This window comes from Pholcus phalangioides, unplaced genomic scaffold (assembly GCF_987345545.1).
Source record: "Pholcus phalangioides strain wild (caught in Gottingen) unplaced genomic scaffold, Ppha-v1.0 ptg000010l_1, whole genome shotgun sequence".
NCBI lineage: Eukaryota > Metazoa > Arthropoda > Arachnida > Araneae > Pholcidae > Pholcus > Pholcus phalangioides.
In genome coordinates this window covers 37,781,547-37,901,232 of record NW_028301603.1, presented here as the reverse complement: position 1 = coordinate 37,901,232, position 119,686 = coordinate 37,781,547, and the positions used below count along the sequence as shown (strand labels likewise).

The 119,686-nt window shown below is 37.3% G+C and overlaps 4 protein-coding genes across 6 annotated transcripts; 3 read left to right on the top strand and 1 right to left on the bottom strand.

Annotated features, from left to right (window-relative positions):
- Positions 1 to 3,391: 3,391 nt before the first annotated feature.
- Positions 3,392 to 5,061, top strand: LOC149081403 (uncharacterized). Its single transcript, XM_089238330.1, has 2 exons — positions 3,392 to 3,804; positions 4,377 to 5,061. The coding sequence occupies exons 1-2, from the start codon at positions 3,392 to 3,394 to the stop codon at positions 5,059 to 5,061; spliced, it is 1,098 nt and encodes a 365-aa protein (XP_089094456.1).
- An 18,375-nt stretch (positions 5,062 to 23,436) lies between these two features.
- Positions 23,437 to 65,325, top strand: sp3 (phosphatidylinositide phosphatase spermathreecae). The gene is made up of 18 exons (XM_089238221.1): positions 23,437 to 23,670; positions 26,200 to 26,280; positions 30,307 to 30,443; positions 31,868 to 31,996; positions 33,179 to 33,229; positions 34,684 to 34,872; positions 36,574 to 36,955; positions 37,526 to 37,718; positions 40,899 to 40,976; positions 42,667 to 42,787; positions 43,511 to 43,639; positions 43,782 to 43,852; positions 44,741 to 44,986; positions 47,359 to 47,430; positions 50,518 to 50,591; positions 50,727 to 50,882; positions 51,057 to 51,478; positions 57,743 to 65,325. The coding sequence occupies exons 1-18, from the start codon at positions 23,571 to 23,573 to the stop codon at positions 58,679 to 58,681; spliced, it is 3,570 nt and encodes a 1,189-aa protein (XP_089094347.1). The 5' UTR covers positions 23,437 to 23,570; the 3' UTR covers positions 58,682 to 65,325.
- A 1,270-nt stretch (positions 65,326 to 66,595) lies between these two features.
- On the bottom strand, positions 66,596 to 105,772 carry LOC149081401 (uncharacterized). Its single transcript, XM_089238220.1, has 31 exons — positions 105,337 to 105,772; positions 103,213 to 103,301; positions 102,890 to 102,995; positions 101,002 to 101,074; positions 99,290 to 99,432; positions 98,974 to 99,114; positions 98,711 to 98,868; positions 98,500 to 98,581; positions 96,353 to 96,424; positions 95,918 to 96,004; positions 95,079 to 95,225; positions 94,576 to 94,714; positions 93,724 to 93,860; positions 93,529 to 93,612; positions 93,267 to 93,437; positions 88,730 to 89,032; positions 87,501 to 87,689; positions 87,181 to 87,305; positions 85,608 to 85,679; positions 84,717 to 84,812; positions 83,870 to 83,960; positions 82,732 to 82,992; positions 81,138 to 81,311; positions 80,737 to 80,865; positions 79,707 to 79,907; positions 78,237 to 78,376; positions 76,932 to 77,024; positions 76,714 to 76,774; positions 76,496 to 76,610; positions 75,345 to 75,478; positions 66,596 to 74,016 (listed from the first exon to the last, which is right to left on the bottom strand). Exons 1-31 carry the CDS (start codon positions 105,403 to 105,405, stop codon positions 73,606 to 73,608), a joined length of 4,293 nt encoding a protein of 1,430 aa, XP_089094346.1. The 5' UTR covers positions 105,406 to 105,772; the 3' UTR covers positions 66,596 to 73,605.
- Positions 105,773 to 106,862: 1,090 nt separating this feature from the next.
- Positions 106,863 to 109,777, top strand: LOC149081400 (pseudouridylate synthase RPUSD1-like). Of its 3 annotated transcripts, none has more exons than XM_089238217.1 (2): positions 106,863 to 106,936; positions 108,836 to 109,777. In XM_089238217.1, the coding sequence occupies exons 1-2, from the start codon at positions 106,915 to 106,917 to the stop codon at positions 109,750 to 109,752; spliced, it is 939 nt and encodes a 312-aa protein (XP_089094343.1). In that variant the 5' UTR covers positions 106,863 to 106,914; the 3' UTR covers positions 109,753 to 109,777. The 3 variants fall into 3 exon arrangements, with proteins under 3 accessions (XP_089094343.1, XP_089094345.1, XP_089094344.1); XM_089238219.1 differs by having other exon boundaries at positions 106,929 to 107,097; XM_089238218.1 differs by lacking the exon at positions 106,863 to 106,936 and adding an exon at positions 106,954 to 107,087.
- The last annotated feature ends 9,909 nt before the right edge of the window (positions 109,778 to 119,686 follow it).

Here is a 119,686-nt window from a genome sequence, read left to right as displayed (position 1 = left end):
AATTTGGTGACCGCGTATGTTATACCACCAACCACTCCGTTTTTGCGGCCAGTCGATGCGTGTACTCGTGGAAAGAAAGTTGCCTAACTTTTGTTCGTGTTTCTTATTTCACGTATAAGACAAAAAACTTTTATGTAAAATCGTAACGAACATGTACAGCGAAGAATCAGCGTTGCGACGAATTGATACTGCGACAAATTTGTACCGCGACGAATTGGAGTATGACAAATCGAAGCGAGACGAATTGGGCACGACAAATTGCCCAGGCTACGCGTTAGTCCGACTTATCGGAAATTCCGATTTCAGAGTGGGGAAAAAAAGAAATATTTATTAAAATAACATTGCTATTCACAAATATCTTATTAGTGAAACCAGCGCCAGGCATGAGGCGACTTTGCGGCCGCCTAGTGCGCCATGATTACAGGCATGACCCCCACATATAGGGAGCTGACAGGGCTCTAGCCCTGGGGCCCAGGACGATTATCATCATTTTTTTGCTTTTTCAAGCTATGAATTAGCTACCGAAGGGGCCCGCAAAATCTCTCAGCCTAGGGGTCCTGCTACAGGACGTGGGGGCCATGATTACATGGGAGACATTATTTAGGACAGATTTATTATGACGGTGTTTTCATTCTCGGAAATTTACACGCATCAAAATAATGTTGAAGGTAAAGAACGAGTGGATAATTATGCGCAGGTAAATGCAATACTTTTCAGTGTTGAAGTGCTATTCAACTCTTTTCTATTCAATACCTAATATATATTAGGCATCTAATTCATCTCAACACACCTCCTTTCTTGCACTTTCAAAAAGTGTCACCTATCTCTACAGAAGATGGTTTCTGAAAAAATTAGGTTCCTTCTCTTTTTTGTTTAGGATAGGCGCGTGCATGGTGCCTCAGCAAAGCGGGGGCCTCCGAATCGTTGGTTGCCTCATCCTCAAAAACCAAAATTAAATTTTTATTGTCTGTTAATATGAGAATTATGAAATAAATAATTGTAGGCAAATTTTAGTATCTTCCAAAACCTATTTTCATGGTGGGTAGTGGGTACTGAGTAATAGTCAGTGATGCCAATTAAGAAAAATCTTGGTAAATTAAGCAAAAAGATAGTCAATTTGGTTCCAAATCACCAAAACTTGCAAACCTGCTTGCATCTGAGTACAGTGCACTGCAAGCCGTGTATATAATCCTGGTAGAGGTAACGTTAATTATTTGTCGCACACTGTGTGTGACGAGTTTATAAATTTGATGGGGAGCAAAGTTGAAAAGTTTTTCATTGCTGAAGTTCAAGAAGCATTGTATTTTTCGATAATTGTGGATTTGACTCCCGATATAACCCACATACACCAATTGACAGTTTGTTAATAAGCAAGGAGATATCAAAGAACATTTTTTTGCATTCTTTCAAATCGAGAAGTACGATGCCAGCATATTTAGAAAAAGCTGTATTGGAATCATTGCAAAATCTAGGTATTGATTTAAAGAAACTGTAGAGGCCAAACTTACGATAATGCGGCTAACATGTCTGGTCAATATAACGGATTACAAGCAAGAATAAAAGAATAGGTTGAAACAGCTTCCTATATACCATGTGGTAGTCATACCTTAAATTTAATTGGGAATTCTGCTGCCGAATTATGTTCAGGGACATTGCACTACTTTGACTTTGTTCAGAATATATAAGTGTATTTTTTATCCACTCGACGATGAAATATTCTGAAATATAGTTTAGCGGATACGAATACCAAAAAGAAGAATGTGAGCAAGCCAAGGGCGTAGCGAGGTGGGGGGGGGGGGGGGAACTTGGGGGTCTGGTCCCCCAGTCCATTTGGATTAATCACTACAGCGGACTTCCTCAGGGAGTTTGGATTATTGGTAGATGTCAAAAATAATGTATTAATTGACAATTTGACAACCCTGAAATCAAAAGGACTACTATTTTCCGGCTCATTTTTTGGTTTAACGCCAGTATTGAGTGAATCGCCATATAGTCCATTATTATGTAAATTTTCCAAATTGTTTAATACCAAATTGAATATGAAGCCTACTAGTCATGGAATTACCCACTGTATTGAAACTAAGGGACCTCCTGTTTTTTCCCAAAGTCAGACGACTTTCACCGGAAAAATTAATAGTCGTTAAACAGGAATTCCAATCACTTTTAAAACAAGGGATTATTCGACCTTCGAAAAGTGAGTGGGCTAGTCCCATACATCTTGTGGCGAAAAAGACTAACGAGTGGCGCATATGTGGTGATTTTCGCAGATTAAACGCTGTTACTATTGCAGATCGTTATTCGATACCTCACATTCATGATTTTTCGCACAGTTTGCATGGTAAAAGCATTTTTTCCAAAATTGATCTGGTAAAAGCGTACCACCAAATCCCTATTGAAAAATCAGATATTCCTAAAACCGCGGTCATAACTCCCATAGGGTTATATGAATATATTTACATGACGTTTGGCTTGAGAAATGCGGCACAGACATTTCAAAGATTTATGGATAATATTCTTAGAGATCTTGATTGCTGCTTTTGCTATTTAGATGACATTCTGGTAGCTTCAGAAAATGTTGAACAAAATAAATCCGATTTGAGTAAACTTTTCCAAGTGTTATCTGATCATGCAATAGTATGTAATTTGGATAAATGTATTTTTGGACAAGAAAAACTTTCATTTCTTGGTTTCGAAATTTCATCCAAGGGTGTGGCACCTTTGCCTGACAAGGTCAAAGCCATGTTGGATTATCCATTACCTAAAACTGTTCATGATCTACGCAGATTTTTGGCCATGATTAACTTTTACCGTAAATTTTTAAAGAATGCGGCTTCAGTGCAAGCTCCCTTGTTTGATTTAGTTAAGGGTAATTGTAAAAAAGATAAATCCGAAATAGCTTGGACAAGAAATTTGCAAGATACTTTTGACCAATGTAAAGTCATGATGTCTAATGCTACTTTACTTGCTTATCAAAAACATAACGCTAAATTGTCACTCATGGTAGATGCGTCAGAATTTGCGATAGGTTCTGTGTTGCAACTGCATGTTGATAATCACATCGAACCTTTTAGGGTTTTTTCCCCGCAAACTTCTACCATCTGAACGTAAATATAGTACCTTTGACCGTGAGCTTTTAGCCGTTTATTCATCTATAAAACATTTCAGATATATGGTCGAAGGCAGAGACTTTATTGTCCTGACTGACCATGCCCCTCTGACCTATGCATTTTTGCAAAAGGGTGATAAATATTCACCACGACAAATTCGTCATTTAGAATTTATCAGTCAGTTTACGACCGATTTGCAATATGTCAAGGGCAGCGAAAATTCGGTAGCGGATGCGTTTTCCCGCATATCTGAAATTAAAGATTTATCTATAAATTATAAGGAAATGGCTCTCGCTCAGGATTCGGATGGGGAGCTGCGATCACTGCTTGGGTCAGACACTAATCTCAAATTGCAGCAAATTCACTTTCCTCCGAACTATAAATTGTATTGTGATGTGTCAACAGGCACCATTAGACCCTACGTACCACGAGGCTTCAGACGTCAAGTTTTTGACGTTGTGCATGGATTCTCATATCCAGGGATCAAGGCCACTATCGACCTTCTACGTAAGCGGTTTATTTGGAAAGAATTGGAAAAGGACTGTCGACTATGGTGTAAAACATGTATTCCTTGTCAAAAATCTAAGGTGCAGAGGCATGTGAAATCTCCTCTCGGCGAGTATACATTGCCTCCTGCTAGATTTCACCACGTACATATAGACATGGTTGGTCCTTTGCCACCTTCCAATGACAATAAGTATATTCTAACTTTCTTTCAAACCGAGCACTACTCAGGTCTATCACCATTTATGAGTGATTTACTACCTAGTGAGTTGTGCCGGAGGTGTAACTGTGTGTGTACCTAACAGTCTGAGTGCATATGTAGCGTTGTTTGATTTTTCAGTGCTGCCATCTATATTTCAGAAGTGAAGTGAGTGATGTGTTATGATTGAATTTGTACTGTTTGTAGGTCTGTTGCTCTCTGTGGCGAGACTTTTTAACGGGGAGATCGGCTCGCATTCGCGCCTTGAAGCTGGGAACCACAGAAAACCAACTTCAGCCGACCACCACTATGGCGACGGTGGGGTTCGAACACGGGTCATGAGAGTCTGTCACTATGACCACTCGACCACCATAGCGGCAGTATATTCTAACTGTTGTCGATCGCTTTAGTCGATGCCTGAAGCATTTCCGATGAAAGACCAATCTGCTGATACTATTGCCAGTACCTTTTTACAGTGGCTGGGTAACCCGTTTTGGGGCACCCGATATAGTTGTAACTGACCGAGGTGCAAATTTCCAAAGTAATCTTTTCAAGTCACTTTGCAGGTTTCTAGGAACATTCGCCACTAGGACAACCTCCTACAATCCGAAGGCCAATGGTATGGTCGAACGTTTTCACCGTCAGTTGAAGAGCTCACTGATGTGCCATGGCGGAGCCAAATGGATTGAACTGCTTCCTACCATCCTCATGGGTATTCGTGCCAGTGTGAAGATGGACATGCATGCCTCGCCAGTGGAAAGGGTATATGGCAGCACGATTCGCTTGCCTTGCGAATTCTTCCGGAATTCTTCTCTCGTTGACCTGCCTCCACGAACAGACTTCTTGGAGAACTTGCGGAATATAATTCGCAATCTCGGGCCAGTTCCAGCGTCCAGGCATTCATCGAGGAACATCTTCGTCCATAAAGAACTTGCTGAAGCTGATTATGTCTTCGTGCGACAAGATGCTGTGCGCCGTCCACTCCAGCAGCCATACACGGGTCCATACCGTGTGTGCCAAAAAGATGAGAAATTCTTCGTTCTCGATCTCAACGGGAGAAAGGACAGAGTATCTGTAGACCGCCTCAAGCCTGCATTCCTATCAAGTGATTCTGATTTAGTGGATGAAGAATCATGTGCTTCAGTTCCTCTACGTGAAGAATCTAGTGGTCCGATTCATCACTTTGTGACACGATATGGCCGTTGTTCTCGCCCTGTTGTCAAGTTTCAAGTTGATCGTCTGAATGACTGAGGGGGGAGTACTTATGGTGGTCACAATATTGACTATTTTGAATATATATTTTTGTTCTTGGCAATTGTGTGTATTAATCGTAATCGAATGTTCATGTGTTGTGTGGCCACGCCCACAACGAGTATAAATAGCGTGATGTACAGCATACGTTGCTTTTTTCATTTCGTCGATTTTAACTTTGTTTATTTTTCCCTTTTATTTTGATTTCAATTATGTTTAGTGTAAACGGTAAAAAGTAACTAATGTTTTTGTTGAGTTTAATCTAATAAATTAAATTGTTGGCATTCTCCGTGCTTGTTCGATGTTATTTATAAAGTTAAACGACATCCCAATCTCAGAAGCCAAAAATTATTAAAACATATTTAAAAAATTTGTGAATAGAAGCATACATTAATTTTTACTTCATTCGAATCGGCATAGTCGAAAACCCAACAGAATTAATTTTCATTCAATCTGATCTCTATTTCGTGAGATATGAACGATTATATGAAAATGACCACTTTTAGGGACCATATACTAGATATAAATTTGAAACTCATTGAAAAATTTCTCGTGACAAATTATGCGAAAATGTTTAAATACGAAGCTCATAACTTTACTGAAATGGGTAATGTTTTAAGTATACGGTGTGATACGATAAATAAGTCACCCATCCAGTTTTTTTTTTCAAACATTTTTTTTTCCTTTTTAAAAATTCGAATAAACAAATAAACAAAATTTTGAAATTTTTCACCATTTCAGAAATTCGTTTCATTCCTTAGACAATATTCATGAAGTGAAATGGTAAATATAATAACGTGCAAAGAATTCACAAATTAATACCATACAATAATTAGATGTTAATATTTATGGAGATAATAATCAATAAATAACGGTTCTCCCACTAGCGTAAATCATCTTAGTGTGCGCCAAGTTAGCGACTATTGGTGGAGTCATCTCTGCTAAAACCACGTCATTTCGTTTCATCCGTATTTTTTTAGCATTATTAAAAATCGAGGAATAGCAAAAAATTAAACAAAATTATAATATAAAATAGTGCAATGTTCAACGAAAAATTCTTATTTTTTCTGAATTGATGAAATTGTCACAAACAATTGCTTTGTGACACATCGTTTGAAACAATTATGGTATAAATATTCGTACAATCACGGATATAAAGTCACTAAAATGAAGAGTAATGAAAAAAAAGTTTAGTTTTTATTTCACGGAGGTGAAAAACATTTTTTAACAGCACTAAAAAAAAAAAAAATCCAAACACTCGCGTAGCATATGGAGCATTTATCGTTCGAAACTTGTTTAGTGTGTTTTTTCCCTCTGCAATCAATCTTCAAATTCAGTTTCTCAATGTTTAGGGCCTCAAGGAAAGAAGGGCCTAAGAGAAATTAGAACCGGTTAAAATTTTCGAAAATTTGTCAGGTAGGACCTCAGAAAAATCACTTGGCTCGGGTCCCTATCATGCTCTTAGACGGCCCTGGTCTAAACATGATTTTTCAAAAATCTGGAGCTTTTGTGCACCCGCACGTGGTATTTTCTGGAAGAGCCACACTCTAGGGGCCAAAGAGCCGCATGTGGCTCGCGAGCCGCGGTTTGCCGACCACTGACCTAGGGCATCAGTTTGATGCCTAGAAATTCTCTTCGGGGTTGACACCTTCATTACGAGCCGCCCCTGCTTAGAGTGGAGCGAGAAAGAAACTGTCGCGTCTTTCATCAGTCGCTAACGACAAGGTTCGTCACATTTTAAAATGTGGGGATAAATTTTGAGATGCGTTACACACACACAATATTATGCACTCATAAATTACTGTGGGGGGGGGGGACTTTTAAGTACTCTCATTCCCATTTTATAACGTCTACGCTTCTACGAACAGTTGAACCCTCAGTTTCGAAATTAATAATTGGTTCCGGAAGTCCGTTCGTAAACTGAATCGTCCAGAAAAAGAAACAGTCGTTCCCCCTTCCCCCATAGGAATCAGTATAAAATCAGTGCTTTACTGTCATGTGCATAACATAAACCCGATTGAAATCACGAGACTAACAATGAAAACGTTTTTTCTTAAAAGAGACAACCTAAAGAGACATACGATCCCATATCGAAGCAAAGGCAGGGGCTATGTTTCTTCGATATCATCTATAATCTCAGTGTTAAAGCCTTCAAAATTTCTGCCTGCAGAGCAATATAGTCACAATTCCTTCAAAACTGAATTCACATTTCTGTAAATCACACTTGGTGCCAATCAGTATCATCAATATAATCAATAAATATGCTGCCATAAGAATTATCAGCAATGTAGTATACAGTTCCCCCTCCCTCCCCTAATTCCGACCCTGGTGGTGGCACCATCGATATATAGTATGCTTTTACTAACATCCACACATTTTCCACTCCTCCACTAAATGCATTGCCCACTTTTACTTCATTCCCACCCTACCAACAACTTCGAATGAAAAAAATGTACGAAATATTCTGATTACTTATATAAGTAAGAAACGACGTACCATATAACAAACATCATTATTATGCATTACAGATACAGAACATCTCGAAAAGAATTATTTTTCCACAAAAGTAATTATTTTATAACATCATCGTATTATCATTTACTTTACTTTTTATAGAATCTCGATCTAACTATCTTTCTCACTGATGTCGCTTTTTCATTCATACTTGTCCGACTTCAAAGGTGAACAAACCACAGATAATGTCCAAAATTTACAAGATTTTCAAAGAAGATTAAAAGGGCTTAAGGCGATTTTTCTTCAAAGAAAAAATGTGATTTTAGTCCATCATACAAATCGCGAATACTCTTTCTCTACAGCAGCGAACAAAGACAGCCATCTTGTTTTTGTATGTAACAGTAATGAATGAAATTCTATATCATGAACTCACAAAATTCTTTCAGGCGTTCCGTCCGTACTGTGTATATGGGGGGAAAAAATTATACCGTTCAATCATTATGCTTTTAACGTCAACACTCAGCACATTGGTAGCAATCTTTGCGGAACTATGAAGCCGAGTAGGAAAAAATGCCGAGCAGGTTTATATTACGGCTCAATTGACGACTCCCGAGCGCGACACGAGAGAGCAAGCACGCTCTGTTCGAGCTCCCCAATTTCCCATGGTAGGGAATATCGATATGCTGTGACGTACAGCAAGCTTAGGCACGAATCCGTACTCAGTCGGATCCTGTAGGAAATAACCCCCAACATTTGATTCAAATCATTGTAAATAGTTTAACTTGGAAATATGGCAGACCGTAAGACTCTAGCCGAACAACCAGTTTGCTTTCTACATGATAAGATCCTGGATGTGGACGGGGAAAACGAGGACTGGCACAAGCTGATAGCAAAATACAGCCGGAAGAAGGCGCGCAATGCTGACCTAAACCGAGCCACCATCGCTTTCCTCGACAGCATCAGGGAACACTATGACTGTTGGGAACCTTCTCATCCAAGAATACGTCGCTCAGAAACTGAAGTTTTCTACTGCACGGGTGACGAGTTTTTGAGAAAGGCCATGGAAAACCACCAAGCCATTGTAGCCAGACCGGATGACCCGGAGATTCCTCTCTACAAGCAGCAGCTAAGATGGAACATTAGCCAAGCCTTCATAGTAGGCAATGACTGCTTCTATGATGAGGATGAAAACGAGGCCATCTGGTATGAATACTATGATGAGATCAACAGACACATACAGAAAAGGGCCAGGAGATGGGACAAAATTCCAGACTTCATGTTAGAGATGCAAGTCCCGGATCCAGAAGCCCCTCTTGATCCAACTTCCCCACTGACAAAAACGGCGACCGCAGACCCTCCGGAGGAGACGAGTGGTGCCCAGGAGCCTTCAAATGCCGAAGAAAATCCCGGAAAATCAAGCATTCCTGGAAATCTCCAGAAAACTGATTACGGCGATAAGGCCAAAGACGACGTCCCCGCCGAAGAAGCCACCCGAATCAGCCCCGCCCATGCGGACGAGCCAGCGGACGAGAACCAATCGCGCGACAGCGACGTGGAACAAGCCCCGCCCAAGCGTCTGATGGATGCCGACGAGCCGAGCAGCGAAAAGCCGGTGGAACACAGGACTATCGACGGCGGTGAAGCGGCTGTAGCCGGAAACACCGACGGGATCATTGAAGAAGGAAACCAGGGAAGCCCCGCCCACGAGATCGAGTCAGCATCAGCTGACGAATCGCAAACGCCCAGCAATGAACTGAAAACGCCGCCACATGAAACGAGTGAGCACGGCAGTGAACGACCGGCATCTCGCAGTGAGTGTGACGGCATCAGTTCGATCGTGGTGCGGGCAGATCGGCACTGGCGATTAATAGCCCGAAAAATTCGTGAAACTTGCCGCGAAAAAGTGCGAGTGAAATTATCACACGGAGAATACAAAATTAACTTTCATAATACGGGTGACTACGATAGGGTCCTGCAATACTTAAAATCTTGCAATGCTGAAATTTTAAAGCGATCCTCACCGGACGCCCCAGCCCTCAGCGTGGTCTTACGAGGGCCCGATGCATCAACGCCCGTTGATGACATCCAAGCCGAACTCACCGACGAAGGGTTCGCTCCAATTTCAGTCATGCAGATACGCTCGCGCAGGAAAAAGATAAGGGGTAAATTATTACCCCTTTGGAAAATTGACCTGCCAGCCTCCGAAGAATCGAAGCGAATATTCGATCTAAAAAATCTTCTCCTGATCGACATCACGATCGAAAGATACCGGAGAAACCCTGGCCGACCGGTACTAAGCATCTGCAACCGATGCCAAACATGGGGCCACAGCGGTGACTCGTGCGAGCGCCCCCTTAAATGTATGGTTTGTACGGGCCCGCACGATGTCAAACAGTGCGGTAACATAAGAGGAGTCGACCCCCCGATCTGCTGCAACTGTGGGAAGGACCACATCAGTATTTACCGTGGATGTGAAATGTACAAAAAAGAACTCGCCAAAATTCGGATCCCGAGAAAGACTTTGCCCACTCCCACTGACACTCATGAGAATATTCGTGATAAAATCCCATCATCCGAATACAGAAAATCTCGGAAAAAATATTCTGACTTTTCATTTATTCCAAGAAGTGTGTGGAAGCAATTTCACGACCGGAGAAAGCGAATTTCCCTTGAAGACGGAGAAACGACCATAAGAAAAGCGATTGGACAGTCTGGACCTACGGACTTCCCTACGGATCAAACGGAACTGCCGAACGAAGCTAAGTCTACGGACCTCCAGCTCTCGACCGAACCGAAAGGACAATCGGAACTAGAGCGCGGCGAAGCCAGCAGTAAAGCCCTAGCGACCAAGGGCCGGCTACGGCAAGCATCGACCCCCAAGAGGACCGTAGGAGCTACCGCAGAGCCAGCTGCCCGGCCATCGGCGAAACCCACCAAGGTGCCAGAGTCACGACCGCGCGTTACAACGGTAGAAGACTCGGAAACTGATGGATCTGTCGATTGCCCTGACGCAACATCCGAACTTTACGAAACTGCTAAAATCTTCATGAAAAATATCATGAAAGCCACCTCCCGGAAGGCCAAACGTGAACTTCTGCAAGAATTCCAAAAAGAGGCTGGGCAATTTCTCGCACGTTGAAAATTCGCTGAGCGACTTGCAGTGATAGCAAGCAATTCCTCGGACTTTTGTTCAGGAGCATCAGAAACCTAATTTCTGAAATTTTTCATTTATCCTCTATCTTTTTCCTTCATTTCCCTTACCCATCTTTTCGAAAACATTTTCTAAAAAATCCCATAAAAAACAAAAAATTATTTCTAATAGAAATATTAGAAATGGAAAAATTTTTTTCAAAAATATCTTCTTCACCTGTCCACTATTTTCTTTTTAAAATTACTAATTCTATTCCTCATTTTTTCTTCACCTTCTAATTAACGTTGAATTAATAAATTGTATTTTGTATGTATGCTCTCATTTCAGCCAATACCAGACTGGCAACTCATCCGGCCAATGAGGATGAGACACGGCGAATCCAAGATGGCGCCGAAAAGCAGTTTACTTTTCCTGCCGAAAATATTAATAATTAATATTACTAACATGCTCGTCCAGACATGTTCAATTTATAGCTTCCTAGTTAATTAATGAAATTCTTTAATTAACTGTGGGTTCCCCACTAGACATTCTCCCAATTCTGACCGACATACATGCACTCCACACATACACGAACATTCGCACCCTTGCCTTTCTCTTCATAATGGTCCCCCGCGGGCCGGTTCTGAAGGCGGCAGATGTCTGTAAACAGATAGGCCCCGCCAGAAATCTTGAATCTTGTATAGTCTTGTATACGGCTCAATTACGCTAGGGCGAGTTTACTAGCTACTCGCTTGCGGTTTTACTAGCTGCTCTTGCTTTGGCTCGCAACAAAAGACGACAATACGCAAAAAGGAACGGAAAGGAAAAAGAGTTGCTAGCTCATCTAGTGAGTGATTTTACTAGTCCTTGTGTAATTGAAATTCGCTGCATTAGTTGAAACCGGTTCGCTCGTCAACTACTTTACTCGCCGGAAAATAGCTATTAATCTCGCCCAATGTAATTGAGCCTTTACCAAAACACCCCCATTCAAATCCCAATAATGCACATGTAAACTACATGGGCTACAATGGTTCAAAATGTGTTGGTGTCCTTTGGTTAACGTGGCAAAAATATAACCACTACTAAACCAGTCATGCACCTCGTCCATATTCCTCTGCGGAACCTCTAACGAATTCGTACATGTTGTACTTGTTGGAATGTGTGTGTATGTATAGTGTGAACCAACCGTGAAGTTTGTTTCCGTGTAATGCTTGTTATGTGTAGTGCTTTCTTTTTTTCAAACCGAACACAACTCAGGTCTATCACCATCTATGGGCGATTTACTACCTAGTGAATTGTGCCGGAAGTGTAACTGTGTACCTAACAACAGTCTGAATGTATATGTAGTGTCGTGTTTGATTTTTCAGTGCCGCCATCTATATTTCAGAAGTGAAGTGAGTTGTGTGTATGATTGAATTGATACTGTTTGTAGGTCTTATCACCACCTAGAGATAGAAGACCTTCGCACTCTGCTTGTGACGTCAAGTAAGTAGTCCAGGAAAAAAAATTCCCTGCTCGTGCCAGTATCATCGTTGCGAGGAAAAGAAATGATCGGGCTCGGAATTGGCGATTTCTAGCCCCACATCCAATCACTATGCGGTATTTGTGAGTCAATCAGGTATATTCTACGCCAAAGTAAGAAGAAACGAAATAGGATGTTGTGTTCAAAATGTGGCGAACTTGCTAGGTAGTCTGAATGACGTTTATGGCAAACACTGCAGAGGCCTTCTATCTCTAGGTGGAGATGGTCTGATGCTCCCTATGGCGAGACTTTTTAACGGGGAGAACAGCTCGCATTTGCGTATGTGTAGTGCTGCCATCTGCAATCAATTTTTTTTAACTGAGTTTTTCTTTCCACTCAGTGCTTATACCGTTGTAGGCCTGTTGCTCTCTGCGGCGAGACTTTTTAACGGGGAGATCGGCTCACATTTACGCCTCGAAGTTGGGAACCGCAGAAAACCAACTTCAGCCGATCACCACTGCGGCGACGGTGGCAAAAATATAACCGTGAAATAATAAATTCCTAGCATAATATTTAACGTAGCTAGAATTATTTCCAATATTTTTTCTATCTTAACTTTTATTTCATTGTGCAAGCAAAAAGCGGGACAAACAGGCGTCTCGAAAGCCTTTTACGGGACAGGGCGAAAAATAACGCAAAAACTGGGACCACTCACTACTTATGGTAGTAAATTGCCCATGGCGATAGACTGGAGTTGTGATCGGTTTGAATGAATGTGTGCGCAAAAACGCGGGGCGCGTAAAAACGATAAGGGGGAGAAAAAGAAACCGTAAGTCTACCCGGTGACACACGATGGTGGAACAACTATTTCCGTACTAGAACATCTTAATTTCTTTTGGTTTCCAATTCTAATTCTACGATTGTGGATAATAGTAAGGGTGTAATTCTGGTAAAGTAATAAATAGAAGGATAAGTTTATCAACGACCATCTATTATCTTCACGGGAATATAGAAATAAAAAGAAAAATATATATCGCTTTTTTTTGACAATTTTGTGCAACGAGTACTCCACTACTTCTACACGCGGTCAAACTGGGAAGATACACCTCTAGAAACTTTCACGTAACAATGAATAATAACAGTCGAAACATTTTAATCAATTTTCATTTTTGTCCGTTAACAATGGGAGCTAACAAATAAAGTCCAATATAAATAGGTGATAATGGCATAATTCATTCATAATTTTATACAATGTGACGCAGGCTATTTTATAATTCAAATTGATGGGCCACTCTGAAGAAAGGGCATCTAACAGTATGGCGGAAGTTATAAATAATGATTTCCAAAAAACAATTTCGGTGGCCCACGAATGAATTTTTTTTCTCTTCACTGGTGAGCCAAATAAAAAGGCTGGTGGGGGCCAAAAACCCCACCATTTAATGTGTTAAAAAAAAGATGAAGAAAACTTGACGTGACGTTTTGGGCTTTGTGAAGTTCGTTGCTCTGCATGAGGTCCCTATTCTCTCTCGAGGATTCTCATAAAAGCAGTGGTTATTCGTTTTGAATCAAGCTGTTAGGATCCTTGAGTAAGTTAGTATGTGGGTTCGTGGAGATGGATGTGGTGGAGGTAAAACTCTCTTATCTTATTGCAAATGACACTTGGGTGGAAGGGTCGAACTTTTAAGTTGTCACTTTTTTTTTCTATTTTGTAGATACGGCAATTGTAGTATCGGAGGTATCTGTGCGGGATTCTTGGGGGTATTTTTACATATCCTTTCGCTACTTACATTGCCAGTTTGCTTCGATGTGAATCAAACAGTCTATATCACTGTTAATTCGGGGTGTGGATGAAGGATGAGGATGAGGATGAGTTTCCCTCGGGATGATTTCCCTCGAGTTGCAGTGATTATTTGACACTTGGGTGGCAGGGAAAAGGGAACAGCAGTGTCACGGTGTAGATGAGGAGGTTTTTTGGGAGGGAAAGCGCTGGGGAAAACTCAGACCCAGTCCATCGCACCTAGATAGATGCAATGCTTAGGAAGTAAAAATGCATATAGTATATCGAAAAGTATAAAACACGAATGCTTATAATCAAATGTTCAAAGAAGACTATACAGGATGTATAGGTAACAAGGCGTATAGTATTTTGCTAGCGAACCATTGATCCTAGAGGCATACTTCCAATTAGAAAAAGTGTCCAAATAACGTGTAGTACTCAGATATGTCATTCATGTTGCAAGGGGTTGTACGGTTATTCATAAAATCCCCGTGTGCTTTTGAGCCCAATTAAAAAGTTTTTGCGTTGTCTCGCTTGATGCCAGCAAAAAAAATTCCATGTTTCCAAGTGCAATATTCGCCGAGATATTTGATTTCTAAAAAGTGGGAAATTTGGGGGGAAAAACAGCATTAAATGCGGGAAAACCGTCTTACCCTCATTTAATGCTGTTCCTCCCCCCCCCAATTTTCCTTCGTTTTTTGAATTTGAATATCTTGGTGAATATTGCACTTCGAAACGTAGAATTTTTTTATTGTTTTAACATCAAGAGAGACAGGACAACTTTCTAATTGGGCTTTTGAGCACTCGGGGACTATAAAAAGTTAATTTTTTTATTTTAATAACTATACAACCCCTTGCAACATGGATGACATATCTGAGTACTACACGAAATTTAAGCACTTTTTTTTAATTGGAAGTATGCTTCTGGGATCAACGGTTCGCTAGCAAAATACTATACGCCCTGTTGCATATGAACCCTGTACAGTCAAACCTCGTTAGTTCGTCACCCGGGTAACGCGTCACTCCGCTTACCGGGCTACTTTTTGGAAATCCCCAGTTGCCCTCTATGGGGTTCTAATGTTATTAAACTCCTGATAATACGTCAGCCCCCCTCCGCTTAATGAGCCATTTTTGTGAAAGCATCCTTTCGAAAACTACCATTCAAATCGGAAACTCTTCGTACAACATGAACGATAAGTTTAACGTTCACTCTTTACCGTGTCAAAACTCTACCTAGCAATTCAAGCAGAGAAGCCACTGCAGCCTTCATTTCCTCGCACCCCTCCCTTTTCACTGCAGGCTTGTTGACAGATTCTTTCGAACATAAGGCGCTTAATATTTTTGCCGACTTTTTGACGTTTTAAACAATCCTTAGCCGGACAATTGTCAGGCTTCTGAAACCCTGTGTTCACCCTACTGTCAGAATGTCATCCAAATTTGAAAAAAGTTCGTTCACCTTTAAAGACAAAACAGCGCTATAGTAGAGGAATATGAAAAATAGACCGATTTAACCCTTCAAACGGCAACCAGAAATCACTAAACCCCCTTCAAAATGTGATATCTAGAGCCCGGATTATATGCAAATGCATATGCGCATATGCATTTGCATATTTTGGCCTTTTTCAGCATTAATGCATATAAATGCATGAAAAAATCAAGGAATCTTCAGAATAAGTTAACACACATATATATAACACCAAGAAATAAGTGGCAACAGGAATGGAATTGATAAACAAAAAACTTCGGCATTTAGCAGCGTATGCAAGATAAAAGAAGATTACATTACAATATCAAACAGATAATTTAAATCTTCTTGAGTTAACAAGCAAGATTTTGAATTGATAAAAAAAGATGTACAGTCAAACCTCGTTAATGAGTCACTCTTGGGAGAGCAAAAATATGACTTAGTAAGCGGAGTGACTCGTTAAACGGAGTAAGTCATAGCTGTGCTAATTCCTGTCTGAGGACAATTGGGACTTCCAAAACGTGACCCGTTAAGCGGAGTGACGTGTTGACCGGGTGACGCACTAACGAGGTTTGACTGTACATGAAGATTGTTCTTTTATTAACTGAGGAAGTAAATTAAATATTTTGGGAGCTAAATAAAGGAAAAATTTTGCAAATAAAGTTATTTGCATATACAGCATATGCGAGGATATTTTTTTGTAAATGAATATGCACTATATAGAAAATATGCATTTTAAAAGATATTTGTTTTTTTTAACATAGTGATTTTTTTTAACGCGGATTTTCTCCTTTTTGATACATATTTTGGGATTTTTAATTTGTTTAATGATTCTTTGAACACAATCACAGAAGTAGGCAAATTGTCTAACGAGGTGGCTGAAAAAGATACCCATAAAAAATATGGATGTGTATAAAGATAATATACATTTCGGCATTTTTAAGAGCATGTTTTAAAATTTTTAAGTGCATATTTTAGCATTTTTGAGTGCATATTTGCATATTTTTATAGCATATTTTTGAGTGCATATTTTAGCATTTTTGAGTGCATATTTTAGCATTTTTGAGTGCATATTTGCATATTTTTATAGCATATTTTTGAGTGCATATTTTAGCATTTTTGAGTGCATATTTTAGCATTTTTGAGTGAATATTTTAGCATTTTTGAGTGCATATTTTAGCATTTTTGAGTGCATATTTTAGCATTTTTGAGTGCATATTTTAGCATTTTTGAGTGCATATTTTTAGAGCATATTTTGCCAGTTTTTTAGTGCATATAATCCAGGCTCTAGTCGTATCTTTTATAATGAGTAGGCTTTCTTCCGATTTTCAGCAGATGCAAATTAAGGCGTATAGGGAAAAGTTTTCCATTGAGCAATGGACTTTACAAAATATCTGGGCTTGTCAACGCTGAAATAAGAGGCTTCTATGAAGGCGAGATATCTCGTCATTGCCGCTTAAAGGGTTAAGAAAATTTTACATGAATAATATCAGAATATAAAATGAAATATTTCCCTTCACGTGATCATTTAAAATTCCATTGAAGGCTCCTGTGAGAAATATGGGAGTGTGGGATCCACTAAAAATTTTATCATAGAAGCCCAGCTCCAGGATGTGGGGGGGGGGGGGCCATGAAATATATTTTCTGTAATTATTCTAAATTCCCTCCACGTTAAAAATTTCTTACGTTGAAGGATAACGTCAAAATATGATTCAAATAGTGCAGCACAAATATTATCAATTAACTTAATAAAGCCCTACCCCTATGTATAGCACTGAGTTTATGAAAATTGGAGTTATGGGATTAACGATGTTTGCAATAATAGTATTACAGAATATTAATCAATGCATTTCATTGTAACAGTAAAAAATGAACTCACCTGTGTGATTTTACATGAAGCTGTACAGATAGGCCTAGACTTCCTTCACCGAACCTAGCTGGTGGCCGGATTAGCTGTTGTTTTCTTCAACTATTATTTTTAAATGACTTGGGCAACAATATTGTTTATTGCCTTGCCAAGAAATGAATAAGATAAACATTTAAACTAGAAATTTATCATTAAAAAACTGCGCCCACGTGCCCGCTAACGGCTGTCAATATGGCGATCAATATCATATGGCTGTCAATATGGACACGCAGCTTCCGACGGGGGAAAAAAACAGGCCGCAACGTGATGACGTCACGGCATCGAAAATATTGCGAACGAAGGCTTTCTGCTCTAGAAGGTGTTGGCTTAGGTCACCAAGAGAAAAGGGGCACAATAAAAACTGTCGACATTTTTATTTATCTTTTCCGTTGCTTAATGTCACAGTATAGAAAATTAAATCCAAGGATATTCACTCAAAATACAAAAAATGAAAACACCAAACAGCTATTTAAAGGCAAACGTAGCCCCCTCAGTAGTTCGAGCGGCGACAAAGAAAGAGCATGTGGACATATCACTCACTCTGTCTAGGGTAGATACTACAGGGTGATCAGCGAATAAGCCTTTATTTCAAAATTGAATATCTCTACAACAAAGATCAATAGAATTATGCGGTAAACGGTACGTTTATTAGCAAAACTGTAAGAATGTTGTACAGAAATTTCGAAAATTTAGTTTTTCTTTTTAATTTTTTAAAATTAAGAAAAAACAAAACTGGAGATTTTGGGGTTCCGAAAATCCTCATTTGTGTGAAGAGAAACCACTGCATTCGCCTAAAGTTACTGCATGGGCTGCGGTATGCGCCATCTGTGTTGACAAATTGTTCCAAAATTGTAACGTAACGTTCAGTAGTAATCGTTTCAAGCACGAAGAAGGGGCCGATAATGCCTCTGGCGCATACCGTAGCCCATGCAGTAACTTCAGGCGAATGCAGTGGTTTCTCTTCACACAAATAAGGATTTTCGGAACCCCAAAATCTCCAGTTTTTTTTTTTTTAATTTTAAAAAATTTAAAAAAAAGCTAAATTTTCGAAATTTCTGTACAACGTTCTTACAGTTTTTCCAATAAACGTACCGTTTACCGCATAATTCTATTGATCTTTGTTGTAGAGATATTTAATTTTGAAATAAGGGCTTATTCGCTGATCACCCTGTATTATGAATTGAAAAGAAAAGAAGAAAAAAACTCTTTAAAAAAAACTGAATAGCGCTGAAACACGGCCGACAAGACATTCACTGTGTAGTCGACAATGTACAACCACCCCCACCTCTACTTGAAAACGGGTGGGAACTTCACTTGTCCGACAGGGATATATATCCGTTCTATTCCTCGATTCCTTCTTCCTTTCTTCTTGATCCTTATTAAAGTTTACACTCCCCCACCATCGTGTGCACTCCTCTGGCAATACCTTCTAGAGCAGAAGGTATTGCCTAGAAGGTATCTCTCTAGAAGGTATTGCCTCTGGGGACAGCAATAATGCGTTCAAGGTGAATGTCATTTCTTTGTTGTTGTTTTTTTTCAATGGTGCTTTGCCCATTGATGTTCCACAGTGGCCTGTGGCATGGGCATCACCAATGACTGCCCCGGTGTGAGGCAACGTTGATTGTCGTTTAAAGTATATATAGAGGTATAAGTATATATTTATATACATTGAATATATATATATATGGGCAGTAGTCATCTGTGAAACACGCTTCCCTGGAAGCCTCTGATCTATCTCTAAAGCCCCGTTCACATGTACAATAAAACATCCCGGGAAGTTCCCGGTAACGGGGATTTTCGCTACAAACCGTTCACATGACGTTAAGTTTATGCCGGTAATCCCCCCTCTTCTTTCCGGAAGTCGTCACTGGTTACGTAGGTTGAACGGAAGTGATTGATGCAAGATGGTTGACGATAGCAGTTTCCGCGGCGCAAAGGATTATGGGAGAGAAGCTCGGTGTCGACCTCCAATCCACCCCAAGAAAGATGGACTTTTTTTTGATGAGCTTCTCTCCCACCTTTTTCTTCCCTATAGCCCCGTTCACATGTGCGAGATTGGGGGTCGCTTTGGTTAATTACCGGCATGACAACTTTTTTTCCCCTCGTAGGGTGTAATTGTATATGAACTCCTTAATTGTATATGAAGGCGTCTTAACCGTTCTCAGCACCGCCAAGGCGGAGACCGCTGACGTCATACTCCCTCCAGTAATGTAAGCTCCATGTTCACAACAGCTCCTTACGTGCAAAGAAACAAACTGAACTGAATAGAAAGAAGAATGAACTCCGTTCATTTTCTCCTTAAATTCTTCGGAGTTTAAAGAGCCGTCAAAAACAGAAAAACCTAGAAATGAAGCAGAGGACAAGTGAAATGAGAATTTCCACTATTCGATTTCGTGTGATAAACTAAACATTGTCGAAACAAGAAAAAAATCCCCAACTTTCGCATTTTCATATACTTTTATAATCTATGGACCCTGAAGCTCGGAGTCAGTAACATCGTGCCAAAGTCTCCTATAATGGGGCGCGGGCCAAACGAATGCCACCAAAATTATCGAATGAATAAACACATGGTTTTTTCAACTTATTTTAGTGGGTCCCTCAGGAAATTTTTGGGGCACCTGCTCCAGTTCACCAAGTGTTTGCAAAGTACTGTTCTCATGTGTATATATATATATTTATATATTTTTTAAGTAATTACCAGAAAAAATTTCAAATTTCGTCCCTGTTCAGGGTCGTTTAGTTAGGGAACGAGAAAAAAATTTTTGGAACTCCTTTCCTCCTTCTCTTTCCTTGCATTAAATATCTTTTATACGCATAATTTATGTCTAAGATAATTTGTTTGAAGGACTACTAGGTGCTCCTGGTGAGCTACTCACTCGCTTCCACTTTTCTGGTCAATCTTTTGGTTTTTCACTGACCTGGTGCCCCCTCTAAAAAAATCCGTATATTGCATAAGGTAGCGTGTTATTTTGTCGTTCAGCACAAATAGCGAAATTCTGCGCGCAGAGAAACAACAGGTCTGCGCAGGTGTAAAAATTAGAATGTGTCCCCTCTCTTCCCATCTGGGGGAAAAAGTCAGAAGGCACATTTCATATAAGAATAATTTTTTTCCTTTCTCTGCGAGAGCGTTTCGATGCTCACCAATGGCACCCCCCACATTCTGGAGCCAGGTCGCCTTAGACTGAGTACTTTGGTGGGCGAATTTATAGTTTAAAAAAACAATAATATTTGTCCCGGGCCCATGCTGCCATTGTGTGTATGTGGGGGAGGGGGGGGGGTAACATGGAGCTCACTTAAACCATTGAGAGTGGAGAATTGATTTCGTGTTCAGGAGACATTCGCCGACAACTCAGTTGAACCCCCCCCCCAGGGGCGTAGCCAGGAATTTCGTTCGGGGGGGGGGGGGTGGACCACTTTCATTTCGGGGGGGGGCAAAGTGACAGAACAATGGATTTGGCTATCTTTTTCCCTTTTTTCGGTCATTTTCTCACATTTCGGGGGGGGGGACCAGACCCCCAAGTCCCCCCCCCTCGCTACGCCCTTGCCCCCCCCCCCCCATGAACATGGCAGGGATAGACTAGAAACTCTGGAGGGGGCACGATGATGATGATGTCAATTCATCGCATTCCTATGTGAAAACTCCTGTGCGTATATTCCTATGTACATTACACACAGTAGATCAGTCGGCTACGTATGTAGAATTTTCTCGAGGGAGGGCTTTTCATTTTTTTTTCTTGTAAGGAGGTTGGGGTTAGAACCAGAGCCGTCTTAAGAGCATCATGGGGCCCCCGGGCCAAGTGATTTTTCAGAGGCCCTACCTGGCAAATTTTCGGAAAATTCAACTACTCATTTTTTTGAGGCCCCCTATTCTCGAGGTCCCCCGGGTGGGCCAATGCGTTATATTTTATTAATTTCACTCGCATTCGCTAGCTGTAAACAAATACAGGAATAGATGAATTATTAAGAAGTCGAGGCTTCCCGCTCATTGAAAGAGAAATTTGATGTGCTGAACATATTTATCAAATCTATGGGTGGACAGAGAGAATAGAGAGAGAGAGAGAGAGATACGCCCCCTTTCCAGCGTCTTTTTTTTTTTAGAAAATCGGTTATTTTTAGGTTAGTCACTGATTCCGAAACTAGTGTTGATTGTTTATTCCTTTAAAAATTGTAGGGAATTGTCTAAAAGAGGGGGTTTGGATGACCTACTAGGAACTTCCCGAACAGGCGAAAACTGCTTTTCACGGTGGAGGTAGTAAATTTCAGGCCTGTCTTCTAAACACCAACCAGACTCAATTTGAAAATGCGTTTTTCATCATCCGTTCCTGTTCAATCGATTTATATTCATTCCCCATGATGAAATATTGGATCAAAAAATATTGATTAAAATAATATCCAACATGATTACTTATCCAAAATATTATGTACAGAAACATAACATAAAGACGATACTTTAAAATACCACGTTCGATTATTTGTTCTGAACTAATTAATTGTTTCCGCAACTAGGAGGTGCAGGTGGATCTGGTGCCCGGGCGCCGGACTAGAGAGGCGCCCTAAAATTTCACTCTTTAACCTCTCCTTCGACATTATGAGGGGGCGCCAAAATCGTGCTTGCCCCGGCTGACCAAGCATCTAGTTGCGGCCCTGTATGTGCATATGCATTTGCATGTTTTGGCCTTTTTTTAGCATTAATGCATATAAATGCATAAAATCAAAAAATTTTCAGTATAAGTGCATATTTTTTGAAGGTTTGTTTAAGCTCACTCAATTTTTTTTTATAATTTTTCAAATAAATATTGTTCATAATATTTTCATAACATCGATTTTTTTCCAGCAGGTGAAATTTAGTGAATTAATACATATTTATAAAGTATTTTACGAATATTAACCGTTTTATTGTAAGGCTATTTCTAGAGATAAATTAAATCTAATTGTAAAAGTGTTGAATTTTTTTAGAAATAATGTCGAAACTCTTTTGCTATTGGTATTTTCGTTATCGAGCAGGGACAACAAACTGAAAATTAAAAAATGCATGAATAAAAAATATGTAGAAGTTATTTGCATATATGCGCGGGGGGGGGGGGGGAGTATATATGTATGAGGGAGTATTTCTGGAACAGGTACTGTATAATCCAGACATTTTAAAAACACGTCTGCTTTTTTTTTTGCATGGTGATTTTCATGCAAGTTTTCTCATTTTTTGTGCATATTTCGGAATTTTTTACTTTTTCAAGATTTTTAGCACAAATTCTGGAGTGTTTAATGCATATTTTGGCATTTTAAGTGCACATTTTGGTATTATAATTATATTTTGTATTTTAAGTGCACATTTTGGTATTATAATTATATTTTGTATTTTAAGTTCTTATTTTTGCATTTTCAAGTGCATATTTTTGCATTTTCAAGTGCATATTTTTGCATTTTCAAGTGCATATTTTTGCAATTTCAAGTGCTTATTTTTCATTTTTAAGTATATATTTTTGAATTTTTAAGTGCATATTTGCATATTTTCAGAACATATTTTTCCTTTTGCCACTTTTTTAGTGCATATAATCCGGGCTCTAGTGATGAGTTTGAAAACTTTTATCGACTATCATCGATCGATGACAGTCGTTTGGTGGGACTTTTTCCGACACCTTTGACATAAGTAAGCTGACCAGATTACTCCCGCATTTCCTCGAAAGAAATACGGGAAATTGGGATTCCAAATAAGGGAAAATACGGGACATCACCAATTATCGCCAAAAATGACGCCAAAAGTAAACAAAGTTGCCAAATATTGACCAATTTTGTAAAAAATCAAAATGACGGAAAATACAACATTACTGCAAATTGCAGTGTATTTAAATGAATTCCATGAAATAAAACGTTCACCAAGACAGATGCGAGAGATTAATATTCTTATTTATAATTGTAATTATCATAATATAATTTATGAGTGGGAAAATAATTTAATTCTTTGACTACAATAAAGAATAAAAATTCAAGTGTTTCCTGTAAAAAATGAGAAATACCGGGACACTTTTGCTAAAAAGTCGGGACAGCTAAAAGAACAGAGAAAACCCGGGAAATATGGGACGTATGGTCATCCCTAGCATAAGGAGTCAAGTTCCGAACGCTCGATGTGTTTATCTTCTTTTGTTAATAACTGTAAATAGCTAGCCGAGATAGTTTTTGAAGCGTGACTTCGTTTTTTGCGCTGTCCTTTTCCTCATGGTGCTCGTCGTCCATGTCATGTCAAGATGTGGTATGACATTAACAACAAGGACGCACTGAAAGAGTTGAACGGATGATGTCGTTTGAAACGAATTTCCTATGATGGAACTTTTAGTCAACGATGAATTTTACGTGCTTGTGGATGGAGATCACAGTTTATGGTGCAGCAAAATCGATGGATCATTAACAGCTCGCCATGGTAAAGATTGAATAACAACAATAATGCACATATGTATTTATTTTATACAAATAATTAGTTACTTCGTTGATGCTGCAAAAGAAAATTACTGTAATTTTTTCCCCCCTTGTATAACTTTTAATGGGTAATTCGTTTCCTTGACGTGCTCGTTGATTACATTTGACAATATGGTTTGTTTACTGGAAGGGCATTCGTAGTTTGTTTCGTTTTCTCGTGGCATAGTAATTGCCTCCCCTTTTATAATGTTATTTTAATTAGTTCTTTAAATTTTATTTTGTTCGGAATTGTGAACTGTTAACATTGTATTTAATTAAGCTTTGCTGTGGTTTCCTGGCGATGTTTGCCAAAAATTTAGATCTAACAGTGTTTCCCAAAGTGGAAAATATCGCCTCGGTGGGGGGTGTATAGCGGTAGAAAGGTATAGGATCCTATGGGTTGGCTGGAGTTGTGGGGGGGGGGCGATGAGAAGAAAAAATTTGGAAACGGGGGTTATATATGAGAAGAAAGAGGGGCGATGTAATGAAAAGTTTGGGAAACTATGATCTGAAGCATAGTTTCCCAAACTTTTTGTTCCATCGTCCCCTTCTAAAAACTTCCCTTCTCATCACCACCCCCCTCCTCCTCGACACTCAAGCTGCTCTTCACCTGGACTTTGCCATTGTCCCCGCCCCCCACAGGTGATATTGCCCACTCTAGGAAACGCTGATCTAAAATAAGGTATTTTGACATTGATTCTCGTCCTCACAGAATTCTGTGTCAGCCTTCCCTCCCTAATGCAGATGTGTTTTTGTGGAGGGAAGGCCTTAGCCCATATAATGACTCCACATTATAGCTTCCCCATATCGTAACAATAAATGGTAGGATAAGTCTCAAATGTTTTTCCTATAATGATATATCTATATGTTTTTCCTTTCGATATAAAGTCTGTTTTTGAAGGAAAGATGGGGAATCGTTATAATGACTGTGTGTATAATGTGTGAGTGGTCGAGAAAATTGTTAGAAGGTTGGCAACATTTTTGTAGCCCACAGTCTGTAAAACCATAAATCTGCCTCTGCAGCAAGGGACTAAGCCAGTGAGTGACCAAACGAGTGATGTACAGAATTTGCAAGCATTTGAGTGAACAAAAGAGGGATATATACGGAGTATGGGCTGAAATTTGCCCCCTCCCAGCACAGATGCTGATTTAATGGCGTGTACCCGCTGTCTCAAAAAACCCAGAATACTTTTTTTTCCAATTTAAGGGGTCCATTGTTTTACTTGCTCCTGGGGCCTCAACTGACTAAAATCCACTTCAGTCCCAGTTAATGACTGAGTCAACTGATCTGATGTATATGTTACATATGAATTGACCTAATCATCATCCTGCCTCCCCCCCCCCCCAACCTTTGAAGTCTATTTCTGCCTATGATACACGGAGCAGTAAACCAGGTCAGTGAGTATCCAAGAGAATGACCTAAGGAGTTTGCAAGTGTGTGAGGGGCCAAAAGAGTGACTTGTGTGTGTAGAAATATATGTAAAATTTTGCAAGGATGGTGGCCGCAAATGTCAAATTTTACAATTATTATAATTGTTGGTTTACACGTGTTAAGTCATTTAGTAAACTAAATTTCAAACTTGTCAAGTATTGTAAAATGTATGCAGACGTTAAGGGCCGTTTACTTTGCATTAAGTTGACAATTGACTTATTTGAGAAGTAAATGAACCAGATTCTATTACTTCAGTTAGGTAGGCCTAATTCTCATGCATGAGTGGGGCTCATGTAAAAATTATCAAATAAGCATCTACTAAATCCACGTAATGAGTGGACACTTTTGTGAGAACTTGCCAACTTAGGATTCAATTAACTACTAAATCACTTAACATTTGTAAACACGCCTTAACACTTTGAAATTTCAATCCCTTGTCAAACTTCAAACACAATGATCTCTACCCAGTCACCCAATCAGAAGCCTCCAGGTCTCACCAACATTGACACATCACATTGAGGAGGTTGATTCTTCCATGTCTTCGACCGAAGGTCAGTAAGTTCCAGTGTTTCAAGAATGGCATCCCGTGCCCTTCTTGCAGCCACCTGCACCGCTGATGTCCACCGCAGTAATGGACGAAACTTCTGCTGATAAAAAAGCCTTGAATGCAGCGTAAAAGCCTGAAAATATGGATATTATAAACTCTGGCCACAAAAGCTTGCCTTCTCTGTAGCTGAAATAACTGTTACTGAAGTGGACTCTGGGTATCATGGCTATTGAAACAGTCCAAGAAAGGTCACGAAAAGTCAAATTTTTATTTTAGTATGGGATTGACACTCTATATCAGTGATTCCTAATGTGGGTATTAATGGGGTGGGGCGATGGAATGTTGCAGGGATGGGGGGTGGGTGATAGAAGCTACGGGTATAACATAGGATCCTATGGGTTAGATTGCGTTGGGGGTGATAGGATAGAAAAAATTCTAAAGAAGGGGAGCAATGGGACAAAAAAGGTTGGAAAACACTGCTCTATATGATAATTTTTCTTTTGTTTTTGCTTTAGCCTCTGATGTTGGAAACCTGATAGATTCTGTATGTCTAGGACTTGTTTTTGGTTTGGTTGGAAAACTCGAAATTCAGTCGGGTAAGGCCAGAAATTATTATTTTTTAAATTTTAGATTGAGGTTGAGAAATTATTTTTCTTAACTGGCGTCAAATAATCCTCTTTTTCGTTATTATGCAAATTGTTGTTTGATATAAATTTAATAACTTCTCTTTTATAAACTTGATTTTGAGAAAAAAAACAAGCTATGCTTTAAATTGACTTATTCTAGTGCAGCACTGGACAAATCGCGAAGAAAAAAAATCTTATGGTAAAAAAAGTTTTTTTTTACACGAAGGAAAAGGTCAGTAACAATGCTTTTTTTTTAAACTTTTTCAGGGCATAATGACCTCCTTTTGTGTTATCAGATACGTTGCTATAAATTCCAAACATTTTGCGCTGCTCTCAGTCTGCAATTTAATAACTACACAAAGAGAATTTTTTTTTAGGTGCCAATACCAATTTTTTAATCGCCATGATGACCCTGTGCCCGAGATTTGTCCAGCCCTGCTCTAGTGTATAGTCTTGTCACGAGAAGTGGATTGCCTATGTCACGAAGGATGATTCTATTATTTTCTTTTAATAAAGCAACTGCACATCAAGAGTAGCTCATTAGCAGCTACGCTTGTTCGTCGTATTTAGCACTATTTGGGCCTATTAGAAATTTCACAAAAACAGGACGGCCCTGCACTCATTAGGCATCATCATACGCCATTGCAGTGGTTTTTTTTTGTTATTACTTATAAATTGGGTTAACACACACTCGCAGTATTCTGTAGAAGGGGTCAAGCACTCCAGCATTTATTTGAAAATATGATTTTTGTGCATCAAGCTGAAGCTGAACACCCAAAGATATAAACAATTCCAATGCCTTTAGCAGGGAAGTGGCCTATACTGTGATCCTGAAAGGACTGTGGGCCAGATGTTAATCTTTCGGCCTGTAATTTGTCATTTGTTGCACGAACTCAAATCCTTTATTTTTCTAATTTTAAGACATTTCATGAAGCCATAGCATTTGAGCAGATTTTTTGAGTTTTTACTTTTATTTAAGCTAGTGCCCTCTATGGACTTAACAGAGAACAAAAATGAAGTAATTGAATGTTCTGAAAACAACACACTTCAAGGCCAGTACCAATCTCCAAGTCTGGATTTCTTAGAAGTCCTAATTGTAAACTCCAAAGCTGAATATGTCGAAATGTAGAACAATCAGAAAAAATTTCAATAAAAGTGTAGAAAGTACTGTTACAGTGTGTCCCGTAAGTGCTAATTCGGCCTTTATCTCATCAACTGTCCACTAGAGGTATAGTTTCAATTTAAAAAATGCTCAAAAGGCATTCAAAAATTATTATGTACCAGTTTTGAGGGGGAAAACACAGTGTATAAAGTGCACAGAATAAAAAAAATCTAAATTTATATATGCCCCCCCCCTCAATTTAACTTCCAATTAGGAAGTTGTTGCTTTATACCTATTCCCTGAGGCCAACAGAAAAAATTCCAAATTTCCAAGTGCAATATTTGCTGAGATATTTTAATTCTAAAATCAGAGAAAATTTCAGAACCAGGAGAAAGAACTGCAAAAGCTAACGGACACTATGCTCCTTTCCCTCATTCATGTTGTCCTTTCATAACTTTTCTCTGCTTTTGGAATTCTATTATCTCAGCAAATATTGCACTTGGAAATTTGGAATTTTTCTGTTTGTCCATACAAAGCAACAACTTCCTAATTGGAAGTAAGGACGGGAGGGACTGTATAAAAATGTAGATTTTTTTTCATTGTTACACACTTGCGCGGAAAAAAAAAAAATTTTTTTTGAACACCTTTTAAATTGTAACTATACCTCTACGACAAACGGTTGATGAGATAGAGACCACATTAGCACTTACAGGACACTCTGTATAAGCTACTGCTGTCACGTGAACTGTGTTCATTTAACGGAGAAAATTAAAAAAAAAAAGTTGTTGAAAAAAAATTGTGATGTAATTGAAATTACAAAAGGAGATAGCAAATTTCATGTACAAAGAATTTTTTTAATGAGGCTCACAAAGTGCATGTCTCAAGGCTACGACACACTTGGCTACGAAAACCAATTTGTGTTGTGACAACATACTAGCAGCCTATGAGAAAGGTTCCTTTTTTCCCTCTATATGCCACGAAAAGAAATGGGCCCTCTTTTTAAGAGGAGCATTCCAAAAATGCTTCTTGTAGTTTTTACCGCTGTACTTAAGTTTAATAAAAAATTTTAATGGAAAAGGGATATACTTGCCACCCTTCATATATAGTCTAATGCCCAAGGCACCAGAATCCTCAACCCCAGCTTACCCTTAGTTGCAGCCGTATTGTTCACAATCAGTTTTTGGATGGTTTACTGCAAGTGTTCTGAACCTATGTGTTTTGACATAAACTCGGGTCTCAGGTGCTTCCGATACGAGTCATTCAAATTCACCAAGAGTCAGGAGCTCTTGAGTTATGAGACATGACCAACCTTCATTCCCAAGGACTTCTGAGATGGTTCATCCAAATTCACTTACAGCCAGGGATTCTTGAGCTATCGTCACAAACTAACAGGGATTCACAGGGCTTTCGAGATGGGTCAAAGATATACTTATAGCCAGGGATGCTTGAGCAGGGTCATTACTGAAACCTGATTTGCAAGGACTTTGGAGATATGCCGTAAAAATCCACTCAAAGCCTCTTTAGCTATGGGTCATGCCCCAACCTTGATTCACAGGAGCTTGGTCGTAAATGTAAAATTATATAGCCAGAGATTCTTGAGCTATGAGACACGCCAAAAATTTTTGAGCTATGGGTTACGACACAAACTTGATTCACAAGGGCTTCCTTGATGAGTCTTACAAATCCACTTGCAGCTGGGAGGGGGGGGGGGGAACTTTTAAGATAAGTTGTGCAACTTCAGTAACAGCTAGGGATTTTTTTAGCTGTGGGTTGTGACCCAAATTTGATGTACAGTGCCTTCCTAAATGAGTTGTATATAAATCCACTTATATATAGTCCAGTTATAAATGCATTTATTGCATCACTGGTGGTTTCACTAATTTCGGAAAACAAAGTCCCATGGGTCGCGAAGCTGATCTCGTTGTTGGTTTCGTATCACAGCTGAAAATGGTTAAGAACCTCTGGTTTACTGTGATTTAAGGTGCCTTTAAAGTAGAATGGATTCATCGTTCATCCATCTTTGAACAAAGAACTGGTTTTTCGCTCAAGAGTGACATGTAATTGTCAGGGGGAAGAAAACCACTGTAGAAACAGTGATTGGCTAAAGCGATAACACTGATTTCACATCTGCTCAAATATGGGGGATGAGTCATTCTGAGGTTTCATGGAGCTCTACTCTGATCTAATCAAAGCATTCACTTTGAATATTAAACGCAGTTGGTGCTCAAAAGGATGATCAGTTGATGAAAACACTTGACTCTTTTTCCAGTTTGAAAAGAACCAAGATCACCATACTGCCACCCCCATTTTTGGCTAGGGTAAGCATACAATTATGTTGAAAACGTCACTATATGTCATCACTAAACGTCATAATTTATCACCCTTTTCATGAACCTTGAAGTGATCTACTACGAAAGATCATTTTACTCTGGTCACAATACCCAATGCACATTTTAATGCTCTTATACTACTCTTCTACACTCTATAAAGGACTATATATATATATATACAGTCCCCTGAGTTCATTGTCAAAATGAGGGGGGGGGGCAAATAGTATACATCTCGCGACAAATTTTGCAATGAAATCCAGGGTTACAACCAGTGTATGTGGTAGATAGATGCGTGCATTACCTCTACATCAAAAGTTACAAAATATGGCAACCTTACTTGCCTCAATATTGCAATCAACTTGAATTGTATGTTATCCTTCACTAACAAAAAAAAAAGAGTGATTTGTGTTGCATTCCTAGGCTTAATCACAAAAATTGTTTGTCTTGTATACCGTCAACTCTCTCATTTTGGAGAATAGTTCTGTGACGCTCTGTATTGAATGCTTTCTGTGTGGCATATAGTGTTAGCTATTATCAAAAGATAATAATTATTTTAATTTGCAGACATTGACAAACGTTTGGTGCTGGTGCAAGAAAGGGCGTGTGTTGGTTGCTTGCCTGGTGGGCACGATGTCTACAAAATCCAAAAGGTGGCGCTACTGCCGCTCAGTCAGCTGCAACTTCCTGAAATCGATTTTCAAGTATTTATTTATTTTTTACCCCATATTTATTATGCTTATGGTGGTCCTTGAGTTAAGAGTTTAATTCATTCTAGAAAATTCCATGTATCCTGGAATAGGTTCCTCCTCTGTACTCTCCCCCCTCCTCCACAATTTTGATACTCGTATGAAAAATCAATCAGTAAAGCATAGTATATTTTATATAAAATAAAGGTAGTTTTGCGCACAAAACAAATACTGTGCCCAGAGCGATGCTACAATCACTGCTACCTCCAACTTTTTTTTTTCAAAGCATCTCCGCAGAGTGTTGCTATGATGAAGACAGCCCTAAGCATCCGAGCTTTCTTGTGTGAATTGATTTTTTTGCTCATGTGTTTCGAGCTTGTAATTCAGATATTTGTTTGTAAGTTCGAGCATTTTTAACGAATACTTTTTGTTAAAAATGGAATTTAAGCTGGAAGTTAGAATTGTAACACTAAGAGCTCTAACTTACATTTCTAAATCAAATTATTATTATTTTTTTCCTGCTTAGATTTGCAAATACCTATTAGATTTGTATTTGCTTAAATAAAAAAATCTTAGTTATTACGAAAGCCAGGGCTTTACAAATTCCATGTTTCATGGCGACTAAAATATTGATATTGGTGACTGAAGTGTTTGGCTGTTGCCTGATTTTTTTTTGTGTGTATGTGTGGGGCAGCAGCCTTTTTTTCATACAAAGATTCCGAAGTTACTGCATGAGTCTCATACGTTGGTGGTGTATAGACCTCATCATTAGTGTTATTTTACTTGTCTCGTAAATTATCATAACCTGTCATCCCATTCACATTATATGGTTTTAGCTTACCAAATCGCGAAAGGAAAATGTTTAGCACCATGTGTGTAGGTGCACTCTTTGGTGATTGCATTGGTGGTGTAGCTAATAGCTGCCATGAATTGGTATGCTATGTTCAGGTTGCTATGTTCACAGATCATAGCAGGCAATTCCATTAAGCTTAAAAAGCTAAATTCTGCTTTTGGTCAGATTTCACTTCATTAAAATTAATTGAAAAAAAATTGAATTATACTGATTTCAGAATAGAACATTTTTAATGGCTTTCCCATTTGTAAACTAGAGATGATACCAAAATAACCACACAGCACACATTTCCTCTGCATCAAAGGGTTGGCTCACCAATCATTTAACAAAACACATTAAAAGAAAAGGTGTCAGAAATTGTCTCTGAATTGTAGGTTGTAGTTTAAATCAGTGCTTGCGTGAATAAAATAGCAGTGGTGCGACAAAAGTGTAAACATTTTAATTTTTATAGACTTGCAATAGTATTCGGTTCATAAATCTGTATTTAACATTTCCATCTTATGTGAATTGAAGTGGATTATTTGGAAACCTTTAATTGATATAACTATTCTGGTTTTCCTAATGGAAATATTTCATTATTCAATAGATGTGCAAAAAGCATAGTCTCTGCCCACGCAAATCCGAGAGAGGTGGAACCCAGGATTTCCAACAAAAGGCATTCCAGAAAACATGGAACACCATCAAAACTGCAACTTCTCAAGTCAAAACCAGGAAGGTATGCCAAGATATCAGTGTTTGTTTTTAATTTATTATTGCTGTCTAGTCAATGCACTTTTTTTCAGATCATGAGCAAATTTCAATAAACTATGAAACCATGGATTACTGTAAGAAATCTCTATATATTTTTGATAGTGAAGGACAAAAGCTTCAATATTGCTTTCATTATTTACATAAGGCTATGAAATCATTCATTTTCTACTTGGTTCATGTTTTCACATTTATGGCTGAAATTTTGCACCACACCAATAATTAAAGAATAGAGCATATACAGTCTATGCTTGATTTTGAGAACTGGTCCTCTGGTCCCAAACAGTACCATTTCTCTGAACCTATTTCCCATTTATGAACTTTCAATTTTATGAACCAATTTTTCAAGTCTGTATGAGTTCGTAGAAACAAACATTGACTGTAGTAAGAAAATTATATCTAGTGATTCTTGGTATATATAATATACTCATTAGATAATATGCAGGATGTTAGAAATCATAAAAAAGAAAGTCATGGCATTATCCAGTGGATATCTTCTGATTAAATATTTTGAGAAAAAAAACAGCAGCAACACATAATGATAAAAAAAATACAATATGTAACTTATCATTTTTTATATTGTAGTTTTCTTAAGTAGATAATAGATCTATATCACAATCTTGAAGCAAAACAATATGCCACACACCCCTCCTACTTCTAAAAAAAATTAATTATAGTTTCTTATGCACTTAATCTAACAAGGTCTTCACACACTATTACTTGTAAGCAATCTAGAAGCATTTCTCCCATCTTTGTGAACCATATCTTGCCCCCCCCCCCCTCTTTAATCAAAACTTTTCAGATTTTGTTCTTTACTTTTCATGAAATGACTTATTGATAACTACATTGAGTTAAGTTTTTTTTTTGTAAGTTCAATAATTGTCATGAATATTTTAGCACCGGCAGAGTTTTATTTAATTAAGGCACTACCATACGCAAGTAAAATCGGAAGATAATCTCCACTTGTTAAATTTCCAATTTGAATATGTATATAATCTGTAGCAGCTTGATGTTAGGAATTAACTAATGAAAAACACACTCACATATCATGTCATCAAGCAAGCTGTAAACATTCATGGTAACCACAGAATATTTAAAATGTTTTTTTTGGATTAATTTACTTTTGTTTTCCTCTTTTCTATGCATATAGCAACAAAAAGATGTTAGGGACCGAGAAAAATTCGAGAAGAGAATTTTGGATGTAAGTTCAAATTTTCTATTCCAAATAACATTTCATTATAAACATTTTTTTTATATAATTAAAACTTTTTTCATGTTACATTAGTGTTTTCCCATATTCTTTTGTGGCTTCTAAAATTCTCTACTTTACCTCACACCAACTCCGGTCATATATCGCCATATGGCAATTTCCAACCATTGGAGTTAGGTGGGAAATCTGTTAGTGTTCGCCCAGGCTTGTGTGTAACAAACTTGTTCCTGATGTTCTTGCCCAAATTTTGAACCCGTAGACCTTGACGGTAACCTTCATAATGGAACACGAGCATCTTACCACTTGTCTTACCGCTTCTAAGATTTTCTGACAATGTATATGTCTCTTGCTAACCCCCTTAATACAGTGGTTCCAAAAGTGGGCGTATCACTTCCTGGGAGCGAGGGGAAATAATATTTACCAATGCATTGAACATTAAAGGGCCAGAATGAGTATTCTGAAATTTTATTAAATGACAAAAGCAACATAACATGGCCACCTGTAACAAAGGTAGCAATAAATAAAATTACCAACATAAAACAACCATCAATCTCAATTCTGAATACAAAAATTGCTTCAATAATAGAGATTGAGCAGATCTTTATTTTGAGAGTTCAGATTGATAATTGCAGATTGTTTTATGTTGATAATATGTTAGATACACTATAGCAGTTTTTCCCAACCATATTTCAAAGTGAAAATAGTAACTGCTTGAATTTTCCTGTTACTTAACAGGAAACGTTAAGGGTCACACTTACAACTCAAAACACACATTTCAGCATTTTCCAGTTCGTTGGAAATTCCACAGAAGAATGTGTGCAAGGTGCATGTACGGTTAAGTAGTAGTATTTCATAACCTTTTTTATGTCACTGACCTTTAGTGAAGGTCAATGCTCTCAAGAACCTTTTGTAGATGACATGGGTTGCAGACCATGGGTAGAAAAAACTGTAATATAGGATAATATGGTGTTGCTCAAGAGGGGTAATCGGGGAGTAAAAAAAAAAATTCTGAGCGGAGGGGCGATGAACATAGAAGTTTTGGAAATTATGTCCCACTATATTAAATATTTTTGCCAAGAGTCTGGGGAAAAAGAACAAACTCCAAAAACATTTGGGAGGTTGTGATTTTGAATTATACAATGGATCCCACTAATGACGTTTTCGCTTAAAACATTTTCTCGTTCAGCATGACTCATTTTCGTGATCCCAACTCTTAATAATACTCATCAATATTTTGTGTTTAGAGAATTTCCCTTCTTACAGCGTTTTTTCATGATGTTTTTTTTCCCGAAAAATGTTATAAGTGGAATCCACTGTATTACATTTCTTTCTTCTGGAGTTTTGGTTGGGGAAAGTCTTAGGTATGCATACCACAGGTTGGGAACCACTGAATCAAACTGATGTCTATGAAGGTATTTACTTAATTTTCTCCGAATCTTATCTAGGAATTCAGCAAAATGTTTGCAGACACAGATTCCTTCTATTATTCCATGACTGGGGACCTTACAAACTCAGTGCAACGTAACTATGAGCATTCCAAACCTTCTGAACCGGATTATGATCCTCTTTGGAAAAAAGTAGATGACCGATTCTTTTGGAATAAACATATGATGTCAGAGCTATTGGAATCTAATGTAAGTTAAAGATGGCTTTAGTATTGAATTTGTATTTGCTATGTTCAGTAAAAGATAAGCATAATGTTCGGTAATATCTTTCTGAAATAGATTAAGTCAAGTGCAGCCGAGTATGAAAAAATTGTGATTTAAAAAATAAATTGGATTAATTTGATTCAAATCAGATTTTTTTTTTATTTGTATAAACTAAGTGCTTATTAAGAAAAACTAATCTTGTTTACCATTAAGAATTCATATTTTTTTCCCAAAAAAACCCCCAAAAAACCCAGGTTTTTTAGGCTAAAAAACAGCCCTGGGGGAATGGGTATCTACCCCGGGAGCAAATTTGTGTGACAACCCTGTTTATAATAAGGAAGAGTAGATGACTTTGCCTAGTAATACTCAAAAAAAATCGTCAACGAATAAGGCAAATACCAGGAAATATTAAAAAATTCCTAATGCATTTCAACACACAATGGGTGTAATCTCCAGAGGATAAGAGTGTCACGCTGACCAAGTTTCCCACTTGGATTGAGTACCAAATCTTCATTCTCAGTTGCTCAGCAGAATGAAAAAACAATACATCGGTTCAAGTCAAACGTTGTGGCAAGAATGAAGCGAAGCGCCTGCGTGTAAGTCTTGCAACAACATGATTGGCTGTTTGCGAAATGGAGCTATCCAATTGGTCTATTCAAATTTTCTTTAAATCCCCTCTCGTAATGAATTTAAGCCATGGCGATGCAATCGGTGGTGTTGATTTATTGTCGTTTAATAATTTATTTTTGAAGGTCCGGATGTATGTGCCTTCGGTCTAAATCAGCTGCAGATTTCACTTCGTGAAAAACAACTTGCTTTCTGAAATTTGAACATATGGCCCTCTTGCCAGCAGTGAGTTGCGATGTTTGATTTTTCACATTTTTGATTTTTAAAACAGAGAGCATGTTCATTTAATCTAGTTTTTATGGGTCTCAGTGTTTGTCCTATGCAGCCAAGCTGTCAATCACCACATGGAATATAATATATGCCCCTTGTTCATTCTGTGGTATAGCATCTTTAGGGGAGTTTGGAACAAAAGTTTTTAGTAGGCACATCTATGGCTGTACGGTTAAACTTTTTGAGAATCGGCTTGATCTTAAGTGAGACTATTGGATTTTTACTATTGATTTTTTTTAAGTACTGTTTATAACAGTTTGTCACTTTTTCAATCCTCCGAGTAGTTGGAAAAAACCCTGGACAGTACCGGGTATTATAGCTAGCTATCCTGTATAACTGATTGTTGTATGATTTTCTACTTCATTTTTTCCCTCCAATTTAAAAAAAAGGGTGATTACATTGACATGACATCCTGTAAAAGGTATGAATGAGCTTTATTGCAAATTTTTGAATTTTGCAGGGGTTTTTTGTATATCTCTGAATATAGTACTTTAAATCTAATTAAAATTTCCTTGTTAGTAATTGACTGCCATTCTTCTATTAACTACTCATATACTGGAAAATACCGCAAGTATTATAGAGCTATAATACCTGCGAGCTATAATGAGTAAGAAACCTGTGTCTTTACTTAATGGCTGTTTGAGACAATATATGCCATGGTGTAATTATTCTTAGCATAAATGAACACAATTAGGTGATGTATATTCTGATGCTATGTAATGTTAGAAATCAGTTTTCATGTCTCCCTTCTCCATGAATTTTTTCATAGTTACGCAATTTTCTTCACAGGATCCTTTGAAAGATCATTGGATTGTTCCGATCATTCAAGGTTTTGTACAGATAGAACAGTGCTGGATCGACATAAGTGAAGATGCAGACTTATCTTCATCAGAAGGATCAAGACCATTCCAGATTACAGCACCAGTAATTGAGAGACCGGGCAAAAACTATACCATGACACTAATATCTCGTCGGAGCAGGCATAGAGCTGGAACAAGATACAAGCGCAGAGGGGTTGATGAATCTGGAAAATGCGCAAATTATGTCGAAACCGAACAGATTTTTGAATACAGTTCGCACGTTGTATCTTTTGTGCAAGTCAGAGGGTCTGTTCCTATTTTCTGGAGTCAGCCAGGCTACAAATACCGACCACCACCACAGCTTGATAGAGGTAATTTTTCTTTTTTTTTGCTCATTCATTCAGACTAGGAATTTCTCACCATTTAAAGATTAGCGTTTTTTTTACACACCTCTTTTCATTCGTTGAATTTTATTTGCCTTTTTTGATGAATGATTACAACTTGATTAGGTTATTTTGTATCAAGGTAATTGAACTCTATCCGAATATGCAAGTTTCAACCAACATGTAGTTATTGACCTTTTCTTAACAGGTAGGTTTGCATGAGTAATGTAGAACAAGCTTGTTAATTGAAACATCAATCAGCTAGAAAAATCCCAGGTGCCAAGTTGCCATAGCCACTAAAAAATTGGCATCAGAGCCTGAAACTTCCTATGTGTGATGAATCAGTTCTACAATCTGCACCTTTATGAAACCGAGGCTTGTCTAAAACAGAATGTTATTTGTCTCTTTACATTCTGTTTCATACAGGTTCTACAGTAGATGGTGTAAATTCCCCCCCCCCCCCCGGTTTTTTATGCTGCTGATGATACTTTTATTATCTATATCAAATATAGCTCATAAATATGAAAAATGTCTGAAGGAATGTACTGGTTTTTTTAGGTGAGGAGGAGACGCAAGCTGCATTCGAGAAGCATTTCAATGAGGAAGTTTCTGTATATGGATCTCAGGTCATTGTTAACCTTGCTGAACAAAGTGGGAAAGAAAAAATCATAAGCGATGCCTACTTGAATCATATTTTAAACTTCAGTTGTCCCAGTCTCATCTACATCAGTTTTGACTTTCATGAGTATTGGTAAGCGTTTTGTTTTGCTAATTTGTTATCATAAAATTCATCAATCATCACAGAACTTTTACATATTTTTAGGATTAGTTTTTTCATGGATTCTTCCTGAAATTTTGAATATCATTTGTGTATATAGTGGAACTTCAGTTAATGAGCGATTCACATAACGAGCAAAAATTTTGCACTTATTTAGCTAGTTTCACAGGATCACAACTGGGCCCATGGTTTTTCATTTTCACCCACACACATACTATGGAATTACGGGTAATATTCTCTCCTATGGTTTCCCTCAGCGTGCCTCACTCTAGAAATGAACACGTGTGAGCGTGACTATTTACAATATGAAACTAGATATGGCATTGCAGCCATGTTTATATGTGCATGAAGTTTTTTCATTTTGCTTGGAGAAAACTGGACTGTATGCATTACTGAACAAGACTGAGGAGCTAGCTATAAATAGAAGCCACTATTTGTCGAAGAGATTGTGTCCTTGGGAAAGACCATGGAATTGGAGGTTAATGAGAATGAAATTCAAGATCTAGTGGAGAAACATGGTCTTTTTTTATGGTCATCGTCTATTGAAATTAATAATTTGAATAATGATTTTTTAAGTGCTGTGTGTGTGGGTATATTTTGTATTTCTAGTGGTAGTGAATTATATACTTTCAGAGCTAAATAATAAAAATGTTTACGAAAAATTTCTTCCCAAAAATTAGCGGAAACTTTCTTATATAATGAAAATTATATAAAACGAAACTTAAGTTTTTTAAGTAATTCATGAACATGAAATTTCTGTTTTAAATTGCTGTCTACATTTAAACCCAAGTATTTAAAATACTATTTGCTTCTTGAATTGAATCGCAATGACAATAAGGTTGAAAATCACAATCGAGGGCATGAAATTTAAAATTAAGATGTTGATCAGAGTGCTTAAGACTGAAATTAATATATTGTTTTCTATAAATTTAATTTTAAATCATTAGCATAGAACCATTTTTGAATTAATATCAAATCATAGTTAATATGATTCTTAAGACCGTCAAGATCATCACATGAATAAATTATAAATTAATACAGAATCATCGGCATAAGTGAGTATGGAAGCATCAAATTCTAAATTACAAAGATCATTAATGAAAATCAGAAAAGGTAAAGGACCCAATATAGATCCTTGTGGGACTCCTCTATTTAGATGGACATAATTACACAAATTATCCTGTATTTTGACACTCTGTTCTCTATTAGATAAATATGAAGTGAACCAATTTAAAATATGACCCAGAATACCAGCTGAATTCAGTTTTCGAATGAGAATATAATGATTCACATTGTCAGAATTGGTAAGCCATCAGTCCCAGTTTTTGAAATGCACAGATTCTTGGTTACAGGGTTTCCACCAGTTTCACAAGTAATCTTTCTCACCAAGACTTTTGTGTCTCGAATGGCACTTTTCTGATGAGTTGGCAGTTCCTAGTTTTGTTGACGGTGCTTTTTCTTCCTGAACCTGGATGGTCACCTTCATGACTGGTTCTTTAAACCGCATAATTACTTTTGCTGGGCTCCCACTCTTCCTACTTTTCCTAATTTTTGATAAAATGTCCTACTTTCTAGTTTTTGTCCTACTTTTCCTACTTTTTTAATAAATCCTATCGACAAACTTTGTGTAATTGATTTTAATTGAGCAGGAAATTATTGATATGTTGCCAAATATTACAAATGTTGGAGAATGCAATTAATGATTCTGCCAAAGCAGAAATTGTATCATTTTTAAGGTAATTTAGAGGGGGGGGGGGGTATGTGGACCATTTGATTGATTAATTTTTCATTTGCTTAGTTTGAGGGTTCAACAAGTATAGTAGTCATTAAAAACTTCTGTCTGGATGGAAGAATAATTTTGTATTTATTACTTCGTGGTCTTGGACAGTAACATTCATCATTCAAAATTATGGTGCAAATAGGTGAAACAACAGTTTGCATTTCAAAGCAGTTAGATACACAGGCCTATTCTAGGTTTGGTGATTCTGATGCTACCCAATAGCATTCAGTTGTCTTCTGTATTTTTAAGGCATGAACAGGCATAAACGATATTTACAACGCTCAGCAAAGAGCTAAAAATGGAAGTGCTTCATTTGTCAAAAATGATTACACTGGCATTGAACAGTAAAATGTGAACAAAAATTTAAAAAATGATGAGCAACGTAGTAAAACTATCTGGTTCACCTTGGCTTATATACGTCGGATCTTGTAATTTACACATTTTTTGCATTGTGCTTTCGAAAGTGGTCTCAAAGGTGCACCATTCTTAAAAAATGTATGTCTTCGAAATTTGCTGTGCCTTGTCGAGGAGAGTTGACAAGCTCGTCACTTTGGAAGACTCCAAAAAAGAATGTAATATATATGAGGAGAGACAGCAAAGAATTATCTGTGGTTGCCAGTGCACTGGTTTGGCCAAAAATTGGTTTTGTAACAGAGTCATTTGTCATTTCGTTTTGGCTTGACTGAAATAGTGCTAGGGGGAAAAAAAGTTAATTCAAAATTTAAAAAAAAAATTTTTAATTATTTAAGTTTATGGAAAAAAAGGGATTTTTTTCCCATCATTCTATGATTATGTTGTCTAAGGGGGTTACTCTCCCCCATCCTACTTTTTAGTCCTGCGTTTTCCTACTTTTTCTCATTTTTTGAGTGGGAGCCCTGCTTTTGAGACAAGTGAACAGATAATACCGAGAGATTTAGCAATGTCTTAGTATTTCGTTTGCTCTTCTGATACAATAAAATGATTGCGACACTGTTATTTAACATTTTTTTGTCACAAAAAGTAAAATGCACAAAAAATTATTGAAATCCCAAATTACTTAATATGTTTTTTAACATTACGACAACAGATAAGAAAATTAATCAAACTTTCACCAAAAATTTGCCTACACTACTTTTCTTATTTTCTGTCACCCCCACATAAGTAAGGATGTTTATAGCAGCTTTTCTTAATTTAATAAAATAAAGGGCCAATGATATTCTTGATTTTGAAGTTTAAAAATGTGTTGTTTTACTGAACTGATATACTATATATACATGTGATAGATAGGAGAGAAATACTACTAATAATAATAATGTAAGAAATATGGAAAGTTGATTGGAAAAAACACTTTGTACATTTTTCAATGCTCATTATAGAACTGTGGTATTTTTCAGTCGAGGGATGAAATTCGAAAATGTCTCTGTGTTGACAGAAAGTATTCAAGACATCATCAAAGACATGCGATATTGTTGGTATGTCAAAATCCATATGTAAAAGTTATTATGAAGCTTTTTTGTTCTTTTACAGCATGATTTTTTTCTTTCTTTCTTTATATATATTTTGTGAAAATCAATATACAGTAAGACCCCTCTTTTGCAGACATTGATGGGATTGAAAGAAATTTCTGTAAAAGGGATTGACAGTAAAAAAAAGTTTCTATTGAAATTCTTAAAAAATAAAACTCAATTATAATTTGGTCATAAAAGAGGGATGACCCTTCAGAGGGGTTCCACTTGTATTTCCCCCCAATGCTGGTAACCATTCAAAGATGATGAACATAGCACTTGATGACAGGGCCGTTATTTCAACTTTTTCCATGGGGGGGGGGGGGCACATGTACTCAATGTATATATTTTTTTAAATTATATATATATTATATATATATATATACCATTTTTAGTGTATTTTTAAAAGCCGGGCCCCCGGCTTTTTAAAAAAAAAAATCTATTTGCAATATTTGATTTCAGAAATTCAACCTCCCAAATGTATTATTGTTGTTCTAGTATCAAATGTGATGGTTTTTCCTGTGAGTGATTAAAGTATTTATTCTGTTACTTCTTAATCTGTGATTGAACTTGAGAAAATGATTGTTGAAGGGTTTGTTGCAGAAACACAATTTTTTTTTTTAAATTGTGCTTATCGAATTAATCTGTTTTATATGCAGTCAAACATGTTTAATATGAGCATTTTTTCCCACCATCTTTGGTTTGCTATTTAATTTCATTAACAATTTTGCATTTTTTGCAAATAATTACAGTTCGTACAAGAAAATTTTCTTGAACTTCTGAATTTTTCTTGTAAAATTTCAAGAGAGCACTTTGAAACTTGTGATTTTTTGAAAAAAAAGTCATGTTCAAAATGTTGCGTACTTTACTCATTTTAAAAAAGTTCATGGACTTTTTCTGGTGAACACACTCTAAGGAGTCCGAACTGAATTCTAATTACAGGCTGGAAATTCAGCTATAAATGCATGTTTAAGTTACATCAAGCAAAATTTCATCAGAAATTTCATTTTCCGGTCCATTTCATTTTCAAGTTCATTTTCCGGACAAAATTCTGTATCTGAAAAATGGATCCTTTACAAAATCCAAATTAACGAGACTGTAAATTTGGCACTTCATTTCTAGGTTGTTTCACTTTCAACAAAATTAATTTTTATTTTACAATAGAGGAAATTTTTCACATAAACAGAACCCTATGAAACAAAATTTTAAACGGAAGCTTTAACAGACCTCAAATAACTTCAGGATCAACATATTTTTTTTAAAAAGGGTTACACCTTTTTATTCACGGGGGACTGCTTATTTTTTGGCTTCTTTCATCTTCTGGCGACAGAGTATCACTTAGTTGTTCTGGATTTACTCTGTGTTTAACCAAAACGATGGATACTTCAGAATATGCTGATTGATAAAAAAATTATGGTACTGCGATATAATTTCATATGTGATTTGCAAGTGATGTATTAATCATGATGTTGGGATGATGTGTAACTTCTTGTGTCAACCGAGTTCAACAGTATATTGATTGTTGCTAAAGTAGTTTCAAATTTTTCCTCTAAAGCGAATAAAATTGATTGGGTGAAATTTGAAAGAGAATCTTTATGAAATGTTTGAGTATGTCATTTGTTTGTCTGAATGTCTTTTTTGCTTGTTATTTATTCAGGATAGATGCAGAGGGCGTGATATGTGAACAGAAAGGTGTTTTTAGAGTGAACTGCATAGATTGTTTAGATCGCACTAATATTGTTCAGACTGCTTTGGCAAAAAATGTCATGGATATTCAGGTATGGTATTATAATTTCTTTAATCATTTATCTTTATATTCATGAGTTCCATTAATGATATACAGCCAAATCGCAATAAGTCAAATGTGCAACAGCCGATGAACAACTTTGAGTTTTATCGGTGGAAACTTTGAGTTATTGTTAGTTCGATTCATTGGAAATTTTTATTTCCAAAAATAACTATCATTTACAATAACATTTGTGTGAATTAAACTTATAATTAAAAAGAAAACAAGGTTATTCTCTATAGAAAAATTCAATAATTTTTTATTGTCCCCTCTTTTCATTTGCACGAATAATGTCCTTGTTTTTTAATATCACTGATAAAGTATTCAGAGAGATCCCTTACTTTTCAACTACGAACTTTGTATTGAAGGTTCTAGAGCTGAAAGATAAATCGTATAAATGTTATTTCCCAAATACAGTGTTTCACAAAGTGTGAGATGCGGCTCCTAGGGGGCATCGCCAACCTTTATCAGTGGCATCACGGTGAGCTGGCGATATTGATTTGTGTGCATATTTATGCTTTGAAGTAGTTTTTTTATAAGTGCAAGTATATACTAAACTATTCCAAAGAGCCACCGGTGAATCATGAATTGGGCAAGGGAGCCGCGTTTGACAAAAGTTTGAGAACCACTGTCCTAATGTATGATAAACAATATCTATACTGATTGTTTTCCTGTACCTTATTTGCATCATGTTTTTATTGAACTCTGAATCTAGTTTATCAAGTTGGGCCTCCTACCTCCCGAAGGAATATTACCATCCGGGTGCCGAAGGGTGTTCCAAATGCTGTGGGCAAATAACGGCGATATAATCAGTCGACAGTATTCCGGAACTGTAGCTCTCAAGGTAAATAATAATTTCCAGCAATCTGCCAGTACATTTGGAATTGTAATCATTCTGTATTGATTCTTCTGAAACATGGTTGAAGAAATAGATAAATTTTTAGTTTCCAGAAAGTGTTATGTTTATATTTTTTTTAATGCTTTAGGGTGACTTTACCAGAACGGGAGAGAGGCGTTTTACTGGAATGATGAGGGATGGCTACCATTCTGCTAATAGGTAAAAATGCTTATTTGGTTCTTAATATTAGCTGAGTAGAATCTTGGAGAGTTTTTGAGTTAAATACTTTTTTTTATCAAATGCAGTAGAACCTTGATAACTCGACAATTATTATTCCCATAGTTGGCATAATACTAAATTCAATGGGGAGAAACCATCTTTAACTTGGCACCAGACAGCTAAATCCTGCTACAATTTGTGGTGTGCTATCACAACTAATTTTTCAATTGGCCAGTTAATAAATTATCATGAAATTGCTTTCGTATATTTCAACAATTCTTTGTTTGGTCAAAAATATATCCTATATCTTGGGGAGGTGTAGTGTCACTTCCAATTTTTTTGAAGCCTTGATACTCAACCTGAGGACTATGAAAGTCACAGATAAGTGCAGATGATATCTGAAAATTTTGAGCGAGAAACAGTTGAATAAGCTAAAAGAAGCTATTTTCTTAGATCAAAATTTCTTGGTTAAAAAAATGACTGTTTCCCTAACTTGGGGCAATTGCACTGCTCATTAGCAAATAACAGATATTTTCATACACTTATGCTTTTTTTTTCACCACAATTTGGGATTATTTATAGATGGAATAGAATTGTTCAACTTTGTATAAGTCCATATACATAGCGTAAATGATGTTTAAAAATTGGGAGGAAGAGATCAAATGTGAAACCTTGCTAATTTGACATCCGCTTAAATCGACATGCTCATCCATACTTTTGGGTTATCTATACAACCATAGTTATCTGGGTTCTACTGTACATCCAAAAGAAATGTTAAATGTATATGATCACAGTTTTTAAATTTATGCATTAATTAATTTGTTTATGTAATGAAACAGCTTGAAATTGAATGATCAGTAAGTAATGTCAACATACCAATTTTTTTAGATATTACGTAAATCGGTTTAAGGATGCGTTCCGTCAAGGTGTCATAGACCTGATGCTCGGCAATCCTCTCACTGACAACATCAATGTTCTAACCCCAGACAGAGAGGAAGCTGATTCTGAAATCGATGGAGTAGACCAAGATCACCACGAAAGAGTCAAGCAGCTCATAGAAGATTGCAAGAAGATACTTATACCTGAGAATGAAGATGTTTTAGGAGGATGGGCTCTAATTGATGCAGACCCTGTGTATGTGACTCCTTTATGAATTTGTATGATTTAAATTCACCCTAGATTAGAACATGTGAGGATTTACTACTTGTGCTAATTTAAAATTATTTTTGTATTGCTTAAAATTTCTTTATTATGAAATATAGTCATACCTCAGGTAATGAAGATAATTTGTTCCAGAATTACATGCATTAGCCAAAACATAATTCCTCATAGGCTTCTTTGGAAAGTCTCAGTTTCTTCCAGATAAGGCTCTAAATTCAAAGATAATTTTCATTAAAAACTGAAAAGCATTGTAAGGAAACATGAGAACTTAGTGAAGGCTGAGCTGAACAGATTCACAGTTGGATGAAGAAGAATAATTTAAAGGAAGATGGGATACACTAAAGATCTTTCCATTTTACTCATTGAAATCTGTATAAAATGGAACGTCCAGAGACTGGAGTTATTTTCTGTTTCAGACAGGTTTCCGTTTTATAAAGGTGCACATAAAAATATATGCAGTGATTTACTTCTGTCACTTTGTTAAACTTAAATTTTAAAAATATCATCTTAACTACTATAAACCAACAAGTATTAAACAGAGGCAGGCATATTATTTTTATATATTTTTTCTGTTTCAAATTACTGTACATTTGAAATTATTTAATGCGCAAATAGTTAAACTTCAATATAAAATGTTATCCTGAATAGCAATAGAATGAACACTTACTTTTTTCAAAAACGAAAAAAAAAATTTAATGCGTTAAGTAAAAAATTGAGAAATTGTGTACCTTTTTAAAAATAATGGCAGAGATCAACAACCCATATCGTTTGTGAAAGAAAGATTCTACATCTCTGTAACTCTTAAATTTTGCTTTTTCTCTAGCCTCTATGACCTCCATTTTTGTGTTTGAATCCAACACTGCACGTGTTTCTTGTGGTTGGTTGTCATCTCTTTATTGAATGAAATGCTAAAACTCTATATTACTAAATTTTGAACAATAATTTATTTTCACTTGCCGGTTCCTCTCCCAAACTAGTTTAAATGGTAATTATCAATATTTTTCCAAGAAACAGTGTTTTCTAACAAAGACCACCATTTCCATTGTAGATGAAATGCTAAATGAGCTTTTACTAAATTTTTAATAGTAAATCTGCTTTTATCCGAATCTTACTGTTACTTCCAGAACCAGTTCAGATAAATAATAAGCCCTCATTGTTTTTCCAAGAAGTGAAAGTGTTCCCTAACAAAAGGGTTCAGTGACTAAACTTCCTCCCATCCAAAGGACAAAGGCACTTGGACAAAAACGCTTTCCAAGTTTTAATAAAAATAAACTAATTACTAATAAATATTAGTAAAAATAAACTAAATAACTCTTAACGCAGAAACGGAAGGCATATTTATGTTATTCCGTTTCTGTGTTAGACAGTTCCCATCCTAAAGATGTTTCCCATGATTAAAAAAACCCATTAACTATCTACTAGACTGTTTTTCAATTCCGTTCAAGACAGGTTTCCATCTCGTACAGTGTCCATCTTAGACAGGTTTCACTGTACTATGTACATGACCCAGTAGGATTTATAGGTGTCCTGTTATGTGATGTGGTTGGCTCATTTCTGTCTCTCATACATGCAGATGGAAAAGATAATCTTCTTTTGAATGTCCTTACTGCTCAGCTTGATGTTGATTAGACTTTTAATATTTTAATTTTTCAGTTAGACTCTTGTACTAGAAACATTCAGGTGTAGACTTCTTTTAACAAATGGATTTTTTTCTTCTCTTAATCCTTAATTTTACATGAAAAGACCCAAAAGAACTTTCAAAACAGAAATGGAGGTTCTGTGTACCTGGAAATGGATTCTGGGATTAACATAAATTAAGTTCCAGTGGTAGTAATTCTGATTATCATTATTGTGCAAAAATTCATCTCGCAACACTGTGGTGTCATGTGAACACATGCATCCGTATCAACAAAAATGTTCGTTAGCCCAATCTGTATTCATTAACCCACTCAGAAGAACTGTGAAAAAAATATTTGTTAGCCACAAAAATTTGTACCCTGAGGTATTGCTGTACTTCAAGCATGATTAATGCAAAAGGAAATGTCTGGCATTCTGGTATTAGCCATTACTCATAATATCTGTAAGAGAATGGAATGGACAGTTTCAAAGAATAAGGCATTTGCCATTATTATAATACACCGATCAATCACTGAATCATGATCTCTCTTATGCTATGTTAAAGAAAGTTGTCCGTGCATACAAATAAAAGTTTGAAGCTTCAAGGGAAAATAAGTCTGTTGTAATTTGGTTAAAAACAGTTCAAACTTGATTATTTTGTGCAATTAAATTTGTATGTATCCAATATCATTATTTGAATTGAAAATATTTATTACTGTTATTAATAGGACTGGTGATCCAGAGAAACAAGATATGGATACCATTTTGGTTCTCACAAAAAATTCATATTTCGTTGCTGAGTGAGTGAATCATTTCAATTTCTTTTCTTTTTAATTTATACATTTGTGATTAATTCGTTAATTATAAGTTTCACATATCCTGTTTTAAAGGATGTTTCATCATTTTTGTGTGAAAGTTTTGGATACTTAATACACCAATTCAAGTTATACAAATGCGGAGGCCACAGCTAACAACTCGCCTAACAAAAGGTGGCTGAAATGAAAATTTAGAGTAAAATAATAAAAACGAATAATTGAATATATGCCTGTGACTAGATATGAATGTCATTCATACCAGTATGCAGCAAGATCAAATTTAAGAATTGTAACAAGTGAAGTAAATAACAGGGAAAGAAGCTAAATACACTGCCTATGACATGTGTATGGTTATCACTCCAGAAGGGATAGATTCTTGATTTTTTTTTTTACCATGAATATCATCTTTGGTTTTAAGTTTGTCTATCTTGATAAAGTTTGCGTTTAAAACTCTCAAGGACTTGGATGTATAGTGAAATGCCTGTGTAAAAAGAAGAGACCAAAGAAGTGCATCTTTATAAAGGAATTATCATTATAGATATAATGCACTAACCCTATGAAAAGTGCATCAGGACCAGAGAGTTAGACCATATCATTAGGCAATTATAATTTTCAAGGGTGCCAGTTGCATGGAATTTTCACTATCTTTCAGAAACTCGTATAATGAAAACATGGTTGAGGAATTGAGTCTGTCCTTGTAGCCCATGCCCTGTATAAACAAGTGCCTTAGTAGCTCTCTCTATATCATCCTCTGATATATCTTCTCAACCGAATCTCTGTGGATATTGCCCTCCCCCCCAAAACCAATGGCATAATCTAGACCTGGAAAAACTAACCAAATTAAGGTGTAAATATAAACCACCAATGATTTTGTGAAGTGGGTTTTATGAATTTTCCCAATTTTCAGATGTGATTGATATTTATTTTATTATGAGTGAATAATAGGATATATAAGTTAGTTGGTGCTTTTAGCTTGTTTATCTTACAATCATCATAACTGTCTAGAGTTCAAGGAAAATAGACATTTTCTTGATATTATGGGGGGGGGGGGAATTTCAGAAAAGTCATCTGTCACAATCGAACCGTTTTGCAATTCGGATAAGTGAGTTACCATATACTAGGGCTGAACAAATCTATTGCCCCTCGTACAAAATTTTGACTGCATGTATTATTTTTAGCACACGCCCGATGCAAGCATGTAAAATAACAATAAAAAATTTTTTTCTCATCAACTATAATGCGAGTAATTGAATTTTCTGGATGTTAATGTCGAAACTGGCTGTTAATTCTGGATGCTAATTGAGAAAATTCAATTTCTCAGTATATTTGTATATATATATAAAATGTCCGAAAGGGATAAAAATTCTGCAATTGGTTATAAAATTGTAGAAAATATTTATGCACAATACTCTCTCTTCTGCATAAAAATACCAGAAAAAATATCACAAAAATGCAGGGTTCTCTGCTGCTACCTATCAAATAAAAACTAAACCATTTATTATAATTTTTTTAAGTAAAGTTCGTTGTTGGTTTCAAACTGGTATGCAGCATGAAAACAAACAAAATTTGTCATAATACTGTATATTATCTCTTTTTATGCTGTATACTGGTATAAATTGTAAGCACTGAAATACCGGTTAACATAGTAACCAGGGCCGTCTCAAGAGCATCATGGGCCCCAGGGCCAAGTAATTTTTCTGAGGCCCTACCTGGCCAATTGTCGAAAATTTTGACCGGTTCTTGTTTTTGTGAGGCCCCTCTTTTCTTGAGGCCCCCGGGCCGTTAAGACGGCACTGATAGTAACCAGAATTTTGTTGCAAAATATTAACACAGATATGCTGCATAACAATGAAAATATATATAGCTTCTCATACCACATGTTCATTTTCATCCTGTACATTGGTTCAAAACCAATCACCATTTAATTTTAAGAATTATTATAGATAGTTTTGATGTATTATTCAATAGGTGACAGCATGGGTCTTAGCTTAAAGAAGTTTCTTGTACTTATAATAGCAAAGCTTAAAAATATGAAATATCATAAGTCAGAAGGTTAGAAAATTTTTCTCCTAATATTTTTTTTTCACCTGTTCACCAATTATTTCTCCCATTTATGCTTGTTCGCGAACATTTTCACTTAATTTCAGCCGTTTACAATGAGAAAAAAGCTGAAGAACAATGAACTAAAGGCACAGGCTTTTAGTGCTAATATGTAATTCTATCAATTTCCTTGCAATTTGACATTATAATGCCTTCTGAATTTTTTTCTTCAAGATGCCCCGGTTCTTGTCAGTGATTTGTATTATGTCCCGGTTTTTATCATGATTTGTCGCAGTTTCTCACAAATGATCAGGCAGCCCTACCGTAGGCCTGCGCAAGTCTGTTCCTATACCACAAATCAGCTGGTTCTGTAAGTGAGGTGACCTCTTTGTTACATGGGTGACTTCTTTTTCGATGTCAACAGTGTGGAAAACACACTGTTGACAGTTTGAGTAATTTTAGATTTTTAATTGGTGACCATATTTTCCTTTTGAATTTTCACATTTCTTTCAAAATTTTCATCGGTAAAAAAATTATACCACTTCACATATATTTTATGAAAATAAATCAATTCATTTTAAAAATTTTTAAAAGTAAGTAAATTCACAGTGATAATATTTTTCGGCATGTAAAATATGAATCTGAGCATCCATTATTCAGTACTCATGTACGTTTTCGGTGATTTGTCTAGTCCTGCCATATACACCACTGGAGACATGACCCCTGCCTTCTGTTGGGGTGAGATGATGGAGTAAAGGCATTAGTAGCTTTTCCCCTAACTTCAGCAAATTCCCTTCTAAGGAAGGCAGTGTCGTGTCTGCAATGGTGTATATGATAATGCAGTTGCCCGGATTGAAAGAGGACCTGGTTTCGATTCCTGGCGAAGACCAGATGACTTTTCTTTCTGAGCTCACCTCAGCATAATATCCAGAAAATGTCTATTTTCCTTGATGTATTAGGCTGAGAAAAAGCCGTCTATCTTTCATTTGAAATATTTGAACACATTCATCAAATGTGGTTTAAACTTTTCAGGTATGATGACCAAACGGACAGAATCATAAAATACCAAAGAGTTTTACTGGAAGATCTTGAAAGAATCGAACTCGGTAATTTTTTTTTCTTTCCTTTCCTTTTTTGAAATAGCTCTTTTTTTTTTTTACTCTTTAATTTTTTTATCACCCTTACAGAAAAAATAATTGATAAATTTTCTTTAGCTTACGAGTTTTTCTTTATTGTTGCAGGACTCGAGCCAAGTGTTTTCAAGGCAAAACACCACTGCCTAAGATTGCATTATACGGTGAATGCGCAGTCTGGATATTTTCACATGTTCCGTTCTACGAACACTCGTTTCTTCAACAACATGGCTGTCCCAATTTCAAGCGAAGAAGAAGCAGCTGGTAATTTTATTTTACTTTTGCAACGTGTATCTAATTTGCTGCATTTGTGTGAATTTTTTTCCCCAGCATCTATTTACTTCAATTTTTAGTTTTGGGTAACGAATTCTAAAATTTATTTTTTGATTAACAATAATAAATAGTTATAATATATATATATATATTTTCATGTTCTAGAGTCCTTGAAAGCAATATGCGAGGCATTCAAGGTAGCCTTGAGTGTCAAATCTTTGAATGTACCTTTCTTTGAGGGTAAGCTGGAACGCCGGAAGAGCAAGATGCCACTATCTCAGGCTGGTGTCAGAGCCGGGATATTCAAGCACAATCGGTATGGGCACAATTGCATGGCAAATTCGGGTTCTGGAAGCTTCCACCTTGAATTGCCCTCATTCTCGTCTATGCCGAGAAACATATCTGAAGGCCAGCTGAATTCTTTGAGGAATGTTGGTTCAAGAGCACTCAAGAACATGACCTCGAATATTGCAAGGCTTAACCCGATGAGGTCGGTCAAGACTCTTGGTAAGAAGACTGGAAATGGGTCTTTATCTTCTTGTGTACCTCCTACTTTGGCTTCTGTGCAAGAAAAAAGTGGATCTTTTGTGAGTTTTCGTGTTCTATTCTGTATGATAAATTCAGACTGACCTATTCATCTACTTACCATTAGAGCGGGGAGGGGGGGAATAGAAACATGCCAGGATTTTCAGAGTACCAATCTCTTGGTTTGAGGACTAATGTTTTTAAAATCAAATTTGAATGAAGTGAATACTTATGGATTGCATAGTAGACCTAACAAACTCTAATGCCTGAAACAAATGTTTTTTTAGTTAATTACAGTAAAACCTCATTAAGTCTTCACTTCGGTTAAGTCGTCATTTTTCTTCAGGCCCTTCCAGTTTTTATAGACAACAATGTTATTAAACCCTCATTTACTCGCCCCTAATTTCGGTTAACTTGTCACTATGAAAAAGTTTGAGGGAGAAACATTATTTTTACGGTATCCACTAAAAAAAGAGCTTGTTAGTATTGCCATATGGTTGAAAGTTACCAAAAAAAGCCTATGTACCAAAACAGGACAGTTTAAGTAACAAAAGTTACGCTGGGGAAATTCATTTGCAGACTAAGGGTTTGAAATGTTAAGGGCTGTTTGAGCTAGACCTGATTTCTGTATGGACTCCCACTAATTTAGGGCTCAAATTTAAACAATGTTTTTTATACAAAAAAAATTACACACTTTTAAGACAAATAAAATTTTAATTGGTTGACCCATCAAAAGCCGTCATCAGGACCTCATGGTCAGAAATCACACAAGTGAGTCACTGAAGGGGTGATATTTATGTTTGGTCGTCCGGAGAGTTTGCCTTTGTATTTGCTGGGGTCAAGCGGTCTTTGGACCACTCAAATTGGGGTGCCATCTGTTGCAAAGTGTTGAAAATTCTGTCACGACCGAGGTTAATATATCCTGTCCAAGCTGACCAAATAGGTGGCGTGTTCTTCCATCATTAACGAAGAAATCCTGGCAAGTTCTGATGAAGTATCACTCGAGAAAATTCAGTTCGGAATTATGTGTTGCTTTTTTAAAAACAGACGCTTTCTCAAAATGAAAATTAAGTGAAAGTTGCCAACAGTGTTGGGCAATAGCCGAACTATTTGTCTGTCCCTTCTCAACATGCTTTCGGTGTTCGAGAACTTGCATGTTAAGATTTCTCCTAGTTTGGTCGATATACCCTTTTTCACAATTTTTACATGGGATGAAGTCAGTGCTGTCTTAAGAGCATCATGGGCCCCCGGGCCAAGTGGCTTTTCCTAGGCCCTACCAAGTAAATTTTAGAAAATTGCAACCAAATCTCATTTTTATGAGGCCCCTTCTCTCTTGACACCCCCAGACTGTGCCCGGGTGGGCCCATGCGTTAAGACAGCACTAGATGAAGTGAATACCAGATTCTTTGGAGGGTGAGATAGGATCTTTGAATTGAGTTTATTTGTTGGCTTGAATATTGTATGGAAGTTAAATTTCTTTAAGATGGATGAGATCTTGAAACTTGAAGAATCGAATGGAAGAACGACAGTATTAGAAAACCTTCTTGAGTCAGCTGGGAGCAAGTTTGTGGTGCGTGTCAGGGTCATTTTTTTGAGGATCTTGTTGATGAGAAAAGGTGAAAACCCACGATCGAATGCGATGTCATGAAGGAAATCGAGTTCATTCTGGAGGGAGGCTGAATCACTGCAATGTTTTAGTGCGCGATAAACAAAAGAAGAAACTGCCAAAAGTTTCTGATTGGGAGGACGAAAGGATTTTCTGCTTGGGGGGGGGGGGGTGGCATGGAGATAGGAATAGCTTACCATACACAGATGTTTGAAATTCAGTGTCTGTCTTTTTAATGAGCATGTCGAGAAAAAGCAGCATATTATTTTTTTTCGTCAGCTTGGCAGGCCTTATTAACCTCAGTCGAGACAGAATTTTCAACACTTTGCAACAGATGGCACCCCAATTCGCATCCAAAGACCACTTGATCTCAGCAACTACAAAGGCAAACTCTCCAGACAACTAAACATAAACATCGCCCCTTTAACGACTCACTTGTGTGATTTCTGACCACGAGGCCCTGATGATGGCCCTCCATTGTAGAGCCAAAACATGTCAACCAATTGAAATTTTATTCGTCTTAAAAGCATGTGTTTTTTTTTTTTTTTTTTTTTGTATAAATTAAAAGCAGGCAAAGTTCTAATTTTTGTGATAAAATATCTTTGAAAAACCAGACATTCTTTTTAAAGTTGAGGTGTTTTAATGTTTACTTTTCCCTGCCCAGCCCCCCTCGAGTCAAAAGTGGGCCCTGTGTTCGAGATTACCTTGTAGTTGTATCATGAACTACTGATGAAGAACTAAAACACTAAAATATATTAAATTTCATGTATATGTAAAATTAATATGTAATACAGGGTTTAAGCTATGGCTACATTTTTTGCAAAATGCTAAAAAATCTTAGAATGCGAAGGAAGTAGTAGCCACTTTTGCAAAAAATGCATACAGAAGGCGCGAAACGGGTAGACATCCATCTATCAATCATTAGCATTTTAAGAGTTGCCAACTGCTACAGATTGTCCGTAGTTTCCACAGACAGCTGCAATAAATTACGAAACTAAAGGAGACACTCTCAATACTAAAAAAATCGGGTCTTTGAATTTCTTGCGGTGTTTTATTTATTTTTTTTCAAATTGCATCGATCTTTACCATAACGATGAATTTTTATGCACACATGAGAGAGTTCAAGAGAAGACAAACTCGGAACCCATCTGTTCTGTCTGTGCGCGGAAGGCAATCTGTAAAGCTACACCCCACAAAAACCTGTTTTCCGTCAAAACTGCCTCACGCTGTGGGCTAAAAACAGGTTTTGAGTGCTTGAATACAGTGGAGTGAACAGATTTTTCGCGGCGGGTCCAGATCCGGCTTCATTTGTATAGCGCATGGTCGAGCTCGCAGAACTTGTGTCGGAAAGAATGTTTCATCGTAGGTACAGTAAGAGCTCTGATACGAAGAAAGCAGGCATGGGAAGGGGGATCTAGGGTTAACAGAACCAAGTAGAATCATGCTTAGAACAAAACAAGAAGATATATGGAGTCTAGGGTTGCAAGACGTTCATATACGGCCCACAAGGGCGTATGCACGTCGGGAGTACATTGAATATCCATGAATTATTTATTGACTCTGCGACTTCAGATAGTTGCTTCAGGAGGGGGGATGGGTCATGTGGTCTGAGCCTTCTAGGTTCCAGTGCCAATAAGGTGCTATTTTTAACGAACTTTCAATTAAAATTTTAAAAAAATTTAGTTTATTTTTTATTGCACTATGATTATGATTTCCTACAGGGGTACCCCCTCCCCCTTCACATGGCAAAGCTGAACATTCATCACTACCAACAAGCTTTAAGCCAATGTTGGCATGTCTGCATTTTGCTAAAGCTTTTTTTCCCATTTTCGCTTTTTTGCTAAAGGAATTTTTTATCTAGCTTAAACCCTGATGTAATAGTTCTGTTGCGAAGAAAAGCTAACTATTCTAACAGTTGCTCTGATTAGTCTAAAATAAAAATCACTAGTATAAATCAAAGAGTACCAGTACATTTTACCATAATAAGTTAAGTAATAAGAGATCAGAAAAGGTAAAAAATTTCTATTATTTTTTTCTTTTGCTATCTATAAATTTTAGTAATATTGTAATTTTTCATTCATATTTTAATAAATGGTGTATTAGTTTAAATTTATAAGATTTTCACAATATTGCACACTGAGACTGACGGCATTTCTAAGCCGTCATAATTTTTCGATAACATGAGGTGGCGACTTACAGAGGTTTTACTGTAGTTTTGTTACATCTGAACAGCAGTCATTTTCCATTAGAGCATGACTCTTCAGTGCAAAACCATCTTTTTTTACCTGAATCATTCATGTTTTAAATTCTACTTCTCTTATTACTGAATAATTTTATTAAATAAAATGGCACACAAACTACAGTATTTAACACGTAGAAATCAAGTGAACATCATGTTCAATCCTTGAAAAGATATTCCAGGTCGCAGTTCATTGAACTATCATGATATTTTTTAATGTGAATATGGCTTGAAAGTATTGTGTCGACCATCATGGAAATGCGAAGGTGGTCAAAGAAGTTAAGACAAAGTCATGATATAAGAGAGAAGGTCACTGATTTTTTTACAAATTGATTTTCAAAATTTCCTAGCAAGTTCCTGCTCTTGATTTTATTCCCAAAAACCTTGAAATCGAGTAGTTTCCTGTAATTGTACATTGGTGATCGGTTTAATTTGCCAATGTCCCTAAAAAAAGAAACGAATGTTAAACAGGCAATATTGATAAATAATGTGTCAAGTTGCCAGTGTCCCCAAATAAAAAGTGCTGAATGGTGTCACCAAGTAACAATTGTAAAATCATGAATGTGTGCAAATAAGGAGTGTTAAATCGCAGAGCATCGCATGAATTTCCCCAACTCTTTCTTCCATTTTGTAACAATCTCTTTATGAGTGGCAGAATTGCAAAGAACTAACAATAATCCAGCAGGAATCACACTCTCAAATTTCAGAGAGGGAAATTAATCGTGAATATTCATTCATAATCAGTTTTCTCACTTGTAATTCGGAACATAAATGCCACCTGCATAACACATAATGCTACCTTCAGTCAAAAAGATTTTGTCAAGTAGTAAGCGGGTTTTGAAATCACAAAACTTGCAAGGTAGAGTGCACACTGAACCAATACGGCAAGCAATACATTCCGCAACATGAACAAAATAAACATGGGATTTATGTTAAAAAAACATGGAACCGGTATTGATTTCACATTTTTAACTAATTTGTGTTGATTTTTCTTGCGTTGTGCATCGTATCGCTTGTTGCACAGTCTGGTGTGTACCCTGCCTTAATCTTTGAAACATCAGTGCCACGGGGACCGCAAAAACACATTCACTACCTAAACTGGGTCCTTGCGAAAGGGGGTTTTATGAACCGACCTCTCAGATATGGAAGAAAACTAGTCCAGTCCAGAATCGGATGTTAACAATAGATCTCGGTTTAAAGATGGCCATTGTGTGCGGGCATAAAATGATGGAGGAAGTAATTTGTGGACTGGCAAAAAAAAAATTAATTAATTAATTAGCATTTCATTTTAGCATTAATTCAGCTAAAAAAATTTGTAGATATATTTGTGGATAGGCAAAAAATAAATAGTAATGAGATAGTCATGCCTATATGCATCTTTTTACTTGCCCGATCCGAAACATGGAGTGTATTTTTAAGGAAGAAAGATAAAGGCACAGGCTCTATTGACTCTCGATCATTAGTATTCTCTGAGGCTTGATTGAAAGCCTCTGAATCAAATGGGGGGGGCTGATGCAAATTATTAAAAAATTTTATCCATTCTGATTTTTTTTTTCTTTTGACCTCATTTTTCATTTTATTTTGCTATTTTAAATTTAAGCTATCAATCGCTAAAAGACATTTTTTACAGAAGTTGAAAACGGATATCCCTTGATGTTTTTGGTCCTCGGACCAGGGCCATAACTAGGCTGGGGCAACCGGGGCACTGCCCCTGAGCCTAATGGGTCACCCCCACAAAAGTTTACATTTATTTTGCCTAATAATAAGGCCTTTCAAGCGGGTCTGCCCCGGGACCCAGAGAAGGCACACTATGGCCCTGCCCCAGACCCTGAAACTCATTAGAACAGTCCATGTTGAACAGAACTATTAGATCTGTAACTCTTATATAAAATTAAAAAAAATCAAGTCAAACCCCCATTTACAGTCAAACCGAGATTTAATGGCACAATTTTTTTCCACATCATTCTGGCATTGTATCAAATCATAGTTGAACTAATTGTATAATCCCTATATATTGAAGATTTCAGGTTTTGACTACATTACTGCCCTATAGTCTCGAGAAATCTGTCTCAGAAATTAGAATAAATTGAAAAATTAGAATTATTTTTTACCATTGGAAATTATTTCGCGAACGTTCGTTATCTTTATTTAACTTCAGATATTTGGCAGAACTTGCATGGGAAAACTTTTGCATGTCACTCGTAGTTCCATGGCATGCCACATGGTGGCATCCCCCAGTCTAAAATTATTGGGTATCCATGATTGCGAACACAACTATAAATGCATTTATAACTTTAATAGTAATTAGACTTTTTGCCCCCCCCCCCCTTCTTTGTTCAGAATAACGCATGTTTCAAAACTCACAACTCAACCATTTGTTATATCTTTTGTGAATAATTAGTAATGAATAGTATTTAATTGATCGTAATAACTTGTTTGCAGATATTGATTGATATTTTTTTCTTCTTTTCTCATTTATAGCACCCCCATTTCAGCATGGATAGTTCTTCAGAATCTGAAGAAGAATCTGTACCGTATTACAAAAAGCAGAATACCTGTACCTATCCCATGCACATCAGTGATCGCACCCTCAGCTCCGATTATAGCGAGTTCAGTGACATCGACGAGCAGGACATGAATCTTTCTTCCGAGTACCTCGACCAGCCAGTCATCAACGGAAACCCACCAAAACAAGATGCGGTGCTAGAAAGCTGTGGTATCTTGGCCACGAGCCCCAGCCTGAGATTGAGTCTAGAGAATTTCGTATTCATAGATACTCGCGAACAAAGCTCCAGGTGCCGGAATTTGACAGACGTAGACGATTTCGTCCTAGATGCCATGAAGAGAGCGTCAATGAAGCAACTGCACAAGAAGAACACCTGCACTACCCGAGAGAAAGTGAAGTGCCCTAGCGACCTCCCTCTGCCTTGCAAATCCCAGATGCCTCAGATACACATTAGCACAGAGAGCAACCTAGCAGCTTACACCAAGCCTGAGGATGCTGTCATGTCATCAACGAAGACAGCCGTTTGCCGCAAGCTGTCTAAGTCATCCGAGGATCTAGATTTCAGACCGTGCGTGGCGGCAACAACCAATGAGGTGTCGCACTTGTTAGTCCAGGAAGAGGTCACCCTAGACTCTGAGGGAATGAATGCAAAAATGAAGACCTCCCACAGCGAAAGTGCTATCCAGGACTTTTCGCTGTCGTCCTTGAACCTCACCAACCCTTTGTCATCCCCCATCATGATCAAGAAGGACTTGGTCCTCTCTCCGCTCTCCAGAATTGCCAAGGGTGTTCAGAACTTTGGCATGAATCTTAGAGCAGGGTCACGCAGCAATCAAACCTCTCCCGATAACGAGGAATACGAGAGGCTTAAGATGAGGCGCAAGAAGTGTGTCACACGAATCATACAGTTGTGATTCTCATTGGTTGCATGACAGGTTACGCTGGGGCTCAACTTCTCTTTGACTAGTCAGTAATATAACGTATACATAATGTACTTAATTCCATAAATTGTATATAATGCAAATCTTACTGCTCTCTATGTCCGATTCTATACATTATGCAGTTCCTTTATTTCAATGCAAGTATTCTATACGTCGTTTTTCATTTCATGTTTTTTTTCCTTTTAGTCATACATATTTCAAAGAATAGTATTTCTATTCCAGTATTTCTTTTTTTTGTGTGTGTGTGTCTGAACGTTACAATATATGCACTAATATGTATAGAAAATTCTGTAACTTTTCATAATATTTGTCGAATGTGAGCGAGTTGCATCATTCTCCACTGGGTAAGCATATCAACCTAAAGGACTGTATCATCTGGATCAAACATATACTGGGGTATTTCTGTGGACACAAAACATTCAACATTCGCATTGTGGGTGAAAATTTTGGATTTTGAACAGCAATAAACTGTTGAAGTTCGTGCACATAGAATATTCTTCATTGGGACTTTTCAAATGATCAAGTCAGTGTTTGTGAGAGCTATGAGTCTAAAGACGGTTCAGTAAGGGCTTATAGAGTATAGACAATATCAAGAGCATGAGCTCATCCCCCTTTTTTCCATTCATGTCAGGTTTTTGGAAACCATAGGCCAAGGGTGCTCAATCTTTAGGAGAGTGCGAGCCACTTGATTGATTTGAAAACGTGCAAATGTGCCGCGGGACACTTAAGTAATCTGAACGTGTGTCGTGGGGAGCTAATGTGATCTAGAAATGCACTGCAGGCCACTCAAGTAATCTAGAAGTGTGCCATGGGACACTTGAGTTATATCTCTCCCCCCTCCCCCCCATGTCAAAAGCACTAATGTGCAATGTCCTTGGGGAAAAAAGAATTTGATTATCTATCGGATAAATTTATGCCATAAATTCCCTTCCCCCAGTTGAGTCAGCAAGATGACTTACAAGCTGGATATGGCCATATGTCCTGTTTTGGAGCGAACCTTATACTGATTAATGGTTATTTCACTTCAGATAGTAGGGGGTGGGGGAAATCCAGTTTTACTTCCATTTATAAAAAAATCTCTACAACTGAAGAGCTTATTTTCAAAAGGGAAAATTTTTCCCTTTTTTTTTTTTTTATACGTTTCTGAATCTTTGGGATGAGCTCTGTTGGATTATGCAATAGGGTTTATTCAAACAGTATAATTTTGGTGGAAATCGCAGTGGTAATTTCGTAGAAAAAGGAACATATTCACTTTGTTCATTCACTTCGGTATTTTTCATTCAAAAGGGAACATAACAAAGAAGTTCTCCTATTGGTGTTAAGGGAATTTTTTTCAAAACGACACATTTTTCAGAAGTGCTTTCGAAGCCTTATTCAAGTAGAAGCTCTCGATGATAGACACCCATGGCATCAAATTTTGTCTGTTAATGGATAGTAAAATATATTGAAATCCCCTGTCCATAATTTAAAAAGGTGTCCGTTTGCTGACAGGAGTGTCTGTTATGGTAGTTTCCACTGTAGAATGATTACATTTCTTATGTTACTCATGAGAGAGTAGTAGGGGTACCCTTCTTGGCTAGGTGAAACCTTCTCAAATCAATAGGTGGTGTAGGAATTTCTAATTTTCCATACTTAACCAGCTCCAAGTTTGATCGAAAGGTAACATTTCCACTATTTTTCTTCAAAAACAGAACATTTCCAAAATTTAAATGCCGATAACTCCCTTGAATGTTGATCGGTAAACATAATGTTGTACCCACTCCTGTATGCTACCTGTTGGACCACTACTTCACCAAACACCAACTCTGGCGATATCACAATTTACTGCCATTAATGAAATGGGTTGGAAACAGGGTTTAAGCTACAGCCGCATTTTTTGCGAAATGCAAAAGAAAATCGTAGAATGTGAAAGAAGTAGTAACCACACTTTTGCAAAAATGCATGCAGGAGGTACAAAATGAGTAGACATCCAACTATCAATCATTACATAGCATTTTGCTAAAGCTTTCCCCCCATTTTCACTTTTTTGCGAAAGGAATTTTTTGTCCATCTTAAACCCTGGTTGGAAATAAAGGCGCTGTATAGATGGTCGCCTCAAGCTTGTTAGGGAAAATATCTTATGTATATCCTTCCTAGGATTTGAACCTAGGACCATGGCAGCAACCTTCACAGTGGTAGACGAGCATCTTACCACCATGCCACTCAGGCGCTACTTTTGTAAACCAATTTGTTCTGGAGAAAAAAAACTTTTCTTTTTAACTACAACTGCGCGTATACAATAGCATGTGGATCATGCAATACAAACATATGCGATTGGTTGTTCAGTAATTTGTACAGTGTTATGAATGATTCCTGAGCTGTTTAAACTGACCCTCCTGGAATAGATTTTGTCAAAGAACACAAAGGAAGTTTGTGTACTCACGAGCGGATTAGAACTGCTGCAGAGGGTTGTACTGTACAAGATCGGTGCACTAATGTATACACACCCCCTTAAGATTAACGAAAGTTCCTTTTTGAAAAAAAGCTCCACTGCAAGTTTTTACAAATATATCTGCTCGTTTTTTTTATCTCTGTAAAGTTTTTGTATTAGTTCATACTCGTGCAAAAAATATTTCCTAATTTTCTTTCTCCAGGTTTGTCAGTTATGGGTTGGTACTGCTATGGTGGTTGAGTTGTCATAGTGACAGACCTTCATCCCGAGTTCAAATCCCATTGTCGCTGCAGTGGTGGTAGGCTGAAGTTGGTTTTTCTGTGGTTCCCAACTTTGAAATGCGAATGCAAGCCGATCTCCTTATTAAAATGTCTCGCTGCAGAGAGCAGCAGTCCTACAACAGTAAAAACTTTAAACATTACACTTCACTCATAGCTCGAAAAATATGTGGCAGATGGCAGGACTATACCAAGCACTACACATAAACCAGCTTCCCATTAGGTTCACAACATGGACACATACATTCCAACATGTACCAGTTTGTTAGAAATTCCGCAGAGGAATATGGACGAGGTACATGTGTGGTTTAGTAATTATGGGTTGGTCACGGTTCTCTCGGCAGAAAATGATGCAACTTATGTACAGCTGATTATTTCAAAATGTTACAGAACTTTCCAAACATATTAGTATATATGTATTATTTGTTTGAGCTTAGCCATTTTTTTTCCATCATATTTATCTGGCATCTTTATTGTTATCATCATCTTTGCATAGTCTTGCCACTGCCATCTAAAAACCAACAATCTCTTCATTATTAATGTTTTCATCATTCACATGGGAACTAGAGCTCAATGTGAAACGGCAGCTCAGGCATGAAGAAAAAAAATCAATGTATGGAATGATATTCAGAGATAAAGCAATATTTTTTTTCAATGTAAAATTGATGTGTTCGCGCTAATCAGTGATAGCAAGTACGATGTCAAGTTTTTTTTCCAAACGGGAAAAAATCCATGTTGTTTCCATTTTCATTCACGAAAAATTCCTTAATCGTCTGCGAACAGTTTTTGTAAGGAATTCTTATCTACATCAAAAATATCCCTTAATTTTCATTCTATGAAGTTGCTACCATTTCAAAAATGGTCAAAATCTTGGCAACAATATCCAGACCAGCCACAATCCTGATAGGTCGAAATCCTGACAAGTCATAATCCCAACATGCTGAAATCCTGACGTTACAAAACTGTATTTAACGTATAACAGGGTGTGTTGAGGGGTGCAGAATTTATGCATTACTCAACACGTAAGCTGCACTTACTGTTTTCGGCCAGATTCTACATTTCTTCCAGCGAGGGGGTGTTGAGGTGCAGACCAAGATAGCCAATTGCAATTTAAAAATTAGTTTGATCTTAATGTATTATCTTGGTCTTCGATGCCCCCTCCTTGCTAGAAATGTAGATTCGGGTGAGAAGCAGAAAGCGTAGCTTATACGTTGGAAAATCAAATCTATTTGTAATACATTTCGCACCGCAAACACCCTGTTGTCTGTTAAATTCATAATTTTATTGAAATGGTTTTGTAATGTCAGGATTTTACCATGCCAGAATTTTTTGCCATGTCTGGACTTAGACCGTGTCGCGATTTTTTTTTGCCATGTCGGGATTTTTACCATGTCTGGATTAGGTTTGTTTAGATTTCATGTGTCAGGATTATGACACATGATATCCAGACCCTTCAGAATGAACCTAAGCAATTTGGTAACTATTGTCATAATCATTCTGCAGCATTATTTATTGTCTGTTAGGTTCTAGTGTACATGATTTGTGTTTTGTTTTTATGTCGTACATCTTTTTTGTTAAATTTGCGCAATTGTATACAATTTTTATTTATGAGCTATGATCGAACAACGTGGTTGATCGTTACATTCCGTTAATGGTCAAATTTTTTTTTTCAGTCCATTCTACAATGTTTTTGTGTTAAAGCTTTATATGCATATCAGTGGCATTATATGACTCTGAAACCACCTATGATCTGTACTGTGCAGAAATATTATCTATCGGTTAAAGATGTCTCATGAGGATCAGTGTTACTACTTTGTACAGTGAAACCTTTATGATAATCTACGGACTAAGGAAAAATATTGGTATGTAGAGAGTATATATATATATAGAGAGAGACAACGTTATTGGTTTAACCAGTCCGTGTCAAGTTGTTGGTTGTATCGCTTATCTTATTGGTCCTGTGCGCACTCTGTGCAATAGATAATCTCTACTGACAGAGCTGCAACTGGAGAATTTTCTCATGACTCTCGTATTCTAGAGTCATGTAATTGTATTCCTATCAAATTTGTCAAATGTATACAGTTTTTTTGATTGAATTACACTTTAATCCATTGGGATTCTCAGTAACCCCCTGTTTCCCAATCATTGGTGATTTTTCTGCATTAACAAAGCAAAGGTTGGCTACTTTTTACAATTTGTTTGACTATAATTGACAGAGTTTACTCGCCTTTGGCAGTTTGTTTGGCTACAATGACCAACTTACCTTTTGCATTTCTTTCTTTACTATAATTCGCTGTTATTTGTCTTCAGCAATTTTTTTTGGCTAAATTTGGCAATTTTTCAGCTGTAATTGCCAACCTGTCTTATACAAATGCAAAAGCCACAACAGGCGAATTTCCCAACGATGGGGCTGAAAAGGTTATGACTTGTATTGATTATATTATTGTTATACTTGTCTTTTTTGGCAAATTCTTTTTGGTCACCCTCCCCCCCCCCCCCACATATGCTAATTGATACTTTTCTACCAGAACACTTTTAGCGGACTGCATTTGGTTCATTGGCCAGAAGTTGTGCATCCCTGCCCTAGAATATGGTCAAAAGTAATAGAACTCTAGCCATGGCAGCTCAATGCAGTGAAATTATAATGTTCGATGAACTAAGGCCGTGAAAGCAGAAGAGCGAAGTCTCACTTTCATGATCTCTCATATCTCTGAAGCAGGATCTTTGGTGATCTATCTGCTAGGCCAGAATTTTTCATACGGACAAATTCTATAGTGAATTCATGAAGCAATGAACAAAACAAATAATCATCTGCGGCATAACTGAGTCAGAGCCCTGTCAGCCCCCCCTCCCCCTCTAGGTATGGGACATGCCTTAGCAAGATCATACTTTGATTATACATCACCAAAGTTCACGATTTATCGCTAGTTACTACGTTTGAGAAAGATGTTCTCGATCATATCACAGAAAGTACGCATCATTTTGTCCTTTACAGGTGGCAACTATTATTTTCTTTTAAGGTCTTAATCATTGTTCGGTAAGTCATAGTTGGGTTCAGAGCAAAAATAGAACGGTTCTCAAAATTGATAAGAAGGAAAAATGTAAGAAAACTTGGCGTAATCTCAAAACTCTGATGCCATTCGCTCCATACCGAAATGTCATCGCTGTTCTTTTATTTTGTTCAGAATCTGGCATTATCACTGAACTTTGTTTCATAGAGTCTTCGGTACGACAAAAGCTATTATATGTCCACACGCATCCAAGATTTTTTATGTACAGTCATTGAAATTTGTTTATCGTTATATGTGCATGGCTCTGTATCATTATATCCAGTCGAATAATTTTTAGCATGCAAAAGCAGTATTATATTATCGAGAGTTTTAGAAGGAGAAAAAAACCCCTGCACAATCATGGTGGTTGAGCCCTGGGTTTAGCATCGACGGGAATGTTTTAGTCAGAGAAACGTTATTTATACTATTATATATATATATATAGATATGCCTGTGCATAATTTGGATAAGTATAGTGCAATATTATATGAAGAAATTATATACAGATATTTATTGCAAGATAAAGAAAACGCTTATATATACAGTACCTATATATTTGTTATGAGAGAGATGTTCGTGGCGTCGCTTTCTCGTCTTTTCTGTGTAATTTCAATGCAATTTTAAGGTGGATGATCGATCTTTGTATTTATTTATGACTGTGATTTTTTTTTCTTCTTTCCATTGAGTAGAATTTTTTTTAAATATTTGTTGCCGATTTTTTTATTTTGCCTATGATTGTGTGTAAATACTTCGAGTGAGATTATTATTAGACGTTTGTTTCTTTGTCGTGTCCACATACTTTGAAATTTATTTGTAGATTTCGATCGCAGCGTTCAGAAATAAAATACATTATTTATATGCATCTAATTCACTTTGTGCCGTCTCTGTCATTTGAAGTCCTTCATTTACTAGAACTCTCGGCAATGCATGCAAAAAGCGTATTTGCAGAGAAGGGATTCTAATTTGAGTAAGGTGGCAAAATTTATACATAGTCCACTGGCAGTAAAACAAAGAATGTGACTGACCTAGAGTGCAAGGCCTGTATGGGAAAATTTGTCGCCAACAATTTACTGATGGGAAGACTCACTGCCCCATACAATTTACGAACATGACAATTACCCGATAAGGATTAGTCAACAAATTGATTGTGTGTCAGTCACTCATACTGTCACCCACTCAATCATTCACTCACTCTGACTACAGTTACTGTACACTTATATGGCTGCTCACTCCCTTGGTCATTCTTACAATCACTCTCAATTGCTTGCCCATAGTCATTCACTTATCTCTTATACGATTGCTAAGTTGATCCCATATTCACTTGCTCAATCACTCACTGGGGATGTGTTGTTGGCACATTGTTTAGCCATGACTTTTCTGTTGGTGAATTATTATTAGTATGTGCATTGCATGACAGTAAATTTTGTGAATCCTAAGAGTAATGCAGAGAGAAAGAAACTGATCAATGAGTGACAGACAGTGAGAAACCAGGTCAGTGGGTCACCACAAGTGACTTGGAGCATGTAAATGACCAAAAGAGTAAGAGCAGAGGCTTATTTATAGTTTTGTCGCCTATGGGCTACATAAATTTTGCTGTCATCCTCCCATTCTATAGTCTGATATTTTCTTATCAATTTATTTCTTGAATACTCTGCCCTGTGCTATAACCTGCTTACCCCAGCTCTGTAAATATGCTTGTCACTCTTTTGGTCACTCACATGGTTACACACACTCTAGGTCACCCAGGTGGGTTTGCTCACTTACCTGGTTCCTTGTTCTCTAGGTCAAAATCCCATGCTCACATACCTATGCATGCTCTAATTATAGGTCAATTTTTTGGTCGTTCACATGCCTATACATACTCTACGTCAATCTTTTGGTCAGTTCCATGCTCTCACATCCTCCTGGTTACCATTTTAGCCCCTGATTGACGTAGTCCCTAGCTTTCTAGGTTACTCTTTTGATCATTCACTCCTATATATGCTTGCACACTCACTTGCCTGGTCCCTTGTGAGTCACCAAAAGATTGACAGAGATAAAGGCAGCATGTAAGTTTTTTCCATCATTACAAGTTGCAGAGGTCGATTTTAACAACAGGCACACACACAAATAAAGGCAAAAGAAAATGTTGACGATAAAGCTTTTTATTGCAACAAAAGTAAAGTCTCATAGTTTTGTTCATTAAAAACATGATTAATATCGAGATTCTACAATTCTTTTTTTTTTTTTCGCTACAATGACAGAACTGCCAGGAAAAAGCGTTTTCACAGTTTTGTATGGACAATATATTATTATCCAGTGTCACATAACCCTCTTGGAAAAACTATCACACATTCTGAGGCCCTTAGAGCTTCAAAGGTTTACCAACACTCTTCTTTTCTTCAATAAAATTACTAAGAAATGGTTTCTTCAATCGATTTACTTCTCACCAATCAAGGATGCTCAACCTTTAAGAAAGTGGTGGGCCACTCAAGTTATGCGGGAATGTGCCATGGGCCACTTGATAGGGGCCACCAAACTGACCTGGAACTTTGTTGCAAGTCATTTAAGTGATTTGAAACTGCACAGTGGGTTCCTTAAATGATCCCAAAATGTGCTGATCAGTTCATTTTTACGAAATAAAATTTAAAGCCATGGGTGCGATATCAGATGACCCCGGAGGTAACATTTGGTCAGCGGGGTCATGGGTTAAGCATGCACGATTTAGTGCATATATGCTCAACTCATGGCTCACAAGTCAAATGTGACCCTCTGAGTCATCTGATGTGACATGCGACCTCAAATCTGGTTGTGTAAACACTAAATAAGGCAGAAATTTCAGGATCACTTACGTTTCCCACAGTGCAATTCCACATCTAGTAAGTGGCCAGCAGCACATTTCTAGGTCACTTAAGTGTCTAGCCACATATTTTCAAACCAATGAAGTGGTCTGCACTCTCTTTGAAGGTTGAGCACCTTTGAACAGAGGCAGGAAGATGCCAATGGCAGAACCCTGGGGCTACCACAATCAGTCCCATTAGAGCCACAAAAGTAATTTGTGGCGATGAGCTTTGACAGTTTGACAATTGATGAGCTTTAAACAGCTCTGTTCCGCTCATTTGCCTTTGAAACGACCGTAGGAGTGTTCCAAAAATGATAGAATGAGATCATTTAAACTTTTCCCGAGAATAATTAAGCTGTGTGACATGACAATAACATTCTGTATACTGCTCAGTGGAAGGCAGTCCAAGCAGTTCCATCATGCATCTTTCATTACAATATGATAATAGGACCTATTCTACACCATAAGATTCATGAAGTGCGAACAATATAGCTGCTTCGAAGGACGATGGAAGAAGACATCGGTAAATATGGAAGCAGTTGTTATATTAAATGCAATTCCGCAACAATCTAGACATATCTTCAACAAACATATATATACACATGGGGGTTATTATTATCAACAGCGAAGGAACAAAATGCAGAAAACATACCATCTCGATACTAACAACTACATCGATAGTCTCTCGACACACACAAATATATATATTTATTTATTTAATATTGAAATTACGAAAGAGGCAGTGTTCGTTCTGTTAACAACTGTGTTACATATAATACACATAAATCGCTTCTTCTGTTAATTACAAAAAAAAAACTACAACGTCCGTTTCCTAAAGCTACTCGATTAAAGCCAATATTAACTTCTCGATACAGTTCAAAGTTAGCACATTTTTCTTGCAAACACACATCATCTTAAGATCATAGATTAGTTATAGTATTAGTAATAGAATTAGAATTCCCGTTTCTAGGATATTGTCAAAGAAATATTCTACAAAAATCACACACTTATTCCTTTCTTACATTTACAGGACCAGTCAAAAACAACATTTTCCGATTTTAAAATTTTACTGCACTGTGGTTGCTGTATTTAGTTTGCGAGGTACATACTTCAAAAAGTGCATCCATTGCCGCCATAATCAAAGGATGAGAATTAGGAAGGTTTTTGTACGGACCCAAAGGAAAGGAGATTTTCTTTCATGAAAATTACGTAGTAGGAACGACGTCTTTCCCTGGAAAAACGTGACATCATGCTAGCCATCGTTGATTACAGCCAAGTCGCCAAACCTTAGGTCAAATAATTTGTCATTACTACCACAATCAAATTGTAAAAGGAACGTGCGAGTAGCGAGGGAACACCCCCCATTCAAAAGTAAGGTCCTTTTGTATTTATAAATTGGATATTTTTCATCTATTAATAAATTCACTGGGTATCGAGGCACATCATCTGAGGCAGATTGGAGGTTGCTGAACAGAAGCCGTATTGTTGTGAGGAGGTGCCCGCCTCAGTGGTGTTGTTAAACAACATGGCGTCTTGGTGACAGAGGAAGAGTATATACAAATGACATGTGGTCAATAGTGATTCTGCGTTACATCAGCAGCTGGTCACATATAAGAAGACGCTGAGATCGTCTGGATGAATTCCAAGTTTGTCTGCAGTCACATCTTCTCTGTTTGTTGGTATACTCCACTTGGGGAGTCTCTCATACAAGGTACATGTCATCTCGTCGATTTAACTGTCAACAAGGCCAAACTGACATTAGATGTTTGTCAACGAGCTAGCCATCAAATAAAGTGGTGTATCAATGTTTCAGTGGGCAATGTCACTCTCTTGGGGAGGGGGGGATGAAATAGCTAGAAGGAAGGGGCAGTAAAAATTTCCATTGGGTCAAAAATTAGGGCGGACATATGGTCATCCAAGCCATATGGTTATCTCACAGGCTGTCGAGAAGTCAAACCAATGCTGAGTGGTTGCCATCATGCTAGCTATCGCCAATGAGAGCCAAGTTGTCAAATGGTAAGTCAAAATTTTTCATTACCACTCAAATCACACCAAAAACAAAAGCCAACTGGTCAAAAAAATGTGACTTCGTGGTAGTCCGCGTCAATTATTGCCAACTAATAGAGCAAATTGCCTACTCCTGCTTTACCGTACACCAACTCTAGTCATATCGCCATACAGCAATTATATACCAATCAAGTTTGGTCGAAAATGAAGGTGTCATCTACGGGTAGTAGCCATAGATGGGCCATGTGATCGCTGTTTCACACATTTACAATGCATTTAAAACTATAATAAAGTAAATACCCGCAAAAATCAATACAACAAATACTTTTGTGCATTAAGGTTTTGAAATTGGACGAATTCTTTTCTGACTCGCCTTGCATCTATTTGATTCGATAGATAGGTAATTTAAAAAAAAAAAAAAAGGTATAAGGCTTCCTGTTATACATATCTTCCAATCACGGAAAGTTTGATATTGCAGAATATTGTATTTACATTGATAAGAAATCTAACACACAAAAAACGAACAATTAAAAAGAACATAGCTTTCTGATTTAAAAGTAAATGGCGAATTTCTCTTTTCCCAAAGACAATGAAAACTATTTCACAGCTTTCATTTTCTTATTCAGGGGTCGTTACAGAAGAATAACTATAAAAATTTCATCGAAGTAACTTAGAATTTCTTTCACCTGTCGAGCATTTGTCCCATTACTGTGTAATTTTGCAACTGAGCTAATTTTAAGGACAAAAATGAAATAGAAAAATCCAGACAAAAAAAAAAGAAATATAATAAAAGTTTCACCAGGGGGAAAAAATGGCGACAAAACGTCCAGATCTAAACATATGAAAAAAAATACCTGAGAATCAAAAATACAAATTTTCGAGAATCAAAGCCACAAAAAATAATGGAATGCAATAAATAAGGGTATTAAAATCAACGGTTCCACAGTACATTGATAGTTTGAGATGTATAGTATTGGGTGTACAAGAACCGAAATTGAAATTCACTGGGAACACAAGAATGGGAATGCAGCTTAACAACTAAAGAGAAACACTGGTATAAATGGACATATAAATGCATAAGGTACAAATGCGATAAACTGTAGACCAGGGGTGCACAGCCTCTGGCCTGAGATGGGACAGGGCAAAATGCGGCCTGAAAAAAGTTTCCACCCAGCCCACCAAAGCTGTTCCAAAATAAATGTATTGATACACACAATGTAATATACACCTACGCTGCTGAAAAAAAGGGGGCTTATATTATCAAATAGGTTGTTTTGAAGGAGCTCTAGGTCATATTCCCTACGTAAAAAATATATGAGAATTCATGATAATTTCAGGAAAATGTGGAACACATTGCCCATTATCACAAATAAAGTTCTAAAAGGTCTCCATTTATAACTGAGAAATCACCAATGACAGGAAATGGAGCACTTTTGTGGATCGAAATGTGAATCCCCGGGAAAAAGAAAAAAAAACATTTAGTTTGAAGAATATGTGAAAGAAAATTTCTGCAAAATTATTGTGATAGCCAAAATTATGGAATGTTTTGTAAAACAAAGGTCACACATATAGTCAATGTATACACAAACCAGTTTCTGTCTTGAGGGTGTTAACAATATCAAATAGCTGGCCTGTCGACCAAAAAGGTTGTGCACCCTTGTTGTAGACTCTCACTAATCCGACACATATCTATCCAGAGTTATGGCGGATTACTGGAAGGCAATTGAAAAAGATTTAATATCGTCAACTTCTGCATATAGACACACGCAGGGCCAAATTTCCGCATGGGCAAAATTCAAATAGCATATATTCATAGACTAACGAAACATCTTTGACCGCAGTTTTGCAAGGGGACACCTAATTTCTGTTTTGCCCAGGGCTCCACTCAGATCGAAGTTGGACTCTGGACACACAATAACATATATTTTCTTCTTCCACAGACGAAGGGAGCCATTCCCAGAAATGGCAGATTACTATATAGTCCAGAGTAGGATAATAGAGAGTCTATTTTATAGAAATAATGTTTCAAGACAAGAAGACACCGTCATATGAGATTCTGTAAAAAGAAAAGAAACACAAATCCCGATAGTTGAGAATTCTTCAAAGCAAAAGAGAGATGAAGCAAAAAAGAACAATATTAAAATGCACAAGACGTAATGAGAATAATATGAAACTACTATATAAAGTCGAAATGTCACTTGATTCAAGTAAAAAAAGAGTCCCGATTAACTTCCAGTTATGAGAATCTTTCCATAAGGAAAATAAAGTGGGGAGAGGTAAGAAATCGCTAGTTAATCTACAAATCAAACTACCTTGCACAATTTGATCCAGATAACTAAACATCCGATATCACTTCAGGAAAAAACATTTTTTTATCAAGCAAAATTTAGACCTTCACTTCATGAAGGTAACTCTGCTCTGCAGCACAACACCCATATTTAGATATAAAATATTCTTCCATATTAATGTTTAAACATATAGATTGATTGAATCGATAGATTTAAGATAGACTATAGATCCTTGAATTGTTTTATATTATAGCGATACCAATGAAGAACTTGGCAATAATGTTACATTCAATGTCATATTTTCAATATACGAGTATATTTACACACATAAAAGGCTCTTTACACACTGGAAACGCCAGCTAAATGCTAACTTTCAATGGAGAGATTCAATTTAACTCGTTATCTGAAACCATGGCATATCTGAAATTAATCATTTTATCAATATTAACCAGAAAAATGATAGCGTTTTCAGTTTAACGTCCAGACAGGCATGTTTCACTAAGTCAAACATTTGAGCGTGTAAAGAACCATTAAGGCAGGATTTTCCAACCCTTAAGGCATATGCACACTACTCTGACGTGATGTAGGTACATTACAGAATTTCCGCAAATGAGAATCAACAATGTTACACTGACTTGATGCGGTCTTACGTCACGTCAGAGTAGTGTGTAGCAGCCTGTAGGGTTTGCTTACATGACAGAATGATAGAGAGTGGAAGTGAAGAAGGAACATGCATACAGTGCTGGAGAAAAAGATAAGCCGTAGGCATGCCAGTACTTAGGGATGGCGTTTGATCCAAGGAACTAGGGCTGTCAAGTCAATAGAGGTGTCTCTTTTGAGAAAATTCAAAAATTTAGTTTAATTATTGAGAGCGCAGTTAACCAAGGCAAATTAAATTAGGTATTAAATAGCTACTCAACTCATGTGATTAATACATGTTTCTCCATATTTTTCGTTCAACACCAGAGGAGATACAGTGTCACAATAATTAGTGTTTCCTTGTCCAGAATAACAAGAGCTATATTAACGATTGTTCACAGTCAGCATGACAGTTTAAACTTTTTCCTGAATAAGAATCCGAGTAGCTCTGATATGCAGATATTGAGGTTTCTTTAAACTTGCAGTTGAAGTATTAAAAAAATGACACATTCAACAGCATTAATTGTCTCTCCTATGTCATTCATAACGTAAAAATAATGCACGAATACAGATATTAAGTAGATTACCAGGTGCAAACATTTAACATTCGTTTATCAAAGAAGTTTTTTTCAGAGAATTCCAATTTTTTGGAACTAACGTTGCATTATCGTATGTGCTGCGATGAAGAAAAATCTGGAACAAGTCAGAAATGCTGCACCTTATATAAGCCTCCGCCTGGTAAGAGGTATATCAAACTAGCATGAACAATATATCTTTTATCGTTAAAATGTCTGGAAAAAATTCTCAAAATAAAACATACAAATGTCGCAGCTTTTCTCCTAGAAATTATGGTAAGAATTTCATGTCTATTCAGCTGCAGAATGATAATAAGAAAATGTCGAACGATGAAATTTTGACAACACAAAGGAACAGAAAACAAAAATGTATCACACGAAATATTTCGAAAGTCACGACAAATAATAAGACTCTAAAAAATTTGAGATCTAACATTCTTATCCTACATCAGAAATACGGCACACATGACGCAGTTTGCTCTGCATACACGAGAACATGTGGCGATACTCTCTTAGTAAAAAAATTACAAAATTTTAAAAAAGAAATACAACTTATGTTTAAGTGCGAAATAGTTGATTTCTAATGTAATCGATAATGTGTTTCAAATACATACGTATATATATATATATATCCACTTTTTTCAACACACATTGGATGCAGAGTCCGATTGAAAACAGAGAAAATGAAGTCTTTCACTAAGTAACGCTTTGCTATAACATAGACAAAAACAGTTCAACGAATAAAACTAATTACAAAAAAAAAAATTGCATTAATTTTCCTTCTTTGAAAGACCCTAAAAAAAAAAAATTACACGCAACCATATTCATACCAGATAGAATTTTCTGGGCATTTCTCATTACTCATAATGTTGTGCGTGGCAGAGTGGTCCATGTTGTTCTTATCATTGTAAGATTTTTTGGAATGTCTGGAAGCCTCGGACAGCTCTGGATTGCTGCTTGAATCCGAATTCTGGTTTATTCTTTGCAGAGCCGATGTTGCCATTTTGGACCCTTGTTGGATTGGAAGAGATTGGAATGTATAATCCAAGCGCGGCTGGTAAGGTGGGACCTGCTGCACCGGTTGCACATGCTGCCCATACCGCTGAGGAACCTGAGGATGGTCAGACGCGTTCGTGAGATTCGCTATCAGATTCACAGTCATGTTGTTCTCAAGAGTCGTGTGCTGAGGCCCACAGTTATGACCGCCGTTGGAAGAGCTCTACGGTAACAACAATGAATATAATTAACGGATGTTGAGAACTATTTTGCACATTGTCGAGTATAAATATATGGTTACTACCAGATAATAAAATTTGAGAGTTTTAGGTAATTAAAAAAATGTAGCACATCTTGACATTCAACTTCAAAATAGGCTACAACTAGACAATTAGCAACGCAAGTTCAAGCAGAGTAAATAATGCTTAGTCTACTGCCTGATAGAAACATAAAAAATTGAGAGATATAGATGGCTTCTTTCTCAGCCAGAGATATCAAGGAAACAGTTATTTTCCGGATATTATGCTGAGGTGAGCTCGGAAAGAAAAGTCATCACGTCTCCGCCGGGACTCGAACCCAGGCCTCTTGCATACCGGCAAGCATGCTGTATGCAAGAGGCCTGGGTTCGAGTCCCGGCGGAGACGTGATGACTTTTCTTTCCGAGCTCACCTCAGCATAATATCCGGAAAATAACTGTTTCCTTGATAAAAAATTGAGTTATCTAGTTATAGTACTCACCAACGATATGGTAGATCAAACATTTGATAAACTAAATGTAAAACTGGATGGTTTGCTCAGTGCAGATATTCAATTCAATCATTGTTTTAAAAATAGATGGCTAAACCTACCAGGTTAAAAAAAAATAGACTAGAGCAGTGTTTCTTAACCTTTTTCAGCTCATGGCCCCCCCCTATGGATCACATTTTTTTTCCCGTGGCATCCCTGTCCTATCCAGGGCCACACCTCTACCCTCATCAAAGATTGAGATACTTTCTATTTTTTTTTGAATGAAATTTTAATAAATCAGATCAATCTCTGGAATCCTGGCTAGGCATGGACTCAAAAATGGCGGATTATCATCTCTCCCAGAAGTCAAATTATATGTCAAAAAACAGTCTGTGTAAAATACGGTACGATCCAACGAACATGCATGATAAATCGACCCTTCCAACACATCAACCGTTGCTCTGGCGGCGCTCCATACTTAGCTGGAAGTAACATATGAAAATCATATAGTACCAGATCCCATATAGTGCAGTCCCCCTCCCTCCATTATAGACATGAAGACTCGGGTCATGCCCACATAGACCCAAGGGTTAAGATGACCCTGGTTCTATGAACAGATCTGATGAATTCTGAAAGTAGTAATATTTTTTTCAACCATGTTTCACTTTTAAAGCTTTTTTCCTCTTCACAGCTCTCTATGACTCCCTTTCCCACCTGCCGTGGATCACCTTTCTTCTGATTTTCTCTTGTGCCCCCCCCCCCCTAGAATATCCCAGGACCACAAGGGGGCCATAGAACCACTGGACTAGAGAACTTTTATTGTACCTTTTCGGCTGTTTGAGAATTTATCACAGATGACCTAGGATCAATATTCAGTTCTTTGGAACCTCCACCCAGACCAACATCACGAACTGGTATATGGTCTTCCTGACACGAGTCTTCAGGATTAGCAATACTCGCTGAAAAAAATGAAAAAAACTAATTAGTACAATAGAAACAAATATAAATCATAAAAATGAGAAAAATCAAAACATACATGCATTTGCTGTCCCGTTTAAGCCAAGATTATGAGCAGCTGCACAAGCTGAAAATGCTTCCATGCATGCAAAATCACAAAGTACATCATAGGTGGACACAGCATATCATATCCATGCTCACACAAGAAACTGGCTCACACCAGGGCTAGACAAATCGATTGCCCAACATGCCTGGGACCTGTATAAAGTTCTGAATGAGCAAGCATTTTTTCCCCAACGATACATGCCAAACGCTGGCAAATAAAACATTGATTTTGTGTATCTTTTTAAGTTACATGCCCAGATTGGCATCTAAATTTTTGGATAATTTTTCCAGCCCTAAAGCTTAGTTTTCTGTGGTTCTCAGATTCAAGATGTTAATGCAGGCCAATTTCCCTGTTAAAAAAGTCTCACCACTAAGAGCAAAAGGCTTATAACGGTGAATATTCAATCACTACACTTCACTCAGTTTGAAAAATAGACATCAGCATTAAACATTCATGCAAAAAACACTAGATACAGTCAGACTGTTAGGTACACATGTATATTTCAACACACTTCATTCAGTAGTAAATTGCCCATGGCACTAGACCGGAGTTGGGCTCAGTTTGAAAGGAAGAAAAAGCAAGGAATGTGTTGTGTGCATTACACACAGTGGCGGCCATACATAGAGGTGAACATCACAATTTGGGAGGGATTTGCAAATGCAATAAATAAAAACTTTGAAAAGGTTTTAAAACTTTCCTTAGCTGAGCTCAAACAAATGGATAAGCTGCTATGGCCCTCACTGGAATTAGTGCCCAGGGATTGTGAATTAAAATGGTAATTAGTCAGTGTGTTAAGCCGCATGCACCAATGAATGATTGAAACATAAAAAATATTCATTTTCAGCATCGCAAAATTTTAAATAATGCTTTTTACTATTATTATTTTTCAGGAAAAAGGGAAAAAAAATTATACCTCTATTCAGCTGATTCCAGTTGTTGGACTTCTTTGGCCTTCTAAAGCTACAGTAAAGGCTGGAATCAGTCGAGTTGTCAGAATGGAAACTTAAGGGATCATTATGTTTCGAGTTCTGAAATTGAAAAATAAAAAATCATAATTAAAATTAGATAATCAGATCCATGCAGTGTTTTAAAAGAAGCACAGGCTAAATGTAGTTTTATTAGCATACTCACCCTGAGATAGGCAGAACGAGTGCGTCTCATTCTTAGAGAACTGTTCAAAGGATTGTGTTTCCTATATTCAAGGACAAAAAATACTGAAGTGAATACATTTTCTAAACAAAATGCATGAATGCGTGATAAAAAAGAAGTCTAATCTCTTATTTATCCTCTAATTGAAAAAAAAAAAATGCAGGAAACAATATGTTTAAAGTGTTTAAACAAAAAATCACCTTTTAGGTGATCTTTGAAGTTTCTGGCAATGGTCACTGATTCGCTGTTCAAGCTTCTCTTTCTGTTGGCAAAGCTCCCAGAGCTTTTCTCGACTGTGAAAGAAAAAATAAAAATAAATCAAGAACTATAACAATAAAAAAAAAACTGGTGTTTTGCAAATTTGGCATTAATCCATTGTTGAACTATTGTCGAATTGTGAGATAATGTTTGCCATATAGTGAACACTAGGTATCACAATTTTGAATGTTTTGGAAAAAACACATTTGAACACTAAGCGAAGTGTATATTAAACATTATCCACCACTGCGCCAAACAAAAACAACCTTATTTGTACTTGACTGTTACTAATTGCCTATTTGTAGCATACTGAAGTACATGTCAAGCTTAATTATTTTCAATCACCCAAAAACCTAAATTTTTTGAGTAACTTAGTTGCATTATTCAGCTGAAATAATATTCATTTGGCAACCTCATGCATGCGCAGGCCAAAAACATTTGAGCAACAAATTGTGCGGGAACACTGTACAGTAATCAACGATTACCCAAATATGCACAAACCTGGACAAAATAAATATAGACCTATTAAATATATAAATTTGTAAAATTTGAGAAAATTAAAAAAATCCCCTTTCCTTTGAAATCTTCGGCATTACAATAATGATACTACACCTTACTCTTTTCACTAGTTTTACTTGTCCACGATTTTAAACTTTGCCGAAAATTTGCAGCAGCATAAAATCCTAGAGAGGTATTGTTTTAGACCAATGCCATACATTGGCAATCCTATTCTTGTTTCAACACTGTAATCTTATGCACATGAAAGCGGGTTAAACCACTACATAAAGCTGATTTCTAATGGCTATGCCCCACAATTACATCTTAATTTGAAATCCAGACATGTGGAATGAGAGCTTGGTGTGCAAATACAAATACAAGGCCACAACAGGCAAAATGCCCAACGAGGTGGCTCCACCTAACACCACATTCATATATCATTTCCCCTGTGGCAACATAAAATTCCCCCCTCCCCATCATTATATAAATCTCATCTCACTTCTCATTTTGCAAGAGGACAACAAATAAAGTCTAACCCTGTGATCTGCTCTCTCTGATTTACCACAAGCTTCGCTTAGCACCAGAAATTTTCAGTGAGAAAATCTTTCATGCATAGGGATTACACAGGTTCAACTGTGATTCAAATATAACACCACACTTATAGCGTCAGAATTATGTGAAATAAATGGTGGATTGTTTAACCATGATTTGACTGTATATGAGCACACCCAATGGGCTGCAATACTTACAAGCTTGTTTCCTCTTTCCGGAATTTTCCATGTTCAGAGACCAACAGCAATAATTCATGGTACTGACCCAGCAGTACTGACACATGAGACATCAGTGATTGCTGCTCTTCTTCCAAAAGTGTATTCTTTTGTGACAGAAGCTGCAAAATTCAATGCATAAGAAGCTGTTTCAAATAAACTCAGAGAATTCAAGCATGAAATCAACACAAACTCGAACATAATTTTTTTAATGCTATCAATATATGATCTGAGGTTGATATTTATATTTATGGTTTTATGATAATCTTTGACTTGATAAATAGTTTAATTTTATTTATTTACTCTTTATCAAATCAAAAATTTACATTTGCTAATGCTCACGTGAGCTTGAAAATGATTCTATATGGCTGTTGCCGCTCGGATGTTTCCATTCCTAAGCTGGATTTAATATGACGCATGCATGCACAAATACAGATGCTATCTCTTAAATCGCCACCATTTATAATGACAGTTTTTGATATTCCCTGCTGAAGAATAGAACAATTAATGTTCTATGTACCCTGATACATTGTCACATAAATTTGAGATTTACCCTGATACACTGTCGATCTACTTATATGCTCTCACAATTTCTTTTGTGTCTAAAACCAAACTTAGGAGAACCACAAAAGTTCACAACCGATTTCTGGTAATTGCTACAGTCAAAAAAAGAAGAAGTGGGATGCAATTTTATGCATGAACCAAAAGAACAGCCCAATATTCTCAAAATCTTAATGCAATTGATTACGTTAGAGCCATTCCATAAATAGCAATTATAATGTGTATTGATTCTGTTGACACAAAATAAATTAGATTGAAAGTTGGTTGCATTATTAAAATTCTCATAGCTCACTTATCTACAGGGAAAAGAAATAAAAGTGGGAGGCAGAATGTGTTGGGAGTGTAATTGCGGGGGACCAATTTTCAGGATCCCATCGCTGGTTTGTGTCAACTTCAAGGGTAAGACTAAATGTGCATACAAGCACATTATTACATACCTATATATACATATTAGAAAGATCGTTCCTCTCTATTGGGAGAAGAGCCAATTCAAACTGTAAAAGTAAGACAAAGAAAGAACAGCAGATGCTTTGCTGAATTGTCTTTAAAAATCTGACATTTCTTTAGATAAAGGGCTTTTTTGGATTTTGTGATGGTTTGGTATTTAATCTCCTATTCTTTATTACTAGTCTTTCAATAGAATGATATTTTGTCCATAAAGTGTCCGTAATAAACACATATTTCTGTTCAAACTTATATTTCCATCATTTAATGTTATTCAAATTTGCAACTTATTTCAAAAATTTCAAAACAGAATGGTTAACAAATAATCAAACAATGTCCAAACATTGCCAGATCAATTCATAAATTCACAATCAAAATTTTCTAGTCGCATAGTGATATCCTATCAAATCAATTCAGAATAATTGCCATAACCAACAAATTACTTACATCACAGCAACTCCTCAACTTGGAAACTTCAATATCTAGCGATGAAGTTTCATTCTGACACTCGAGAAGTTCCCCTTGCATTGCAGTGTATTTCAGTTTCAATTCATTATTCTCTCTTTTCAGAGACTTGTGCATCGACTGCAGTGACCTCAGCTCTTGGGTTACTGCTTCATGGGTTTCCCTGAGATTTTTTAGTTGGTCCTGAAATATGAAAATCACTGCTTGAACAAACACACTTCATCACACACAAACAAATGTAGTACTTTAATTGCAACACTGATAAAATAAAAAGACCCGTAAAGTCACTGATACGCTATAGTCTCTATTTCATACCTAAATTTTGTAAAAACCGCGTAAAAAAATTTAATTCACATGCATCTCGTAGTACACTTTTACTTTGTAAGGACTCGTGTTTTTCCAACTGCAGGGCTCCATGGACCCAGGTGAGTTAGAATAAAGTGATTTTTTTGAAGATATGAGTTCTGATAAATACAAAGCAGTTATGACTTATGATAAAAAAAACATGAGTTTTCGGATAAATAACATTATAGCCCACTCATCATTCAGACTCCCCATACTTTATAACTATGATTTTTACATGAAATACTCAATTACAATGCTTGATTAAATAAATTTCATAGTTGCCTTTAAACAAAAATAGACACACAGGATCTTGTACAGGGGAGCTTTGGTCTACGAGTGTAATTCAATCTGTGAAAGTGCTCCTAATGCAAAATACTTGTACAGTGTCCCCACTTGTTAATACAAGCTTCCATGAAAGACTGGTTACATTTTGAGATTATTTTAGGAAGAACATTTAACTCCGCCTTCCACTGGGACATGAACCCTGATCTCTCATTCGCCAGATGAGTGCTCTACCCCTAAGCTATGAAAACAGATAGGATTTTTCTTCCATGGATAGTTTACATAGACTTAATACAATTGTCTTTCTTTTTGTGTCTGTTATGATCGAATGCACCAATCATAAAATTTACAGTTTTCGATGACAGAAAACTCATTGGTAGGTTACCTTCAACTGGATGCACTCATTCCTCAAATTTGCTGGGAACCTGTTTTCATTACGTGAATTATCTTCTTCAAGTACTTCCTTGAGTCTCAGTACCTCCTCTTGAGAAAACAAAGCGGCTTGTAATTTTTCCTGTTAAAAAGATACACATAAGACAACTATGGTGAGCAAAACAAACACATCAGATCAAAAGCATATAAAATTTCTTGTTATAAAATGTGTAAATAATATTTGAAAACGGTACCAAATCATTTCAATGCTAAATTTAACATTAATATACATCTCATTTTAAATGTGCCTCAATAACAAGGCCATCGATAATGGAAGTGATTAAATATAAGGAGAAAAAACTATACAAAAAAAAAATCATAATGTAAAAGTAAAAAAAAACTTGTTCATACCACCTTTAAACTATTGTGCTCCACTTTCAGGTTTTTGTGAATAGATTTAAGAGTACTTTGATTTTTCAACAAACACTCATAATCATTTGTTAATTGTTGGTGAAGATGTTGCAGAGATTCATGATCATTCATCAGACTCTGATTCTTGGCTCTCAAGTCATCATACTCTTGTAGTGTCTGCAAGATGAAAGTGTAAGAGGAAGAGCATGTGAGCAAAAATATCACAATTATTTTTCAATCCCACAAGGTTGAGAGAATTTTAATCTCGCTTCAGATTTTTTCTCAGAACTTGAGACAGTTTCAAAGCATGCATGTATCACATTAACTTCAGTAACATGACCCTAGGAAAAGATTGCTACCACAGGGAGTCCCATACCGAGGGGTTAGTGCACCAACCTCTCAGTGAGTATAAAAAAAAGGCCGCCGTTTGGAATCAGCAATAAATTGTAGGTCCTGGTTTAATTAGCCTTCATGTGCAGAAAATGACTGTGGTATGACAAAAATTATCTCAAATGATAGAATTAACTTATTATTAGGGCTAGGATTTCTATAATGCAGAAGTTATTATAAAATGCTCTATAAATAATGCATTTGTGCCTCCAAAAAACTGAAAATATATTCATAAAGCAAAAAAAAAAAAAAAAAAAACCACACACACACACACATTTTCTTTTTTTATTTCTGGTGAGATTAACTTTAGCAAAACAATGTAAGAACAAAAAATATTAATGCAATTGATGCTATTTAAAATAAATTAGCGGTTACTTGAAATAAAATTAGTCAGTTTATCACAGAATCAGGAAGTAACACAGGCATTTTATGAGCAGTGGTAAGCATGATTACAATAGATCTGACTCCTAAAAGGTTGTTTCTTGAAAATGAGCTAGTATGAAAGTGGATCAACTGAAATTTCATAACAGATGTAAATATCAAAAACTAAAGCAAAAACATATTAGACATTAAATGTTACAAGCAGCTTACTGAAACATAAGCTAGCCGCTTACAACAAATGGATTAAGAAATGTTTGGCATCACAGCATTGGTAGCAAACATTTTTATACAATGTACCCACAGTGTGAGTGGCAAATTCAAATACAGGACTCAACGGGCAGGGTGAAGTGTCTGTCCCCTCTACCCTACCAGCTAGGGTCTAGTATAAAGACGAAGAAGATGAGGAAATTTTGTGGCGATGTTATCTACAATTAGATGATGAATCAATTTACAGCCACACTGACTTTGAGGGACCACTAGGTAACCTAGAGTAAAAGACTAGCTTGCAACAAGTCAGCTCGTGAACATTTCAAATTCAACTTGAAGAAAGAATCGACTGTGTCAATAGTATGAAAATGTACAGATGTCCTAAACATCATGATTCAGTTACTTCTTATCTCAATCCTGTACAAGTCTTTGCTCAAATGTTTGAAAAATATGAAAATTTGTCTTAAAATGACAGAAAATTACGAAAAATGCTCTATTGCATAAAAATAGTGAAATATACAAGATCATAGAAATCCTAGCCCTACTTATTATTTTAAAGTAAAAAAAAAATGGCATAAAAAATATTCACACAAACAAATATTTTTGTATCAGACATTACTTTCTTATTTTGCTCTTCTGAATTTGAGATCTGAGTCTGAAGAACCGAATTTTGAGAGGTCAAGGTCTGGTTCTGGGTAGTTGCAAGAGTGATCTCAACTTCCAGTTTCGCAAGACGGGATTGCAGTGCACTGTTCTGTGACATCATGGTTGCAGATTGATGTTGTAACGAATCCACTTGAGACTTAAGATTCAGGTTTTGCTCCTTCAAAAACAATGCCTGGTTGCAGAGAATTTGATTCTCTTCAGACTGTTGCACATTCTGAAAATCGAGATTAAAAAAAAACAATTCTTATGAAATATTTTGTTACTTCTGTAGATTAAACATCATATAATATTGATTTGCCTGAGGTAACAAGCACCATGTCACAAAAAGGAAATTTTACAGGGGAGCTGTTTAAAGATTTTTCAGTATGTCTTCTATGGGGCTCACTTGATTTATGAAGTGAATATCTGTTATTTATTAAAAATAGTGCCCTACACCTAGGTGTAGTGTAACAAAAGTGCTGAAAATTAATAGCGTTATCCAAATATTAATGAAAATGTACATAGTGCCCTTTACCTCCAGAATACAGATGTAAGAATTAGAAGTATAATTATATACTTCTATATAATATAATTATACGCATAATCTAGCCGTAACTGATTTTTTTAGAGGGCAAACATATTTTTGCCAAAAGTAGATGGAGTTATGAAAGTGTTTTTAGTTATTTCTGATATTACCAGCCCTCCTAAAAATTACCGCCAGAGTAATTGCTCCTGTCGCCCTCTGCTAGTTCTGACCATGGTTGTACATTAACAATTGTCGGATGCTTTTGAAAGAATCATGCCCCTCACAAACTTAGGTTTTTTAAGGTGAAATGACCAAAAAGCTTTTGTCAACATTTCAAATTTAAACAGCTTTTTTTTAAGCTGCTCTGATTTGAAAACGAGAAGATAGTTGATACGAGACAAGAAAAATTACTGCAAATGTCTCCCTCAATAAATTTTGTAACTCTCTGAGAAGTTTTGCAACATGACTGAAAAGATCAAATGTCCACTTCTGAGAAAAATGTGTCTAACTCGAAAATTTAATTTCATGTGTGGGCAGAAAATTCAGGAACTTTTGATTGCAACATTTAGTCTCAAATAGCAAGTACCTGTGTTTCCAGTTTTTGTAAATTGACCTTCAGTTTGTTAATTTCATCTAAAAGCTCTGATATTGTAGTTTCTTTATTGCATGCTTGAGATCTATAAAAGAAAAACAATTCAAGTCATATGTCTACAAAGATTGGTGTTTCATTCTTCATCAAATTAAAATACGGAAGAGGCTGAATGTGACCTGAGGTGAACGGGACTGAGGTGATTTGCGATTATCTAAAACAAAAACAATAGAACTAGACTTTTGAGGGGAAAGGGGGTGAGGGTCTTAGACCTGTGTGTTTGTACTTGTTTTTACCTATTTCGTTCTTCATTCAACAGATTAATTCATTGAGATTAGGGCTGTCAAGACAGATGGCCTCTTTATAATGGAGGCTGACAAGGGTTCTCATATTACTTAGGCCCCAATATGAAAGTTATTGTTTGTTTTAGCAATAAATTTCCTATAGAGGGGCCTGCGAAAAATTCTTGCATGAAGTCCACCGAAGAGCCAAGCCTAAGGAACAAGACCCCTTAAAATTGAAATTACTCATATTCATTGGAAAAATAAAACAAAATGAAATAAACAGTGTTCTTGGCAAAAAAGAGAAAGAGAAAATTTTGGTGAGGAGGAAAATTCCAGGGCCTCGGTTTATCCAGAAGCTTGAATTTTCTAGACTTGGATTGGGGATTATCAAGACTCAACAGTATATTTTATTCAAGATCGAACCTTGAAATTTTAAGTTTCTGTTTTGAAAGGAGCCGCATAACCATTTGAAACATCTATTCAGGGGAAAAAATAAAATCTAATAAAAAAACAGCACAACTATGGCAAAAAATTCAATTTGAATCAGAAAATATAATTACCCCTTCAATCCATCAGGTGTTTCACCAGATGATTTTGAACTTGTTTCAAGAAATTGCTGACATTTTGTTTGCGTTTCACCATGTTCAAAACATATACTGAAATAATGATATATTAGAAACAAACATATGAGTTTTATAATCTATATATACATATAAAATTGATTTTCTGTGTCTGTCTTTCTGTATGTTTTTTACACAAATCCGCAATTTTCAACAGATTACAGCTAAATTTTGCACATTTATCGAACAGGACCCAACTTGAACGATAAGCTACTTCAAAAGTATGTCGGGGCTGGGCAAATGCTGAAATGGGTGAAAAACTGTCGAGAAACAATAGTTTCTAGGCCTAAACAATGAATTTTGAAATGTTTTTGCTTTGGTTACCATCATTCCCAAAAGATGCCTTTCAGAAACACTTATTCCTTTACAATGGTTTGTCACTTCTTCAATGCTCCCAGTTATATGGATAAAACTTGGGCAGCACCGGGTATTTTTGCTAGTGTATAATAAAATAAGATTTTAAAATGCATAGAACTAACTGCCAAAATCATCATGCTATTGAATAGCTATTGATAAAGTGGACCTGAAACAATGTCTTGACTAGCTTCTATGATGTAGGAAAGAATCCATACTTATTTTCATATTCATAAGGCTCAAGGAATAAAAACTTTAGAGCAAATATTGAGGACTATATTACTTATGATGTGGATCATTTTTCTTTTAATTTCATGTCCAAAAGTGGTCATTATTCAGAAATCCTTGTTTTGAAGTTAACCCTAATGTAAATCAAATGGGATGAATTCTGTTCTATGAAAATGTAACCATTTTTCCGAGGTGACTGTTATGGGAGAGCTTAACTGAGTTTGAAATTCCAATAATCACTGTATTTACCTGAGGTTATTTTCTTCCCCAGCCCTCTTTGGTTCTGCATCAATCAAAAAATTGTCAGCATCCTTAAGCTCACTAAAATGAATAAATGAAAAAACTGAAATAAATTTTCCAATTACAGTAAACAGTGATGAAGAGAACTATCAGAGCACAAATCAATAAACAGCACACATATAAATGAATTCCAGAAATAAAAGAAATTATCTTTTGTTGAATAAAAACTGAAGTCAATAATTTTATCTTTAGTTACTCACCTTTTATTGAAAAAAACAGTGAAAAAGAATAATACACAGAACCTTCCTTGTTATAAAAGCACAATATACTAAAAATGGGATATGGCAAATTTTTCTAGGTTTTGATGTTTTCTAAGTTCTTTTATGGAAGCCATGAAATATCTGAATTTGTATTACATAGCTACCAATTTTGGAAAATGAAAAATTGGGAGAATTTCAAATGGCTCACAGAATTCTTATAAAAAACCTACTCAAATATGGAGGGCTCAGAAGTCAATCAGTGTAAGTCAATAAAATTAAAAATGGGATAAAAGGATCTTTAAATCCTGTGGTCGGTATAAGTGGCCCTATCTGCTGTTGCAATACAAAGATAGCGAGTTGAATGCTTTAGCACTGAAAGTTTTAACAATGAAGAGTCACTTGAAATACGACAGCCATTTGCAGAAAATTGGCTTTCACGAATTAGCTTCTGAGTCCTTCGTATAAGATAGACTGTCATAAACAAGAAAAAGAACTTTATGCATAAAAACAAAACTGTAGGATGATTTCCGAATCATGGTAAAAAAACTTGATGATCTGAAGTTAAATCAAAAGAAATATTTAAAAATCAGGACTAAACAAAAGTTTATCAATTGGGAGACAAATGGAAGCTAGGGTTAGCCAAATTGTCAAAAACTATTTGTAAACTGGCTAAAAAAGTTTTCAGATACTACATAAGCATATCATAATATACGTAGGTGGACTATATCAAAAAAATAGAGAAGGAAAATTGAGCCAACTATGGCCTATTAACTCTTGATAGTCACCAATAACTGTCCAGCACTGGGGCTGAATAATAAATTATTTGTCATTTCTGCAATCAGGCTAAAAATTATGTAAAAAAAAATTACCATCAAGACAAAAACTTTGACAGCTAAAATCTGAGGACATTCAATGTTTGACATATTTGATTTTCTTTTACCAAATGAAACATTTTGTAGTAACTTGGCCCAATGGCAATGAATAGCACAAACACAGTTTGAATGTTTTTCATTGTAACTTTTTACGTTAAGTATACATTTTTATGATAAATATGATTTCTTTTTTATTGCTTTAAAATATGTCTAATTTTCGGGGGTTGGCATACATGTGCACATCCTTTTAGCAGTGCGTCAACTTACACATGAGTTTATATGTTATGGTCCACATCTGAAGTCTAGCGTCTTCATGAAGCAACCAGCTATTTTGCATATTGGACAGCCTTCAGGCAGCGGCCACTTTGAAAAGATGCTAGACTTTGGACAAGGACCGTAACTTATACACAATAAAGGAAATAGTTTGGTGAGATAGATATTTCTGCTTACTTCACTTGCTTCTCACAACCTTGTTTAGGTGAGTCATAAAGTATCTCAGAGTTTTCTTTCAGAGACTTCACTTTGTGAATTTCACTATTCAGCTTCTGGTTTGCTATTTTTTCAGAAACTAAATCCTGCAACAAAAAGAGATTTTACTCAGAAGGAATTTTACCGATTTATATATAATTTTTTTTTACTCAAACATATTATTTTGCAGAACATTGATTAGCAGAGAAGACTTCAATTTATTACACAATGCTCGTGTCATCCAAATATTTCAGCACAATTATCTAAGCCACGTAACTGTAATTGAAAAAATATTGAATTACCAGTCTCAGAGCTTCTAGTGATTTCTTATCGACTGCTGTTTGCTGGGAGAGTTCTTTGTTTTCCCGTTCCAGCTCACGGACTTTCAATGCAACTTCACGCAAATTCTCGACTTCTTTCATCAGTTCTTTGTTTTCTCTTTCCAAGAATGACGTACGGCAGAAAAAGTTTTCAACAGCTGCATCTTTAGCCTAGATACAAAGTATAATTTTATTCAGGCCAGTCAGGGAATATTTTTCTGCTGTTTTTTAAATTAAAATGAATATATTTTAACATTGTATAAAGTTGTATAAAAAGCAGAGTTTAAAAATATTTTTACGTCAGTAAACTAATGTTTCATATAAGCCTATTGTTGCTGTACAGTGAATCTCAAACCTTTTACACATGCAGCTATGTGAACCATCTACCACTACCTGAACCATCTTCAGAAGAATGATAATTTGGGTGTATATTCTCGTTCCTTCACATTACTAAATAAGAATATGTCAATATCTTAGGCTTGGCCCAATACCCTTAAACAGGGCATGAGAAATAGAAAAAAATTAGGCACGAGCAAAATTTAAATTAGGCATCAAGCATTTTCTCTCACTGACAAAAAATATCAGTCCAGAATAGTATTTTTGAACTTGTCCATCTATGCTAACAGACATGCATAATAATGTGTGCTAACACACCCATAATTTCAGATAATTTTTTGTTGTCCTCAGACTTAAGTTTTTCTTCATGAAAAAATTAGGGACCAATGTCATTTTTTTTAGTTGCTATGGCAACCTGGCCCCTGGGATTTGTCAACCCTGCCCTTGAAGAAATTTGGTGACACCCAGCGGGGGACACCTAAGCACACTTTGAGAGCTGCTGCTACACACACTAAAACTGAATGTTTCGTTTCATACAATTATATGCAATAATCTTTTCCTGATCCAGAACAAAGCATTAATAATTCTTTAAATTTCCACATGAGTGGCTTCCTTGACCTAGAAATGATTTTAACCATGGATCCTTTTACTTAAGCCCTCATTCGTTCATGGCTGATATAGGTTCCCTTGCTGTCGTATAACTGCAGGGAACTTAGAGATGCCATTTATCAATGGCTCATATAGAGGTCCCTTACTCTAGTGATAATTTACCAGTGGTTCCCTAATCATCATTTACCAATAGCTTACTTGTCTTACTCTCTCTTACTTCATTTGTTTCATTCAATAAAAAATTTCAATAAAGAAACATCTTTTACCTCTAGAGAATTTTTCAATCTCTTGTTTTCCTTTTCGAGGCCTTTCATTTCTTGCTCCAACCTGTGGTTTACCGTTTCCAAATTTGTGGTCTCCCTTTCTAAATCATGGTACTTCCGGATCGATAACTTCATAGACTCCATGTTGTTGTTGAGTTTTTGGTTTTCATTCTCAATAGATTGCAGATCTTGCTGGAGTTCGTCAATCTTTTGTTGACCACTTTCAATTGTCCTCTGGAGCCTTTGATTTTCAGAGGTCAGAGAGGAAACATTATGTTCCAGCTGTTCACATTTATTCAGGTCTGCCTGCATGGATTAAAAAAGAAAAAAAGTTTTTTAGTGTAAATTCAGGGGTGCAAGCGCCCCTCATCCATTTTGGAGCAGCACACTTTCATTTTTGGAGCAGAAATTTTGAAAATGAAGCAGAACTAAAAACTGTATCTGTAATATAAGGAGTAATTTTTCTGTGAAATGCCAAAAGTTTTGCCAAAAATGGTTGGAACGAATAATTCTAAATAAATTTCCTTCACAAATTAAAGTCCATTCAAATTTTTTCTGAAATATATTATGTCTCTACTAAAACATGCATTACTGAAATGACAAATAAAAATTATTAGACTATTTTCAAATTAAACACCACACATACTGAAAACCTAGGCAGCAAGAATTTCTGCTGCTTCAACACCAAAATCTCATTCATCCTAATACAGCAAAAAAAGTGCGTACAGAATATAATAAGGGTTTCCATGAAAAAAAGTCAGCTTCTCACAGAATTTAAAGAAATTACTAAATTTAAAAGCAAAATGCAAAAAACGAGAAAAATATAAATACCTTATTTACTTAACAATTTCTCAACGTAATAGCATGTCAATAGATTAAAAATGTTTTTTCCCTACTGTTTTCCCAGTCTGAAGCCTGTTACAATATTTTCTATACAAATCACAAGTCACTTTCAGAAGTTCAATATCTTAATGACAATTTTTTTTTTAAATTTTTCATGCCCTTGAACATAAGATTTTGTGTCTTATTCTATTAAAGCATTGGATGAATAGATTTTCCACTTTCAAACAGACTTTTGTTAACACTGAACTCTCTTTCACTGTCTGCGTTACCATGTGGGAAAGATAAAAAGCCTTTACCAAAATTGGCAAAATTTTGAACTTTGGGCTGCTTTCAAGCTTACACAGTTTGAATATGTCTGCCCAATATCTATCTATTCTCTGATCTGATTTCACTTCTTGTAATTCTTTGCATTGTAGACCAATAGACGACAACCCATTTACCACACATAATTGGTAGTTCTATTGGGGATACGATGTTAAGCAACATCCCAGAAATATGTGAGGGAGTAATTTACCATCCCAGCAATGCACAAGAGGAAGTGCGAAAAACAAGAATAGAGGGTGGAAACATTTCATTCTCTCCGACAACATGTTTTGGAAAGGTAGGACATTTATATATAATAGGTATTTCACAGAAGTTGTGTATATATAAAATGAGTATGCACCTAGTACGAAGTCCATCCTTTGACTATTGTTAAGAGCATACTTCTCCCCCACTAATCAGGGGCTGACCATGTGGCCATATTGAGTGCCGCTCCAGGAGGGGTGCCAAAAGGAATTGAAAGAGTGGAAAAATCTTTGTCGACCAAAATAACTGTGGTCAGCAGCACCAAAAATAAATTCCACATGGGTAGAGATTTTTTCCTCGAGACGCACCCGTTTGCCAAATCCAGATTTTCGTGATGTGAAATTGTCATGCTGACGATAACCACATGACCGCATAGTGGCTAGATGACAAAACTATGGATATTTTAGCTGGAGTTTTTACAGATCCTGTTTTTTTCCACCGATCTTCAAAAAATTTTGGTAATTTAAAAAGTAAACCAATCCCCTTTTTAATTCTTCGCAAAGGTGTGAATTGTGGAGATAAAGCGAATTTATGCCATAGATATGCTGTCTTTGAATGCAGATTGGTAGCTGCAAAATTACTGTTATTTACAGGACCGCAGGAGGAAAAAAACTCTCCAAAATCTGAAAATTTGGCATATTCATTCAGGAACTTCGATAGCCCGCGGGTTATACCAACAACAATACAGGACTTTGTACGTCAAGGTAGTGAAACTACTTTCAAAGGTCTCGAGATAATGCAATTGTGATAGATAGTGGGAAGTGAAAAAAAATTAATTTTTGCCCTCCATATCTTTTTCCTTACTCTAAAAGAACGCGTCCTGTGAACAAAATTTTCATGTCTCTTTTTCCTAAATCCCGGGTATTTGATGCACTACAGTGCATTAGCGGTACCTCGGTGAACCACAAACAAGAATTGCTGCAAATGCACAGGGATTGGGCACCTTGGCACACCATGTAGTAAGAGAACAGATTTGGCACAGTGGCACAATAGGCGTAGCTTGTGCACTCCTGTAAATTAAACAAATATCTCAACTTTATATTTAAGAAAATGGATAAAGATTTTCATACAAGAAAGTCAAGAAAAACTTGTGTCGAATTACAAATTTTGCATAATTTAGCAAACATGCAGCCTGCAAAGTAATGTTTAGATGATTATTACCTAAATTATCACACAACTGCATGACATACCTCTCTAAATATGTATTTAAAGTTAATATTTATATGTAGTTCACTTAATCCTGTTACACATTCTGTTCACCAGAATAAACTGCATGAATGGAACCAAAAAAATGTGAAAGCTCTGCCTAGTTTAAAAAGTTTATATCTTAAAAAAAATTGTGGGATGTGCATACACAAATACCGTTATTGGCATATCAGCAAACTATATAACTTTGAATTTCTAATCATGAAATTACTAGAAGCTTGTGACAATGAATTACTATTTAGAACAGTGTTTCCCAAAGGGGGCAATGGAATTGTTTGGAGGGGAGGGTATCAGAACTTATGGGTTCAGTATAGAAGCCAGTGTTATCCAAAAATATAATTTTGAAGAGTAATTTCACTCCTGTCCAAAATTTTAAGGGTATTTTTGTAAAAAGACTGATTTTTTTAACCAATGAGAAATAACTCTTAAAGAATTACCTATAAAGAGTATTTTCGGTCTTCAATGAAATTTGGAGGAATAAAATTGAATCTGGACACGCATATCACAGATCTAGATGCTTGTTGGTGAACACTGATAGAATTCTAAAGATTGGCCTGAGTTGGGAGTGATGAGAGAGATAATATTTGAGGTTGAACAATATTTTAAAAACAATGATTTAGAGGTTTTTACTTCAATTTTCTAATACTCATAAATAAACCATAACAAAATTTGCTTGAAGTTAGTTTCTTTGAGTTTTATACCATAGAACCTGGATTAAAAGAGCCTTAAGTAAGCCTGAGCATGTGGCCAGATTGAGAGCTGTAATTTTGGACTGTGAAAATGTCAGAGAGGGTTGAACCAGCACCTCCTAGGGATAGAAGGCCTCTGCACTGTTTGCCATAAATGTCATTCAGACTACCTAGCAAGTTTGCCACATTTTGAAACACTGCATCCTATTTAGTTTCTTCTTATTTTGGTGTAGAATCTTCCTGATTGGCTCACAAATACTGCATAGTGATTGGATGTGGGGCATAGCAATCGCCAATTCTGAGCCCGATCATTTCTTTTCCTCACAACAACTTTCCCAGGCACGAGCAGGGAATTCCTTTTCCCTGAATATTTTGTGGGAAAATGGACTACTTACTGACGTCACAAGCAGTCTGCGGAGGTCTTCTATCTCTAGGAGGTGCTGGTTGAACCAACTTATATAAGCTGAAGTACTTGTCAAAAAAAAATTTTTATGATGAGTTTGTGCCACAGGTCATAAAAAATTGAGGACAAAATATTGAAAAAATGCTCTTTTACAAATAGACAAAACCGCTTCAGTAAAAGCCTGTTTTTTCAGAAGATATGGGGCTACAACTCAATTAACATATTCAATCAACAAATAACATATCTTTTCTATTAACAAAGGTTCTTGGTATTGGAGATGACAATGGACTAATTCCCTCTTCTTAATCATTTGATCATTTTTGTCGCACCACTGTCATTTTCTGCACACGAGGGCTAATTAGACCAGGACCTACATTTTATTGCCGATTCCGAACAGCAGGCTTGTTTTTTATACTCATTGAGAGGTTGATGTACTAACCCCTCAGACTCCCTGCGGTAGCAATTTTTTCTGCAGTCATGTTGCTGTTTTGTTGTACCCCTGTGCCAGGAAAGTTTTCTGACAAGGGCGAACCAGGTATCAAACTCACGACACCTCTAAACATCCTTTGGTACTTTAGATGAGTATCTTATCGACCTGGGCTACCGTGCCCCTATCTCTAGGAGGTGCCAGACATATGTGCCCCACTAAAAACACCAATGGGGCACATGTTCCCTCTGATCCCTTCCCCTCCAATTAAAAGAAAAAAATTCAGCATATTATTGATTTAATTCTAATTGATTTATTTTAAAGTACTTATTATATTTCTTTCCCAGAAAAAAAGTGGCAGTGAACGAGTTAAATGCTAAAGCATATATGTACTAAATAACATACTTTCTGTGAATTAATATTTTGCTTCAGTTCTTCAACCAATTTCTCAAGTTCATGACACTGAGACTCAAACAAGTTGGCTTTCTTCAAAGCTGTCTTTGCTTCATCCAATTCCTTTTCCAAGGTGGAATGTTTTTCTTGAAGAAGTTTGTACTCTTTCCACACACTGCTGAACTGAATTAAAATGGATAAACTTTATGAAACGACACACACACACAAAAACATATTAATAAAGGCAACTAAAGCTACAGAATAAAGCACTAACATTTTCGAGATTTCCATTCCCCTTCTCTATAATGAGATTTCTGTCAAGATTATCCATGTACAATTGCATATCTTGCATGGCATCCTGGAACAGCAAAAATCATAAAATTTTAAAAAATATATATTTCCTCTTCAAGGACTCTGAATACTGTAAATATAAATAAGATTTAGAAAAAAGAAAAGGAGTTCAACCTACACTGTCCGTCACTTCAAATGAAGGTGACCTATTTAAACTGTCGACGAGAATCCTTAATCTTTGGTTTTCAAGTTCCAACTGTAAAACTCTAGTCTGTGCATCTGTATTCAGCTGCTCCATCAAACTATGATTCTCAACTGGGGGAAAAATTACAGGCATAAAAAAAATGTTCATAATTTTTTTTCCAGCACCAGTGCTACCCAAATGTGAGTGCATTTCAATAAATTCTTTGAATTTTTTCCGCACGATAACATGGTTAAAAAAGCCTTAGTCAATTCTGAACCTTTCCTATAAGCAAAAGATTAACAGTCGACACTTGACTGTACAAAACCAACAAATTTTTGCAAATTAATTATCTAGTCCTGAACAATATCTCAATTTCTTTGAAAATCTTTCCCATACATGCAATTTTTATTTCACAAACATTAATTTTTCGCACCTGCTCAAATTCCCAAGAACGAATGTCATAAGCTAATTGAAGCTCTGAACATGTAAGGTTGTTTCATATTAACATTACTTAATCTTGCTTTCAACAATTACATGCTTTGCATACACAATGCCATTTTTATACCTAACATGTTCAGAATCAAAAATTTGAATAAGTCTCTGCTTATTTTTCATTTGTTTGAAAAGATTAAGGGAAAAAATTTAACTTAATTTAAATTTATATTCCTTTCAATAGTATAAAAGTTCATAATTTTGAAACAATATGTAAATCACAATTTCAAATGGAAATACAGCACACGTGCAACATGCAATAAACAGTTCAAGCTATTATATACAGTTTTTTTTTAAAGATATTTAAAACATATATTTTACAGATGTATATTAGTGCATATATAATGTGTTTACCTGGAGAATAGTGTCTCAGAGTCTGAGACAGTTCACTCTGCAGCTGGGCAAGTTCCTCGACTGAAGCTTTCCTATCAACCTGCAGCTGGGCATTTTCTTCTAACAGTTGCTGAATCCTGTCTCGATCAGCCTCTCTCTCCTAAGTGATGAATAATATGGTAAACAGAAAAGTGGATCATCATAAAGGTTCAGGATATACAGAAAACTGTTATGTAGAGATGCTGGTCTGACAAGTGGACAAGACATCTTCCTCTACACAAAGGCTCAGTTTATGATTGGGGGGGGGGGGGGGAAATTAATATTGAAATAATACTTTTATTTTTTACATGGTTTGAATTTTACAGAAGAACAGTTGATATGAAATGCAGTGCTGTATGAAAACTTGCTATCACGTGTACATAAGTGCTCATGCAAGAAAATTTATACATTGTTTTACAATTAAACAAAACAAGAGTTCTGAAATTGTAAAAAAACATTACACCAAGAAACCATATCTCACTTACTATAGTTAACTCATTGATTTGTGAGCAGTATTTTAAAATATCAGCTTCAAGCTCTACAACTTGTTCTGCTCGTTTCCGACTCACTTCAAGTTGCTCTTCTAGCATCGTTTTTGTTTCAACCAGAATTCTGTTGTCTTCACGAAGTTCCTAATAAAACAAAATTGCAATTAAAGGAATTTATGATAAACTCAGAAACTCCTAGAACACAAGTCCTTCAACTTTTTAACGGCCAATGTTCGCAGGTTTTATCATTTGGAAAAATATATTTTTCGTTTATTAAAGCACTTAATTTCTTTTTCCTGAAGGTGTGAGATTCCAAACTTGGCTTGGAAAATAAAAAATATTGTTTATTTTAGCAGTTATGCCGTAAAAATTTGACTTTTTTTTAATTGCCTATTTTTGAGGAAGAATAGAATTTGATTTTTTTTATTTGTTTGATTTTTAATGTCGTTGCTGTGGAGTAGAGTTCAGAAAACATTTAAAAAACAATTTCATGAATATTTTGGTTGATATCACAAAACTGAAAGATCAGAAAGGGGGAAAAAAGAAAATCAATATAAATCTGAATTCGGATTAAGCAAAACAAGCCGTTAAAAGATTAAGGAATGTATAAATTAAAAAGAATAATTATTCATGAACTTCTTTACATGTGAGTGCAGCTTGTATCTATTTATTAGTGAATTTACCTGTTTGAAAACATATTAAAGTTTGAAATTAACACAAGCTAAAGGAAATACAATTACATAAATGACAATGCATATAGCTGACAAACTCTTATTCATATATAATAATTTTTAAAATCACATTGCATAACCATGGAAATCGAGACAAAACATTACCTCAACTCTAGATTTGTAAAATTCCAACTCGTTCATTTTATCTTTGTACCTCTGTATTTCACTTTCCAATCTGTCCACTTTACGAACCTGTGGATGGACATTAAGAACAAATGTGTGTAATATTTTGCATGTAATACCTTCAAATAACATTTGAGAATGAAAGGGAGGCTTAAAAAAAACTGAAAATTAAAGGAGACCATAAAAGATTGCAACAATGCCTAATACCATGCCATATGTATTTATACCTGATAATTAATGAAATATTATGAAAAATGAAAGGAATTTATTCTGCAATGAAAATTTTATCCATCAGCACCATTTCATAGAAGCAACATTTTTTTCAATATCAAACTCTTTTGTCTATTTCAATACCTATTTTTGTGGGAGATTTCAATAACAAACAATGGAAAAGTAAACTGAAAATTATCAACTTACACGTTCTTTGAGTATATCTATCTCATCTCTGTAAGTCTTTGCTGTCCGGGCATCTTGTATTAATTCTAAATTCTGAAAATTTTCACAAAAGATTATATGTATAAATACACTAGCAACTTTCTTTACTCACAGCAAAAAACTGAACTATGCAGCTAGTATGAACACAGGTCTTAATTCATGATGAAAGAAATATTTCTTACAACTACAAATACAACGGCACAACAGGCAAATTGCCCAACGAGGTGGCTGACTTAAGAACAACATGGATCCCCGAGCCATTCTTTGGAGGCGCTACCTACTACTGCTACACCACAAATGCAACCCCCCCCCCCCCCGCGGAACCCCCCAACGAATCGGTACATGCGGGAATGTGGAGTGTACGTGTAGTGCAACCTGACGTCAAGTTTGTTTCTGTGTAATGTTTGTTATGTGTAGTGCTGCCATCTGCCACCAGTTTTTTCTAACTATGAGTGAAGTGTTATGATTGAATGATTTATCGTTGTAAGACTGTTGCTCTCTGTGGCGAGACTTTTTAACGGGGAGATCGGCTCGCATTTGCGCCTTGAAGTTGGGAACCACAGAAAACCAACTTCAGCCGACCACCACTGTGGGGTTCGAACCCGGATCCTCGCATCGCGAGTCCGTCACTATAACCACTCAACCACCACAGCGGCTTGTTATAATGACCCCCATCATCCAGTAAAAAACAGACATTATATCGGAAGGAAAATATAAATCATAGTCATTATATGAAAACATTGTGGACATGTTCTACTGGTCGTTCTAATGGAATGGTCGCAATAACGTGAGGTCGTTATAAAGAACGTCTACTGTATAACAGAAAAATTCACATTCCATTTATGGCCAAACAAGTAATAGCTCTAGTCTTCTACAGATAAAATCATTTAGAGTAAATACAGTCAAAACCTACTTAATTGAACTCTGCTCTCAGAGAACTTTCAGATATAATGGTAGTACTTCCTTCAGAATTCTAATGCACGATATTCAAACTTATGCTGATGATTTGTTCCAAGACTAATAACATAAGTTGAGTAAAATCATTAAACTGATTATGCTCCTCCCTCTTCAGGAGGAGGTAAATGTGTAAATTTTTTTTATTCTTTTCTTAAGCTGGTATTACACTATAAAAGTTTTGGTTACATTTGAGTGAAGGTAACCAATGGGCTTATTGGTTGTTTTTTTTTTCCAAGTTTAGTAAAAGATTTTATAGAATTTTTATAGTGGAATCCCGTCCTAATTGAAAAACAACTTTAAGATGAGATGACATAAATGCTGCTACTACTACGTAATCGCACATGTACATTGTACACATTCCCCCACAGAATTTCTAAGGAATTGGCACATGTCGGAATATATATGCACATGTTGTGAATCTAATGTGAAGTTTGTTTCTGTGTAGTGCTGCCATCTGTCATAAATTTTTGTAACTATGAGTGAAACTTAATGATTGTACCATTGTAGGCCTGTTGCTCTCTGTGGCGAGCCTTTTTAATGGGAAGATCTGTCGTTTGCACCTCGAAGTGTTGGCAACCCAACATAAATGCTGGATACTTAGGAGGGGGGGGGGGGAACAAATTAAACCACTGTTGTATCAGCTTATTTTACTTATTTATTTATTCAATATTGATTGGCCGAGGCCTATACAAGAGGATGTGGAATTATATATGGCGAAATATATGGTTTATGTTATAAATACACTAGCAACTTTCTTTACTCACAGCAAAAAACTGAACTATGCAACTAGTATGAACACAGGTCTTAATTCATGATGAAAGAAATATTTCTTACATCTTTCTTAAGCTACAGGAAGTATACAGGAGAAAAAAATATATATAATTAAATTTTCATCTTGATTATAGCTGCGAGAAGCAAAATAACATTTTTTCCCACAAATAAGTGACCAATAAGCCCTACCATTCCTCAAGCTTCAATTATTGGTGAATGGAATTTCAATATGTAGATTTTAATCCACAGCAGGTTACATGATATTTTCCCCTCAAAGTAATAAAATTAGCATCTGGCAGATTATATGTTGTCGTGGATTGTAGGCGTGAAATTACAATAAGTAAATAACACAATAAAGTTTGTGATTATAAATGTATAATAATCATCTGCAAATCACAAACCTCTTGCCGTAGTTTGCTATGTGCATCTTTGGATAATTCTAACTCCTCTTTTAACTCTGTGATACCCTCATTTTTTTCTTCACTGAAAGTATAAAATCAATTTTTATAACTCCAAAATTAATTACTCAGACATTAAATGAAAGCTAAAATAAATAAATAAATAAACTTCAACACATCATTGTAATTATAAAGTAGGCAATCATCATCATACACTTCTTGCTGCAGCTTCCGAAGCTTCGCTTTAACATCAGCCAACTCGACTATGAGATGAGATTTGTCCACCTGACTTGCACTGGATGAACTCGCAGAATGGATATTATTTCCACCTGATGACAGACTTATGTTCTGCAATGCTGTGTTGACGACTTTCTGTGAAATTAACATGAACTTTGGTTTAATTTCCGCTGTGATCTAACAGTAGCATATGTGAATTTTGCAAACTCTGATGTTACAAAGGCTGTCAACCATACTGACCTGTGCAAGTTCATCCCTCTCTCTGACTAGTCGACGGAGATGCTGTACCAACAGACTGTACATATGCTCATGGTCCTCGGTAGGTACAAGGCTGAGCTCATTCCACTCGGATGTCCACACAGTTTCTGGATTATCGGTTACCTATAATGCAGGTTGGAAAAAAATTACATACAGCAACACAGAACTTAGAAACCTGTAATGCATGTTGCAATATTGGTACTTTCATATTGAAGTGGCCTTGAGGGAAATAAATAACAAAGCAATTTTTTTATTATTTACTTCTCCAAATTGAAAATGAAAGCAATAATGAACTCACCTGCTGGATGTAATCAACAATCTTGTGTTGAACTTCAACATCCATGGACTTTATGATCTCAATAAAATGTTCTTTTCTGTCACACTGTACTGCGCTCCCAAGTATGAGAAGTAACAGTGTTTCCATTTCTCCAACACAAGTATCTGTGAATACGCAAAATAGTACATTTAAAAAAACTAGTTAACATGCTTGGGTATACAAGTCAAACTTTCACAAGTTGAACATCTAGAACTAAGATTTTAAATGATTCAAAGCAATATCAACTGCTGAAAACATTTTGAAATATCAAAATTTGACTGCATCTTATTAGTTAACATACTTATGGATATGTGTTACTCCATGTGTGGATGCATGTGTATGCAGTTTTTAATTCAACTATGTGATTTCTACTCTACAGGTTGACTATTACTTATGACATCATACATTTAACACTCAGTTCACTAAATTACTGCTGATTCATATATACAGTATACAGTTGATGCTCGCTATTAATAGCAACCATTCCATTACAACGACCGGTAGGATAAATCCCAAATGTTTTCATAGAATGACTATCATATATATGTTTTAAAATTTCGATATAACGACCCTTCTAATATAACATCTGTTCTATATGGAAGAAAAGGTGGAGGTAGTTACATTGACCATTGACTGTACTAGTAATTCATAAATCAAATTAATAGGTTTATTATTCAATAACTTCTTGGAAACTTCAGTTTCGATGAATTACAAATCTCCAATTGATGATTGTGGACATTATGAGGCTTGTTAAATTAGAAAAAAAAGAGAAATTAAGCAGGTCGGAACTACGGGGGGGGGGGGGGACGCAATTGCTTAGGGTGGAAAAATTTAGGGGGGAGGTGGCAGTTTTAGGTGAGAACAAAGAACAACCCTATATAATACCAAATTTCAAAGTTGTGGGTTGGCGGCGGCAGCAAAATAATACTTGCCCCGGACAGCAAAAATCCTAGTTACAGCCCTCAATTAAGCAAAACTAATGGAATTTTTCCTTGACTTTACTCAGATTTAGTAAACCTCCTTACAATGTTAGTAGACACAATAACAGAATTTTGGAAATTTGGTGTTTTCCTCAGGTTCCAAGTTTGTAATCACATAGAAAATTGAAGGTAACGTCTAGTTCTTAGTTGCTAAGGGGGGGGGGGGGGATCTGGCACTAGTAATTCGTCAAGCCCTGCTTATATATATTTTTACAAATCACTGATTTCAGTTATTTCCATCTTTAAAAATTAAAGTTTTTATTTCCTCAGATTTACACTTGGTGGTTGGTTAAAAATGTTTCCTTTTAGTTAAATTAAATGATGTTTATATGACTTGCATAACAATATGTATAATTACAGTAAAACATTCTAAAAGTGACCACTTGGTATTCTGTGGGAAAAAAGGCAATACAAAAAGTGACTCGAAAATGGAACTTTTTAGTATGTATTCTATTTGAGCTCAACTGTTCATTCCAAGAAAAGCTGTGAAGGAAAGTTTGCGGTTAAAAGAGGTGTATAGGTGGACACTGGCAGAGTTTTTAGGAGTTTTTAGTGTACGTTACTCTGAACGCAAAAAAAAAGTTAGAGACTGCACCTACACCAAGAACATACATTCCGGCATGTGTACTGATTCATTAGAAATTCCATAGAGGAATATGTATGAGGTGCATGTATGGTTAAGTAGTAGTTGTGTGTATATGTTTATATACTCACATTCTTCTCCACCATGCTTGGCTAAAGCCAATATGTCTGGTGTCTTAATCAGCAATAACTGTCCAAGAACCTCCTTCATTAGCAATAAAGAAACAAAAATCATACATTTTTTTAATGAATAATAATACAAAAAATGAATTTTTCAATAGATTTTAATGAAAATCATACTTTGCCGAATAAAATAAACTATAAATTCATTTTAATTCATTCCCCGAGGGATGAAGTTATCACAAAGATAAGCAGTGATATGAACAAAGACGATAAGAAAGAGAAGTTTTTGCAGAAATGCAAGTTGCTTTTTACACACTGTACGTTCATATAGGCCCCTAAGCAACACGTGTAATTTTCAATCAAGAACTAAAAAAGCAACCAACACAAAACAAAATTAAATATTTAGTGTTTAATTTTTTTACAGTTCAAGATCTTTTTTGAGAGATATAACTTGATATTGTGTGGCATTAGTCCTTTGGCTGTGCAAATGGTCGAAAATATACTTTTCCTCTATGCGCAAGGAAAAAAAAAATTCCCCTTTTCTCCTCTTGTATTGCAAATCATCAGAAAATGATCAAGTGGGCAACTATGCTCATATATACAATGCAAGCTGTTAAAGGGTGAATACTGTTCTAAGTTAAATTTTTTTTAACTGCGTTAAAAACAAATAATCATACATAAAAAAAACTCTCATAATGATTAGTTATATCCCCTTGAGGTTAGAATGCCAGGGAAAATATAATTGGATCAATCTTTGCTTCAAATTAACCGCAAGAGCTTAAAATGAACTTATAAAGCTGTATAAGTCAGGACTGGACAAATCCCAGTCATAGGGTCGCCCTGCGACTGAAAAATTTGTATTGCTGCCCAAAATTTTCTTTGCATAGTTACTAAATTGCAGGCTGAGAGCAGCACAAAATGTTTGGAATTTATAGCAGCCTATCAGCCAGCATGAAAAAGGGTTGCTATGACCCTGCAAAATGTCAAAACAAAACACATTATCTTGGACCATTCTCTTCAGGTAAAAATTTTTTCTGGTGCCTAGATTTTTTTTTGTGATTTGTCCAGCCCTGATATAAGCCACTGCATTTTGATATGGTGGGACATAAAATAGATTGCGGGTCTGAAGATTTATGCTATTACAGTGAAAACTGATTTGCACAGAAATAATTGCAGTTGATTCATTTTAATGAATATGTTATAGCAAAAATCTCGTTTTAACGAAAACTATTCTAATCCCCCAGATAAGTTCACACAGAAACAATGTAAAAATCGATAATTCCTTTATAACAAAATTTTGCGACAACAAAGAGATTTTTTCCCCGGTCTCTTGGAGTTCATTATACTGTAACAGGATTCGACTGTAGTACATCCAAGTCAAACAACTTTCACAGCAGAAAAGGTAATTGATGCATTCTGAGGACAAACTTTGAGAAAATGATTTGTAGTTGAAAGCAGATCTGACTATTTCAGTAAGGATATGAGTATCAGAAATTTGAAATTTCTTGAAATAAACAAAGCACAGGAGTATTTTTCATGTGTTCAATCCAAATGTTATTGAATGAATAATAAGGATTGTGGCTTATGGAAAAACCATCTGGAACATATCTAACATAAGAATTATAAAGCAGAAGAAAGGTTTCTGTATTTTCAAAAAGCATAGGTGTTATAAAATCGTTATTTTTTTATGCTTTCAAAACATTATCATTAATACACTGGTTGAAATTGAAAGACCTGTGAGACGTGACACCCAACTCTTTCATGTACTCGAGCATTTGACCATCGATATTTCGATACAGAATAGGACTATGTTTCACACTGAAAGACAAATATCTTACGGGAAATTACAGCGAGAGATAGAAAGTGTAAAGTTATTCTAAATAGTTTTAAAAAATACCTCATAAAAAGCTTTGATATTATGGACCAGCACATCCAGATTTCGAATCCTTGTAGCGACATCATTCGCGGAAGAGCTTATACCATGATACGGTGGGTGAGGATCACTGCAAGCAAGCAAAAACATACACTGTATCATTTGCGGTACAAAATTAAAGAATAAAAAACACTGATGACATGAAGGGAAGATTTTCCTTTGATTTTGAATCATAATCTAAAGCTTCAAAATATTTTCTTAATAAATAAATTAATAATCACACAAAGAGCATCACAATGTAAAGTTGTATATCGCAAAATGATTGAGTTGTTAGATTTTATTCATACATTTCTAGCCAAATGTTGTACAGGAATGATCCATCACATAAACACTTGAACTCCAATGTTTTCTTCTCTTCATCCTGGAATGTCTTTGCCTGAGGAAAAGTAAATAACAGATGTTAAATTTATCAACATCACGCAGAAAATTGATACCATTATAGTAGAGAAATACCTCGATCAACCGAGTTTCTGGGGTGTTATCCAAGAAAATTTTCATGAACGGAACCGAAGTATAATCGGTATTTGGAAATATTTTAATGGGCCTACATATTTTGAAACAGTTACGATTTAGCAATCGTAGTCGTGATGATTTTGTCTCACACCATTTCACTTTAAAATGGCTCAAAACGTTATATGACTGTGAACATTGTTACCATTGTTATGAGTATTAAATAATTTTGATAACAGCTTTTGGGGGGGGGGAATCATTTGCGTCATAATGGGGGTTGGCACATTGCCAAATTTTGGTTAGGAGAACAATGTTGGTTGAAGAAAATAGATAAACTGCTGACAAATCTTGATGCATAACTCACTGCTATTCTATGAAAGTTCCAGATGGGTAATAGAGGTGCAATTTATTTTTTAAATGTGAGAGAATTCAGAGGTGAATTTATGGTTTTGTCGGCTGCAGGCTAAAAGAATTTGCCACCATAGGCTCAGTCCCCTGGCCCTATAAATATGCTCGTCTCTAAGTCACTCACATGCTTACACATTTTCTGGATCAGATCTTATGTGGTTCACTGACAATGTTCCTCACTCTCAAGATCACTCTTTGAGTCACACTCACATGCTCTATAAGTCATTCTTTTGAAACACTCCCATACTCACACGCTGCCATTGTCCCTTGCTTTATGAGCTGGTTATATTTCCATACTCTATATTTTAGTTACACACCCTGTATGTACACACTCACATACTCTATGGGTGACTCTTTAGGTTACACTCCCTATACAGATGCCTACCACTGCTCCATTCGGAACTCAAGATGCCTGCCTTCACTCAGGTGCGAATACAGAGGGGGGTGATGGGAACAATCACCCCTCCCAGAAGCAAAATAAAATGAGAAAATTTGTGCCCTATAACAGTGTTTCTCAACCGCCGGGCCCTGACATCATTCATACCAGGTCGCGGGTGATTAGTCGTTTCCTTTTTTCTCATTCATTTTCTGTTGTTCGTGTGTTTGGCTGGGCATTCAACTCACAAAAATGAATGAAACCGGGCCGTGGGCTTGCAAAGGTTGAGAACCACTGTCCTATAAAATATGGGATGATCAAATCAACTTCCACAATTTGCTCCTCCCATCACATTCTCCTGACGAAATTTAACTAAACCTAATTAAACTTTTTGTTAGTGAATTTTTTGATTGACACGCTTTTATAAATAAATTATTTGCTAGGGACTTCGTTTTTTTTTTAGGGGTGGGCCCAGTTTCGCACAAAAAAAACACAGATTTTGCCAATGACTTAAGTAAATTAGAGTGGAGCGCCATCTCTCTTTTATAATGTTACAGTATCAACATAACCATATATTCTAACATAATTGATTATATAATTATTATCAATTACAGAACAGATCATCATTTTACATGCATAGATAGCAAATTTTAGTTGTTTTTTTTTTCAGATATAAAACAGCCATTCTCAATAACGGCCACATTTTTGCAGTCCCGTTAGTAGATATGCAATTTATTGTGCACAACATGCTCTCACAATTTTTTTTTTCAACACTGTACGATTAGCACAATAAAAACCTCCCAACAACAGCCACATTGTTGTAGTCGTCCCGTTAGTGGCCATTGTTGGAAGTCGTTAGTGGCCAAGTTTTACTGTACTAATCATTTTATATACATTGTTTAAAAAAATAATACATCAAGAGCATGCTCTTTCTATACACAATAAATTGTATTTTTATAATTATTATATACAATACGATGTTTTGTTTCTTAATGTTTGCCCTATTTTTTTTTTTTTTCTTCTCAATGTGAATTCACACATCATGTTATGCTTTACAACTTGGTGTTCTCAAATGAATGAATATTGATGGCGAATTCAAAACTGATAAAAATCCACGCCGGAACAAAAACATAACCATCTCATATACACAAAAAATATACAAAATTTCACAACGCACCCAAGATACTAAAGGACTTTTCATGAAATGGTTGACAGTTGCAGGAGCGCTTTCGGAGCACATTCTCATCGCTTTTTTATTTACACGAACAACAATCAAAACAATCGGATGTCGGATAAACAATGCTTGAAACAATAACACGCAAATTCATTGTTGAATTTAAAATTATGGTAGTAATAATAATAATAATCTTTGAAGCTGAGATGGGTCAAAATGTGTCAAATCGACTTTTTTCAAAATAAAGGATTGGCTTATTTATAATATTTCAAAGCATTTTCGCGGCTGGAAAGTCGATGAGTCGCAACTTAAAGGACAACTTCTTTTTCCTGTCAAAAGATTAAACAAAAAATGATCTCCAAACCAGGAAACAAAGCCACAAAAGCTGCAACAAGGATACGACGTCCTGTCAACTTATTGGACAACAACCATCATCTTTGACGTATGCGGACGGGGGAAAGGGGTGTAGGTCGTACGTTTTGTTCTAGGTAATTTCTACCGACTTCACTACGATATCTTTCTCACGGTACTTTATTGGTGGGAATCGTAATTTTCATGACGTCATCAACGTTACTTCATTGAGATATCAGGTGACTGTTCGTCCCGTATTTCCCGGGACAGTCCCGGTTTTTTCCATATTTTGCACGAAGTCTACTCGAATTTTTATTCTTTATTGAAGTCAAAGATTGAAATTATTTTTCAACTCATAAGTTATATTATGATAATTACAACTATAAATGAGAATTTAATCTCCTTCATTTGTCTCAGTGAACTTTTTTTCGTGGAATTCATTTCAATCCACTGCAATTAGAAGTAATGCTACATTTCCCGCCATTGTGATTTTTCCTTTATTTCAACAATATTTGGCGACTTTGTTAAGTTTTAACGTCATTTTTGGCAATAATTGGCAGTGTCCCATATTTTCCCGTATTTCTCTCGAATAAATATGGTGACTTTATTGAGATATTTCGATATTTTATAAAAAAAGAAAATTATTTTTTTTTAACTAATGACCTATTGCACTAAAAATTACCAAAATATGATGCCAAAAATGATACTCATTTAATCATGTCATTTAAAAAAAAAAACTCCCGTTGTGCCAACAGGAAAACTTCAATAAAAAAGTCTAATCAAACAGATGTAGGCAAAGCGGCTCAAGATCTTTATACAGCTTTGGATGTAGGAAAGAGACGATTTCATTCCCACGTAATAGACACTAATGTTTGCGGAAAATATTTTTAAATATTCAATAAATTGAATCAAACGAAAGAACATGTTTCAACGATTGGAAGATGAGGAGAAAAAAATGTCGTAGTAAACTCCGTAGAATTCTATATTTTCATTTTTAGTTGAAACCTTTTTTTTTTACTATAAAATTATCTTTCTATTAAACATTTTATTTTTCAATCGTAAAAGTCTTGTTTCGATTCAATTCGAAGAAATTTATGAAAAATATATGAATGATAAATGCACATTTTCACGATTTTTTTTTTTTTCCAGATGTTTTTCAGTCGTTGTAAAAGCACGATCAAAAGAGATATTTGTTTATTTACATCGAGATGCAAACAGTGGATTGACTGGATGCGAAAATTTTCACAGCGAAGTTAGTATTATTTCGAATGACTTATGTGTTACTCGTTGGTGCAAAAACTCCGGCCCGCGGGACAATTCCAGCGCTTTCGAGAGACCCGCATCTGACCCGTGGAGTAATTTAACAAAATTATATTATTTCAAAACATGCTTCAGCATGGGTGGTAAAATACTGTATGAAACTTATTTTAGTATTATACAGCGGTTTATTATTGATTTTTTGTAACTATGTAGAAAGTCTTAGCTCCCGATTGAAAACGTGGTGAAATTAATTTTATAACTGTTTTTCATCCATATTCTTCCAAAAAATACTAATCCTAGACTGAATATAGCCCGTGAGAGGAAAAGTTTGTGCGCCGATGATGTTAATTATTAACAATCAATACTGTGTGCTTAATACATGTCCCGCTGGTCGAATGTGGCCCGCGACCTCATACCTACTTTTGTAGAACGGAACTAAATGGCACATTTACAAATCATTTCAGCGACCCCCGGCGCAATCAGTCCCCAGATCACTTAATTGGACCACAGCACATTTACAGGTCCTCCCAAGTGACCCGTGGCATATCCACAGATAAATTAAGTAGGTGAGCCGTAGCACAGTTCTGTAGCCCTTAAGCGGCCCCCACATCCTGGAGCAGGGCCTTTATGCTGGAATTTTTTGCGGGCCCTTCTACCGTTAATTTATAGCATGAAAAAGCAAAAAAATGATGAGAATTGTCCCGGGCCCCTGGACTACAGCCCTGTCAACCCCGCCCTTGTGGGGGCCATGAGCCCTTAATGCAGTTCCACATCGTCTAAATTACCTGCAGCATATTTCCAGATCACAAAGTGATCCTCGGCACATTTACAGATCACTTGAGTGACTTGCGGCGCTTTCGGAGATCACTCAAGTGTCCGCAAAACATTTATAGACCCCCAAGTCAACCGTGATATATTTCACAGATCACTTAGGTGAACCACAGCACAGTTCTATAGCTCTTACGCGGCCCATGTCACATTTCTGTATCCCTTGAGCGGCCCGGAGTGCAGTTCTACATTACTTAAGTTACATACATCACAGTTCTAGATCACTCAAATGCATAAGCGTACACAGAATTGCAGGGGGGGGGGGGAGGAATTACGTTTTTTCCTGCAAAATAACACTAATCTCGGCTTGGGGGGGGGGGGCTTTTGTGTACGACAGTGCTCAAGTGACTCGCAACCAGTGCCGTCTTAACGCATGGGCCCACCCGGGCCTCAAGAGAAGAGGAGGGCCTCACAAAAATGCGATGCGGTTGAAATTTTCTAGGATTTACCAGCTAGGGCCTCCGAAAAACCACTTGGCCTGGGGGCCCATGATACTCTTAAGACGGCCCTGCCTGCAACACATTTACTGATCCCAAGTGATTCGCAGCATATTCCCAGATCACACAGTTCTGTATCCCTTAAGTGGCCCGAGGTGCAGTTGCACACCACAGCAGCACGATTTCCTCGATTTAACGAATAAAATGGTTGGTTTCTAACGATTCGTTAAACCGGGGGTTCGACCGTATACACATTATGTCACCGGTGGTTAACTTAAACAAATGTTGCAACTGCAGTGAAACCTGTGTATAACGATATTTCTCCTTTGGTCCCAGCGGAATTCCTTAATTCATAGGAAACGGTGCAAATGCTCCCAACGATAACCTGGGACTGCAGTAATATTGTTTTTCCTAAGTCCCAACAATATCGTTATATGTGGGCTCGTTTGTAACCCCACAATCATCATACATGGTGCTGGGCATGGGGAAGGGGACATTTGATTCTGATACCGCCCGGGTGACGTTATAGACAGGTTTTACTGTGTAATAACGGGACTTTTTCTACGTTGTTCTAGTAATTATTTTCTAAAATGAAATATAACTTTTCGGTCTTTTTTTTCTTTTAGCTGCCCTTTTGAATGACCGGGATCTGTTGCCGAAAATGCCATTGCTGCTGAAATCTGTCGATTCATTTTCCAAACGAATGTTATTTACCAGTCTCGTTAGAAACTGTATCGGCGATAACATTAAGCCGGTCGTCGAAGCGGTGGACGTCCCCACCATCCACCGCAGCTCGAACTACTTGGCAGTCCGCAAGCCTCACGACCTCCTCGTGTGCGGCAAGAATTCCAAGGACAACAGGCCGTCAGTCGCTACTCTACTGAAACTCAAATACCCGGACCTGTTCGACCCTAAGGTTGGGCACGGCTTCAGGTTCTGCCACAAGATCGACTTCGCGTCCAGCGGCGTCCTGTGCCTGGCGCTGTCCGACCAGTCGAACAAGGTGTTCTGCGACGCCCTGCAACGGAACCGCGTGAACAAGTACTACCTGGCACTGGTCAGCGGGCACGTGGGAAGCGATCGCCTGGTGATCTCCGGGGACATCGGGACGGATTCGAGACCCGGATCCACCCACAGGATGTGCACGGGCGATCGGGAATACTGCCGGGACGCGAGGTGGGCTCTCTCGAAGCTCCTGGTCCTACAGAGGGGTCTCCAAGACGGGAGACCGGCCACGAAGGTCTTGCTGAAGCTCTGCACTGGGAGGCGGCACCAGCTGAGGCTTCACTGCCTGAGCGTTGGCCACGGGGTGATCGGAGATTTCACGTATGTCCCGGGAACGGATGTGGATCGCCCCAGGATGTTTCTGCACTCCTACCGTTTGGCACTTCCACCTGGAATGGAGCCGCTGGATGTTAAGACGGACGATCCATTCACGGAGCTTGATATCAATAACAAATGGACACCGATTGAAACTGTCAATGAACTGGACGAAACTGCATTTTCGTGTGTATCTTCCATAAAAAATAGTGATCCCTTTTAATTAAATACTTTTTTTTCAATTCCCATGGCTTGTGACTCATTCTCAGTGCCTTTCTGTGGTTGTTTTTTTTCTTATCACAAACTACTGCAATTCACATGCTCAACCTTTATCCCGCGGGGCCAAATGTGGCCCTCGGAGTCATCTGTTGTCGCCAACTTCCTCGAACCTAATTTTGTAAAAATGAACTATAAGCAACACATTTCCACAGTGCCGTAACTTGCCATTCCTGTGCCGTGTGCAAGAATTTGCATTTAGGCCCATTCTTGGGCTAAACGGGTCAATCTGGGGGGCCCTGCGTCCAATTAACTTTGCCACGTAATGTGTCCACACCAGTCGTTTCCACTTAGTTAAGCCACGGCCGCAATTGGAGAACGAGTGGTTTAAAAGAATGGCCAAGGATGATAAAGCACTCAGGAAAATCAAGGAACTGGTCGGCTTTTTGGAAGAGAACATGGAGTGGCTTTTGGAGAGAACAATAAGCGGACGGGAGCGGCAGATCGAGCGACGAGCCCACCTGCACCCAGGAGAAGGAGTGAGAGAATGAGGAGACGGGATGACAGGGAGAAGAAGAATGGACTGAGGAGGAAAACGATGATCAAGAGGCAGACGATCCAGTCTCCGACTTCCGTTAATGAGGACGAGGCCAAGAATGAGGAAGTCGCGAATTAGTATTTAATTAAATAAGGGCGAAAGCTGTTCCTTGTAGGCGAAGGTCGCGAGGCAGCTCCCTTGAAACCATACCGGATGAGCGGCTGGACTTTGAGGGCTGGGCGGGGGCTGGCCAGGTGTCAGGCAGTTGAATGCATTCTGTGTCTTGTGCACTTAGTATACAGTCGCTTTCGTGGGCCGGGGTATTTGGGGGGACACACACACTCATACTTCCGGCACAACTGAATCGGTAGTAAATTTCCTATGGCGATAGACCGGAGTTGTGCTCGGTTTAAATGAATGAATGCCTAGTTACGGCACTGCATCCATGTCACTTGAGTGATCTGCGGTGCAGCTCCAGTTCAAACGGTGTATTCCCGGATCACTTGAGTCTCCCACACAGATCACCTGAGTGGCCTCCGGCACATTTACAGATCACGTACGTGACATCGCGGTGCAGTTCCACATCACTTAAGTGACCCGCGGCACGCTTACATATCATTCGAGTGACGCGCGGCACACATATCAGTTGAGTGACCCGTACCACACTTACGGATCAGTTGAGTGACCTGTGGCACACTTACAGATCATTCGAGTGACCCGCGGCACACTTACAGATTATCTGAGTGAGTTCCAGCACATTTATGGGGGGGGGGGGTCCCGTGACCCACGGTGTAGTTCCACGTCACTTGAGTGACCTTGCGGTGCATTTCCAGATCACTCGTGTGGCCCGCCGCATGTTTACAGATCGCTCAAGTGTAGGGTAACCAGATTTAAAAAATTAGAAAGGAGGACGTTTACGAGCCCTTTCCGATTCCCACGGCGCAGATGGTGGAAAATTATACTGACAAGAAAAAAAAAAACCCCCCATCAATAATTTTTCCAAACTAAAACAGAACCACTAGAAAAAAAAAGAACAAATAATGATCCGTCTTCCTTCGCTCGTAAAGAATTTGTCTCCGATTTTGGGAAGTTTTATTTATTACTTTGCCTGGAGCATGGTGATAGGTATTATTTCTCGGCACTCAGAAAGTTTCTTTCTCTTTTGGGAGTGTTGCTTTTTCGCAGGGGGCGAATCAAACACGGAAGTCAGCATCGATTGTTGTTTGCATCCTATTTTCTTTATTTTTGAATGGATGAATGGAACAGGTGTAACACCGTCCCCCCCCCCCCCCCACTCTGCACATACAAGTTGTGTAGTAAATGGCATTAGCTGTTGGTGAGCAAACAATGGCATTTATAAAATGGGTATTTTGTGGTTTTGTTCTTCCAGAGCTGGTTTTTTTTTTTTTTTCGTTTTAGCCTGGAGCAAGCCGGGCTGTGGCCTCGGCCCCGCGGGGCCTTGGCGGAATATCAGAATATAGCATCTGCCCTACTTGGAGGCCCAATGTGGGTTCTAGTATTCTGGGAATTTCGACGGCGATAATCAAAAAGCGAAAACCTTTCAGGTTTCCGAACCCTTCTTAAAGGAGGACAAAAGGGCAAATTTTCTAAAACGTGGGAGGACGCTTGAAATGACATCGAGAGGAGGGCATCTGGTAATAACCATCTGATCCACTTAAGTGGCCCATGGCACATTCCCGGATTACTTGTGAGTAACCTGCGGCACATTCACAAATCACTCGAGTGATACGCGGCACAGTTCCAGAGCATTTAAGCGACTCGCGCAAAAAGTTCCAGATTCCCCCAAAAGTCCCGTAGCAAAGTTCCAGATCACCCCCAACGTCCCACGGGAAAAGTAACCAGAGGTCACGGGGACCTTTGAGAGTCCTTGTGGAGATTTCAGAGGTAAGGGGAGGATCAATAAGCTTGAATATGGGCCCACTGCCGAAACGAGGATTTTGGGGGGTGGGGGGGGGGCAAACACGATTTTGCCATGGACCAGTTATTATTGAACACGGAAAGGGGTAAAAGAGAGCCGCATTTATGGTTTTGCCGCCGCCTGTGGGGCTACAAAAATTTTGCCGCCCTTCTACCATTCCAGTCCAATTTTCTGGGCTACTCTTTCCCCGAATTTGCCACCCTGTGCTATAACGGGCTTAGCCTCTCCCCCACTCCTGCAAGTACACCTTGTCTCTAAGTCACCATTTTAGTCACTCACATTCTTGCACACTGTTTTGGTCACACACGTACTTGCACACGCTCTAGGTCACTCTTTTGCTTGCTCACTGGCATGGTTCCTTGCGTGTTGGATCACTCTTTTGAGTATTTACGCATGCTCTACGCTCTCTAGGTCAGCGTTTCCCAACTTTTCTCTGAACCCGAGGACCATCAGAATGTCTGAAACAATTTGACGGACCACTTGTGTCCTGTATTAAGGAACATTCCTATATAGTGTTTTCATAATATATAAATTATATTATGATAATTATGATATAATAATTATTCAAATCAAATTTATTATTTTTCACACATTCAAAGATCACTTAAGTAACCGGTGACACAGTTCCAAAACACTTAAACGTGGCACATTTAGAGATCCCTTGAGTGACATGTGGCACAATTTTAGAGCACTTCAGTGTTGCTCTACATCACTCAAAAGTTACCCGCAGAACATTCCCAGATTACAAGTGATCCATGGCATAATTACGGATCATTTGACTGATGCGTTGCACAGTTCCAGACCACTTAAGCGGCCCGGATACATTTCCTGCGCACTTGAAGGGTCCGTGAAACATTTAGAGGTCGCTGAAGTGGCTCTGTAGGGGATTTATCATTAGGGAGAATGTTAGTTCAGGTGCCCACAAACTAGCCGAAGATTTTCCTCGTTTTTGGCGCACCGAGTAAGATGCCATCAAGAATATTTCAGATTTTCATAAAGGGTGGTTGATGACGTAAGCATCATCCAAACCCCTCCCCCCTTGTCATGAAAAGCCAGCAAATCGGAACCCCCCCCCCCCCATCGATGCTGACGTAATACTTGAATGAACCCTTAGCTCCTTCTAGTTCCGAATAATTATCTTTTATAGTATTTGGAACAATGATTATTATTTCTATAGTTAAAACATAGCCAGCTTGTTTTTAACTTTTTTTAATTTAACTAAATTATCAACTAAAAACTTAACTAAATTTAACTTTTTTTTCATATTGCCACATATGCGAGACGCCTTCAAAAGCTTGGCCCTGTGTGGCCGCATTTGTCACACACCTCTGAGGGCGACTCTGGTCGATTTAATTGAATACTAAATACGTATGTATGTAAAATAAATAGCCATGGTTAGTGGCTAGGGGTTAGGCCTTGGTGCATTTATAGTGTAAAAAAACAAAATCAGAACAACATGGGCACCAGAGCCCTGTCTGCCCCTGCTCCCACTTGTGTGAGCCATGACATCAACTGATGACTTCTTGAGACGGTCAAAAGCTTTAGCGAGACATGTGAAGAAGCAAAAATGTCTAATTTTCCTATGCTTTTGTAACATGAGCTGCTTCATCTGAAACAAAATCATTCATGTCTAGCACCATCCAGTCAAACAAAGCTAATGCATGCCAACATCGATCCCTCAGATTAGTTATTTGCGTTTAAAGGGGTGGGGGTGCTGGAGGGGTTAGGGCTTTTCTAATGATAATTAGTATCGGGAGAGTAGGAAAATTTTAAAAAGAGCAATTCTCAATGCTCGAAATATCCAAGTTTTAAAGATTATGGCCTCTGAAATTCACTAATAATCTTAAAAATATGTTAAAATTGTCATTTGTAGTAAGGAAATTTCAGAAAAGACATTTTTACCAAAAAAGTTTGAAAATAGGCAAAAAAAAGGCATTTTACCTGAACTTCCGGGCTCTATTAATAACAATTAGTGATTGTGCATACTTCTGGCAACATTTTTAGATGATAAATGTGTCCCGTATTTTACCCTATTTAAGGTTATGCGCGTCTCCATCCTGCGGTAGACCCATGGCACCCACATCCTGTAGCGGGGACCCTAGGCTGGAATCCCTTGAGGGCCCTCGGTCAGATTTTTAACGGGCCCCTTCTGTAGTTAATTTATAGCGTGAAAAGCAAAAACATGATGATAATCATCCCGGGCCCCAGGGCTAGAGCCCTGAAAGCCCCCCCTTCCTATGTGGGGGTCATGGGTAGACTCTGACACAATAACCAATGGAAGATCCCAGTTTAACGTATTTTTCTTAGACAAACATGAGGATCATCTGATCATTTGAATTTTTTTCACCCCGTGAAATACATTTTTGTTTATTGCGATTTGTAGCAATCCTTAATTTCCTCCCACCCTGCAGCAATTGGGAAATTGCTTTTGAGGCCAAAATTGCATTTTTGACTAAATTTTGTGACGCCCCGTATTTATCGCATCTCGTAGGATCGCAATCCACTGACATTTCCCACGAGGATGTATGTTGAACCCGAGTATGAAGGTATAATTTCCATTTGAACCCATAAAAAAAAACTAACATAAATTACAAAGGTTGAATAATTTTTCCTTCTGTTAGAATGAATTCTTATAAACTGAAGAGCCAAAAAAACTGGTACAGGCATGCGTATGCAAATAAGGAGATATGGAACCAATCAGAGTACGGCGCTGCGGTCGGCAACGCCTATATAACACAACAAGTGTCTGACGTAGTTGTTAGATCGGTTACTGCTGCTACGATGGCAGGTTATCGAGATTTAAAAGAGTTTGAACGTGGTGTTATAGTCGGCGCACGAGAGATGGGACATAGCATCTCCGAGGTAGCGATGAAATTTGGATTTTCACGTACGACCATTTCACGAGTGTACCGTGAATATCGGGAATCCGGTAAAAAATTAAATCTACGACATCGATGCGGCCGGAAAAAGATCATGCAAGAACGGGACGACTGACGAGAATCATTAAACGTGACAGACGTGCAACCCTTCCGCAAATTGCTGCAGATTTCAATGCTGGGCCATCAACAAGTGTCAGCGTGCGAACCAGTCAACGAAACATCATCGATATGGGCTTTCGGAGCCACTCGTGTACCCTTGGTGACTGCACGACACAAAGCTTTACGCCTCGCCTGGGCCCGACAACACAGACATTGGACTGTTGAGGACTGGGAACACGTTGCCTGGTCTGACGAGTCTCGGTTCCAATTGCTTCGAGCTGATGGACGTGTACGGGTATGGAGACAAACTCATGAATCCATGGACCCTACATGTCAACAGGGGACTGTTCAAGCTGGTGGAGGCTCTGTGATGGTATGGGGCGTGTGCAGTTGGCGTGATATGGGACCCCTGATACGTCTAGATACGACTCTGACAGGTGACAGGTACGTAAGCATCCTGTCTGATCACCTCCACCCATTCATGTCCATTGTGCATTCCGACGGACTTGGACAATTTCAGCAGGACAATGCGACACCCCACACGTCCAGAATCGCTACAAAGTGGCTCCAGGAACACTCTTCTGACTTTAGATACTTTCGCTGGCCACCAAAATCCCCAGACATGAACATTATTGAACATATCTGGGATGCCTTGCAACGTGCTGTTCAGAAGAGATCTCCACCCCCTCTTACTCCTACGGATTTATGGACAGCCCATGGTGTCAATTACCTCCAGCACTACTTCAGACATTAGTCGAGTCCATGCCACGTCGTATTGCGGCACTTCTGCGTGCTCGCGGGGGCCCTACACGATATTAAGCAGGTTACCAGTTTTTTTGGCTCTTCAGTGTATTAGAATTAATTTTGTCAAGTCTGCTTGCGGACCAGCTCTACCATCGTCGCAGAACAGAGTGGACCACAGGTTGGGAAACACCGCTCAAGGTCATTCGCATGCTTGCACACGCTCTAGGTCAGCGTTTCTTAACCTTTTTTTTACCGGTGGCCCCCTTTTGAAGCATATTTTTTTTCTCGTGGCTCCCCTGTTTTACCCAGAGTCTTCAACCCAAAATGGGCAAAAAAACTGTCGGGCAACAATGGTTCCCTGGGCCTCAACACTCATTTTTTAAATGGTTACTTTGGTTACCGTAGTTCCCTAGCAATGCGTTTCAGACATGCTTATGCCTTTACAACGGTTTGTCACTCTCCAATCCTCCCAGTAATTCAATATAACCCGGGCAGCGCCGGGTATTATAGCTAGTAAAACTATAATCTGAGCTCAGGAGTGCCCTAGTTGCACACGAAAATGGGGGTGTGATTACTCTTCCTTCTTTTCCCCATTAGCGGCTATGTGTAGACTTACGTTCCTCGATCACGTGATTTCCAGTTAGTGACTGAAAGGGTTCGCTGCTCCATGTTATTCAAACAGCGCGGGTATTTATTTGTTATTGTATATCTTTCTCTGACTACACAGCGGAACTGATAATGTTAAACTGACCTCCCTACCCTCTCGGGGTAGATGCGTGTCTGCTTCAGATAACTTTCCTTTGACATGTTTCCGAGCATCATCAGACGTCATCGCTGTGTAATCGTTCTTTCTTTCACTCGTGACCAATCCGTAGGTCAATTTTTAGCTTTAACTGTTTCGCGAGAGGTCACGACCTCATGTGCGCAGATCAAGTGGGTGGCTCGTTGGGAAACGATCCAGATAACATACACACAAAGATGATGAAGGAATCTTGTGATCGCTGTGACATCATATCATCGCCAAGGGTCACGGTTTGGCCTAGACCTTTTGCCTATTTATTTTGTTATACATGTATATATATTTGGCGAGCATTGTTTTATTCAGGAAGTAATGAATCGCATCAAAGTAGAGCTTACAAAAGCTACAACTTATGTGGCCCGCGACAAAATCAATCAAATGGCCCACCAAAGATTATCCGATCACTTGTAGTCATCGGCACATTTCTAAATCATTTAAGCTGCCAATGGCAACATGCAGATCACTCAAACGATCCCAAGCACATTTCCAAATCACTTGAGTGACCCGCGGCACACACACACACCTCCAGTTCAGTCAAGTGGCTCGTGGTACATATGCCAATGCCGCAGTGGGAGGGGGGGGGGACTTGGGGGTTTGGCCCCTCTTTCCGAAATGGGAGAAAATGATCGAAAAAGGGGGCATAAGATGGCCAAATCCATTGTTCTATCACTTTGGTCCAACCCCGAAATGAAAGTGCCCCCCCCGAACGCAATTTTTAGCTACGGGCCTGACATGCGCAGATCATCGAAGCTGCCGGCGAAACATTTACAGACCACTCGAGTGTCAGCAGAACGCTACCAGATCACTTGCGTGGCTTGTAGCACATTTATAGATCAATCAAGTGGCCCGTGTGATCACCTGAGTGACTCACGGAACATTTTCAGATTACCTAAGTGGCGTGAGGCATATTTCTAGATAATTCAAATGGACGTGAAACCTTTCCAAACCAATAAAGTGGCAAGCATTCTGAAAAACGTTGAGCACCCTTGAAGTAGAGGGAGAGAGTCAAATGTTACGCCAATCGAAGAAACCAGCCTATCCATGGCCCCCACAAGGGGTGGGCTGGCAAGGCTCCAGCCGTGGGGCCCGGGACGATTTTCATTATTCATTATCCATCATAAAAGGGCCCGTGAAAGTCTGGTCGGGGGGGGGGGCCCGCAAAATATTCAAGCCTAGGGGGCCCTACTCTAGGATGTGGGGGCCATAAGCCTATCCGTAAACATTGGACAACGATGAAAGACCACGAACCTTTAGCCGCGTAGCAGCAGTCGAGTGGTTAACGAACCAATCTTCTCGGATCGAGAGGTGTGAGTTCGAATCCCCGTGAGTTGGAGACATGGAATGATAGCTGCCTTAGTCCTCTGTGGGACCAGAGTGGTGGTCTTGGCCATCGCTCCGGCAACAAAACGCAAAATGCACGTACACAACATGCCCTATTTAACATAGACTAGATAAATTAATATAAATAAACACAAACATATAAAGCACAAACTCTGAAGACATGGGCGGAGATAAGCCCCCCACCCCACCAGCGTCAAAGGTGGAATCGACTGATCTAATGTATAATATCAAAAGAAAATACCCTTTATATGGCTATACTAACCAATTTCTGTAATAACCAATTTAAATGCTTTTTGAAGGGTTTTAACTGAAAATTTCTCGGGATGAAAACTTTTGTGCCCGCTCCAAAGGTCAATCCTGTGTACCCTCCATGGGCGGAGATACGGGGGGGGGGGCGTCAAAGGTGAAGTTGACTGGTCTAATGTATGTATGTATATATGAATTGACATCATCATCGTGCCGCCCCCCCCCCAGATTTTCCAAGTCTATCTCCGGCTATGGTACGCTCCAGGCACTCTGATACTCCTAGGGACTGAGAAGTCCTTGTCCTTCCAACAGTCATAGGCGGTGATGGACGTGAAAGTCTGGGGGGGGGGGGCTACGATGATGATTGCTTGGGATGATGATGATGATGATGTCAATTCATATAATCCCCACCTCTCGATAACGGATATCCATGGGACCAAAACTTTTGTTCGTTAACGTGGAGTGTCCGCTATTAGGGAGGTACGATATACAGTGAAACCTCGTTTATACGACGTTTGGCTTCGGTCGCAATAATCGCGTTCAACCAGTTATTGGTTCCTATATGTTACTGCGTGTAAAAGTGACACACCGGTGGTTAGGGGTCATTCAAGTATTACGTCAGCATCGATGGGGGGGGGGGGGGTTCCAATTTGCTGACTTTTGATGACAAGGGAGGAGGAGGGGGGGCGGGTTTGGATGATGCTTACGTTATCAACCACCCTTTATGAAGATATGAAATATTCTTAACTTCATCTTATTCGGTGCGCCAAAAATGAGAAAAATGTTTCGATAGTTGTGGGCACTAGAAGTCTAGAAGTAGCATCTCCCCCCCCCCCCCATTGATAAGTGCTCTACAGAGCCACACATCTCTAAATGTTTCGCAGATCCAAGTACTCTGGAACTGTGGCACGCATCACTCAAGTGACCCGTAATTATGCCGCGGATCACTTAAATAATCTGAGAATGTGCCGCGGGTAACTTGGGTGATGTAGAACAGCACTGGGGGCCCGCTTAAGTGCTCTAAAACTATACCACATGCCACTCAAGGGATCTCTAAATGTGCCACGAATCACTTAAATGTTCTGGAACTGTATCGCGGGTTACTTAAGTAAACTGTGAAAGTGATCTATGAGGCCTACTTCAGTATTTCTGAAAATGTGCCACGGGCAACTTAAATGCCCTGGAATTGTGCCACGGGTCATTTAACCGATTTGTAAATGTGCCGCTTAGTTCATTTTTACAAAATTGAGGGGGGGGGGGGGGCAAGCCACATCAGATAACCTTCAGGGCCACATTTGGTCTGCGGGTCAAGGGTTTACAATATTTGGCTTAAAGGGTGGGTCGCAATGAATTTTT

Bases quoted from the DNA above. Each gene is read 5' to 3' on its own strand.
- LOC149081401 (XM_089238220.1), bottom strand. From the start codon at position 105,405: ATGAGAATGTGCTCCGAAAGCGCTCCTGCAACTGTCAACCATTTCATG. The intron at 95,226-95,917 runs GTAATGTTTTGT...TTGTTTTATTAG, and splicing joins TTTACAAATCTAGAGTTGAG to GAACTTCGTGAAGACAACAG. The intron at 93,613-93,723 runs GTAGGTTGAACT...TTGCTGTTCCAG, and splicing joins CATTTGAAGTGACGGACAGT to GATGCCATGCAAGATATGCA.
- LOC149081403 (XM_089238330.1), top strand. From the start codon at position 3,392: ATGGCTCTCGCTCAGGATTCGGATGGGGAGCTGCGATCACTGCTTGGG. The intron at 3,805-4,376 runs GTATATTCTAAC...GTCACTTTGCAG, and splicing joins CCACCTTCCAATGACAATAA to GTTTCTAGGAACATTCGCCA.
- LOC149081400 (XM_089238217.1), top strand. From the start codon at position 106,915: ATGCGAAAATTTTCACAGCGAA. The intron at 106,937-108,835 runs GTTAGTATTATT...TTTTTCTTTTAG, and splicing joins GCGAAAATTTTCACAGCGAA to CTGCCCTTTTGAATGACCGG.
- sp3 (XM_089238221.1), top strand. From the start codon at position 23,571: ATGATGGAACTTTTAGTCAACGATGAATTTTACGTGCTTGTGGATGGA. The intron at 34,873-36,573 runs GTAAGTTAAAGA...TTTTCTTCACAG, and splicing joins CAGAGCTATTGGAATCTAAT to GATCCTTTGAAAGATCATTG. The intron at 43,853-44,740 runs GTAAAAATGCTT...CAATTTTTTTAG, and splicing joins GGCTACCATTCTGCTAATAG to ATATTACGTAAATCGGTTTA.